General features: G+C 36.5%; 10 protein-coding genes across 12 annotated transcripts; 3 read left to right on the top strand and 7 right to left on the bottom strand.

The window, feature by feature from the left end:
* Positions 1 to 26,556: 26,556 nt before the first annotated feature.
* On the bottom strand, positions 26,557 to 35,286 carry rbm46 (RNA binding motif protein 46). The gene is made up of 6 exons (XM_048197855.1): positions 35,139 to 35,286; positions 34,345 to 34,511; positions 32,600 to 32,937; positions 32,273 to 32,402; positions 29,693 to 30,499; positions 26,557 to 27,151 (listed from the first exon to the last, which is right to left on the bottom strand). Exons 2-6 carry the CDS (start codon positions 34,487 to 34,489, stop codon positions 26,958 to 26,960), a joined length of 1,614 nt encoding a protein of 537 aa, XP_048053812.1. The 5' UTR covers positions 34,490 to 34,511; positions 35,139 to 35,286; the 3' UTR covers positions 26,557 to 26,957.
* A 229-nt stretch (positions 35,287 to 35,515) lies between these two features.
* Positions 35,516 to 39,148, bottom strand: lratb.2 (lecithin retinol acyltransferase b, tandem duplicate 2). Its single transcript, XM_048197857.1, has 2 exons — positions 37,289 to 39,148; positions 35,516 to 35,971 (listed from the first exon to the last, which is right to left on the bottom strand). The coding sequence occupies exons 1-2, from the start codon at positions 37,793 to 37,795 to the stop codon at positions 35,816 to 35,818; spliced, it is 663 nt and encodes a 220-aa protein (XP_048053814.1). The 5' UTR covers positions 37,796 to 39,148; the 3' UTR covers positions 35,516 to 35,815.
* Positions 39,149 to 39,297: 149 nt separating this feature from the next.
* Positions 39,298 to 41,509, bottom strand: LOC125272763 (lecithin retinol acyltransferase-like). Its single transcript, XM_048197856.1, has 2 exons — positions 40,839 to 41,509; positions 39,298 to 39,463 (listed from the first exon to the last, which is right to left on the bottom strand). The coding sequence occupies exons 1-2, from the start codon at positions 41,505 to 41,507 to the stop codon at positions 39,311 to 39,313; spliced, it is 822 nt and encodes a 273-aa protein (XP_048053813.1). The 5' UTR covers positions 41,508 to 41,509; the 3' UTR covers positions 39,298 to 39,310.
* Positions 41,510 to 44,148: 2,639 nt separating this feature from the next.
* Positions 44,149 to 69,252, bottom strand: lratb.1 (lecithin retinol acyltransferase b, tandem duplicate 1). Of its 3 annotated transcripts, XM_048197852.1 has the most exons (20): positions 68,884 to 69,251; positions 68,177 to 68,277; positions 67,959 to 68,025; positions 67,651 to 67,781; positions 65,794 to 65,882; positions 65,578 to 65,677; positions 63,801 to 63,844; positions 63,469 to 63,546; positions 61,008 to 61,204; positions 59,334 to 59,398; positions 59,097 to 59,203; positions 57,258 to 57,360; positions 57,050 to 57,149; positions 56,884 to 56,923; positions 56,728 to 56,779; positions 54,861 to 54,981; positions 51,757 to 51,840; positions 48,031 to 48,154; positions 47,419 to 47,509; positions 44,149 to 44,721 (listed from the first exon to the last, which is right to left on the bottom strand). In XM_048197852.1, the coding sequence occupies exons 1-20, from the start codon at positions 69,131 to 69,133 to the stop codon at positions 44,647 to 44,649; spliced, it is 2,019 nt and encodes a 672-aa protein (XP_048053809.1). In that variant the 5' UTR covers positions 69,134 to 69,251; the 3' UTR covers positions 44,149 to 44,646. The 3 variants fall into 3 exon arrangements, 2 of the variants coding, with proteins under 2 accessions (XP_048053809.1, XP_048053811.1); XR_007185913.1 differs by lacking the exons at positions 44,149 to 44,721; positions 47,419 to 47,509 and adding an exon at positions 53,092 to 53,140 and having other exon boundaries at positions 48,115 to 48,154; positions 68,884 to 69,252; XM_048197854.1 differs by lacking the exons at positions 44,149 to 44,721; positions 47,419 to 47,509; positions 48,031 to 48,154 and adding an exon at positions 48,822 to 49,276 and having other exon boundaries at positions 68,884 to 69,252.
* A 2,354-nt stretch (positions 69,253 to 71,606) lies between these two features.
* fga (fibrinogen alpha chain) lies at positions 71,607 to 75,359 on the top strand. The gene is made up of 6 exons (XM_048197850.1): positions 71,607 to 71,766; positions 71,973 to 72,083; positions 72,206 to 72,389; positions 72,504 to 72,649; positions 73,325 to 74,222; positions 74,508 to 75,359. The coding sequence occupies exons 1-6, from the start codon at positions 71,713 to 71,715 to the stop codon at positions 75,203 to 75,205; spliced, it is 2,091 nt and encodes a 696-aa protein (XP_048053807.1). The 5' UTR covers positions 71,607 to 71,712; the 3' UTR covers positions 75,206 to 75,359.
* Positions 75,360 to 75,660: 301 nt separating this feature from the next.
* On the top strand, positions 75,661 to 78,521 carry LOC125272760 (fibrinogen alpha chain). The gene is made up of 4 exons (XM_048197851.1): positions 75,661 to 76,316; positions 76,563 to 76,746; positions 77,240 to 77,385; positions 77,750 to 78,521. The coding sequence occupies exons 1-4, from the start codon at positions 76,287 to 76,289 to the stop codon at positions 78,044 to 78,046; spliced, it is 657 nt and encodes a 218-aa protein (XP_048053808.1). The 5' UTR covers positions 75,661 to 76,286; the 3' UTR covers positions 78,047 to 78,521.
* Positions 78,522 to 81,441: 2,920 nt separating this feature from the next.
* On the bottom strand, positions 81,442 to 85,859 carry fgb (fibrinogen beta chain). The gene is made up of 7 exons (XM_048197849.1): positions 85,700 to 85,859; positions 85,161 to 85,364; positions 84,427 to 84,610; positions 83,783 to 84,124; positions 82,566 to 82,688; positions 82,087 to 82,372; positions 81,442 to 81,977 (listed from the first exon to the last, which is right to left on the bottom strand). The coding sequence occupies exons 1-7, from the start codon at positions 85,757 to 85,759 to the stop codon at positions 81,746 to 81,748; spliced, it is 1,431 nt and encodes a 476-aa protein (XP_048053806.1). The 5' UTR covers positions 85,760 to 85,859; the 3' UTR covers positions 81,442 to 81,745.
* A 3,349-nt stretch (positions 85,860 to 89,208) lies between these two features.
* rnf175 (ring finger protein 175) lies at positions 89,209 to 105,354 on the top strand. The gene is made up of 9 exons (XM_048197848.1): positions 89,209 to 89,359; positions 93,429 to 93,466; positions 93,897 to 94,038; positions 97,302 to 97,456; positions 99,015 to 99,122; positions 100,688 to 100,808; positions 101,565 to 101,698; positions 101,914 to 102,015; positions 104,432 to 105,354. Exons 1-9 carry the CDS (start codon positions 89,339 to 89,341, stop codon positions 104,550 to 104,552), a joined length of 942 nt encoding a protein of 313 aa, XP_048053805.1. The 5' UTR covers positions 89,209 to 89,338; the 3' UTR covers positions 104,553 to 105,354.
* Positions 105,355 to 109,370: 4,016 nt separating this feature from the next.
* On the bottom strand, positions 109,371 to 129,031 carry trim2b (tripartite motif containing 2b). Its single transcript, XM_048197847.1, is given in 14 exon segments — positions 109,371 to 110,185; positions 111,394 to 111,534; positions 113,519 to 113,589; positions 113,755 to 113,923; positions 114,044 to 114,211; positions 114,312 to 114,344; positions 114,346 to 114,416; positions 115,885 to 116,647; positions 118,238 to 118,418; positions 120,285 to 120,436; positions 121,595 to 121,755; positions 121,937 to 121,984; positions 122,526 to 122,682; positions 128,857 to 129,031. Coding segments are annotated over 12 exon segments (2,103 nt in total). The 5' UTR covers positions 121,977 to 121,984; positions 122,526 to 122,682; positions 128,857 to 129,031; the 3' UTR covers positions 109,371 to 110,032.
* A 2,860-nt stretch (positions 129,032 to 131,891) lies between these two features.
* Positions 131,892 to 133,901, bottom strand: si:dkeyp-75b4.10 (ladderlectin). The gene is made up of 6 exons (XM_048197846.1): positions 133,780 to 133,901; positions 133,607 to 133,685; positions 133,348 to 133,442; positions 132,866 to 133,000; positions 132,292 to 132,403; positions 131,892 to 132,097 (listed from the first exon to the last, which is right to left on the bottom strand). Exons 1-6 carry the CDS (start codon positions 133,786 to 133,788, stop codon positions 132,018 to 132,020), a joined length of 510 nt encoding a protein of 169 aa, XP_048053803.1. The 5' UTR covers positions 133,789 to 133,901; the 3' UTR covers positions 131,892 to 132,017.
* Between the last annotated feature and the right edge of the window lie 10,278 nt (positions 133,902 to 144,179).

Below are 144,179 nucleotides of genomic sequence, written 5' to 3'. Positions count from 1 at the left end.
AAAAATATTAAACCACTATTGTGGAGAAACTGACAGCAGAAACTGCAATGATAAATTCTATAAAATATCATCATGCACAGGTGACAAACTTGTGACAACCAGCTCCTATAGAAAAGTGCCTGAATGAATAACCATGTGGTTTTGTTGTGGTCTCCTGTTGAACTGATGTTGCAAAAATATAAAATTACAATTTTAGCATTTATATAATTATTTAAATATTATTATGCTTTTTATGTAGTGTGGTTACGCTGCATGTTTGAGCTTCCAAAAGAGGTTTGTTCTCACGCGTCATTCAGGTTCGGTTGAGCTTCTGTTTATGTTCCCTGATCAATGTTTATATGTGAGTAAAAGCCTAAATTCAATCTGTTCATCATATAAAGTGATCAAGTCCCTTCAGAAAAATTTGGACTAAACCATTCAATTAATATGGATTAGTTTTCCATTCTCTTTAATTAACTTTTTGAAGCATCAAAGATTAAATTGGTCTATGTAGGGACAGAAAGCTCTCAGATTTCATCAAAAAGATCTTCATTTGCATTCCGAAGATAAACAAAAGTCTTACGGGTTTGGAACGACATGAGGGTGAGTAATTAATGACAATTTTTTTATTTTTGGGTGAACTAACACTTTAAGCCTTGTTTGTGAAACCGGGGACTGTCTCCCAAAAGAAAGAACCAATTCTGAACTGCCTGAAACAAGCTGTCAATAATTCCAGTCTCACTTCCTGCATGAACCTACATAGGTTTGTAACAAAGTTGCCAGCCTATGGTCTTCATTGGCTGCTCGCGAACAATGTTTGACTCTCAAACACTGTAGTTGTAGCTGAGGCCTGGAAGTTTGGTTAGTATTGTCAACATGTTGCTGAAGATGCAAAGGATTCACAGCACTTCCAAAGGATAAGGACTTGATAGTAGTGAATTGATAGTAAAACCTACTGTAGATACTATCAGCATCACTGTGTATACAAGTGCTGAGAAAGCCTCCGGAGCTGGGCGTTTTGTTTCCAACACGTGGTGTAAGCGGTCAACCAATCACACCAGACTGGACCATCTGACCATATAGACCCAGGAAAGGACAGGTTTAGAGAGACTGGATCCTTAAAGTTGGAGTAAGCGATATTTCAAAAACGCTGTTGGGCATTGTTGATATTTGAAATCAACCCAAACAATCCCACCCCTCTCTTCATTGCTCCGCCTCCACAGCTCACCCTCCAATCCTAACCACCCTGCTCCGAGTTTGTCTCGAACCCTGATCGTTGCTGGCAGGCGAGGCGAGTGCACTAATAATGACGCTAAACACAGCATTCTCTAGCAGTCATCAGTACGCAGTGGTTTACCTGCACAACTCTCACTATCTGGCCACTGTTACACATGCAATGCAAGAGTGGATGTCTATCACAGCTGATGCACAACAAAATAATGCTTCCCAAAAATAAAGTGCAGATGATGAACAAACGACAAGAAAACACAAAAAATGAACGCACATTATACAAGAGTAAATACAAACAAGAGTTTGTTGTTAGTCACCAACAGCACAGCAGCTCCAGACAATCAATGACACTCAAACCCAGTGTTACTCACGTGTGAAGCGGAATCAAAGCAGCCTCCGCGTCTGTTTTCAGGCCTTCCCGCTTAGCTCTCTCCAGTGCTGGAAAGCTTTTCTAACATTAAAGGGGGGGTGTGATGCCATTTGTAATGCATTCTGACTTGTTTACACTGTTAAAGAGTTACATTTTTATGCTAAACATGGCCAAAGTTTCAAAACACGAGTTGGAGTTGAGTATTTCTGTGCCAAATACACTACTTCCAGTTTCAGATGGGGTTTCTGAGAGTTTTTTCGAGTATGGCCTGTATGACATCAAAAGAGAGCGGAATTCCTTGTATAGGCACTTCTTCCTGATAAGCGTGCACACACACATCACCCAGAGCAAGAGCACGCCCATCAACGCGCTTCGTTCAGGATACGGAACAACACAGACGTTTTTGTTCCCTTTTTATTTATAATGATGTCGCAGCTAGCAGACGATCTCTACACAAAAGCTGCACACGCTCGTGACTCTTTAGCTCCGTCCACGGCACTGACGGCAGGAACGCCTCCAGGAGATCGGCTTTTTTCTGAAAGACTCGGTACAGCGTATCTTTCCTTTATAAATATGATAAAACTAAAGACTTTTCGGACATATGAAGGATGCATTGTTACTCTATATGTACTCAAGATTAACATGAGATTGGCAGAAACTGTGTGATACCCCCCTTTAACTCAGGTCCTAAAGCACTTGCCCAGTCATAAACCTTCATTCCAGTGATATTCTTTTGAGCTCTTTTGTATTGTGTCTCATCTCTCTTTCTGCAGTCTTTCTTCAAATCTCCCTCTTGCTCTTCTCTCTCCTCGACTGTCATATGCCCCTAATGCTGATTGGCTACAAGTTTGTTGTTTGTGTTAGTCAGACTAACTTCCAAACAGTGTTTTTGAAATATGGCTTACCCCACCTTTAATTGAATCGTTTCACTGTGAGAAAAGAGGTGATACTGCAATGCATGTAATGAGAAAATTAAAGTGTTTTTTGACCTTGGATGCATGTAAACCTGTTGTATTAGGAATACAAAATTAGGAAGCTTTAAAATTGCACAATAGGGGCACTATAAAAAAATAAAATTCTAATTTATTTTTGTGAAAAAGTCCACATGATAGCTAAACCTGACCCCCCCTTATGGAAATATTTGAATCATTAGACATATCTTTTTTGGAGCAAATGACATGGATGAATCATGTTTATATTCTGCTTTATATTGTTCAAAAGGCTCATATTTTTAAATAAACAGTGTTTTTTTATTTATTTATTTATTTTTTAATCTGTAATGGTATTACACTGCCCATACAGTAAATATTGACATGGTTATAATTGAAATGTCAAGAGAGAATCACTATTTATTTTTATGGTTGATTCAGTGTAATTATAACCACCAAATCCACAAATAATTCCTCTCTAGAGACTGTATTTTATTTGAATTAATTACTTGGAGTTTGCCCCGTGGCTGATTTATAATGGGCTTTAATATTTGGGCACGAGCTTTCTTTAATTTACCTAGTCGAAGCGACAGAGAGAAAGCGACTGCCACTGATTAAACTGAAGACAGTCACAGTAAGTTCACCTTCAAATAATTATGCAGATTGCTCAATGCACTTTGTTTAACAACTGAATTTAAAAACGTAATCTATTTTACATGATATCTTCCACATAACGAAGGTGGGAAGGGCACACAAAATACTTCTACACACTGCATACTTTACATTTTCATAACTGGTAGTCCAATGTATGTCCATTTGAACCGAGACTGTGGCTAAAATATGAACACTGCACAAGTAATTTTCTGTTTGCATATTGTAAAACTATAGTTCCTTTAAACATCACCAGCAAATATTTCTATAAATCAAACACAACATCAATGCAGACCAAAACAAATCCTTGAAGAGGCCTTAAGAGACATTAAAATGTCACTATCTATTGTATTATGAGCCTTATCGAGCTCTTATAATCATGTGTACGCTTTCTTCCTCCAATTTTAGCTTCTATATTATATCAAGTGATCCTGAAGTGGACATTTCTTTCCCGCTAATGGTTCTGGTATATTATCAGAGATGCATTTGTCTTGAGACTTAATTTCTTTTTTCATTATGGAGGGGAGTAAATGAGAGTGAGAGACATTAAATAGAGAGATGATGACAATTATAATGACAGCCCTCCAAGAGTCACTTTGTCGTCTCCCTAATATATTACAGAACGTGTGTATTAAGAACGGCTCCAAATATCCCTGCAGCAAAGAAGAGAGACATTTTGAAAAGTAAAAAAATAAAAGCACAGAATATAAGAAATTCCTTAAGTCACATTTTTCCTTTGCTCTTTAGTTTGTAGTAAATTTGGTTTTAAAAATGCTTTCAGTTGATTTGCTGTCACCAGAATGACTAATGAGTTCCTCATAAAGCTCAACATATCCCCTAGACAAATGCCCAAGTAGGACATGTTCCTGGAAATACTTTACTGGAACAATATTCCTATCAACCAAACAGACAAGCAGGCCTTAGATACACCTCTAATGTGACATTACAAACCAACACCAGGAAAGCAGGGAGTAATACCTGGAGGTGTCAGAACACTGCATGTAAAGGTTTAAATAATTTAAATTCCATATCCTTGGCCTTTGCATGTGAGAAATATGAGCCTGAGGCTAAAGTCTTGAAAAGAATAATAACTTAGTCCGTGGGAAATGTTTAGTTAATATGACAGTATATAAATAATTTGATTTATAATATTTAAAATATAAGAAGGCCCTTGCAAAGGGCATCAAAATGTTTGAAAAACCCTTGACATAGCCTATGCATTTTTCTTAATACGCATTTACATTGCATAAAAATAGGCTGTTTTGTTTTGATGGCAATTTTACTTTTCAATGAAATCTTTCATTATAAAGAAAGAGTTTCACTAAGATAAAAGAGCTTGATGTGCTAGTAAGTATAGCACTAGTGCCCCTTTTCCCTATCAGGGTTAAAGCCAGTACCTTTTCCTGTGTGTCCTACTTTCTGCATCACAGCCAGATGAGAATTGCAGTTAAGGGAGTTAGGCAGTCGAGGCTTTAGTTTTCTGCACACATGTACACTGGGGCTCTGTCTGCACACTCCACTGGGACTGGAGACTGGGGTGTGAATTTAATCAAGCCTCTCGGGATACATCTGGCAAGGTAACCCTCTGCCATTACTGCAAAGAGAAGAAAATTGCATTTTGGCTTTTTTTTTTTTTTTTGTATTTAAGATTGACCACATTGTTCTCATATCTTGATGATACAGAAATCAGTAGCTGTAATAGTTACTGTAAAACAGATGAGAATACTGATGATGGGTTTGGACGCTGCAAGTAAAACCACAAGACAAGCTAAATCTGGAAAAACATTGTCACCACCATAACTACTATAGGTTTAAATGTAGAGATTGTAGAGATCTGCTTCTGCTTCACCATGTGGAAGAGTCGTCCTCTTTGAAATACTGTTTTCAGAACTCATAGTTACAGTTTGTGTGTGTAATGAATCGTTACTCAGACTGGGATCCATTTGCATGCTTTATTAAGAAACAGAGTGGTCGTACAGGCTGGGTCAAACAGGAACAACAGAGGCAGGCAGAATCGTGGTCAAGCAACAGGCAATAGGTCAGGACAGGCGGCTATCACTCACAGTACAGTAAACAAGGCAGAGATCGAGGGCTGGCAGCAAAGGGTCGAGAAACAGGGTCAGACAAAATCAGCAACAGGAAATCAGAACAGGATACAAACACTCAGTTACGTTCACCATGGCAAAACAAGACTTCACAAATAACTGGTGTGTGTGACAGTCTTTTATAGTCCAGGTAATGGGTGTCAGCTGGGAGAGTAATTAGTCCAAGGCACGGGCTTCTGGGAAATGTAGTGCAAGGTGTGTATATGTGTTAGTATTCTGGTGATGGCTCCCTCCGATGGTCAGAGGAGGGAACCACGGAGTTCATCTCCGTGACAGAGTGTGTGTGTGTGTGTGTGTGTGTGTGTGTGTGTGTATCTGTATATATATATATATATATATATATATATATATATATATATATATATATATATATATATATATCCATAAAACCGTATCCGTATTAGTTTCTGTATTAGTTTTTTACAGGTGTTTTACCTGTATTTTGAATTACGCATTACATTAGGTTGTGTTTTAAAGGTTAAGGGAAATTTCTGTAAAATTACTGGATAATGTCCTGACAGAAAATTACCAGTACATTTTCCGTTTTTATTTTTTACAGTGTATACACAAACACTCACCAGCCACTTTATTAGGTACAACTTGCTAGTACCAGACTGAACGCATAGATTTAACAAGAAGCATTCCTCAGACATTTTGGTCCGTATTGACATGATAGCATCAAGCAGTTACTGCATATTTGTTGGCTGCACATAAATGATGCGAATCTCCCGTTCCACCACATACTATACCAAAGGTGCTCCGTTGGATTGAAATCTGGTCAGTGTGGAGGCCATTTGAGTATAGTCAACTCATTGTCATGTTCAAGAAACCAGTTTGAGATGATTTGAGCTTTGTGACATGACGTGTTATCCTGCTGGAAGTAGCCATCGGAAGATGAGTACACTGCGGTCATAAAGTGATGGACATGGACAGCAATACTCAAGTAGACTGTGGCGTTTAAATGATGCTCAATTGGTACTAAGGGGCCCAAAGCGTGCCAAGAAAATATCCTTACACCATGACACCACCACCACCAGCCTGAATCGTATATACAAATCAGGATGGATCCGTGCTTTCATGTTGTTTACGCCAAATTATGACCCAACCATCTGAATGTCGCAACAGAAATGGAGACTCGTCAGACCAGGCAACATTTTTCCAATCTTTTATTGTCCAATTTTAGTGAGCCTGTACAAATTATAGCCTCAGTTTCTTGTTCTTAGTTGACAGGAGTGGTACCCGGTGTGATCTTCTGCTGAAGTAGCCCACCTGCTTCAAGGTTTGATGTGTTTTGCTTTCAGAGATGCTCTTCTGCAGACCTCGGTTGGTTGTTGTGGTTATTTGAGTTACAAGTGGTTATTTGAGTTACTGTTGCCTTTCTATCAGCTCGAACCATTCACCTCACTGGATATTTTCTCTTTTTTGGACATTCTCTGTAAACTCTAGAGATGGTTGTGCGCGAAAATCCCAGTAGATCAGCAGTTTCTGAAATACTCAGCCCGTCTGGCACCAACAACCACATTCAAAGTCACTTTAATTACCTTTCTTCTCCATTCTGATGCTCAGTTTGAACTTCAGCAGATTGCCTTGACCATGTCCACATGACTAAATGCATTGAGTTGCTGCCACATGATTGGCTGTTTAAATATTAACAAGCAGATGAACAAGAGTACCTAATAAAGTGGCCGGTGAGTGTTATAAACTCATGACCTCAAGTCCTTCCTATACTCATTTTTTAACCACAGACAAAATTCATTTCTGCCTGGTAGCTAAATCTGTTCATAATACAATGTTGCACATTAGATAAACAACTGTGCATTTGCTTTTGTGTTGTGAGACGAAGATACTTCGGCAGGTTGCCTAGTCTTATTAGAGAGAGCTTACTCAGGCGTGGGCACGATACGAAGGTGAAGACATACCTTGCATCCTTAGCAAAAGGAAATGAGCTGGACCGAAGGGGACAAGCAGTGTTTTATCTTTCATTCCAGCATTATTTATTCAATTTATCTGACGCCCACATATCTATGAGGAAATGAGAGAGCGTCGATAACCGGAATCACTAAGTCCCAAAGGACTGCGGTTTGCATTAGCAAAACACAAAATACAATCAAAGTAGTCACATTTTCTTTTAACTTTTTGCTTTGAATGCCAGCTATTTTGCTATTGTATGCCTTCGGTTTGTAGAAGTGCGTGTTGACCCCAATTTAAATCATCAGAATCCATAATGCAATTCTAGGTTTAGTATAAATACAAGCTGCAGCTTGTTTCTACACCTGAGATAACCTCAGTAAAACGCAGCCTTTAGAGATACATCTCCTTTGGCTTATGTTATGAATATTAATGACATGTAATTATACAACCATCCCAGTGGGTAGATATTGGAGGTCTTATAGATTAGGAGCCCATTGGCCTGTATGAATACTAATGGTAAATAGTGCACAGTGCAAGTCCATAGAGAGTCTGCTGATTGACCTGAGCTTTAGTTGCTGAGCGTCACAGTCAAGCAATCAATAGCAATGGAGAATCTTTTCAACTAAAGCCAAATATCTATTTCTCTGTGGATGCCAAACATTTCTGTGTCTGTCTGCATCTGGTCTTAATCACACTGCAACAAACTTTCCACAATTACAAAAGCGCAATTTTTCCCAACCCTTGACAAACTTATTATATATATTATTGAAGGGTCATATACAGTATTCAAAACAATAGTACATCCAAAAAATAATAATTTGGACATGATTTAGTAGGGCTGTTTAATTCTGAATTTTTTGGAATCAACGCATCCTGGTTCTGGAATCCTCAATTTTTTTTTTCTTTCTTTTTTAAAGATTGGAATAACATGTTCATCTAATCTTGCCATGTCTATATATATATATATATATATATGATATGAAGGCTCCTTTTATACTTCCTTAGTATTCACTGATTATTATCAGCATCTGTTATTTATTCATATAGTCCGGAGCTGCGCTCAAAACCTTTCATTGTGGACAACAGCACAAGCTAAATCATGCAGTTTATAACACTAGTTTATTAGTTTTATATACTTCAGGCAACTAGAACAAATCCACGTTTGTGCATCCATGTCTGTTTTGTGTATCAGGTGCAAAACTTTAATGTAGGAAACTTGTCCAAGACAAAGGCTAATCAGTATTTGTCATTATGCTAATCAACATGCAGGATCACTGAATGAAACAAAACTCAATTAACTTGAGTGGATGAAAATAATCAGTTCACACATATGGCTTTATTTGAATGTTTAAGCATGGCATACTATGCTAAAATCATATTGGATGTGCATGATCATAATACTAATCAACTCCTTATCATAAAGAGTTGATTCCACTTGCCAAAAATTGAGATTCTGTCTTCATTTACTCATGTCGTTCCAAACCTGAAGGACTTTTTTTCTTCTGTGGAACATAAAATAAGATATTTTGGAAAATGTCTCAGTGTTTTTTGTCCATAATGGCAGTCCATGTCCCATTGAGGACAAACCCCAGCATGTTTTTACCCAAATACATACTGAAATATTGAAATGCAGGTCCACATGAACCTTTATCATGAATCAAGAGTCAAAGGTCTGGAGCATTGTTAATAAGACAGATCGCAGATCTACTTTTTTTTCTTTAAAATAATAATAATGATATGTTCACAAAGAATCAGTTGCGAAATCAGATTCCAGACAAATACCAATTGACAAGCGGCTACCAACGGCAACAGACACCGACAGGGGCAACACACTGATCTGACAAAACCCGACAAAGTGCCTGTTGCCATTGGTCGGAGTCTGTTGGGGCAATGTGAATTTGCCTTCATTCATTCTTTTGACCACTAGATGGTCACAATGTACATAGCGTTGAAAAAGGTTTGAGTAAAGAACCCTTTCAAGATACAGTTGAGATAATACCCTGAGTGCTTTGTGAAGCTTTGTTTTACCATCTCTAGACCATCGAATTGAAAATTGAATTTACCTCGGCATAGCTTGAATAACAAGAGTTCAGTACATGGAAATGACATACAGTGAGTCTCAAACTCCATTGTTTCCTCCTTCTTATATAAATCACATTTGTTTAAAAGACCTCCGAAGAACAGGCGAATCTCAACATAACACCGACTGTTACATAACAGTCGGGATCATTAATATGTACGCCCCCAATATTTGCATATGCCAGCCCATGTTCAAGGCATTAGACAAGGGCAGCCAGTATTATCGTCTGGATCTGTGCACAGCAGAATCATCAGACTAGGTAAGCAAGCAAGGACAACAGCGAAAAATGGCAGATGGAGCGATAATAACTGACATGATCCATGATAACATGATATTTTTAGTGATATTTGTAAATTGTCATTCTAAATGTTTCGTTAGCATGTTGCTAATGTACTGTTAAATGTGGTTAAAGTTACCATCGTTTCTTACTGTATTCATGGAGACAAGAGAGCCGTCGCTATTTTCATTATTAAACACTTGCAGTCTGTATAATTCATAAACACAACTTCATTCTTTATAAATCTCTCCAACAGTGTAGCATTAGCCGTTAGCCACAGAGCACTATCAAACTCATTCAGAATCAAATGTAAACATCCAAATAAATACTATACTTACATAATCGGGTATGCTGCATGACGAACACTTTGTGAAGATCCATTTTGAGGGTTATATTAGCTGTGTGAACTTTGTTTATGCAATTATAGAGTCAAGAGCTCGGGAGGGGGCGGAGAGCACGAGCAATTAAAGGGGCCGCTGCCTGAATCGACGCATTTCTAATTATGCCTCAAAATAGGCAGTTAAAATTTTTTTTTAAAAAATCTATGGGGTATTTTGAGCTGCAACTTCCCCAGACACATTCAGGGGACACCTTAGACTTATATTACATCTTGTAAAAAAATGTTCGATGGCACCTTTAATGGTATACTTTGTGTATTTTTGGAGCTCAATAGTGTATGTCCCTTGCACTTAATTGTGAAGTAAAGAGCAACAACATAACGATCAGTAAACAATTTTTCATTTTTGGGTGAACATACACTGGAATCATTATGTATTGTGATGGTTGTTTAAATTTAGTTTCACATGAATTGCACAATCAATCACAGACTAAACGTATTGCAGTCAGAGTGAAAAACTGTGTAATGTTAGAAATACAATACTATTGGTAAAGAATTACCATCACATGCTATTGATTTCTTGGTGTAAATGATTACATGTGTAAATGATTAACTGTAATGAGTCTGAATATCATTAACACTGTCAGGCAACACAGCAGCTAGAATGAACTACATAAGTTAAATATGTACGTTTTCAAAAGTATCAGTTCATGCACCAATTTACCAAGAATACAAAAGCAATTGCGCAAGGAAGCATACTGCAAACTGTCCCATACAGTGCAGAAATGCAGATCATGTGCTTCAGTAGACTCAACACAGACAGCACTCAAAGGACAGGGGTTGTTTTAGGACATTTAGGTGCCACATTTATAAATGATGAGCCTGATGTTGAACTTAAGATCGGAAAGATAAAGACTGAATGTGATAAAAACAAACAAAACTCTAAGCTATGCTGCAGTGAAGGTGACATAATGGATTATATGCAAAATACAAATGTTTTGATATGCAATTGAGACTTCAAACAGTTAAAGTTCACAGCTGTGTTTCATACAGGAATAGTTCACCTAAATAGTATCATTTAATAACCTTCATGTCACTCCAAACCCAAATGCTTCAAAAAGAATTTTTATTTTTAGCATTATTTATAGTATTTATTAATATTTTGAATTAGCTTTTATTTTTATAGTTTCAATTTTCATTTTATTTTTAGTTAAAGTTTTAGTAATTTTTGTGCTTTTATAATTTTTGTTAGTTTTATTTCATTTTAGTAATTTTAGTACTTATTCTATTTCAGGCAGTTGCCAAAGCAATGTTTCTCATTTTCATTTAAGTTTTCCATCTAATATTTTTATTTTATTTCAGCTTTACTTCAGGCTATTTTTAATAGTTTTAGTTAACAATAACAACACTAAAAAAGCTAAATGCTAAATCAAAACTTTAATAAAAAATAATCCAAGAGCCTTTGTGGAATATTTTGCATTATACCACGGTCTGTCTGCATACTCGATTCTGATTGGCTGGAAGGTGTGGATTAAAACCATGTAATGCACAGGCAGTTCCAGTCAGTTTAATCACTATGCGCTGCTTTCACTGAAGCACACACACATCACTCGCACACAGAGATCGGAGACCGTGCTGTGCACACACAGGAACATTCAGAAGCTTGTTGTCAATGCTGTTTAGCGACTTTTATGTAAGGGATAATCGATGGCAAGCTGCATGTGCATTAAGCGATTTTAATGCAAGACGTGGAGGCAAAGAACCACACGATGTGAAGCGGAGTGCATTCAAATTGTTTAACGCACAGCTAGCTGTGGATTATTCCACTTATATCATGGTCATTTGCCAACATTGACAACTTAATTCTGTTATTGATGTTTGCAGCGCAAAATTTCGCAAAAAAGTTGTTTTTGTCAGTTACAGCTCGTAAGATCTGGCATTCTGCCTGCTTTTAATCAGACACTTTTTTTAATCAGACTTTTAATCAGAGATAAAGTAGTGCAGAAGATTACATTTATTTCAGTGAATAAATTATAGCAGTTATTTGAATTCATTATCAAGAGAGAGAGATATGAGATGCATGTGTGAAGTACCCATGTCTGTTCAGCGTCAGTTTAATTACTTCAAAACCAATAATCATTGCTGAGAAACATAACGTAAAGATTTAGTAGCTAAGCTATTTTATTAATAAAAGTCAAAGGGCAGCATTGATAAGTTTCTGTGCTCCTGAATGTTTCTGTGTGCGCCAGCGCGATCAGAAGAACAATGCAGAACATGATGAACAAGCCAGAAATGCATATGAGGATATGCAATGCTACCAAGCCAACCAATCACAGATCTTGCAGTCTGCGTCGCCACGACATTTTTGGGGAGGTGCGCATCAGGGTACGGCATAGGGTACATGACTATGCATAAGCTATGCCATACCTACTGTGCACACTCGACGCAGAAACATAAATTGGGCTTTATGAGTCATACCTGACAAAAATAACCAGTCAAATTTAGCGGTGCAAACAACAATGACGGACATAACTTGTCAATGCTGGCAAATGACCATGGTATAAGCAGGATAATCCATGGCTTGCTGTGCATTAAACGATTTGAATGCACTTCACGGAAGCAACCATTGCATGAATGCAATCCGCTTTGCATCTTGTGTTTTGTTTTTTTTGCCTCCATGTCATGCATTAAAATAGTTTAATGCACAGCTAGCCATGGATTATCCCTTAAATAGCGTTGTGTGAAAACAGAACCACACAAGTGAATATCAATTTGTAGGCCAACCAAGAAGAGACTTTCGCATTTTGTTCTATAATTGTAAGTACACATATTTGATATACTAAATTTAAATTATTTTAATGGGGGAAAAAAAAAAGTTGTCCAGAAGGATAACTTCAGTGTATTACAGTAATGAGAATGAGATATTTTCACATCACTGTAAAATGGGAATTTGTCACAATGCAAAAATCTTAATGGTTCTCATTTTCAGTAAGCAAATACAATTTCTTTTTCTTTTCTTGTTATTTTATTATGGGACATTTATTCTTGAGATTCACCTCAAGGTTTCCATAACATCACTGCATGTCATCTGCTGAAAATATTCTCTTCTGCTGTTTTTCCAGAGGAATGGAAGCTCAAATATATACTTCAAAAGCACCAGCAGCACATTTCAACACAGTTTAGAAATAATCAGGGCAAGAGAGGCAGAACCACAAAGGAAATTAAAAATGTTCTCGTTTGTTTAAAAGACAGCTATGTTCTGTCTCTGTTCCACATAAAACATTTCAGCAATAGCCATAATTATTTAATCTCTGTCAGGTTTCGCAGAGCCTCAACCATCACAGACTGTCAGAAGTAAATCCGCAGTTCCTCCAACCCCATTATCACTCTTATCAGATCTAATTTGGAGCCATTACAGTCATTCTGAGGGTCATTAGTTGGACAGTCTCAACAAAAAGGACTAAAATAAACATGACACCAGCTGTTAGCCATCTACACACTTCTCAAGTGATCCGATTGTGATGTATTCTCACTCACAGATGAACAGAAGAAATGACAGGGAACATGGATAAATGGATAAATGTAGGGCAAAAGGGCATCGGAGATAAGCTCTTTACATGCTGCCAGAGCACGATCCAGTTTTCTATAAGACAGAAAGACAGCAACAAAAGAAACAGATGTTTCTTCCGTTGAAAAGAAACAGGAGTGAAAGATGATATGAAGAAAAAGACCAAGCAAGGGGGAGAGATGATACAAGTCTGAACACTGAACATCAACTCTGAAGGTTATGGCGACCAGCAATGAGAAATGACAAGCTGTGAAAAAGTCACGCGGATGAGCAGAGCCGAGACGGGAGGAGGGAGCTGCATTACATGAGAACGAGACAAGGAAGATAATGACAGACTGGATAGCATGGAAGGAAAGAAGTCAAAGAAGGGGAGAAAACAACTGAGAAAGGAAAACACACAAGGTTGAGGAATCCGGTGCAATGTACACATACTTAAAGGAGTCATATCATAATTTTTGTATGATAAACTCCCGAGGTTGATTTATGATGTTAGTCAAGGTCTTTATGACCATACAGTCACAATTTAAAGGGTTAGTTCACCCAAAACTTTACTCACCCTCATGTCGTCCCAAACCCGTAAGACCTTTGATTGTCTTCGGAACACAAATTAAGATATTTTTGATGAAATCCGAGGGTATCTGATCCACACATTAGCAGCAACGACCTTGCACCTTTTGAGGTCCAGAAAGGTACTAAACACATCATAAAAACTGTCGAAGTGACTACAGTGGTTCAACCTTAAAGGATTACTCCACTTTTAAATAAACTTTTGCTGATAATTTACTCACCCCTATGTCATCCAAGATGTCCATGTCTTTCTTTCTTCAGTCGAAAAGAAATTAAGGTTTTTGATGTAAACATTCTAGGATTATTCTCCATATCATTCATTTCAATGGGCACCAAACGGTTGAAGGTCCAAATGGTAGTTTCAGTGCAGCTTCAAATGGCTTTAAACGACACGTTTAAAAGCCAAAAAAAAAAAAAAAAAAGTTTACGTTTTATAAGCACAAATGCTGGCCTTGCTCTTTTCTCCGATGCGCATTCGTGACGTCACGTAATACGCAATTACGTTGAAAAGGTCACGGTTGACGTAGGCGGAAGTATCGAGTCAGTAGGTGAGTGACGAGAATACTTTTTGTGAGCAAAAACAAAACAAAAATAACAACTTTACCCAACAAATTCGTCTGTCCCTTGTCATACTGCTATTTTCGTTGCAGAGCTTCAGTGTTTGTTTGAACGCAGGCTCAGACATAATTTACTAAGAAATTCTGGGTGAAATTTTTATTTATTTATTTTCAGTGTATATGCATAAATGTGGTCGGTCATATGTTAATGCATTCTTTATTCACAAAGTAATAGATTACAGAATTACAGCCATTAAGACAGAAATGAAATTTTAAAATCTTTAGTTTGTTACTTCAAAGAGTTTACCCTCAAAATATCAAGGGAAATTGGATTTTTCATGATATGATTGATCCCTTTAAGAGACAACACACACATACTCACACAGAAAATTCAATCTGATCGCATCAGCGACTGTGACATTTTATATTACTCCACTGTCAGAAAAGTCACACAAACCACCCTCAGTAGTTTTAAATCAAAAGATGCCTGTGATTTAGGCTTAACTTGGTTCCATGCCCACCGAAACATCTGTTTCCTCTGAACACAGAGTCCTTAAAAGCCCATTACAACAGCACAAGTCATGACAGCATCATAAAAATCACTTAGAACTGGCACGGCATCAGAACAGCCTGAACAATTTACATGATGAACTGATGTAAGGACCATATGAAAATCTTGCAGCAAAATGAGCTATGAACTCAATAAACAAACTTCACCCCAAGTACAACAACATCCAGGGATGCTAAATGAAAAAGGAGACACTTAAATGATTTTGTTTTCCTGTGAACCAAACAACAAATGCTCCTTCCATCTTCCATCAAATTCTTCTTACACACTTCAAACACATTTCAACATGTATTATAAAACAAGCCGAATATATCTTGGGGATAATCTAGAACTATGCTTATGGTGAGTGTGTTTTTCACAAAAGTGCAATGTATCTTGCGTTCATGCCCCAGAAAAACACCACCAATAGGCAAACGGTGTCTGTAAAGTGCTACATGCAGCGATCTGACCTCTCATTTCTCTGACATTGGTGAAATTATCCCAGTACGCCACACTTGATTACCTGCGCATCAGTTTGTAAGGTGCTGCATACAATGCAGATATCACACACACACACTGATGCACATTTATAACGCTCAGCTTGTTTGTTAGCTTGTTTCCTATAGGAAGTGAGGGGGATGAAATGACCCAGATATGTTCACCCTTTAATGTTAGGAAATTTGTTCCATTAGCCTCAGTGATCTCACTGGGTTGAGAGGAGGAGAGCCATAGCAACCAGCTGAGCATCACGCCTCCTCTCACTAGTGCGGTGTAGAGTTCAGGATTTCAAAGACTGTCATTACAGTGGCACCTGCAGCTGAAGAGGTGAGAATGGGTGTTAAAAAAACATGACCGTCCTAAGGCATTTTTCTCTTTTCAATGCAGAAAAGAAAGAAAGAAAGAAAGAAAGAAAGAAAGAAAGAAAGAAAGAAAGAAAAAAGCTACATTTGGTAAACACCAAATTTTAAAGGACTAGTTTAGACTGGGTAAACCCAGCCTGATCTGCCGGCGATTTGATTTCGCCCGGCAACTCAGTCTAGAAACCCGTACATTCATTTCTACTGCTTCTGTTACACTTTTGCAGGAACCAATCACAGACTGGCTTATCCACCTTGCTCGCTATTGGCGGGTATAACAGGATGACGATAGAGAAGCGACGGCAAGCACGACCGTCAATCCAATTCCTTTTAACCTCTCGACGATGCTGAATGACTTCTTTAGTTTAGCAAACAAATCGCTCGAGTGGGTGTAAATATCACTCACTTTCATGGTTTTTTTTTGCACAACCTGCAAAAAACGCTCGATGCCATTGCTGCTTCTGCAAACCGCTGATCAATGCTACAAACCAATACAAACTAAACCTGTCTGGAGTTTTTGCGTCGCTCTGCAAATTACGTCACCCGGTTCGTTGATCTGATTGGTTGAAGGACTATCCAATTGCGTGAATAATGCTCGTTGATCATGCCTCTTGTGCAGCAGAAAATACATACAGATTCCCCAGACCAATGTTCAATTTTAAATTGAGCTTGGTCTGGTGATAGCCAAACAAGGACTAGTTCACTTCAGAATTAAAATTTCCTGATAATTTACTTGACCCCATGTCATCCAAGATGTCCATGTCTTTCTTTCTTCAGTTGAAAAGAAATTATGGTTTTTGAGGAAAACATTCCAGGATTTTTCTCCAAATAGTGGACTTCAATGGCTACCAACTGGTTGAAGGTCCAAATTGCAGTTTCAGTGCAGCTTCAAAGGGCTCTACACGATCCCAGCTGAGGAATAAGGGTCTTATCTAGCGAAACGATGTTTGCCAGTAACCATACATTACGTTTTCAAGGGAAAAGTACAGTAATGAATTCATTAGTAATGCATCACACTCAACACTGTTCCAGAAACACTGGATGTTTAATTATTAATGTTATTAATTATTAATGAAATGCCACATTCTACACAAATTTATATTTATTTTGTATGTTTCATTGTAATATTTATTACATTACTCTTAGGTATTTTATGAATATGGTGGAGGAATTTCCCAGAATGCTCTAATTAACCCTTTAAAGTTCAATTAGAACAATTTACCAGATGGAAAACTTAAGTTATCTGTTCTTGCTGTCATTTCAATTCAAGTTACTGTGGCCAGTTCAATTCAAATTCTAACTCCTGAATTGAAATGCAGGCAATTCTACCAAACCCTAATGCACTATCAGCTGAACTACAGGAAGAAAGAACAGAAAACGACAATATATTATTGACATATTATCAAATATATCATTTGTGTAATCAGGTATTAGTTGTGCAATGTTCAAATATAAAGAATTTAGCTTTCTGAAACATCAACAGATGATAAAACAATCATTGTTATAAAATAGACAATACTAAAAGGACTCATTATAGTTTAAAAAAATCATATCATGTTATGATATCTTTATATTTTATAGCATTTTAATGGATCCATGTGATCCAAAGACAAACACGCAGTACTTAAGTGCCTTCTAACCATCAATAAAAACTCAAAATAAGGTTTCAAACGCAACTGCAACCTGGTATACACACACACACACAAAAGCAAAGTGCTGCAAGCGTTCCAGAGCAGTTCAACACTTTCTGAACACCACACTTGCATTAAAATCGCTCACATTGCCTGGAGGTTACATATGAACTGTAGTGAACTCTCTTGGTCTGTTAAGGGATTAAATGTCCCAGACGGTGTTTGTTAATTAGTGTTGCACTTTGCAAGAGTCTGAGCAACATTCCCAGTGAAAACCAAACCAATATAATATAATAAAACATGTTACAATACATAAAACAAGTGATATGAGATCCACTGTAAATTCAACAGAGATGAAAGGAAATATCCTGATTTGATATCTTAATATCTAAATCTATGATATGACCATTGCACTGTCTATATTTAAACATGTTTGCCCTCACTTTTTTAAATTATTTTTCAGAGCTGCTTTCTAACTTTTGAAAGTCTTTGATATGACTGAGTGGAAATATTAGTGAAAATAATGTTTTGTATTCAAAGGGCATCATTTATAAAACACAAGCAGAACATATTTCTGTGCAAATTGTTTGCAAAACCATACTTGTATATAATTATGTATTAAATTCAATTTCCATAAAAAATGCAACAATTTCCATTTGAATGGATTTGAGAATGATTTACAGTTTGTTCTGCTCATGTTTCTTTAATGAGGCCCAATGTGTGTTTAAATGTGAGTCTAGATGAATAAAAAGCAGCACAGATATGACCTTGAATGCTCTGTTCTTATAACAGTCTTATATTTCTAATTGGCTAAAAAAAAGTACAGGCTGCTGCCCTGACACTTTAAAGCTTTAAAGCTATCACAGAGACAGGTGTGATTTCAATGATATCGGTCAGACTAACATTTTTTGCATAGTTTTTTTGTAAACCCTTTGAAAGGGAAAGCGATACAAAGTTTGATAACAATATTTAAACTTTTGAGGTTGAGAGCAGCTAAGAGAGAAAGTACAGATAGAGAATTTATACATGTAGCACTTCATTTTTATCTTTTATAACAGCTGTTAGCTGCAAGGACAGATGAACATCATTAGTCCACTGAGCTCAAGAGCTCCCCTGCTATTTTCACCTCACACTGGGCCTTGAACTGTCCACAGCACTTTTAGCTAGTGAAAGATGACAAATACCAGGGATTTAGGCTTCAAAGTCAGTGGCACATGTCAGGGATTTAGTCTGAGCCAAGCATGAATCTCAGGAGTGTTTGGGTGCTAAATGGTAAAACCCATGGAGGCATTTCAATAATTCTCATGAAAATTACTTTCTTTTACTTGCAAAAGCTTCTTGAGCCCTGCCTCTAATAAGTCAATCATGTTTCATTGTGTCGCAGAATGTTTTTTGGCTTGTTGAATTGTCATTTTAAAATATGCTGCAGACCAAAAGCTCAGATTTATTCATTTCCATCTGCCTGCTAAGTGCTGTACTGAAACTGAAATGAGGGCAGATTTAGTCATTCTACTCCCCCCTGTAGTTATTTGCTTTTTCTTTGCTTTCAGCATGGCACACAAAGCTTTACACATGGTGTGTTAAATGTTTTCATGACCCCATTTGAACAAGCGGTTTCTTGACATGCTTTTTGTGTCTTTTGTTGGTTTCCAGTAGATAAACAGTAGTAAAAGTGGAAACCTTTCAACAAGTGGGGAGTTTTCAAAACATTTTCTCAAGAAATTGCTGTGCAAAAGTCACCAACATGTTCCCAACATGCATTGTGAGGGTCAGGTTGAGTTATTTTTCAGTGAGTAAAGGTGATCTCTTTTTTCTTATTCTCTTTGGCACACTGTTATGTTTTGTCTGATTTTAATCTTATGGAAGCTTGTTTCTGGAACGAAAAAAAGGTAATAGTGACTCTTTTCTTGCAATTCTGAGAAATAAACCTAAAACTGTGGAAATTAAAAAAGAATTGTGAGATATAAAATCAAAATTGCAAAAAGAAACAGTCATAATTGCAAGTTTACATCTCACATTCTAACTTTTTTCTCAGAATTGTGACATGTAAACTTGCAATTGCGAGTTTTAAAGTCCTAATTGTGAGATAAAAAAATTACTTTTTTCCAGTTTGGGGAACTTCCATTCATTAAGACTGAAATGAGTCATTTCAAATCATAAGGTTGGCCTACAAATAAAGCTTACGTTTTACAGGACAGCACTTAGTTTAATGTCTATTTTACAGTTCAAAATATATAATTTAAAGGTTTATATTGTAATAATTACTAGGGGTGTGACGAGACAGGTATCTCACGAGACGAGACTCGAGATTGAGTTCACGAGACAAGATTTTTACACACTATTTTTAAGAAATCCTCAATGGCGAAATACATGACTAGAAAAAGGTGTATTTGAAATGTTTTAACTAATCATCTTATAATGAATGTCATTTCAGTTCTACTTTCTGAGTATGAATTATCATATGCAGTAAAAGACAACAATACTCAAGTACTGTAAAAGGTTTTGCTACTAACTCAACTGACTGACTTCTCTTCTGTATGATTTCAGTCTCTTCAGACCTCAATGTACATGATTGATGAGCTTCTACAACTTTTGACCTCCTAACTGAACTTCTTTCCACAAACAGATCATAGAAATAAAAACAGTATAAATAAAAATGGTAACACTTTACAATAAGGTCTCATTTATTAACATTAATGTATTAACCAACATCAACTAACAATGAGCAATATCTTTGCTACAGTATTTAGTAATCTTTGTTTACGTTAGTTAATAAAAATAGTCATTCATTGTTAGTTCATGATAGTTCACAGTGCATTAACTAATGAAACCTTATTGTTTGTGCTTATTAAGAGAAAACTGTTATTCATTTTTAATGGTAACACTTTACAAGTGCAACCATAATCACACTCTCTCAATATTCAAAGCGCAAATAAGACCAAATTTTTCTTTGATACAGAGCTAAGAGATGGTTACAACTACACTGCCCAGCCTAAAATAGCTTTCATATTGGGAGATATTTGCATGCATCAGGGAGCCGCTTTCAAACTGCAGGGTATTGAAATCGCGTTTGAATGCGCGCTCGCGTTTACTTTCACTTTCAGCGATCGCGCATAACTCTGTGAATATGGAGCGGCGGCGACCGTTATCCAACTGAATTAAATGTTTTTTATTTAAATACAAAGAAAAACGACAGGAGAGGCGTAATGTAAAGGTAGCGGTGGCATATTCTTTCCTAATCATCCTAACACTCTGTCATGGCAATATCACGAGACTACTTTTCGCCTCGACGAGAAATCTCATCACATTTTAGTCTCGGGAGATCTCGTGACACGAGATCTCGTCACACCCCTAATAATTACGATTCATAATTGTTTATTTTACACACTGTAAAAGAATTCTGTTAAATTTAACAAAAAAAAGGTAAAAAAAAAACAAAAAACGTATTTCATTAACTGATATGTTAATTTACCAACCGATTGAAGTACTAATATCTGTTTTGTCCTTTGTAATACACTGACAACCACCAAACACAGTGGTGATAAGAGTCACATGATGAATCAAAGTTCATCACAAGCAGCTTTTCCACAAGCTGAGAAGGACAATTCTTATATAGAAGGTGCACACAAACACTGAACACTATCATGGTAACATGTGTGAAATTTTAAAAATGCAATAAACATTAATTTAACAACATTAGATGTAACATAAAACCCTAATGTACATAACTAATTAGAAAAAAACTAAGAAGAAATTTCAACAAAAATACATCAAATGTCACGCTGGGAATTGTGGGAATGTAAATTTACGGTTTTTCACTGTAAATTATACAATGACTTGTTATTTTTCACTTCCAAAAACTGTAAATTTAACTGTATTTTATCATAAAATTACATTAAATGTACCATTAGATCTATTACAGTTATTCACTGTATATAGTACGGAAACTTTCTGTAAACCAATTAACTGTTTTTTTTACCGTAACATTTTTACAGTCTTTTACCGTTAAAATCACGGCCATTTTTTACAGTGTGAACAGCAGACTCCAATCCTAACCGATTCAGCTGAAGTTGTTTAATATACACATTTTATCTTATTAAAGCTGCCTTCGTGACTAAAACATCACATCTAGTTATATGCAGCTGCTCTGATCAAATGTAAAAGACAAGGAGTTGAATCACAGTGCTATACAAGACAGTTTTATAGAAGGTAAAAGTGAAAGATTGATAGAGAAATGTAAAAAAGAATGAAAGGATGTGCTGTGTAAGCGATATTCATATATCAGTCTCATCTCGCCTGGTTAATGTCCAATAAAGCAATATGTCAAACCGTAAAGTAGCTGTGCATTAAACTATATTTATAATGAAAGTCTGGCACAAATGCACATAAATTGAAAACGACAAGCGAGCACAGAAAATGTAATATATAGAATCGGTGTCTCCTGTGTCAATATTCTAGCTCACAATGGCCAAAGGTCAAACTATATCATTGCAATGAGGTTAGACAGCTAGATTACAGTGCTCTTGTCCAGATGATTAAGGTCTGCTAGCAGATATGTGACTATAGCTCCCGCTGTTCATCAGATTGGCTTGTGCTTGAACGCAGAGGTTGGAAAAGTTCGTCATCATCTGCCACAGGAGGTGGGCTATTTGACAGCTGGCTACATAGTGACCTTTGGAGAACAGTATTTAAGAGTCAAGCTGCAGGTGCAAAGTGGCGGTAAGAGCCATGAACATGAAGTCAAGATTTGTAAATCTCTGGCATGCTTATAAAATTCCTGGAAAGGCGAATGGTTTCTAGGTTTCTTGAATGGCTTTTTATAATTGACTTCTGCATGGGCAACTGACTTGCCATGTTATTTTCATATAAAGAAAAAACAAAAAAACACCAATTATTTTTGTTTTTCTTAGACTTTTATAATTTGCCATGGAAAGCTTTGTCTATAAAAATATAACAATCCATTCAAATTGTAAGCAACATGTGGAAATTGCCCAGTGACGTGACAGTATTCATCATAAACTGCGATGAACAAAAACACATGATGATTTCTCTGGAAACTGGAAAGCTAAATGTTGGCAGCAATTTCTCAAAATAGCTTGAAATGTCCTGCAGTGTAAAATGCTACATTCCATTTATTTATCATTATTATACATGCACTTTATATTACCTTGTCTTAATTACCTTGTCTTAAAGGAATATGTGGAACATTTATGCTTTTAAAAAAATAATTTGTCAAACCAAAGGACTAATTATGTAAATGAACTAGTCAGGGCAAAAAAGGGATTAATATGGTGGCATCTAAAAACAAACATGTTCTCTTGTAAATAAATACATCTAAATATTAAACCTTTTATTTGAAAAAGAAAGGTCATTTTTATTTATCAACTATCCATATAGACCATATTATCCATATAGACTATCCATATAGACCAACTATCCATCAGACCTGGAGCTGGTCTGAGGGCATTTATTATATATATAATAAAAAAAAAAAAATAGCATTAATGACACACCATTGTGTTAATGTTGTGATGGGCTATACCTAAAAAAATAAAAATTGATAAAGAAATTGTGAACTAATAGAGAAAGTCTGGTCTATTTTGCTGTTTTCCAAACATGCATTGTGTACATTTAACAGCTCCCTGCCAAGAAGAAAAACATTTCATTTTTTTTTCTTTTCTGCATGCTGTCAGTCATGATCCAAACTCGTATATATTAAGGGTGAGAAAAATCATACTGGGATCATTTTATCCTGTGAAGGCCACTATCTTATGATACCCTCATAAGTAACAATGTGTCCCGTGTGTACGGCATATATGAGGTTACTTGAGAGAAAGGAGAATTTATTTAATTATTCCTCTAGTGTTGCTTCTGACATATGGGCTCTGCCACCTGAACCCATTCTCACATTCTCCCTGAGACTGCTGCTTGACCTCATCTGTCTAACTTATCCATTTTTCATGCACGAGAGTGCATGTGCGTGTGTGTATCTGTGTGTGCTTGTTATATTGGACTGTATCTATAACACGTAAGCACTGTGAAAGACCCTCGACTTTATTAATAAGATTTACTCCAAATTTAAAACGCTTAGCAATTGGCTCTTAAAATGATGCATTGCTTTGGGCACTCTCATTCCACAAATAGCTTCATAATCAGAAACAGAATATAAAAAAATGTAAGGACTAAGATGCTGCTGAAATAATAAGTGAATGCATATTCCTCTTTTTCTTGCACTGTACAGCATAGTACAGTTAAGGAACTACTCATGTCATTTTGTAGGAGGCAACTGTCTTTTAGTAGAATACTATTACCACCATGTGACCTCTGTCAATCACTACACAAAGAAACACCTACTTGGGCATCAACTACCAACCTTAACATTCATTCTCAACCATTATCAAAGTGCACTATGTAATTGAGGTCAAAATTATGATCATGGAATAAAAATACTATGCTATATATGTGACATACTTAAGAAAGGTGAGTGTAATAAATAGAAGTATCCATATAAGTGAACTGCATAAAACCTATTGAACTGAGCTGTGAAAATATTCACAGCACTCCAGTCATCACCTCAACATAAATTCAGTGGAATTGGCACAATTTTGCAGTCACAAAGTGTTGCACTGCCCCCTAGTGAAGATAGTACCTTTATAGTCCTGTTAGAGTCCCACGATATGCACTAAAATGTGTCCTAAACCACAGTAATTTTTATTTAATTTTAACAAGGAAATTTGATTCTATGGGACAAACTGCACATTGGTTTATCCCTACAGTTTGTTTTACTAAACAGGTATTTGATGGAAATCACATTGACTAATATTTAATAAGTGGACACAACTGTAATACATCTATGAGAAGAGCCAATCCAAAAGAAATTTCGAATATTTGTTAAAAATAACAAATACCGTCAATCTTTGAGATACACCAAAATGGTCAGTTAATCCTAAACATCACCTTTTAAGGGTGGGCAAAGCTTTCCTTCAAGGGAACTATTTGACCTCATCTTTTAAGAGAGGATAAAATGGTTTGTTTCTCTAGCAACACAGCGTTTGGCTGTGGTTTCCAAGGTTACTGCAGGATTTCTGAAGATGCCATGTTAAAAAGCCCCCCTTCACCGCTCCCTTCAGGATTTTCAAAGCTGAAGTACTCCCTATGAATCCAATGAAGTATATGTGACGTAAATGAGCACTACATTTACACCAAACGGGTGAAGTGTCTCACAGTCTCTGAAATGCTAAAAAGAGCTCCTGACATGATAAAAACACTTTTATCAGTACCCAGAGTGAACAGGTTAATTCCCAGAGTCAACAACCTTGAAAAAATAAGTACACCTATTTAAAATCATAAATGATGTGAAGTTTCACAATACAGTACTTACCAAAAGCACCTATTGTACCGTTACAGTACACCTAATGATGAGAATGAAGAAGTAATGGTGAACCGAGGTGCTACTTTTATTCAGCAAACCCTGTTCTGCCTTTCCTAAAAAAGGAAATAATAAAAATGCTTTATGTTTGAAATGTCCCAACTGAATTAAAAAAATAAAAAATTGCAGCCACATGCCTGATTTGGAGTCATAGACGTCCCCTGAGCTCCTTCAAACATCTGCTTATCTAGTGTACTTCATGGATGCCAGTCCCACTGGTCCTTTGTTGGAGTCAATAAAAACAGAGGCGGCACAGAGGTGGTAATGCAATATGTACAACACATTCCTAGAAAAACTTCAAAGTAAAATCCATTTATAATTAAATATTTCAAATACACACACTTGACCCAATGCAGAATTAATGCAATGAAGGTTCAGGTCCAGTCTGCACTTCCAAATCCCACCACTTTCCTGTCTCTCTCTCTCTCTGTACTGTCCTATATGGTAAATTGATAAAAAATAATAATAATAAAAAAGTAAGTAAAACAGTACACTAATTGCTATATTTTAAAAACTAATTTTGTGTCCTAAAAACATCTTACAAACCTTCTACAGCTCCTATATTGAGAGTATTCTGTGTTTCTCCCTTTCGTCCTCCATACTGGTTTGCATTTCTCACTGTTATGAAGATAAACTGCCTCCAAAGCATCAAAAATCTCATTAAAAATCACTGGAGTGGTCCTGCTAAGCCTCGGCCCATTCTGTGAGCAGCAAGACCCGGGAGAAAGGCCCCAGCACAGCACAACAGACAGTATCTCCATAGCCAATTTAAGCTACTTCTTAAAAGTTCCTGACTAAGGTGATCTAAAATTGTTACAGAGCATAGCAGAGGCTATCCAATTACTGAAAAACAACTAGACAGCACTGAGTTAAGCAAGGAGCTTGACACACAATTATACTGAATTGTCACCACGTGCACAATGTTTTAAGTTAGTTATATAATTTGCACAAACTTAATTGTATTTTTTTATCTTAGTCATTGGATATTATTACTTTTTATGCTAAATAAAATTAATTTAGCCTGAATCCTTGTGTCAGAGTCCATTTCATTTTGTATGCATAAAACTTAATTGCCCTTGGATGTATTATTCAGTACTTTTTGGATATTTACTTGGTTTAATTGCCTTAATCAAATAATATCTGAGTCATAAATAATTACATTAAATATACTTCAAATGTCTTAAAACTGCTCAAAAGTATTGCACAAAGAAATCTTTAAAAAGTTTTAAAATGATAAAAGACTAATAAAAGCTGTTTTATATAACATGGAGCTGGTTGCATTATGAAGCCAGACATGGTTTTGCTTTTGCATGACACTGCATCTATGTCGCTAGGTATTCATATACCTAGCATATAAATTGAGGACGACTGCCAAATAGGCCAAGGACAAAAAAAAAGTGCACCTTTAATGTACTAAATAAATGTAGTGACATGTTTGACTAGGTTGTTATAATGTTTGAGCATTGTTGGTCATTTTAGCATTATGAAAACATTCTCTTTAAATCCATAATAAATAAATAAACAATCAAAATGAATTTATGAAATTTAATCTGCCAGGGGAATGTAACACAAAGTTGAACGTGCAACATTACCTACTCACTATTCCAATATTAAGAAGATGCATCTGTTTTTTGCTACTTTTAACAGTTTATATCTTTTGTTTCTATTCAAACACTGTTTCTAATGCAAGTAAAAAAACTTCTGAAGAATAAAAAAGGGAAATAAACACCCAAACAGTATATATAAATTACACAGCTAAAGAAACAACAACAGTGGCTTAAAAGTTATAGTATATACATGGAAAAAAATCTTTTTTTTTAAACAGCAGTAAACCAAAAAGTCTGTGAAACAATAAAAACGACATTAAAGGATATGAACTTTTAAGAAACACACTGCAAATAAAAGTAACTTCTTAGATACTGGATGTCTTAACTACAGGAAGGATGACTGGTTGGGAATGAAAAGTCTCTGGGCAGAGGAGCAGGAGATGGGTAGGGGAGGTGAGATGGAGGCCATGGGGTATGCTGGGTAAGGCAGAGACCTGCATCCAAAGGACAGGAAACCAGAGCCAGAAGGTGCAGGAGAAGAAACATTCACTGGGGAGCCGGGGGAACTGATAGAGCAATCTGTTATATGAAAACACACACACAAACACACATAGAAAACACAACATTTAAAGGGTTGGTTCACCAAAAATGAACCCTCATGTCGTTTCAAACCCGTAAGACCTTTGTTCTTCTTCAGAACACAAATTCAGATATTTTTGATGAAATCCAAGAGGTTTCTTTATCCGAGAGGTACTTTTTCTTTGCCATATAGAAAGCAAAGAAATTACCACATTCGAAGTCCAGAGAAGTAGTAAAGGCATCGTTAAAATAGTCAACATGACTACAGTGGTTCAACCTTAATGTTATGAAGTGACAAAAATTATTTTTGTGTGCAAAAACAAAACAAAAATAAGAACTTTATTTAACAATTTGCACTGTTGTCATACGCAGTTGATGTTCACTAAACGCAGTACAGGCTTTCGTGTTCTACGCCTGAATGCCTACTCAGTACTGGCCTGCTCCTGCGTCAGCATCACATGCATGCGTCGTGCTGCTCACGTGAACACGTTGGCCAATAATGAGCCGGCGTTCAGACATAGAACATGGAAGCCTGCACTGCCTTCACTACGTCAACTGCGTATGACAACACTTCAAAATATTAAATAAAATCGTTATTTTTGTTTTGTTTTTGCGCACAAAAAGTATTCTCATCGCTTTATAACATTAAGGTTGAACCACTGTAGTCACGTTCCGAAGATGAACGAAGGTCTTGCGGGTTTGGAACGACATGAGGGTGAGTAATAAATGACAGAAATGTAATTTTTGGGTGAAGTAACCCTTTAACGTGTACCTGGTAATACTGAAAGTATTTGCACAATATATCAGTACCATATGGCTTATTAGTCAATATTAGAGACATTTTATTTATCTATAACAATCAATTTATGATATATATATATATATATATATATATATATATATATATATATATATATATATATATCAGTTGATATTTGATATTTACACTACCATTCAAAAGTTGGGGATTGGTGAGATTTTGAAGATTTTAATGTTTTTGAAGGAAGTTTCTTATGCACACCTAGGCTGCTTGCACAAAAATAACATTTTCTACTTTAAAGGTGCCCTAGATTATGTTTTTAAAAGATGAAATATAAGTCTAAGGTGTCCCCTGAATGTGTCTGTGAAGTTTCAGCTCAAAATACCCCATAGATTTTTTTTATTAATTTTTTTAACTGCCTATTTTGGGGTATCATTATAAACGCGCCGATTTTATGCTGCGGCCCCTTTAAATCCGTGCTCTCCACCCACAGAGCTCACGCTTGCCTTAAACAGTGCCTTAACAAAGTTTACACAGCTAATATAACCCTCAAAATTGATCTTTACAAAGTGTTTGTCATGCATGCGGCGGATTATGTGAGTATTGTATACTGTTATATTGTTTACTTCTGATTTTGAATGAGTTTGATAGTGCTCCGTGGCTAACGGCTAATGCTACACTGTTGGAGAAATTTATAAAGAATGAAGTTGTGTTTATGCATTATACAGACTGCAAGTGTTTAAAAATGAAAATAGCGACGGCTCTCTTGTCTCCGTGAATACAGTAATAACCGATGGTAACTTTAACCACATTTAACAGTACATTAGCAACATGCTAACGAAACATTTAGAAAGACAGTTTACAAATATCACTAAAAATATCATGCTATCACGGATCATGTCAGTTATTATTGCTCCATCTGCCATTTTTCGCTATTGTTCTTGCTTGCTTACCTAGTCTGATGATTTGGTTGTGCACATCCAGACGTTAATACTGGCTGCCCTTGTGTAATGCCTTTTATGGGCTGGCATATGCAAATATTGGGGGCGTACACCCCGACTGTTACGTAACAGTCTGTGTTATGTTGAGATTCGCCTGTTCTTCGGAGGTCTTTTAAACAAATGAGATTTATATAAGAAGGAGGAAACAATGGAGTTTGAGACTCACTGTATGTCATTTCCATGTACTGAACTCTTGTTATTTAACTATGCCAAGATAAATTCAATTTTTCATTCGAGGGCACCTTTAATATATTTTATTTATATAAGTGTCACATGATCCTTCAGAAATCATTCTAATATTTTAAGTCACTTTTGATCAATTCAACTGTCTTTGCTTAATAAAAGTATTCATTTCTTTAAAAATCTTACTGACCCCAAAATTTTGAATGGTAGTGTAATTGTGACATGCTCATTTCACCCATTTTCATTTATTCATCTAACGCTCATAAAAAAAACACTAATAATTTAATAACACTGTTAAATGTAAATAAATGTTAATGTTAAATGCAAATCTCAAAGGAAATATCCATTCTTCATATTGTACTTTATAATGTTCACTTGTGATGCATTTAAAATTACTGATAGTAGTTTTTAATCGCTTCTGTGATTATCCTTCCGCGTGCCATAAGGTTGCCGAATCCTGTCTTATACTGTATGTATCGGCCAGAAATTTAATATCAGTGCACTCCTAATTTCAAGTTCAATGTAACCTGGTATTCCTTTAAATGCTGTACTGAAACAAAAACTACAGAAACCAGAGAAAAACTGAGAGAAACTAACCCAGGTTCCAGAGTGCATTCTGAGCAGCAAGCTCCTTGGCGTCCTCTAATATGGTGCAGACTTTATCAGGCATGAAGCTGCTCCTGGTGCTGCTGATGACTACTTTGTAGATGAGCAGTATTTTCCCCTCCTGTGCAGCCAGGGAGTAGAGGTGATACTCCGGCAGAGACCAGTCATTCTTGTGGCAGTAGTAATCCAGCAATGATACAGCTGAGCTCAGCTGGCTGGGCTTCAAGGTGTTCAGGCTGACTGGGACCAAAGTGGATCCTGGTAGGAATGGATACACACAGCGATCTAAGTCCACTGCATACGGGCTGCCCAAGTGAGGCGGCAGGCTGAGGGGGCGTGCGTTTAACCCATCACCCATTGCTCCTGTTCCCAAGCTGATGGTCACATCATCTCTGCTTTGGAACAAGAAGTTGGAATCACTGTAGTTTCCGGCAGCTGCCACTCCATTGTGGCTACTTCGTGGACCGGATCTTCTGCTCCCGTCTTTGCTGACAGGCTTGGCAAGAGTCACCTCGATGGGCGAACCATCAATAACTTTCCCATTCATGGACTCAAGAGTGGTTAGGGCATCCTCACGGTTATAGAAGTGGATGAAGGCATAATCTGTCAGCTTCTTAACACGTTCCACGGAGCCAGGCTTCAGGCGTGAGAACTCAGAGCGAAGCGTCTCCTCCGTGGTGCTCAGCATGAGATTACGAACATAGAGGACTCGCACTCGCTGCATGGTTTCCTCATCTAATTCCTTTTCAGGCTCTGCCCAGTCAACCTGGATGGTGTGACCCCACAACTGAAATGTTCCTGAAACATCAAGTTGACATTGACACACAGCAAGTTAAGTATTTGTGAATAGTTCCAACAAGTGTAATGTTGAAGTGTCATGCTCAGACCCTTTTGAAACATCTGTCATTCATCAAATGACATAAATCTCATGCATCTTGCATGTTTATTTATTAGGGGTGTGACGAGATCTTGTGCCATGAGATCTCGCGAGATTAAAATGTGACAAGATTTCTCGTCGAGGTGAAAAGCTGTCTTGTGATATTGCCATGACGGAGTGTAAAGGTGAAATTAGGATAGAACATGCCACCGCTACGTTTATATTACACCTCCACTATCCTTTTCCTTTTTATAGAAATAAAAACCATTTATTTCAGTTGGATAACAGTCAATTCCATCTGGCTCATCCAACACGAGCTGCAGGGGCACACGTAGTGCAGCAGGAATCAGAGTTCACTGATAACGCGACGAGAGTAAGTGACGGGATGACTGACAAGACCATGGAGAAAGATTCGTTGCACAACAGAGCCTAAGCGTCTGACAAATATCTTATCTTGTAACAATGCGTGCTCAGCACCGCCGCTCCCTATATACTGAGTACGTGTGATTGTCAAAGGGAAAGTAAAGCGATTTCAATACCCCGCATTTTGAAAGCGCCTCCCTGATGCATGCTAACATCTCCCAATATGAAAGTTATCATAGGCTGGGCTGTGTCATAGACTGTAAAAAAGATGTACGACGCACCTTCACTCTCTTCCATTGAAGTACGTGAAGCCACCAGTGTGCTAATATGGCGCTGACATCGTGAGTCTCGAGTCTGCGCATAGTGAACTTGGAGCCCAAGTCTGCGCAGTAGTGAGCGAGAAGTAGAGCCGCGATATCAAGGTCCCACCCACACTCACGCAGAATGGGTTAATACTGCAGAACAACTCATTATGTGGTCGTGAAATAAACAGTTCTGGAAATGTTATAGCATCAAATAACTAACTAAAAACAAATTTATTTAAAGAACGAACACTTTAACGAACATAAGCGTGATAAAAACGGCTAAATGTTTTCAGCTACCAACAGAAGTGTACTTTTCACTTAACGCATTTTAACATCCATTGTGCAGAATTCTGCAGATTTACCCTTACTGAAAATGCAAAAAATGGGCCTAGCCGTGGTTACACTTTCAAAATAGTGAGATAGTTTATATATTTTATAAACATATTTTATATTTTTATTTGCAGTCCTGACTGCTTGATTACTAGGCTTCCACTGCAAGTGTATTTACTGTAAATGTGTTTCATGTCCAGGAGAAAAAGAGTTGAAATTATTGTTCTTTAAATAAAAAAATAAAAAAACGGAAACACTGTCTACAGTGGGCACTAGTAGGTCCAGATGCATCAAAAATTATTTGCTCCCATTATAATAAATTATGTTTCTATTTTTGCTGTACTTCTCCAGCCACTTTATTCCTATCTGTCTGAAATAAAACTATTTTATTTACAAAATATCACGTGTGTTTTTTCATTGAATTTTCCTTGGAATTATCAGCAAAAATCACTTGTTTTACTTCCTTAATAAGGTCTATACTTAATCACATAGAAAATATTTATAAAAAAAATAAAGGGGAATTGACTGAATTGTGAAAAATTGTCATTACATACTACACTAGCATGTACCCAGTTGGCTGGAGGGGAAGAGGCATGCTTGGCCAAAAAGGAAAGTAGGAGCAAACGAAATAATGATGCTTGCCATATCAAGTACCACAAATAAATCTTTTTGTATATTTCCACTGTGCTTTTGCACCTGGTATGAGTTTCCTGCGAGCCATGGCCGCTGCCTTGTGGGATTCATACTCGACAAAGGCAAAGCCACGATTCTTCATCCTATCCATTGCACTGGGATACACGATCACATCCACCACCCCTTCAGTCACCTGGATTTAGAATTGCAATATAAAAAAGACTAGACATTAGATCACAACCGACTGTTTTATTATGCTTTCTGTAATGCAAATAAATGTAGTCAATATCTTTCCGGTTTTTTGTTCACAAGATGGTGCTAGTGAACATGTCATACTGTTTTAACAGTTCTGTGTAGTTACTAATGTGTGCAGTCATGTGATATACTAACCTTCATCATTTCTTCTTGGATCTCCTCCTTTTTCTTGTCTTTCGGGATGGAGCCGATAAAAAGGCGACAGTTGTCCAGACTTACACATACTCCTATGAACTTTCCGGGGCGGATTTCGTAGTTGTCAAGGAGCTGGATGGCTCGTTGTGCTCCCTCACGCGTGGTGTACATGACGAAGGCGTAGCCACGGTTCTCCCCGCTGAACTCCATCATCAGACGGAATTCGTAGATGCGACCGGCTCGCTCAAAAACAGGTACCAGCTCGTCTTCATACATGTCTCTTGGGATTTTACCCACAAAGACCTCACAACCTCGTGGAGGAGGGGGGCCCTCCCAACCTGAGACATAACTTTAGTTTATTATTATGAACGCCACTATCTGATGAAACTAAAAATGTCAAGTTTGAATGGTTTTGTATTATAGCATTTCAGCCTTAATTTTATTACAGTAATGTTTTACAGCAATATTATTGCACATTTTATAGTAAATTATGATACAGGCTAATAATACATCATAAGGAGTGGAGCAATTTTAACTTTATAACTTACAAACCATATTGTTATGAATCAATCTAATTGTTAACTGTAAAAGACAACATGAAATGGCATTTTACCTCATTAATATGATATGTGATTTCACTTTCTTATTAAAATTTCCTGATAATTTACTCACCCCCATGTCATCCAAGATGTTCATGTCTTTCTTTCTTCAGTCAAAAAGAAATTAAGGTTTTTGATGAAAACATTCCAGGATTTTTCTCCATATAGTGGACTTCAATGGAGCCCAAACGGTTAAAGGTCAAAATTACAGTTTACAGCGATCCCAGACGAGAAATAAGGGTCTTATCTAGAGAAACCATCTCTCATTTTCTAAAAAAAAAAATCTAATTTTATACGTTTAAACAATGAATGCTCATGTTGAACTAGCTCTTTTCTTCTTCTCTATTTGAATTCCAGCAGTGTAGACAGTGCTAAGTGTATTACTGCCCTCCACAGGTCAAAGTTTGAACTAAATTGTCATAAACAATATGCTAGTGCAAGTATATAATAATTAGTTCAAACTTTGACCTGTGGAGGGCAGTAATACACTTAGCAGCGTCTACACTGCTGGAATTCAAATAGAGAAGAAGAAGAAGAGAGCTAGTTCAACATGAGCATTTATTGTTTAACCTTATATAATTTATTTATTTATTTTTTAAGAAAATGAGCAATGGTTTCTCTAGATAAGACCCTTATTCCTCGTCTGGGATCGTGTAGAATGCTTTGAAGCTGCACTGAAACTGTAATTTTGACCTTCAGCCGTTTGGGCTCCATTGAAGTCCACTATATGGAGAAAAATCCTGGAATGTTTCCATCAAAAACCTTAATTTCTTTTCGACTGAAGAAAGAAAGACATGAGCATTTTGGATGACATGGGGGTGAGTAAATTATCAGGAAATTTTAATTAGAAAGTGAACTAATCCTTTAAGCAAGAAAAAGCATTGGCTGGAGATTTATTCTATACTGAAATGACTGAATTGTAATGAAACAGAATAAAGCTCATTGCAAGTTTGTAGTCATTTGTGGAGAGGATACACATTTTGTCCCAGGAATCAGAGATTTTTAAAAAGGCTGATTTATCTACATCAGGTGCTTAAAATAATCCCTAAATAGCTATTTGGCTACTGTAATTCCCATCCGTGTGGCCCATAAATAAAGTATTCATGTAACCTAGATGATGTCTTGTATATACAGTTTCCATATTACCTGGAGGTGGACCACCAAACTTTCTCTGTCCATTTTCCTGAACCATGCTGTAGCCTGTCCTGTCCATCAGGGATAAAAGAGCAGCTTCTTTAGAGCTGTCCATCTTAATGTTTTCAGATAGTTGACTGGTGCTGCCTTCATCCATGATCCCTTCAGAAAACACAGCGCTACCAAAGAAAACCGTTGTCAGGTATCACACTTAAGCCCTTTTATTTGATAGTTTAAATGACGTAACTTTCGTGTATATATGTAGATACGTAACGTTAGTAGGTAGAAAAACGTTAAGGTGTTACACACAAATGTCTATTTTTTTTTATTTGTATAAAATGTCGTTTATTGAGTATGAGATTTAAGGCTCGCGTAGGAACGCAGCTTTGCTCAGCTAGCAAACACAATTAGCATCATAACTATCGAGCTGTCAAGTATAAAATATACGTTCAAAAGTACAAAATATACGTTCTTATACGAATTTAACTTTCATTTATTTATGAAAACAACAATAAAACTGATTTAATTATTCACTACTATATAAAACCTATTATATAAAAGTCAAGATTTTGAGGTAAAACGTTCATATTCAACGATACAGAAAAGCCAAACCATTTAAACGAGCGGGAACCTGTAATGTCGACCAAAACAAGATTATTTAGTCGAATATATTTTTATATACCAAGCTGCGTGTGAATAATATTTTAATGTGATTAATGTGTGACACGCTTCTGTCGTCAGCTATCGAGAAAATGACATTGGAAGTCTTCATAATGATATAGATGCAGTTAAACCGCTGCTCTTACCTTTTGGCCACTCAGTAAATGAATTAAGAAACGTAAAATACGGGGATAACTTTGTGTGACACTTGATGATCGACGGTTCGATGTTGTTGAGTCAAACACTATTTACCTGACGATCCTGTTTTCAACCAATGAGCTGCCAGAGCGTTTCTGCACGCTTACATTTGCGATTAACATTCAAGAGGGAAAAAAGTGCATGGGAATCAAAATTATAAGGAAAATCAGGGATATTTTTTACAATAAGAATAGTTTACGATAAAAAAAAATGTATGGCATTTATTTATTTATTTATTACTTTTACGAAATATATACCATGGCGTTCTTTGAAGCAGCTTCGAATAGGCTCTAAATACATATACATCAATGGTACACAGACAACATTTACAGACAAAAACATAAATGTTCTTTAATTAATACTGATAAGGCAGTATTGTAAGTCACAACAAACAGTATGAAAATAAATTATCTGATGTATATTAACATGACAGTACTGGAAAGGGGTTTACATGGGTTTAATCAAAAGGTCTTTGCCCCGATCAGTCTTAAATTTCCTGTTTTTTCAATGCTCAATATGTGCTTTAGGGTAATGAAGCACTATGTTGAACTAAATAATGAACAATGATAAAAAAAAAATATCCTGTTGTCTCCTGATAGTTAACCAAATTGTGTTTGACACAGCTTCAGGATGCCATCCAAATAGTGGAGGGGATGAAAAATGTAGGTAAAATTACAAAGATGGACACAGATTGCAGATAAAACATAATGAAGAGGCACAACAGAAGACTTAGAAGAGAACTCGTCTTGCTGCACACAATCTTGCGCACAGCTTTGCAGAACTGTTGAGGAGAAAACAAGAATTTCAAAGTTAAGAATTTTGCATTGGAATTAAATTAAATTAAAAACATAAAAATGAGAAAGGTCAGTTGAGGATCTTAAGTCTCTCTTAAGGTGACATTAATGCTTTTCTTTTCTGTTGCATTGGTGGAATTTTCCTACATGGTGTTATAAATGCATCATTTTTTCAAAAGTACTGTCACATATTTCATGATTTCCATGGTTAATTTTCATTTAATGGAAAACCATTTGGAAATCATTTGAAGAGCCTAACAAAACAAAAAACAAAATAGTTGTCCTCTGATGAGCCTATATTTTAGATTCTTGTGGCAAAATAATACTTCCAGCATAGTTGAAGAGTGGTTAGTTTTGTCATGCATGCTGTTGGAACATTGTCATCTTTCTTAGACTGAACAAAGAAAAATAGATGTTGTCTCTGTATCGAAAGTGTTTCAAAGAGATTACTGAGTGTTCCCTGGAATCTGCAGATTAACATTAGTGCTCAAGACCAGCTGGAGCAATTGAATCATATAAATATAGAATAAATCACCTCTAATGTTAACGGTCTAATAGCCTGTCCTCTTCCACTTCAGTTATCATAGACTGATTTTTTTAGATATTTATTTCAAAACAAATGAACCAATAAAATATGAACTTAAAAATACTTATATGCAACTCATACATATTGTTCACTTATAGACATCTGATTGAGTGCTTTAATATTTCCAGACAATTCACTTTTACTTCTTCTACTTTGTCATTCACCAACAATGTCTTACATAAAGTGATTTATATTTCTAAATCACATTACATTTCTTAACCTGCTTTTTGTGTGTAATCCCATTTGATTGACGGAATTAGTGCTGTTGCAACACATTCTTAACCTACAAGGTTCATCAGCCACTGCTGGTCAGCACGTCAATCCAGATTAATATATTTTTATCCTAATTTCAAGAGTTTTTGGTAAATAGTCAATGCAATGTTTTTGCAAAAGTGTTCTCAGTCTCCTCACGCTCAAGTAGCAACAGAGCGAGAGATGGAACAAAGAACTATAGATGCTTAAAGAATTTTAAGACTCCTTCTTACTAAGTCCTTGTAGACTACGTAAATTCACGTTGGCATGGTCTTATGTTTACAAATACCAAAGCAACCCAAGAAAGTCTAATTTGGTACTGCATATTAATAATGTTGATTATATTGGAGATTTACAAACAGAGCTTCAGATGAATTATTTCAACAGTGCTTGAAAATAACTTCTTTTTTCTTTGATAGATTGATTTTCACAGATTTTGCTCTCTCTCTCTTCTGAAACATCTCACCTGGTAGGTCTGAAAGCTCATGCTGGTGCCGTATCTGCAGTACATGACGTAATGCTCGCAGTTGTACCACAGCAGACTGTAAGCCACGGAGCCCATGAGCTTCTCAGCTCGTCTAGCCACCTCCTCATTGGCGAAAGGTGGCCGACTGCACACCTTGTCCATATGGTTGACCAGAATCTCTGATCCATATGCAAAGTCCTCCACTGAGTCTACACGGACACTTGCTTTTTTTGCTATCACACCCAAAATCAACCGGTTGTTATTCACCATTTTCTCAATGGCCTTCTGGTCTGTGGTCAAGACTGGCAAGATATCAGGAATGAGGTGAACCACGCGGTTGTTCCCCAGATAAATTCCGAAATGCGTAAAGAGAGTCCGAGGGACCTCTAGCAGATCTCCTCTTTTGTAGATGGAGGTGTCATGTTGGACCACTTGCTTCTTCTTTTTTTCTTCAAAGACTGTGGCCACAGCAATATTAAACAGGCTGAGGAACTGTAGGGGAAACATCCTCACTGGAGATGTGGTGAGCTTCTATAGATGGTCTGGCACCTGCAGGCTTTATCCCACTCGAGGCAGACTGGGGAGGAGGCGTGAGGATTACAAACCCAGGGCTTTTTTTCTGTAAAAGCTCCAGAATAAGTACATCACATGCCCAATGAAACAAACAAAGCATAGTTATGACTCTGTAGACTGTATTCAACTTTCTCACCCTTTGTGGTGAAATTGCATTATGTTTTCTATTTCTGGAACAAAGAAAGGTATTGCTGATTGCGTAGGCCGATGTAAGACTTTAAAACAAACAGCTTGTTAGAAAATTCTCCTAAAATGGTAACACTTTTCAATGAGGTAAGGTCTCATTTTAATGCATTAACAAAGATGAACTAACAAGGAGCAGTATATTACATTATGCGAATTCAAAATGTTAATGTTCACAGTGCATATCTAATGTTAACAAACACTAAAAAATTATTAGTAAATGTTAATATTAATATCAACTAATTGAATTGATTGCGAAGCTCTAGTTTGAGGGTTACAAGTAACGGTTACGGGCACACGATACAATTCCCTACGGTTAGTATTACAGTTTAATGTTTTATATATTAAATATTTAAAACCGTATTTGATTACCAGGATTTGAAAAACTCTGTAAATACTGTCCAGCATTAAACAAAGTTAGCAACAGTCTCTCATGCAGGCGCAGCATCTTGCAGGTTTCCAAATTTAGTGGATTTACAAATTTAGGCTATATAAATTAAAGTATGAATGAATTATATGAATGCATCTCTGAAGGGAACTGAATGCATTGAGAAGATTTGATTTCATATGTTTTCATCTTCGTGTTTATAACTTATAGCGCAGGTTAGCGCCATCTACTGTCAGAGAGTGGATTTACATTTCATTCAAGCTGTTTGCGTATTTATTTTTTTAGCGGTTGATGGAAAAATAAGCTAATGTTCATTCTAAAAATCTAAATTCGGATAATAATGTATTCAGAATTATTCATGGAGCTGATAAAATACATATAATCATTAAGGATTTTGAATGTTAAAAATAGGGGTCTCCTGGAAAAAAAGTTGGGAACATTTCAGTTCTTAAAAGAACATTTTTTCTTTCTTAGTGTTTAGAACATTATAGGCTATTAATTTAAAGACCCTTTTTCCACTAAAGAACCTTTTGTGCAATGGAAATGTTCCATGGATATTAAAAAGGCTCTTTGTGGAACCTCTGAAAAGAAAATATTTCAGCAGGCAAGAGCATATAAAAGGACATTTTACCATTTGATTTGACATTTATTATTAACATTGTACAGTACGTTTTCAAAAAAAGGTCATAAAAATTTACAAAATAAAATGTTAATATATGAAAGTAAAAACAATGGAAAAGATTAAGTTATGTATATAGCGGGAGAAAAATAAAAGTGTCATTGTCAACAATTGCTGCAGTGACATTCTATGATACAGCACAAAATACAAACTTTTGATATGTTAAATAGTTCATATGTGTTTAGACTCGAAGTGTCTCTTATCCAGCCATCCACAAGATGAAAGGAATGATAAAGGTTGGAAGTGCGGTGGACGGCGCTATTCCAAGAAAAAACATGGAAAGCATTCCGATGACAGTGGTCAGAAGAACACTCCTCTGGTCCCGGATTACTGATTTTAAACTTTCACAGAACTGTTGGATGAAAGAGATGGGATAGATGAGATTCAGAGCACTAAAACCAACAAAAAACAAACTGTCATTCGCATCTGGGACGGTGCTGCTATGTTTTTCTGGGCGCGTAACTCCCCAAACCCACTTGCCACTGAATGAAGCTGTTGTTTCTTTTTGCGCTAAAATGACCCAGATTTTCCGAAAAGCTCTCGGTCAGCCAAATGACGTGAAAATACGTTGTCACTGGAGATGGAAGTAAGGAATTAAAGAGGTGGAACATGCAGCCCTGTGCCAATCTGAGAAAGATTTCAATGCTAACTTTTAGTAGCCTAACACTTTCTTTTAGTAGAACTAGCCTCTCTCTCTCTCTCTCTCTCTCTCTCTCTCTCTCTCTCTCTCTCTATATATAGGCTATATATATATATATATATATATATATATAAATGTATTGGACGAAAATTAGCTGATAAGCTACACCACTTTTACTTAAAGTCAATTTGATATTTGTGTGGGGCTTAAAGTTAAAAGTAGATCGTAGGCCATATATTGTTCAATAAAATTGTAATTATAGGCTATTCCAAAATAACAGTGAATGTATTTTCTTTCATAATATGCTATTATTGAAACACTTTATTAAAAACGTTCGTTCGCCAAACTCTAAAGTCAGAGTGACGAAAACAAAATGCAGGAAGCCATTTTGTTGTCATGTGACAAGAAAACTGTAGAGATGATTTTTTAAATAATAATTAAAAAAAAAAAAAAACGTTTTAACTTTTTTATGAAAAGTAATGTTTTAGTTCACATTAAACATATAAGAAAACTTAAAGACTGTGGAAAAAAATTATCTGTAGGCTACCTATATTTTTGGTTAAAAAATTAACAATGTTGATTTATTTAGGCTATTTGTTTATTTAGTCTATATAAACTCTCAGAAAAATGGTACAAAAGCCTTCACTGGGACGGTACCCTTTAAAAGGTTCTAATATTTATAATTTAGGTACTAATATGCACACTTTTGGTATGTTTGAGGTATGAAGGTGTATCTTTTGAAAGGGGACCGCCCCAGTGACAGCTTGTATCTTCTTTTTTTCTGTGTAGGCTGCAAAAATTTAGTTTAGCCTTGAATTAAGTTTGTGCAAAAATAAGGTTTTATAAAATAGTATCCAACTTTTTTCTAATCGACTATGTAGAAAGTTCTGCATTTTATTTTTACATTGATCTTGCTAACCCTATTTTAAACAGACCTTAGTGCATAAATGTGCGTATCATGCAAAAAAGAAAAGTCAAGAAATTGGCAACATTTAATGATTAACTTTTAATCTAGCGGTCATTGATATGAAGTATGCACTCGTCGATTCAAAAGAAAAACGTGCTGGTGGAAGCCAACCGCGTTTACCTTGTCTGTCTGCAGGCTGACCGCTGTCCCGTAGCGGCAGTAAGTGACAAAATGTTCGCAGTTATTCCACAGAAGACTATATGGAATATGACCGATAAGTTTTTCAGCTCTTCTGGCGACCTCCTCAGCGGCCAGCGGCTGTTTTCTCAGGGTAGTATCCATCGTGTTGAGCAAAACAGGGGATCCGAAGGCAAAATCCTCCACCGTGTCGACGCGTATTGATGCGTACTTGTAGATCACGCCGAGAAGCAATCTCTTGTTCGTCACTACTTTCTGAATTTGAGATTTGTTGCTCGTCAGAACCGGCAGTATGTCAGGCATAAGGTGTGCAACTTTGTTGTCACCGAGATAAATGCCAAAATGAGTGAACAAAGTGCGAGGAACCTCCAAAAGATCTCCGCGCTGCAGTGATAAAGTGCTCTCCTCGCGACGCTTTGTGCATCTTTCTTGTTTGGATGAAGTTGTACTGAAAAAGTTAAAATGTGCAAGAAGGAAGGTTTTCTCCAACAGTAAAGCAAGAGAATCTAACATTTTGCAGTGCTGCTCAGGCTTCACTTCCCCGCTTCGTTTTATTCTAAGGAGCAGCGGTCCTCGTGACGTCACTGGGTTAGCGGAAAGACTATTGGCCATTATTGATGGGCTATTGAAGAGATGTGAAAATGTAAACATAAAAAAAGAATATGATAGCGCAATAAAAACCTGATTAACTGTATTTTACCTTATATATACGTTAAAATATAGGCATGTAAACAAAGTGCTTCCAGAAATGCTTATAATACAGAAAAATAACAGCATTTTTATTATTAACCTATTGTAAAAGTTTGTAGAATGAATACACAAACCATTGGACATTTTCATATATATATATATATATATATATATATATATATATATATATATATATATACATACATACATATATATATGTGTTTGTGTGTGCACGTTTTTGTGACATATCAGGAATTTGTATAATGACATAGGTAAGACATAGGTATTAAAAGGAGAGGGTTACTTATGAGGACATTACCCCATGTCCCCATTTTTCAAAAGGCTTATAAATCATACAGAATGAGTTTTTTTTTGAGAAAGTAAAAATGTGCAGTTTCCTGTGATGGGTAGGTTTAGGAGTAGGGTTGGTGTAGGGCGATAGAAAATACAGTTTGTACAGTATAAAAACCATTACGCCTATGGAATGTCCCCACAATTCACAAAAACCTGTGTGTGTGTGTGTGTGTATATATATATATAAAATAAAGTAAACTGTGACATATTATACCCAAAAATTCAGTGGACTACCAGTAAAATTGATACAAATTTGGAACCAAAAATTATTCAGACTCTTTGACCTGACCATGTTTTGCTTAAGCGTTATCTGACATAATTAAGTTTTTTAATTTTTAAATTTTTCTGACATTTTAATTTGGAGATCTTGTCAAATTTAATTACCATTTTTTCAAACTATAGTGAATAAATTGTATTAATGAATGAAATGTTCAAGGTGTTTGAAAATTTTTTTGGTTTGACTATATATATATATATATATATATATATATATATGCAAAAAAAAAATACTGAGGAAAATATCTTCATGGAACATGATCTTTACTTAATATCATAATGATTTTTGGCATAAAAGAAAATCGATAATTTTGACTCATACTATATATTGTTGGCCATTGCTACAAATATACCTGTGCTACTTATGACTGGTTTTGTGGTCCAGGGTCACATACAATTTAAATAATTTATAAATATACATGTAAATATTTCTTAAATAAATACGTGTATGTGTGTGTATTTATATTTATTTATATATATATATATATATATATATATATATATATATATATGTACACAGCACACAAACACATTATGTGTTGTATAAGAATCATTTAGGCTATTCTTATGGCTATTGCTAGAAAATGAACAAATAAACTAGTTCAACCGAATGTCTGGATGTCAGCGTCTGGATTTTCTCTGATGTAGGTACGAGCAGGGTAGATGAATGTGGAAAAAGTGAGAGCAGAAAGTTTGGCCAACGGTGGTTTGAAGTTGAGAGCCGGTTCATGCCATGTGGCAGTAATTAAAGTCCTGAATACATTCACCCAGACCGCACCAAACAAGAGCTCCTTTTACCAATAGACCAGTTTGTGGGCTGTGCAGACAGAGCACATGTCAGCACTTTATTAAAAGTCCCCAGAAATGTAGCCATCACATTTCCAAAACAGAAAAAGATTAAATTCCCCGCGAGTTCAGCAGCACTACTAATGAATGCCAATAGCACCTAATGGTCTTACCTAAGAGTGTGTCAATGGAATGAAAACAACTGATTGTCTTGTAAATAGTCCAGCTCTATACAAACCTTAATGCAAAGTTTATAAAACCCACACTGAGCTTAAGGGGACATTAAGTAGGTAAAGTTTTAGCAAAATGATGCAAAACAGTCTTAACTCGGAGATAATAGAAAGGATTAAAGCTGCCCCAAAAAGCCACCCTCCCCCTGAGGTTTAGTTTAGTGGGAGAGCGATGATGGACAGGAGGAGAAATCCGTGTCATAGTGGTAACAAAGGTGTCCCAGTGAGGGCAAAAGCTGAATGTTGAGGGATTGGTGATTACTTGGTGCTCTCTCGAGGCTGCTGCTTGTTTGAACAGCAGTGGAGCGCTGAAAGATAGCGGGTGATAAATGACAAGCCATTTATCTTCCTTCCCTGTTTTGTCCCCCAGCATCCCAAAGTCTGTATGTGACAGCTGAATGCGCTTGTGATAAATGTGCGAGTTTTGAGGGAGAGTGATTTCGGTTTATTTGACCGTGTATGCGTTTGTTGTGAATGACACTCAGTTGCATTGAGATGAAGCCAAGAAGCTCTGCATGCGCACAATGAAGAACTGCTGGATCCGTCTGTCGGCCGTTGACAAATGAACTCTTCACATGTCTCGCCTACCACTTGCTTTTGATCACTCTGCGCTTCTGAGGTCATGCTGTTAGCGCATGCTAATGCGGGTCAAAACATCACAGTTTGAACGATTTCCCATAAAACCCAATAAAAGAACGTGTTAACGTCTCATTGAATAAAAATGCATGAGGTATTTGAGTTTGGGCCATTTTCTACAATCATTCAAATCATTACCTCGTTGATAAGTACTGATTTTTTTGTTTTGCAAAGTTTTTTTAAAGCAAATTCATCTTCATCTTTCTTAGAAATACATCTTCAACAGTAAACACAAACTCAGTCATCAGAAGAGGAAAAGCCTTTTGCTCTCTGACTTCCTGTGTCGACAGGGGTCAGAGGTAATGAGAGGAGACGTTGTATATCGGGACTTCAAGGGTTTATTGTTTTGCCGTCGCCTGTAAGACGTGGCCAACTCAACACAGCTAAGTGAAGTACGCCGTTCTTTAATGTACTCACTACATATCAAAGTGCTTGCATGTTCAACAACGACCCACCAAAAGTGACATTCAGCTTCAACTGGCTCTTTGTTTTGTTTTATCTGAAAACATACCATTTTTTAATGCTCATTCGTACTACTAGTCATTATTATGTGTATTTCTTACAACATAAAATAAAAATGATTAAAGGCACAGTTTAAAAAGTTCACATTTTGATTCCATGGAATCATTTCAACAGTTTGTTAGTAGACACAAACTAAAACGGAAAACACTGTTTACATTATACAAACATCATAATATAATCCATCTGGACATTTTCAAACATTACAAAAAAAAATTCTTTGACATTATCCATTCAAAGCACCTTTTTAAATGTGAAATCTCAACACACCCCTGACATCTTTCAGTCTTCATCCTTTTTTAATCGACCAGTGATTTCAAATCAGGTAGGCCTCTCAGTTTGTAGTCAAGCAGCATTTGCCCGTAGGCTTTTCCCTGTAGAATAACACATTTTTAGAAACACCAAAAACATGATGTTACACTGTATGACAGTTGTGAGGTATTTATACAACTAGTCTTTATGCTCATCCTAATATTACACTACTGTACAAAAGTTTGGGGTCTAAAAACTTTCTTTTTTTTAGTCTCTTATGCTCACCAAGGCTGCATTTATTTAATCAAAAATGAATTTCAGTAAAATATAATTATCACATTATTGTGATCAATTTTTTCAGGATGCTTTGATGAATAAAATCCAAAAGAACAGCATTTATTTGAAATAGAAATCTTTTGTAAAATTATAAATGTCTTTGCTGTTCCTTTGATCAGTTGCATCAATCAAATACGTCCTTCCTGAATAAGGCCCTGTTTACACCTAGTTTTAAGATGTGTTTTGGTCGATTGGATCACAAGTGGACGACTCTAAATACAGGTGTAAACGGGGTGTAAAACGCTTTGAGCTTGTCCACTTTCGACCACTTCTAGAGGTAGTCGAAAACACATTCAATTGAATTGTTTTTGTAGTTGAAATGCTCATGTGGTCGAATGTGTTATGGGAAGCGCGCTAGCCAGGCAGGTTTTAAACTTTGTTGGCTGAAGACCCAAGGTTGGTTTGAAGATGAAAAATGTACCAAGCACAATGGTTGTCAGACCAGAAAGGAAAGCTGATGCTCTCAGTATGTTTTTCCGTCGCCCTGGACCACAAACCAGTCATAAGGGTCAATTTTTTGAAATTGAGATTTATACATCATCTGAAAGCTGAATAAATAAGGTAAATGTTAGAATAGGACAATATTCGATACACAACTATTTGAAAATCTGGAATCTGAGGGTGAAAAAAAATCGAAAATCGCCTTTAAAGTTGTCCAAATGAAGTCTGTAGCATATCCACTCACAAAAATACATTTACAAAATATACAAAAAGATCGGTAACACTTTACTTGAAGGGGTGTGTATAAGACTGACATGACACCTTCATAATCTTGACATAACACGTGTCATGAATATAAAGGAGGTTTTATGCATGTTTATGACAACTGTCATTAAATGTCATTCGCTCAATTATGTCATTTTTAATGCAAAGATGACATTGTTTGAGATGTCTTTGTTACGACAACTTGACATAAACCAACACATCATAACCTGTCAGTGTCTTTGTCATGACAACTTGACATTAGCAAAACATCATAACCTGTCAGAAACATGACATAGCAGATTAATTATCAAACTTAAACTATTTAGCTTTATGGTTTAACATTACATTACATTGTTTTGGTAACACTTCAGTATAGGGAACACATATATAAACGATTAACTATGACTTTTCCCTCAATAAACTCTTAATTTACTGCTTATTATAGTTAATTGTTAGGTTTAGGTATTGGGTAGGATTAAGAATGTAGAATAAGATCATGCAGAATAAGGCATTAATATGTGCTTTATAAGTACTAATAAATAGCCAATATTTTAGCCATATGAATGCTAATAGTAATAAGCAACTAGTTAAAAGACCCTAAAATAAAGTGTTACCATTATTTTATAACAGTGTCATCTTGTTTACGAAATTTGAAATTGTCTATTATCTGACCTTCTGTTGGAGGAAACTTAAAAAAAAACGAAAAAAACGAAAAAAAAAAAACATGAAATGAAAAATAGTCATGACGCTGTTATAAAATTATTTGTCAGAGTATTGTCACTTAATGACATTTTAATGACAAGTTCAATTTGTACCACTTTACTTGAGCTCAAGATACATATTTATGACACTATTATAATGGACTCATGACAGCCAATGTCAAAACAAACCACATGACAGTTTAATGTAATGTTAACCCATAAAGCTAAATGATGTCAAGTTGTCATGACAAAGACACTGACAGGTTATGATGTGTTGGTTTATGTCAAGTTGTCATAACTCGGACATCTCAAACAATGTCATCTTTGCATTAAAAATGACATAATTGAGCGAATGACACTTAATGACAGTTGTCATAAACATTCATAAAACCTCCTTCATATTCATGACACGTGTCATGTCATGATTATGAAGGTGTCATGTCAGTCTTATGCACACCCCTTCAAGTAAAGTGTTACCAAAAGATCTTTACTTAACATCCTAATGATTTTTGCATAAAAGAAAAATCGCTAATTTTAAACCATACAATGTATTGTTGGCTATTGCTACAAATATACCCGTGCGACTTAAGACTGGTTTTGTGGTCCAGGGTCACGTGTAATTTGCACAAGCTTATTTTGTCAATTAGATTGAAAGATCTGAAAAAACCCATACATTAACCTGCCTATAGACCCTACCTTTGAAGAAATCAGGACAGAAGTGGTTGAAAGTGGACAAAAGAGAGTAAACGGGGATGTGTCCCTCGTCTACTTGTGATCCGATCGACTAAAATACATCTTAATACCAAGTGGAAACAGGGCCTAAAAGTATCATGACATACATGTTTGGAACAACACAAAGGTGAGAAAAGTTTTTTTTGAACCATTTCTTTAAGGTTGCAACTAGCTAGATACCCAAGTAATCTCATGCCAAGTGTGAATTGTTTTCTTCCTTATTGTTTCATTATTGTTTTTTTAGCTAACCTTTCTGTGAAACTTCAAAAAGACCCTCACTGGTTGACGTCACTACATGTGCCTGTGTCCATTTTGCGAGTTTGCATGAATGAATGTGTGTGTTACCTGAGGGTCGCTGCGCAGTGACGCCACCCCTCCCCCTCCGAGTGAGTTTGGAAGAATGAAGTTCAGACCGTGAATACCAGGCAGTTCGTACCTGGAAGCCACCGCAAACATGCGAAATACATTATTATAATTGAGATCACCTCCCGGTTTTCACACATCTGTGCATTAGCTCACACCACACTCTCATACAGACAGGCACCTAGACATGTCAGTCCTCAGCATGAGGTGGTCCTCATTAGCAGCACCAAAGGAGTTTTCCCCAGCCCATAAAACAAGAGGCTTGCATGCATGCACACACACACACACACACACACACACACACACACACAGGTCTTTAAAAAGCTGTACAGACTACAGATGTGGAGTTGCTCAGTATAAAAGTGTTAAAATGTTAATTTTGCGTGACTTTATCTTCCTTACAGCTTCAGACATAAACGTAATAATTTCCTTAAAAATAGACTACTAACAAAGTATTATATTGTGCTTTTTTTGTGATAATCATTTATTTTAAAGATCATCTGTGCTTTTTGCCTCATCAAACCATTAAATTTGAATGTCTTTTATCACTGGAAATGGTCTGTTAGCATATTTTTTTTATTTATTTCTTCTTACCGTATGACGGAGGGTACATCAGTCTGATCCTTTCTGATCAAATGTTGGAAATACTGTTCCACAACTTCAGCGGATAAAAACTTTTTCAGGTACGGGAAATACAGTGGGTGTCTTGCAATAACACCTAAACACAGGAGTTGTTTACATTTACACATGTATTTATTTATAATAATGTATAGATGGATGGATAGAGAGAGAGAGAGAGATACATAAAATAGAAAGACAGGCAGACAGACAGACAGACAGACAGACAGACAGACAGATAGATAGAGAGTAAATAGAAAGACAGACAGACAGACAGACAGACAGATAGATAGAGAGTAAATAGACAGACAGATAGATAGATAGATAGATAGATAGATAGTAAATAGAAAGACAGACAGACAGACAGATAGATAGATAGATAGATAGATAGAGAGTAAATAGACAGACAGACAGATAGATAGATAGATAGATAGATAGATAGATAGATAGATAGTAAATAGAAAGACAGACAGACAGACAGATAGATAGATAGATAGATAGAGAGTAAATAGACAGACAGACAGACAGACAGATAGATAGATAGATAGATAGATAGATAGATAGATAGATAGATAGATAGATAGATAGATAGATAGATAGATAGATAGATAGTAAATAGAAAGACAGACAGACAGATAGATAGATAGATAGATAGATAGATAGATAGATAGATAGATAGATAGATAGATAGATAGATAGATAGATAGTAAATAGAAAGACAGACAGACAGACAGACAGACAGACAGACAGACAGATAGACAGATAGATAGATAGATAGATAGATAGATAGATAGATAGATAGATAGATAGATAGATAGATAGTAAATAGAAAGACAGACAGACAGACAGACAGACTTACTAACCTGACTAACTCTACTAACACTAACCAGTCTCAGACCAGCGATGCTTCTCCAAACATCAAAATAAACCAAATTTTCAAACAATCTAAAAACACATATCTGGAAAATTGGGATGAGGAAACTAAAACACAAAGTAAATTACAATTCTATCGAACTCTGAAATCAAATTATGAATTAGAAGAATATCTCCAAAGTGTCAAAGACACAAAGCAGAGACGGATCCTGACCAAGTACAGGCTCAGTGAGCACAGTCTAGCCATCGAGACCGGCAGACACAGAAAGAGCTGGTTACCCAGAGAGCAAAGAGTGTGTGTTCACTGCAGGACAGGAGAGATCGAGACAGAGATGCACTTCCTCCTTCACTGTCAAAAATACATATCAATTAGAGATCTCTACTTCACAAAATTTTGTAACGTAATAAAGAACTTTACTGTCATGAGTGAAGTAGAGCAAATAAAATTAATATTAGGAGAGGGACTGACAGCAGCACTGGCTGCGAGATACGTGTGGATGTGCCACAGCCTGAGAGACAGCAGGTGAATGTGTGTAATGTGTGTGTCTGACCTCAGTGTGTTTCCCTACTGTCCACCACAGTGACCCTCCGTACGTGTGTGTGTATATATTTGTTTAACCACTGTGGTAACAAATGTTCAGACATGTTCTATTGTGTTACACTGTTAATTTAAGTTTAAGTTATGTTGTAATATTTGATAGCATTATAATATTTGATATTATTTTCTTCTATTATACAGATGTTTTTATTATTGTTTTATGTATGCTTTGGCAATATTGTATTATTTACAGTCATGCCAATAAAGCAATTTTGAATTTGAATTTGAATTTGAATTTGAATTTGACTTTGACAGACAGACAGACAGACAGACAGACAGACAGACAGATAGATAGATAGATAGATAGATAGATAGATAGATAGATAGATAGATAGATAGATAGAGAGTAAATAGAAAGATAGATAGATAGAGAGTAAATAGAAAGACAGACAGACAGACAGACAGACAGACAGATAGATAGATAGAGAGAAAATAGAAAGACAGACAGATAGATAGATAGATAGATAGATAGATAGATAGATAGAATTTGAATAGAAAGACAGACAGACAGACAGACAGACAGATAGATAGATAGATAGATAGATAGATAGATAGATAGATAGATAGATAGAGAGAAAATAGAAAGACAGACAGACAGACAGACAGACAGACAGATAGATAGATAGATAGATAGATAGATAGATAGATAGATAGATAGATAGATAGATAGAGAGTAAATAGAAAGACAGACAGACAGACAGACAGATAGATTGATAGAGAGAAAATAGAAAGACAGACAGATAGATAGATAGATAGATAGATACAGACAGACAGACAGACAGACAGATAGATAGATAGATAGATAGATAGATAGATTAGAAAGACAGACAGACAGACAGACAGACAGATGAATTTGATAGATAGATAGAGAAAAAATAGAAAGACAGACAGACAGACAGACAGACAGATAGATAGATAGAGAGATAGAATAGAAATAGACAGACAGACAGACAGACAGATAGATAGATAGACAGACAGACAGACAGACAGACAGACAGACAGACAGACAGACAGACAGACAGATAGATAGATAGATAGATAGATAGATAGATAGATAAATAGAAAGACAGATAGATAGATAGATAGATAGATAGATACAGAGTAAATAGAAAGACAGACAGACAGACAGACAGACAGACAGATAGATAGATAGATAGATAGATAGATAGATAGATAGATAGATAGATAGATAGATAGATAGATAGATAGATAGATAGATAGATAGATAGATAGATAGATAGATACAGAGACAGACAGACAGACAGATAGATTGATAGATAGAGAGAAAATAGAAAGACAGACAGACAGACAGATAGATAGATAGATAGATAGATAGATAGATAGATAGATAGATAGATAGATAGATAGATACAGAGACAGACAGACAGACAGATAAATAGAAAGATAGATAGAGAGTAAATAGACAGACAGACAGACAGACAGACAGATAGATAGAAAGAGACAGACAGACAGACAGACAGACAGATAGATAGATAGATAGATAGATAGATAGAAAGACAGACAGACAGACAGACAGATAGATAGATAGATAGATAGATAGATAGATAAATAGAAAGACAGAGTAAATAGAAAGATAGATAGATAGATAGATACAGACAGACAGACAGACAGACAGATAGATAGATAGATAGATAGATAGATAGATAGATAGATAGATAGATACAGAGTAAATAGAAAGACAGACAGACAGACAGACAGACAGATAGATAGATAGATAGATAGATAGATAGATAGATAGATAGATAGATAGATAGATAGATAGATAGATAGATAGATAGATAGATAGAAAGATAGATAGATAGATAGATAGATAGATAGATAGATAGATAGATAGATAGAAATTTCAGTATGAGTTTGACATCATATTTCAACTTGAGAAAAGCTAACAAATTATGTGAACCACACTATCTAAAAAAACAAAAAACACAGACTCACAGTCTACTATGAATGACAAATAACCACCCAGCACATCGAAAATGAAGTTAAGACTAGGGCAAGTTGCCACATCACAAGAGAGTGTTGCTTTTTGGGCTGCAGACAGTGGGCTGTGATTCGTGGTTTGTGGTCAGAGAACATGGCCTGACCCAGCATTTTCCCAGCATTTATTGCCAGAATGGGTTTTTTGGTTTGACTTTGACATGCAGTAAGCAAATTGTCTCATCGTGGAAATATTATTCACTGCGTGTGAAAGCACATGGAGAGATACTTACCAATGTTTGCGGAGTCCCCTTTGTCTCCACTGCGCGTGTATGCTAACTCCTCCAGTCTGTAGGTATGCGAGCCAGAGGGCAGATCTAAAAGAGAGACAATTTTGTTCTCGGTGTAATTAAATTCAGCGGCTGGCAGGTTGAACTAACAGCGAGCATCTGAGCAAGCATTCAAAGATCATTTTGCTCCCAGAGAGTTCGCAGATCTGACTCGTCATTTAAATGGGAATAAGCAAATAAAAATAAACATTTACACTAATATTCAAAGGTTTTTTTGAATAAATGAATACTTTTATACAGCAAGGATGCATTAAAATGATCAAAAAAGTTCAGTATGACAGTAAAAGACATTTCTAATGTTAGTTTTTTTTTTTTTTTTTTTTAAATGCTGTTCTCACAAAATGTATCATGGTTTCAACAAAAATATTAAGCAGCATAACTGTCTCCAACATTGATAATATCAAGAATAATGCTTCTTGAGCGGCAAATCAGCATATTAGAATTATTTCTGAAGGATCATGTGACACTAAAGACTGGAGTAATGATGCTAAAAATGTTAGTTTTGGCATCACAGGACTAAATTACATTTTAAAATATATTAAAATAGAAAACAAATATTTTTAATTCTAATAATATTTCGCAATATTGCTGTATTTACTGTATTTCTGACCAAACAAATGCAGACAATCATGAAAAAATCTTACCTCAAACTTTTGAAAGTTAGCGTACTTTTTACTGAAGAAAATGGAAGAGGCCACTATGCTGCTGGTGTGTTTTGGGTGGTTGCCAGGGTGTTGCAATATGGTTGTAAGGATGTTGTGAGTAGTTGCTTATTGTCCAAAGTCTAAAAAGCCCAATGTTATGTCTCTATTTCCACAGACAAGATTTTTTTATGTGTCATCAGTTACTTCATGACATTTCAATTATGTAATCTGACATTTCAAAATTGTACTCTCTTTTGTGGAAAACAAAATGAGAATTTCAGAGATGCTCAAGAAAATTCAGTCTGTTTCTCATTTAAAGCTATTTTATGCTTTGAGAAGACAGTATAGGACAGCATTCATGATGCTTTTAGAGTTATACACTTTTATTGCATCGAGAAGAGCAGCATGAACATTCTTCGAAACATTTACGTTCCACAGAAGAAAGAAATACAGATTTCATTTTTGAGTGAACTATCATTAGTAATAATGATACCTGGTTATTTTGGAGTTCAACACAAGCTCATTGTCTGTCTAATTGGTTTATCTGGTTATCATTGTCTACATCCCCGTTAATCAGTTTTTCTGTCTCAGAAAAATGCCCTTGGGCTGTGGTAACATTAGAAGCCTCACTTACAATCAGCCCTCTGTGATGCTCTAATCACCGTGGCTCCAGGTTCGTCTGTCTGTTGATTTGAGTGGGAAGGAAAGCGAAACAAAGTGAAAAAATAAAAGAGTCTATGTCGCTTTATTATGTGTTAATTTGTATTTAAGACCTTCTGTGTTTGTGTGCCCTTGCGTATTTTTAAATGAATGCGAGTTTGTGTGTAACAGTCTGCGCTTGCGTATGTCCAAACACTAGATCCAATGAAAGGATGTTTCCGATTATTTAAAGGGTTTAGCTGCTTGTTTAGTGCAACTGAGAAGTGGCAGATAGATAAAGAGACTCAAGCAAACACTGCCAGAACACTACAAAGGTTGTGCCTTTCAGAGAACCTAAAGCAAAGAACTCTGGGAAAACAAGCGGCACTGGATTCCGGTGCAAGGGATCTTATAAAACCTTCTCTTGGTAGAACAATCACATTGGCCCTTAAAACAAGGCTTAAGCCCATTTCTTTCAGTTGAGTTTGTTGCATTCCATCCACTTCCACCTTGAAGTAGGTCATATCAAACACTGCATGTTTATCTCCAATTGAATAAAAAAACTGTTTTGATACACAAGAGAGTCTGTCATTAATAAGGATTAGTCACAATGTGCTGATTTGGAAAGAATAAAAAAAAAACAGTGCTGGAAAGTGTACAAAGCATGTTCTCTGAGAAGAAGATACAGAGAATAACTTCAGAGAATAAAGAAATGTCATATTATCCTGTTAATCTTCAGATTCCTTTTGAACAATGTTGGTAACCAGACAGTTGACGGTAGCCATTGAATTCCACAGTATTTTTTTCCTACTATGGAAGTCAATGGCAACCGTCAACTGTCTGGTTACCGAAATATCTTCTTTTGTGTTCAGCAGAAGAAAGAAATTCATACAGGCTTGGAACTACTTGAGGGTGAGTAAATGATGACAGAATTTTCATTTCTGGGTGAACTATCCCTTTAAGTATAACTGTGTTCTAAATTTAGTATAGAAACTTCACTGTTTCTGCAATGAATGTGGATACTGTTTGATTTTTTTATTGCCATTAATGAAACATTATGCATATTTAATTTAAAGTGTATCGTATGACCTTTAGAAGTGGTGTGGTTGTGAAGTTTGACAGTCTGGGTTACCACCTTCTTTCACTGTATAGAAAAGAACAGCTTGGATCTTGCTAAATAACTCCCTTTTGCCATCATATAGGTTTCAACGTTAAGGTGAACAGATGGTGTACACTACCATTCAAAAGTTTTTTGGTCGGTATGATTTTCTTGATAGAAGTCTCACCAAAGCTGCATTTGTTTGGTCAAAAAATAGTAAAAACAGCAATTTTGTGAAATAGTATTACAATTCAAAATAACTGTTTTCTATTTGAATATATTTTAAAATGTAATTTAATCCTGTAAATGGCAAAACTGAATTTTCAGCAGCCATTCATCAGTCTTCAGTGTCACATGATCCTTCAGAAATCATTATAATATACTGTAATTAATATGTTTATTATCAATGTTGAAAACAGTTGTGCTGCTTAATATTTTTTTGGAAACTGTGATACATTTTTTAGGATTCTTTGATGCATATAAAGTTCAAAAGAACAGCATGTATTTGAAATACATATTTTTTGTAACATTATAAATGTCTTTACTGTGTTTTTGATAAATTGAATGCATCATTGCTAAATAAAAGTATTAATTACTGATAAAAAGTAAAAATGACTGACCTTAAACTTTTAAATTAGTAAGTCCACATAAAATCGGCAGGTTACCTGTGGATTTTCCTTTGTATTCCTCTGAGTGGAGGGAAGGGTCATGTTCTTCCGCTAATGAAGGGTCTGATACCCCCTCTCTGTGTGTCTCCACAAGCTCCCCATTCACATGAATGTGCACCTGAAATCACCAATTAAGAGTCATTCATTCACACAATCATCCATATGTATACTTTAAATTATCTATTTCCATATTCTTTAGTCCATTTAGAATGACCTTTTAATTTAAAGGGGACCTATAATGCCCCTTTTCACAAGATGTAATGTAAGTCTCTGGTGTCCCCAGAATGTGTCTGTGAAGTTTGAGCTCAAAATACCCCACAGATCATTTATTATAGCTTGTCAAATTTGCACTTTTGTGGGTGTGAGCAAAAACACCCCGTTATTGTGTGTGTCCCTTTAAATGCAAATGAGCTGCTGCTGCCTGCCGGCTTTCCAAAAGAGGGTGGAGCTTTAACAGCTTGTGCTTCGGTTGCTCAACAACAACAAAGCTCTAAATAGTGCTCATCTGTGCAGCCAATGAAAGAAGAGTTAGCATGCTTTGCTCGAACTTTTGGTACACCGTTTTTGTTTGCAAAGTCAAAATGGCGGCACTGTGGTTAGAAACGTGCAGATTAAAGGGTTAGTTCACCCAAAAATGAAAATTCTGTCATTTATTACTTACCCTCATGCCGTTCCACACCCATAAGACCTTTGTTAATCTTCGGAACACAAATTAAGATATTTTAGTTGAAATCCGATGGCTCCGTGAGGCCTCCATAGGGATCAATGACATTTCCTCTCTCAAAATCCATAAAGGCACTAAAAACATATTTAAGTCGGTTCATGTGAGTACAGTGGTTCAATATTAATATTATAAAGCGACGAGAATATTTTTGGAGCGGCAAAAAAATCGAAATAATGACTTATTTAGTGATGGCCGATTTCAAAACACTGCATCAGGAAGCATAGGAGCACAGATGAATCAGTGTGTCGAATCTGCTGTTCGGAACGCCAAAGTCACGTGATTTCAGCCGTTGGCAGTTTGACACACGATCTGAATCATGATTCGACACACTGATTCATTTGTGCTCCGATGCTTCCTGAAGCAGTGTTTTGAAATCGGCCATCACTAAATAAGTCGTTATTTTGTTTTGTTTTTTTGGCGCTCCAAAAATATTCTCGTCACTTTATAATATTAATATTGAACCACTGTACTCATATGAACCGATTTAAATATGTTTTTAGTACCTTTATGGATCTTGAGAGAGGAAATGTCATTGATCCCTATGGAGGCCTCACTGAGCCATCGGATTTCAACTAAAATATCTTAATTTGTGTTCTGAAGATGAACGAAGGTCTTACGGGTGTGGAACGACATGAGGGTAAGTAATAAATGACAGAATTTTCATTTTTGGGTGAACTAACCCTTTAAGGGGTGGTAATATTATTATAATATACCCTTCCTACATCACAAGGGGAGCGAAACCTGAGCGGCTCTTTTTCACATGCTTGCAGAGAAAGGCTTATCAAAACAAAGTTCCTGGTTTGTCCTTTTTCGAATTTTCTGGGTTGTTAGATGCACCGGGGACCCGATTATAGCACTTAAACACAGAAAAAGTCTGATTTTCATGATATGTCCTCATTTAGATTGTATCAGATACATAGATGTAAGTGTGAATTCAGGTTTTCTTTTTTCTGTTCATCTCAGTAGGAAATGTGAGCTAGTTTGCCTGAATTCACCCTATACTATGGTACCATATTACCATCTTCATAAAATTATTGTATTTGAATGATTTTCCAAAATAAAATATCATTACCATGGTACATTTTAAACAACAAAAAACATGCTATTATCATGGTACTCATAAAAAAATAGTGGTAATACCTCAAGATCTGCTTTGGGATGCAGGAAAAAGAAAGGTTTCAGGACTGGTGATCTAGAAAGAGAAATAAGACAAACATATACAACATTTGGTGGTACACACTTCTCCAAACTTATGAACAGTTGTTCATGCTTAAAAAACTACTAACTAACACTCACATTTTTGGTCGCCCTCCTACAATAGCTGTGAGTCCTGGTGCTATAGAGGGGAGAAAGAAAGAAATAAGATACTGACCTAGGTTGTTCAAATGTTCTTCAGCTTCAAGCTTAACCATAGTGGTTTGGAAACAGATTAGGATAAGACTGAGTTGAGGTTTTAACTCACCCATGCCTGTTCCCGCTGGTGCCACTTCTCTTGAGAAAAACTCTAGCGCTTTCTTCTGCTTGTGATGGACGGCCATCCAAACCACAGCCTCACGAGGACCCTGCACAATAAAGAACAGCCTTCAACAACTGTAGGTTATTTGTTCTAATTGTAAACGGACTGTGATGTTAAACACAATTTTCAACAGAAACAAAAACAGACAGCCTACTTTATTGACCGCATGTGGTCCATATGTGTCTTCAGCGCCTAGAACTTGAATGTTGACTTCAGCATAGTCCTCCAAACCCAGCTGTCTGAAAATTCGCTGGGTCCTACAGATGATGTTTCATGATGAAGTGCTACAGTCTTAGAAAAAAAGGTTCAGTGGGGTTCTATATAAAACCCTAGGGTTCTGGACTAATTTTAATAGAGCCATTTATATCAAAAATATTCTACATAAGGAGAAATTTCTTAAATGATTGCATAATACTTTCATGTTTAATGGGTCGTATCGATTTTTTATAGTGGTAACGTATGTTTACAAGCTGTTTAATTAATAAAATTTAGTTAAAGTGCCTCATTATGCTATTTTAATGGTTTATTTTGGAGGTCTCCTACAATAGGTTTACATGAATCCAAGGTCAAAAAAACATTTTATTTTTCTCACAATATATATTGCACAAACGGTTTGTTCAAATATTCACTCTCTAAACCTCTCCTTTCCGTGAGCCTGCTCTGCTCTGATTGGTCAGATGGCCCAGTCTGTTGTGATTGGTTTACTACTTACAGCGCGTGTCGGAAATGAAACACCTGATTTTCAGCTCTGGAGTTTTCCTCAGCACTCAATATACAGTGATACAAACGATAGCGTCGGTTTTTACTTATCAATTCCAACACGAGTCCTTGTCCTTTTTGAAGTGCATGAAAAGTGGATTCGTAGCACTGAAAACAGCATCTTCTTGACATGTCGACAACAACATGAACCAGCCCTCAGCCCTCCAGCCCTCAGCTACAACTACAGTGTTTAAGGGCGGGGCCAAATAGACATCATTCGCATGCAGCCAATGAAAACCAAAGGTGGGCATTATGCAAATTTGTTAGAATTGTTATGTAGGTATGTAACAGGACGTGAGACTGGAATTGCTGACGACTCGTTTCGGCAGCACATAATCAATTCTTTCTTTTAGGAGACAATAACTTTTTTTGTCATGCATTTTGATCTTTAAAACTTTGCAGAACTTTTACCTTCACAAACAGCTTTATTACCCATTGCATTAAAATGTAATATTCAAAAAAGCATAATTGGGGCACTTTAAAATTAGAAATGAATTAAAACAAAATTAATTAATTAAAACTACAATCATAAAAAGATCCCATAATGGGAAACCCTAAAATGTTCTATATATGAAGCACCTGACAGAACCCTAAATGATTCTATATAGAACCTTTTCTTCTAATGGCACTTTTCCACTGCATAGTACGGTACGGCTCAATACAGCTCACTTTTTGGTGGTTTTCCACTGCATGGGACGTCATGGCTTGTTACGGAACATCACGGCTCACTTAAATGACATTTTTCCACTGCATGGTACTGTTCGGTACGGCTAACTTTGGCTCACTTTTTGGCACTGTTCCGCTGCATGGGACGGCTCAGTACGGAACGGTATGGCTCGCTTAAACAGTACCACCTCGGTTGAAGTTCCAAGCAAGCCATACCGATACTAAATGTGACGTGTAACACTGAAGATCACTGATTGGTCAGAGAGAATCATCACTACCAGTGCCACTGGATTTGAAACACGAGACACCAAACCTGCTAGATTTAAATAGTCAGTAACAGTTCTAAAAATATGCAATGGTAAACATACTGTAATCTGGTGATTGTCCACACTGGTTGGCGTCTGTCGGTCCAGTGTGAACTGTCCTTTAATCTACCTTTTACCAACTTGTATTGTCGATTCCAATGGTAAAAATGTGTTTTGTTTTTTAAACAATTAATTAAATATCAAGTATTTGACCTATAAAAATAAACTAAGCTCTAAAGCCTTAATAAGAATAAAGCCTTAACCTTTTGATAATACTCTCTGCTGTTCTTCTGGCTTTTTCCACAGCTCTCGGACCACCAACAGGACAAACTGCTGTCGCCCTGAACCCATCCATATATGTGGCACAAACCTTGAGATGACAAAATACAACCCATTTGAAAAGAAACTAATTTATTAATTCTTGATTATTACATAAAAAAATAAAATTTAAACTTTAATTAAAATGACTGACTTTAACACAAGTGGAAAGGTTAACCAACCTTATAGTCACCTGATGGAGGTGATCCCTTGGCACCACCTACTTTCACTGCTCCACCATCCACATCTAGAAACCAGAAGGGAAAAGAAGTAGCATATTTAAAGGTGCCCTAGATTATGTTTTTAAAAGATGTAATATAAGTCTAAGGTGTCCCCTGAATGTGTCTGTGAAGTTTCAGATCAAAATGCCCCATAGATTTTTTTTTTTTTAATTTTTTTAACTGCCTATTTTGGGGCATCATTATAAACGCGCCGATTTTATGCTGCGGCCCCTTTAAATCCCGTGGTCCACGCCCACAGAGCTCGCGCTTGCCTTGAACAGTGCCTTAACAAAGTTTACACAGCTAATATAACCCTCAAAATGGATCTTTACAAAGTGTTCGTCATGCATGCGGCGGATTATGTGAGTATTGTATACTGTTATATTGTTTACTTCTGATTTTGAATGAGTTTGATAGTGCTCCGTGGCTAACGGGTAATGCTACACTGTTGGAGAGATTTATAAAGAATGAAGTTGTGTTTATGCATTATACAGACTGCAAGTGTTTAAAAATGAAAATAGCGACGGCTCTCTTGTCTCCGTGAATACAGTAATAACCGATGGTAACTTTAACCACATTTAACAGTACATTAGCAACATGCTAACGAAACATTTAGAAAGACAGTTTACAAATATCACTAAAAATATCATGTTATCATGGATAATGTCAGTTATTATTGCTCCAGTCTGCCTTTTTTCGATATTGTTCTTGCTTGCTTACCTAGTCTGATGATTTGGTTGTGCACATCCAGACGTTAATACTGGCTGCCCTTGTGAAATGCCTTTTATGGGCTGGCATATGCAAATATTGGGGGCGTACACCCCAACTGTTACGTAACAGTCGGTGTTATGTTGAGATTCGCCTGTTCTTCGGAGGTCTTTTAAACAAATGAGATTTATATAAGGAGGAGGAAACAATGGAGTTTGAGACTCACTGTATGTCATATCCATGTACTGAACTCTTGTTATTTAACAATGCCAAGATAAATTCAATTTTTCATTCAAGGGCACCTTTAATAATTAATATTTATAATTTATATAAAAAATAACAATGTAATAATGTGATCTTAATCTATGGCAAATTTTTATTTTAATTCAGTCTTGTGGATATTTTTATATATAGCAGCTATTGGACACATTCGTCTCTAGATATCAGCTTAAAACACCCTTGTAACATATTGATCTCAGCATTTTGAATGTTTCCACAAAAGATCAAATCAAGCTAGTGTGCATACTGTACTATTAGCTTACTGATTACATGGACAATGAGATGGAAGTTAAGGGGACAAATAAAATATTTGTTTTGTGACAAAGAAAATAACATTTAAAAGAAAGAGGTTGCAAAGGTTTTAGCAGATAGCTGGAACCGGCTCTTAGGTAGCCAGTCTAGACAACTGGTGTAAAGTCAATGGGCTGCGTCTCTGAGTCAGACATTTAGAGATAATAAACAACAACCATCTAATCACTGTGTGAGGACTTTCTACTGGAGATAAGAACTGTCACCAACCAGCTTTGGCTTGTTTAAAGTTGTCCCTACACAATATTAAAATTATTACTCATTTTAAATATGCCACTGCCTGAATATCAGAAACAACAATAACTGTAAGATCCAGTAAAAGCTGGCTGAAAAAATTACCTGTTATCTCAGTAATGGTGACATTAGAGAAGTCACATGTTACATCAGGTAGGAGGTAATGCTGCGGGTCTCCGATCTCATACACTAATTGCTCTGCCACTGTACCAAATGAAACCAGCCCACCGGTTTTTGGAGGTTTGGACAGAGTAAATGAACCATCAGCAGAACATTCTACCACCGGGAAGCCCATGTTATCCCTGCAAATCAAATGAGAATGCACATAATACTTCCCACTGTCATTATAAACAAAGAATGAGGTATGTTTTGTAGTATCTGAAGTCACTAAAGTCACAGTTATATTTCACACCAAAATCAAAAGAATTAACAAATTGTATATTACTTGAAGAGAAGAAAGCCTTTTTTAGGACCATAAGGATTTTTGGTTACACTTTATTTTAAGTTGTCTGTGTTACATAACATTTAAGTACTGAGTAATAATAATTAAATATTAGGGTGTGGTTTAGGGTTAGTTGCATGTAATTATGCAGTTTACTACAGTAACTACATGTAATGTGTAAAAGGACACTGTAAAATAAAGTGTTACCGGAAGCAAAGATGTGATATCTTAATGGAATTAAGTATGAAATACTACATTCAGATATTGATTATATATATACATATATATATATACATATATACATGTATATGTATGTATGTATGTATGTATGTATATATATATATATATATATATATATATATATATATATATATATATATATATATATATATATATATATATATATATATATATATATATATATATATAGAATAACAAAAATTAATTAAATTAAATTGACCAAAAGTGACAGTACTAAACACTTTCTTTGAAATTTATAAAATAATTTTTTGTAACATTATAAATGTCTTTACTGTCTGTTTGATCAATTTAATGCATCTTTGCTGAATAAAAGTATTAATTTCTTTCAAAAAAAAAAAAATCTTACTGACCCCCAAACATTTGAATGGTAGTGTATAATGTTACAAAAGTTTTCTATTTCAGATAAATGCTATTTTTTTACTTTCTATTTTTCAAAGAATCCTGATTTTTTTTTTTTTTTACACAACTTTTTCCAATATTGATAATAATTAATGTTTCTTTAACTGCAGCAAATCAGGATATTCATGTGACACTGAAGACTGGAGTAATGCTGTAAATTCAGATTTGCATCACAGAAATAAATTACATTTCGTAACAATCAAATAAAAAACAGTTATTTTAAGTTGTAATAACATTTCACAATATTACTGTTTTTTTTTTTTTTTTTTTAAAGGTGCCCAAGAATGCTTTTTCACAAGATGTAATATAAGTCTAAGGTTTCTCCTTAATGTGTCTGTGAAGTTTCAGCTCAAAATACCCCATAGATTTTTTTAAATTATTTTTTTTAACTGCCTATTTTGGGGCATCATTAACAATGCACTGATTTACACTCGGCGCCGCCCCCTTAAATTGCGTGCTCCCTGCCACATGAGCTCTCGACTATATTACAGTGCATTTACAAAGTTCACACAGCTAATATAACCCTCAAATGGATCTTTACAAGATGTTCGTCATGCATGCTGTATGCATGCTTCGAATTATGTGAGTATAGTATTTATTTGGATGTTAACGTTTTATTCTGAGTGAATTTGAGGCTGTCCTCCGTGGCTAACGGCTAATGCTACACTGTTGGAGAGATTTTTAAAGAATGAAGTTGTGTTTATGCATTATACAGACTGCAAGTGTTTAAAAAATGAAAATAGCGACGGCTCTTGTCTCCGTGAATACAGTAAGAAATGATGGTAACTTTAACCACATTTAACAGTACATTAGCAACATGCTAACGAAACATTTAGAAAGACAATTTACAAATATCAGTAAAAATATCATGCTATCATGGATTATGTCAGTTATTATTGCTCCATCTGCCATTTTTCGTTGTTGTTCTTGCTTACCTAGTCTGATGATTCGGCTATGTGCAGCTCCAGACGTTAATACTGGCTTGTGTAATCCCTTGAACACGGGCTGGCATTATGCAAATATTGGGGGCGTACACCCCGACTGTTACGTAACAGTCGGTGTTATGTTGAGATTCGCCTGTTCTTCGGAGGTCGTTTAAACAAATGAGATTTATATAAGAAGGAGGAAACAATGGTGTTTGAGACTCACTGTATGTCTTTTCCATGTACTGAACTCTTGTTATTTAACTATGCCAAGGTAAATTCAATTTTTGAATCTAGGGCACCTTTAAATCAAATAAATGCATCCTTTGTGAGCATAAGACTTATAAAAACATTAAAAAATATTACCGATCCCAAACATACACATATATAAACATCAAAGAAATGTCAAAATAAATTACTGTAATGAGAATTTATGGAGAAAAAAGTGCTGTCATGAAAATAATGTCACAATGCAATGATTTTTTCTCTTTTGATTTTGTGGTGAAATATTCCATGAATATATTAGATTTTGAGTTGTTACCAGTCAGGAACTGTGTGCCAGTCTGTAAAAATCCCCCCTGTGGCTTGTGCACCACACTCAATCAGATGACCAGCAAGACTACAACAGAAGAAAATAACATTTTCTCATGAAATCTCATGGTAACCAAAACAGGAACAGAACGTGACTAATAACGTAAATGTGGTTAACCACAAATATTCTTACACTGAATGGTGCTTCACAACATGCGACATAAACAAATGAGTCATGTATGGCTGTCTGCCCTTATGTTCATCTCGGACTACAACGTACATATCTCTGTCCTGTGTGTGTGTGTGTGTGTGTATTTTAAGAGCTCACAGATTCAACAGTACCTTCCAGCAGCCAACAGGTCATAGTTATTGGAGTCCCATGCAAACTGTCAAAAAAAAAAAAAAAAATTATTTTCACACTAATTAAAATTCTATAAATAATTTGTACATTTATTTAAAAGAGACTTATTTCAAAAACATTTAAAAAATCTTGTTTTTGATATATATGGGTTGTGTATATTGTCACAATTATGTTCAGTTAGTTTCTGTTTTCATGGACTTTTAGTTTGTTTTCATTGTTTTCCTGGTTTCCTTTGTTATTTTCCTGCCTGTCCTTTTGTTTCTATGGTTACTGATAATTATTAGTTTGTTTGGTTCAGTGGTGTTTAATTAATTAACCTTGTTTGGAGGCGTACTTAAGTTCCTCCTTTTCCTCAGTTCAGTGTCCAGTCTACATTCACGATTCATGTGTTTGCAGCTACTCTCTACGTTTATTTTCCTGCGGACCCTTATTAAACATCGCGTTTGAACTTTATTCATCTGTCTTCAGTCTGTGCTTATGCTGCTAACATATATATAAATATATATATATATATATATGTATGCATATATATATATATATATATATATATATATATATATATATATAATATATATATATATATATATATATATATATATATATATATATATATATATATATATATATATGCATACATATATATATATATATGCATACATGAATTTGCCGCTGACTCTTATGTAAATAGTGTTTAAACATGAGGTATAATTCGTTTTGGGTATATCAAACAGGCAATCTTTGGTCTTAATAATCTATTACTTGTTTCAGAGCTAATGGATTTGGCTTAAGTTATCGATGTTAAAAGGACAAAGATATCGCTTTCCTCAGTGGACATTCAAACTGATTTTGTGATTATGAATATAAGATTGACCTGAAGAATATCAGCCAGATGCAAGTCGCTCAGGCAATCTCTCTTACAATGAGTTTCAATTATGTCACTCAACGTTCCTTCATTACTAGACCTAAAGAGACGTTTTAGAATTAGTAACGGAGGCTTGGGCTCAACTGTTAAACTGTCAACTTGAGATTGAATCCGTGGCGGAAGGAAGTAGTTCCTCACAAAGGAGGGTTTTTAAAGACAATCCGTAGTTGTTTCTGATTTATTTACACACTCGTGCCATCGAACTGTTGTATAAACACAATATTACACTCGTAGCTGTGCAATATGGCTGTATATCAGCACGCCGCATGGCTACAAGTGTGATATTGCTCATATATACTACTTACAGTATTTTAAAATAAATAATGAGAATCTAATGCACCTAATAATGAAAAAAAAAAAGAAATAAAGATACCTCAAAATAAATTTGTAGACACAACATGCTATGTAAATTATGTATGCACTTATTTTAGACAACATTTTAAAAAATATTTCATTTATAAATAAAAAACAAAACGTTAAAATAAAGTCTTTAGGTTTGTTTTGAAAATTCAAATGCTAGATTGAGAAGTGGTTCTGTGGAAGCCAAATATTTTGTAAATGACAAATACTGCCAAATATGTACTGAAATACTGTTAAAACCACCACAACAATAAAAACACAGGTAGGTGGTTTGAATTTGAAAGTCTGGACCTCTCCCTGTAGAAGCTAAAGTAAACTTAGCTCTTTCTGAAAAGATACACTGCTGGTGTGTAACTTGTTTCTGTTTTTGTTTTGTGCTGATGAAGGAGGTTCAAATTCCCAACTCGTCGTTACTGAGGAGGAATGAATCTGTTGCACAAGAAATCTGAAGAATGCCCTTGCATGACAAATCATACCGAATGCATCAGCGGTCCAAGAACCACAGCGCTGTCCACACAGCGTCCCGTTACTACAATATCAGCCCCGAGGTCCAGGCATCGTTTAATGGGGAGGGCGCTAGGAGATACAGACAAAAGAAAGCTGAATCTCATATGCTCCAACCACCAGTCTGGTTCCAGGCATGAATAACAGACATGACCAATGACACGCTATAATTAACTTGTAGTTCTTACCCCAAATACACATTCATGCTGTGGACGGTCTTTGGAAGTGGTTTCTTTCCCTCTGAATCAGTCATCCTGAGTTCAGTCAAAGAGTCTTTCTAGGATACACAACAAATCAAAAGATCACAGGGAAGATTGCAACACTGTCTTAAAGTTCCTTAGTAATTGCATTGTATATTGTTAGTACTATGGCTTTATAGTAATAATTATTACTATCGCTCATAATTAGTTTAGGAATTTAAACAAACCCATTATTGCAATGAATTTGGGCAAGAAGAAGGGTAATGTTTTACAGCTGCCAAGGGTAATACACACTTATAGCCATAAGTAGTGTTAATGTATTAACTATACACTACCGTTCGAAGGATCGCGGTTGGTAAGATTTTTTAATGTTTTTTTTTAAAGAAAGTCACCAAGGTGCATTTATTTGATCAAAAACACAGTAAAAATAGTAATATTGTGAAATATTTGTACATTGTGTTTAAAATAACTGTTTTCTATATGAATGTACTTTAAAATGCAATTTATTCATGTGATGCCAAAGCTGAATTTTCAGTATCATTACTGATTTTTTTTTATATGCAAATCAGCATATTAGAATGATTTCTGAAGGACACTGAAGACTTTTGTAACATTATAAATGTCTTTACTGTCACTTTTTATCAGTTTAATGCATCCTTGCTGAATAAAACTATTAAATTCCTACTGACAATAGACATTTACATGGTAGTATAAGTATTAGTATTCAAATTTTGTAAAAAATCTAGTCATTAAATATAATGAATTATAATTTGTCAATATGTTCTGAATACTAGAAGCTAAATACAGAATCTCCTTAAAGGGTTAGTTCACCCAAAAATGAAAATTCTGTCATTTATTACTCACCCGTTCCACACCCGTAAGACCTTCGTTAATCTTCAGAACACAAATTAAGATATTTTAATTGAAATCCGATAGCTCCGTTAGGCCTCCATAGGGAGCAATGACATTTCCTCTCTCAAGATCCATAAAGGTACTAAAAACATATTTAAATCAGTTCATGTGAGTACAGTGGTTCAATATTAATATTATAAAGCGACGAGAATATTTTTGGAGCGCCAAAAAAACAAAATAACGACTTATTTAGTGATGGACGATTTCAAAACAATGCTTCAGGAAGCATCGGAGCATAAATGAATCAGTGTGTTGAATCATGATTCAGATCGTGTCAAACTGCCAACGACTGAAATCGCGTGACTTTGGCGCTCCGAACAGCAAATTCGATACACTGATTCATTTATGCTCCAATGCTTCCTGAAGCAGTGTTTTGAAATCGGCCATCACTAAATAAGTCGTTATTTTGTTTTATTGGTGCTCCAAAAATATTCTCGTCACTTTATAATATTAATATTGAACCACTGTACTCACATGAACCGACTTATCGGTTCATGTGAGTACATTTTAGTTGAAATCCGAGCTATCGGATTTCAACTAAAATATCTTAATTTGTGTTCTGAAGATGAACGAAGGTCTTATGGGTGTGGAACGGCATGAGGGTAAGTAATAAATGACAGAATTTTCATTTTTGGGTGAACTAACCCTTTAAGGTTCACTCAAAACGACTGTTTGTTGTGCTTTATCTTATGGTTATTGGGTATGGCTTTCATGTTGGATTATACTGACATCTAGTGATGTGGCTGTAGCATCAGGAAAAAAACTAAAGTTTTGTAGAACTGTGATATTTGCAGTCAGCCAAAGTGTCCAATAATAGGGGGTTACTGAGATTAAATGAGTAGTATTCGTCTGATCATGTAATGTCAACATGTCAGCTCCTATGAGGTGAGTAAATGCCCATGTATCACATAAGCATAAATAAAGTTCAATTACCCGTGGCATCAGGTCATCGCCGGTAACCACAGCTACCTTCAAGTCAAGTCCCGCCTTTTGAACTACTTCCTGTAAAGCTGCTCCACAGGCAAGAGGATTGACACCTCCAGCATTACTGACCACACGAATGCCTACAGGGAAAAACAGAGCATGACAACAAAACATTCAGTGTTTCCGTAAAATATTATGAATAAAAATAAATCATTTTTGCATATTATATTATAAAAATAAATATAACCTATATAAACATTAGTTAATCTCAAAAATGTGTCTAGGGATATTCTTATCATAACTTAACATAACTTTACCTCTTTTGCTGATATCCTTAATAAATGGAGAAAGGGAAAGAACGAAATCAGGAGCATATCCCATATTCTTGAAGAAAACAGAGCATTGTTAATCCAAGTGTATATCATAATTAAGTCAAAAATATTATTAAATATCACAGAATCACCCTGACTTTCTTATCTTACACCAACAAAAGCAGTTTTATGGGTCATACTGTCAGGTGGGAGGAATAACTTACAGGTGCTTTGGCTTTGGCTCCTGTGAGCAGTGACATGGTGATTTCAGACAGATAATCAAACACAAGGAAGTCCAATTTCCCACCATATATGAGCTGAGGAACTGCATGGAAGACATTGTGTGAGGTTTGATGGTTCTTTGTACACAGTTTCATCAAGACAAAACTGACCTAAACAGTATTTGGACACTTATGCCACACTTAAAAATGTATGAACGAATTAAAAAAAAAAAAAAAAAACAAGTGGCATTTATTGTAGAGAAATATTTCACTAGCATACTTTTACAAGCAAAACATTTTACAAAAAGATTTTTCTTTTTAGCTTTAAAATGATAACACAAGGCCCATTAATGAAGACAAAACTATGTGTTAAACGTTTTGTAAAACATATTTTATGGACATACATCCACTAAAATTATCTTGAGAACAAGTTGTAAGAAAATGTTTAGAAACTTTTTCAAATTCCTGCTTGCTTTGATGTAATTTACTCTAATGCAGTGACAGTCAAACAATTAATATTTTTGGAGTCAGGGAGTTTAGAACGAGTAAAAAGGTTTTGGTGACATCTAGAGGTCAGTCAAGGAAACTACACATGGAAAGTTTTATAGTTCGCTTGTTTTGTGTAAGTACTTTCTTGTCAAGAACTAATGTGCAGAATAACTTATAATCGATGTCAAAGCATATAAAGTAAAGCAATTTAATCTAAATACCTGACGTTGCAGTATCACCCCAAAACCCCGACGCGCATCCAATACGAACAGTTCTGTGTGCTGATGAGGCGTAATGTCTGTTACTGCTTCTGTGACATGATTGTCTTGTAAAACATCTGACAGTAGTTGCAAATTTACTGATATTGTGTGAATATAAAACATTGTTCCCGCAGAAAGGCAGTGGTGAGGTTGAACAAACTCTCACTGTCAACCGATGCAAACTCCCGGATATGCGCGTGAGATTCGTCATGCTCGACAAACGCGTTTCTTTTTAAATTATTTTTTTATATTTCTGCGGACAGACGGTCGCACACCCACTACAAGATTGGACTGTCAAAAGTACATTGTCGTACGACACACAATCTCATCCGTGTAGGACAAAATCATGTTGTCGTGGTTCCTACTATAAGAGGACAGAACCCCAGCAATTCATGCACTATACACACATTTTATCAATTTACTTAAATCCACTTAAGAGAAATAATCCACAGGGACATAAATATTATAGATGCAGTCAAATACATGTACAAAATCATGGACCAGTAGCATACAGCAGATCATCACAATACACTCTAAAAAATGCTGGGTTAAAAACAACCCAAGTTGGGTTGAAAATGGACAAACCCAGCAATTGGGTTGTTTTAACCCAGCGGTAGAGTTAAATGTTTGCCCAACTTGCTGGGTAGTTTTATTTAACTCAACTATTGTTTAAAAATTACTGTATTGCTTATTTAAAATTAACCCAAAGTATGTTGGAAATGAACATTTATTAATGTTCAATGAATAATTATTAAACAATAAACATTTATTAAATTGCTTATTAATAAATATATATTAATAAACTATTAAAGCTTATTAATAAACATTCACCTTTTGTCTATTATTGTTGCCTCTAATTGCATCTGGTTTTTAATTTCCCAACTATTTTGGGTTCATTTTAAGCTAGCCATATAGCAATTTTTAAACAATATTTGGTTTAAATAAAACTACCCAGCATAACTCTCAGTTTTTATGGGTATAAGTAACAACACACACACACACCTACACACACACACACACACACACACACACACACACACACACACACACACACACACACACACACACACACACACACACACACAGTGGGGACAATGCATTTTATACTGTACAAACCGTACTTCCTATCCCCCTACCCTACCCCTAACCCTAAATCTAACCATCACAGGAAACTGTGCATACCTTTATTTTCTCACAAAAACATCATTTAGTATTTTTATTAATTAATTTACATTGTGGGGACCGGTGGCCGGTCCCCACGATGTAGGTGAACTCAGGTTTATATTACATCGTGGGGACATTTGGTCCCCACAATGTAATATAAACAAACTCACACACACACACACACACACACACACACACACACACACACACACACACACACACACACACACACACACACACAAGCAATAATATGTGATTTGTAATATTATTTTAGAGACAAAATCTGAAATTTTTAAAATTGGTCTGGGACAAGGTTACCTTACAAGGAAAATGTAACTTTGTATGGGTGGTTTGTTTGTTTTAATATAAAAATTTAAAATTTTGAAAATTGGTATAGATTCTGTTGGTGGTTTGAATGAAAGTTTGGTAGCCGAAATTGTTCCAAAATCATACTTTTCCAATAGTGCCTCTCCTTTATCTACTTTAATTTTTATTGTAAATACACAAAGCATAGTGATGAAGAAGAGCACTTAACGCTGTCGCTGAGGTGTCTTTCATCAACAGAAGAGATGTGATATTTGTGCAACGAGTTAAGCGCACTTCAAAACAACTTAAAACAAACATTGGTTGTGTAATTGAAAAAGACAGGCCGAAACGATCTTCACAGACACATGTTCTCACCCCTTCCTTGGTGCATTAAATGTGCAAAGACTCAAATGATGATTCACCCTGTTTGCAAACATGCAGTGAAATGAACCCTAATGAATCAGTCAGTAAGTAATGATTTATTCACAAGCCTAAAAATAAAAAATGTGCGAAATAAAGATCAAATGTTAAACAACCTTTGGTCATACACTACCGGTAAAATTTTGGGGTCAGTAAGATGTTTTTTAAATTAGTCTCTTATTCTTTTTCTGAAAACAAACAAACAACAACAAGAGAAAAAACTGTAATATTGAGAAATATTATTACAATTTAAAAATAAATAAATAAATAAAATAAATCTTAACATGTAATTAATTCTTGTGATGGCAAAGCTGAATTTTCAGCATCATTACTCCAGTCTGCAGTGTCACGTGACCCTTCAGAAATCATTCTAATATGCTGACTAGCTACCCAAGAAATATTTTTTATTATTATCAATGTTGAAAACAGTTGTACTGCTTAATATATTTGTTAAAACTGTGATACATTGCTTTTTCAGGACTCTTTGATAAATATAAAGTTCAAAAGAACAGCTTTTATTTAAAATACAATTAAATCAATCTGGCTTATAAGTCCTCAAATATATATATATATGTATATAAATGATACAATAATGAATGATAAATAAATATTCCATTAATGTGCTTCTAGCCCATTGAGGAAAGTCATATTGCAGGGTCAGTTCTTGTACAAGCACACGCATTATCATTCCCGTAAACCAGTTATTTCAGAATTGTGTAATCTCTCTCTCTCTGTTTCTGGGAGGGTGAGTTTGTCCACACACTGTCCTCTGTTCCAGACTGCGGGGGCTGGGGACTCAGTGACGATGGTCAATAATGAGTCAATCTGTTGATCAATCAGAAGGGTTCATATGGGATATGTGAGCAGTGAGAGTCTGTATTCTGCACAGAGCGGCCAGAGATGAAGCTCACATATTCGCTCTTCTGCCTGTTCGTGGTTGTGTCCTCTGCCTTGGTAAGTGACTTTTCCTTCATGCACTGGGTCTTATCATTTAACACTAACAAACAGTCAACGAATCTCCTTTATTCATTTATTATTATTTTGAACCAATTTGGATTCTTAAATAAATACAACTATTTGTTTATTTATGCACTGATCACAATATATATATTTGCACACTTAAAGTAGTTGTTTTCCCTCTTTGACTCTGACTTTTACAGTCAGAGGACATAATCGTGGACCCTAGAGGTGCTCGTCCTATTGAACACGGCTACAAGGCACAAGACGCCTGTCAGACAAAAGAATGGCCTATGTGCACAGATGATGACTGGGTATGTACTATTACTTATTTATTATTTAAGTCATAAATATCAATTGAAGATTTCATCAAGCACAAAAAATTGTGCAACAACAAGTTGGCTAAAGAAAGCAAACACACATTTCATTTCTTCAGGGAAGCAGATGTCCATCCGGTTGCCGAGTTCAAGGCCTCATGGACAAAGCTGACCACGATATCCTCAAGAAGATTGAGAAAATTCGCAGTCTCCTAGACGAGGGCAAGAAACTTTATCGCTCTGCTGATCAAGTGTCCAAAACCACTTACACTTACCTAAGAGAGCGACTGACCTCTTCCTCCGGTAAGGATTCGCTTTGATTCGGTCTTTGATTTTTGGAAAATTTTCATCATTAATGCCAAAGATCAAGTTTATTTGAGGAAGACACTTCAGATAATGTTTTCTACTTTCACTCAGGTAATGATAACAGGTACGCCTCGCTGGCCGACCAGCTGAGACAGAGAATTACTGATATCAAGATTAAAATTGACCGTCAACTCCGGTTACTGGACGCTCTGAAGTCGCAGGTCAAAGATCAAGTTATTATAATGCAGCGACTTGAGGTGAGCAAAATACTTAAACAATATCTTTTAATTTATCAAAATTCAGTGGTTTATGAGAAATTTATGAGAAAAAATTATGAGAAAACCCTGGGTAAATCCTGGGTTTTCATTCTTCACATTTCACACTGCTCATAATTTACCCGGGGTTAACAATTCGCTTCTAATTCTGCCTTCATGTGCTATCGGAAATTTGATAATTCCCACTTCTGAAGTCTTGATAACGAGCTCATTGCATTCAAGTTTCGAACTCGGAGGACATTCATGTGCAATTTTTACCTAGGAAACTCATATTCACAATAATTCTGAGAGCAATGAAAGCAGCATAAATTACAAGTGTGAAATGTTCCTCCTAGCTTACAATTTTTGGTTCCCAGAACATTCTGGGACATCAATCCTACAAACCATGTCTTGTTTTGAACTATTATTTAATCTATTTATTTACATAATCCTTCATATGGAGGGTTGAATTTATGATTTAATATGTAAGATTTTGTGCTTTACCCAGGGCTAAAAGCGGTGTTTAGAATGACGATATCCCAGGGTTAAGGGCAGTGTTAAAAGCCCTAAAGTGTAAAATAATAATATATAAAAAAATCTATCTATCTTTCTCTACACTGATTTCTTGACATAACTTCCTATTAAAGCACATTCCCCCAATATGATCTCTTGGCGCAGGTCGACATTGACATCAAACTACGCACATGCAAGGGCTCTTGCGGCAGCTACAGTGAGTTCACGGTGGACAAGGAGAGCTACGTGGCTCTGGACAAGCAAATGGACCATCTGAACACTATCCGCGTACAGAGTGTGGAGACAGTCAGTTCCCTGGGAATCATGAAGAGCAGGCCATTGAAGGACGTGGTGTTACCCTCCATATACAAAAGTGGAACGGGTAAAGCCGAGCAGAAGCAGCTCCTCTTCGGAGACGTGGGTCAGATGCAGCTTACTCTGGAAGCAGAAGGTTCCACTGCCGAATCTGCCGCAACTGTTAGCAAGTTCCCCACATCAGGTACGGGCTCAACTTCCTCCTCTACTTCAACTTCCTCCTCTTCCACCTCCACCTCCACCTCCACCTCCACCGTCAAGCAGTGCACTAAGTCAGTGCGCACAGTGGTAACACATACCAAAGACGGCCCCGTGACGAAGACTGAGGTTACGGCTAGTGGGCCCGGGTGTGAAGATTTAGAAAAACTAGGAATTTCTGATTCAGAATTTTTGTCAGGCAAAGACAGGAAAGAACTGAAGCGTGACGGTGTGACAGTAACCTTGACTGGTGGGAGTGAAAAGTCCATCACTTCTCTCACTCGCGACACCGATGATCTAGGTGGCTTCGGTGGAGACTTCTTCAAGGGGCTTGGCACTGATACCCAAAGGTTATCCTCATCCTCATCCACAAAAACAGTCGTGTCACATGGAACCAAGAGTTCCTCAAAGACCACCCTCTCTAGCGATCCAATTTTCGGGGATGACCTTGGGGCATTTATGCGTGGTGATGTGGAAGAGGATCTGCCCGACATCCACGCACGAAGTTTGAAATCGAAGGACGACCGCAAGGCTGGCCTTGTTGGTGGAGGTACACTTGAGTGAAACTCTTAACTCAAGCAGCATACACAAGTGAACCATAATTCTCTTCATAATACTGACAATACTAGCAAGAGTTTGTTAAGAGCTTATTGGAAACGTGGTGTAATGGGCTAAACTAATATCCAAGTAATTACAAACAACATGTCACATTTAATTGCTCATCCAGAAACAATGTTGCAGAACTATGTAAATTCTGTATTAGTTCTGAAATTAATGGAACAAATTTGCAATGCAGCTTTGCTCTTTGCTCAGCAAGTGTGTAATCTTCTTTCAGATTGCGTTGATATCCTGCAGAAGCATGCGAACGGAGGTCAGAGCGGCCTGTTCAAAATAAAGCCGGCTGGGTCGGAGGAGGTAGTAGAGGTTTACTGTGACCAGGGCACTGGGATGGGGGGCTGGGTTCTGGTTCAGCAGCGGGAGGATGGGTCTGTTAACTTCAATCGCACTTGGAAGGAGTATCAAAATGGTTTTGGCCAGGTAGACCAACAGGGTAAGGGCGAGATCTGGATCGGGAACAACTATCTACACCTTCTCACTCAGAAAGAGAGTCTTCTTAGAGTGGAGCTGCAGGACTGGCATGGGAACGAGGCCTATGCCGAGTACAGTGTTAAAGTTGGCTCGGAGGCAGAGGGGTTCCCGTTGACCGTGTCGGATTACACGGGTGACGCAGGTGATGCGTTAGTGCAAGGGCAGCCTAACCTCGGATCATTCCTTTCACATACTGGCATGAAGTTTAGCACTTTCGATAGGGACAACGATAAGTGGGAGGAGAACTGTGCGGAGATGTACGGTGGAGGGTGGTGGTACAATAACTGCCAGTCAGCCAATCTCAATGGGATTTACTATAAAGGAGGCCAGTACGACCCCGGCACCAAAGTCCCCTACGAGATTGAGAATGGTGTTGTATGGCTGCTTTTCAAACCAGCTGATTACTCTCTCAAAGTAGTGAGAATGAAGATCAGACCTGTCTGAAAAGTGAAAAGGGGGTGGGTGAGGGTGGACAGATAGCCATTGTTTTGAATGATTAGTATCAATTTTCTGCTTGCCATAATGTAAAGCTGTAATGTTTCCATTTTTACACAACCATCTTACCTCATGTTTCCAATAAAAATGTGTTCACTTTAAAGTTTGGAGTGTGTTTTTTTATTTCAAAATATCTGCTTTTAGAATAATTTTCTGGAAATAGACACCCCACAGCTGTCATAACCACAATAAATAAAGCCTTATTTTAGTCTGGTTTAGCAAAAAAGTGTGCAATATACATCTTTGTACCTTGTACATACCAATAGACATCTTTTTTACCCTAAAAGGTTAATAGTAGTACCTTTAGAGTACATATTACTAGGTTAAGGTACCTTTTACAAAGTGTTACCCTGTGACAAGCATTTGTATCCCTAAAGGTGCAATTTTTGCTCATTTTCTTCAGTGTATCTTAAAGATCATATTATCATCTTGACCACTAGTTAAAGATTAAAATGCATTTACCTACTATTCAGTAGGCCTATATTTAATACAAGACTAGTCATCTGTGCCCTACTGGTTTAGATACAATTCTAGGTAGTTAAATTATGTTAAAGTTTATGCCCTGGTTTCACAGACAGGGCTTAGATTAAGCCAGGACTAGTTCAATTAGGACATTTAAGTAGCTTTTATTAACATGCCTTAGAAAAAGAAAAAAAAAAACATTACTGGTGTGCATCTTTTGACAAAACAATGGCACTGACATATTTTAAGTTGCTTTCAAAACATCTCAAACATGCATTTTAGTCTGGGACTAGACTTAAGTCTTGTCTGTAAACCCAAGGGTATAGGTTTCACATCAAGGTTGTAGAACAAACAATGAGCTTACAACATTACCACTGTATATATGATTACCCTCTTACTGCGAATGAAATTGTCAAAATTAGCCATCATCACCCATCTATGAAGTATAAACATTAAAGTTTAATGCAAGTGTGTTTGGTTTGTTGCAGTGTGTACGGCCTTGAAATCCAGTCGCAAACAACATAATCAATATGGTTACAGCAAATTTGGACAGTGTCCAGCACGGCCAATGTACCCTTTGTGCTCTGATGAGGAGAGGGTGAGTGATTTTTAAGAATCGGATCACTTATCTTCAAAAAAAAAAGAAAGAGTTTTTTAGTAAATTAATTAATAAGTAAATTAGTAATAAATCATAAATCAAAATTAAATAATTATTATATTGCACATCACAAACCACTAAGAAAGAATGAAAAGTACATTCATTAACAAAAAGATTAATAAAATAAATAAATGTTGGAATTAGTATTGGAACTTTTCGGGGGGGGTTTGTGTTTGTTTTTTGCAGGAGGATAAATGTCCATCTGGGTGTCAACTGGAGGGTCTAATTAATATGGCAGATGAAGATATTCGTAAACGACTGAGAAATATTTGTGAAAGGATTCAACAAAATCAGGACATCACTTCATCAGTAATGCAAAAGAGTGTCCAGTTTTATGGGTCACAAAGAAAAACTATCATCCAAACATATAGTATGTGAAACGTCATGGTTCTTTACATGTGATTTTATATCTAATTCTCAAATCAGGTGTTTTGTAAATGGAAAAATGGAAATGGAAAGATAACTGAAGCACCATTTGGGGGTTGTTAGATTGCAACACTAGAGAACCTCTAGACACCCTTTTGAAGTTGTCTCAGATATTCTATTTTTATTCTCAGACAGTTTTAATATATAAGTGCCTCTAATCTTTTCCCTTATGAAGAGGTCACTAGATTAATCATTGACTGGAACTTTTAGCTTCCATCTTGTATGTTCCTCAGAGAACTATACTTTTTTGGAAGGGTTCCTATTGGTTCTCCAGAAGGTTCTTCCAATGTGGTGAACAGTTATGTATAATATTCATTTCAAGAACCTACATTTCTGATTAATTACTCAGAAGGCACCTGAGATATAAATAAAAATAGAAAAATATGTTGTATTAGTAATTTACAAAAGGCTGGTCTGTTGGTATTCTCTCTGTGCAGTGCAGGAGCTCAGATATGCAGAGTTTGCTGAAGACCTTCAAAGAAACCTAACATTGCTGCACAAGAAGTCTGCAGGACTTGCAAAAGATTTACAGAAGCACCATCGCATGATCTGGGAACAGATCAATGAAATCCGTCGAATTGAGGTAATGCATTTTATCTTTTAATTTAGCGATTCTCAACCTTTGTAATGCAAGGTCCCACACAGTTAAAGTCAATACTATTTGAACATACAAATAACATATTATGAATAAATATCTCTGATATCTCTAAATATATCTCTCTATATATTGCACCCTACTTAGAAGTTTATTAAATCCCCTCAGTTATGCACCACTGCTGTTTATTTTTGACTGGAAGGACAAATAAATTCAGGTTCACATAATCAATATATTTGATCAGATGTTCTGCAAAAACGTATGAGTCAGGGATTTCACTGTTTGCTTAAAAGTTGAAATGTAACTTTTGTCCTGATTCAGACTTGTTTTTGTTTAATTTTTTGGAGTGAAGGTGGACATTGACATCAAAATCCGTGCGTGCAAAGGATCATGCAAGCAAACCTTTGACCATGCCGTTGATAACGAAGCCTTCGAAGCTATGGAGAACAAAATGGCGCAGTTCAGTGTAATCTCGAAGAGGCGGAAATCATTCTCTAAGGTCCAAAAACTAAAACTGCAGTCGGCTGATCGGCCCACTGTATCCCCCACTTACCGGAAAATTCCCATTGTACGCACTGAGCTTCTTACAAAGTTTGAAGACATTGAGCAGCATCAGATGGTTTTAGATGAACTCCTTGAAGATTTTTAATGTCTAGTTTAGTAATATGAAGGATTGTTTTGATCTGAAACAGTGTATGATTTGGTAATGCATGAGCAGTAGGCTATATTGGCAAATACTGCACTTATTCCTTGTGACTTAGTTTGTTAAATATTTGCTGCATATTTATTTAAAGATCACTGTGCCATTTATTTTGTCAACATCACTTGAACAGTTCCTTGTTGTTTTTATTTTATATATCTAACTTTTGTCCAATATTCCAGGTATAGTGTTAGAAAAATACAAATATTCTATTCTTTGCAGCAGAAGAAAAAAAAAAGATGGTCGTGCCTTAGTTGCAGCTAAGAAGCAAATGTGAATGAGATACTGTACAAAATGATATTTAAAAAATGAACAGAATGTATTAAATGTATTAAATACCTCACAACTGTGTAATGTTTTTGTAAGCCATATAATGAGTATCATGACTTCTGCCCCAATAAAACCACGTTTGGCCACCTTTTCAGTTTTTGAATTTATATGAAGTTCACATTAAAACTGCATTGTTTCCACCAAACAATTTTGCCCCTAATAAAGAGTACTTGTTTACCAAAGAGACAACAAAGTAATAAACATGGATGAGGCATGTGACGTGTGAAGAAAAAAAAAAAAATCAAAGCTGCTATTTTTATTGGGCATCATTTCCAACCAATCTGTAATTATGTCAAATAAAGTATGACATTTTTGTTTAATTGTGAATGTTTAGGATACATACACTTTTAGAAAAAGTTACAAAATCTGTCACTGGAGTGGCAACTTTACAAAAGGTACACGTTTGTACCTTATTTATCCCTAAAAGGTGCATATTAGTACCTTAAATGTACATTTTAATACCTAAAGTGTACATAATAGTTCTTTAAAGGTACATATTAGTACCTTTTAAAAGGGTACTACTCCAGTGACAGCTTTTGTACCTTTTTTCTGAGGTTGTGCAATGCAGCACATCCTGATTTTGCAGAGTTGGATGCGTTCCATATTTCATCCTAACTATATCTCTACCCCTAAACCTAACCCTACCCATAAATTATCCCTAAATCAGAGGGGAATGATAGATGAATTACACTAATGTAGAATGCAATGTAATGCACTTAATCCTGGCTGTAAGCTTAAACAACATAAAATGTAAACTTGTCTCTCAAATCTGATTGGTTGATTGGAATGTTGTTCCATGGGCAACAAAAGATGGTCATCCAGGAATATGTTGCACTTCGTGAAATCAGGTTCTGCTAAAAAGTCTTAAAGTCTCAGCAACAAAAAGGAGTCTGCCATTTTATTTTTTTATTTTACAACCCAAATTCCAGAAATGTTGGGACGTTTTTTAAATTTGAATAAAATGAAAACTAAAAGACTTTCAAATCACATGAGCCAATATTTTAGATAACATAAATGTTTAAATGGAGAAATTTTACAATTTTATGCATAAAAGGAGCTCATTTAAAATGTAATGCCTGCTACTGGTCTCAAAATATTTGGGACGGGGGCATGTTTACCATGGTTTAGCTGTAGCATCTCCTTTTCAAAACAGTGTGAAGACGTCTGGGCATCGAGGTTATGAGTTTCTGGAGTTTTGGTGTTGAAATTTTGTCCCATTCTTGCCTGATATAGGTTTCCAGCTGCTGAAGAGTTTGTGGTTATCTTTGATGTATTTTTCTCTATAGGTAAAAGATGTGGACTGCAGGCAGGCAGGACTCTTCTACGATGAAGCCATGCTGTTGTAATAGCTGCAGTATGTGGTTTTGCATTGTCCTGATGAAATACACAAGGCCTTCCCTGAAATAGACATTTTCTGGAGGGGAGCACATGTTGTCTAAAACCTTTATATACCTTTCAGAATTAGTAGTGCCTTCCAAAACATGCAAGCTGCCCATACCTTATGCACTTATTCACCCCCATACCATCAGAGATGCTGGCTTTTGAACTGAACGCTCATGACACGCTGGAAGGTCTCCCTCCTCTTTAGCCCAGATTACACGGCGTCTGTGATTTCCAACAAGAATGTCAAATTTGGACTCGTCTGACCATAGAACACTTTTCCACTTTGAAATAGTCCATTTTATATGTGCTTTGGCCCACAGAACACAACTGTGCTTCTGGACCTTCCTTTTTGCATGATAGTTGGCATCTGCAGATGGCACGGCAGATTGTGTTTACCGATAGTGGTTTCCGGAAGTACTACTGGGCCCATTTAGTAATGTCATTGACACAATCATGCCAATGAGTGATGCAGTGTCGTCTGAGGGCCCGAAGACCATGGGGTCCAATAAAGGTCTTCGGCCTTGTCCCTTACGCACAGTTCTTCTGAATCGTTTGATGATGTTATGCACTGTAGATGATGAGATTTGCAAAGTCTTTGCAATTTGACATTAAGGAACATTGTTTTTAAAGTATTCCACAATCTTTTTATGCACTCTTTCACAGCTGTGCCCATCTTTACTTCTGAAAGACTCTGCCTCTCTAAGATATACCTTTTATAGCTAATCATGTTACAGACCGGATATCAATTAACTTAAATAGTTGCTAGATGTTCTCTCATCTGAACCTTTTCCAAATGTCTTGCTTTTCCAGCCATTTGTAGGCATCAAATTTGAAAAGAGCTCATTTAGTGGATAAAAGTGTAACATTTCTTTGTTTAAACATTTCTTATGTTATCTATGATCTATTGTGAACAAAATATTGGCTCATGTGATTTGAAAGCATTTTAGTTTTCATTTTATTCAAATTTAATAAAAACATCCCAAAATTTCCAGAATTCAGGTTGTAAGGTCCCACTTTATATTAAGTGGCCTTAACCACTGTGTACTTACATTTAAATTAATCATTTGATACAATGCACTTATTGTGTACATACATGTTTTTACATTGTACTTATATTTTAAAAACACCTGCATGTGATTACATCTGTAATTCATTTCTGTAATTACTTTTATAATTACACTGTTGACCCATCCCTTACACATTACCCCTACCCTTAAACCTACCCATACCACCAAACCTGTCCCTAACCTTACCCATATCCCACCTCAATAGCAGCAAAAGTGTTTTACAATACAATATGAACACAATAAGTACATTGTACTTATTTTTTGATGTAAGTACATAGTAGTTAAGGCCACCTAATATAAAGTGGGACCATATACACTTTTGGATATTATTAGTAGACAAATTAAATAAACCTGTGAGTGTGTGAAAAGGGTTTTGATACAAATTACTTTCTAAAAGTCAAAAGTACTCATAAAGTGGCAAAGAAATAACTGTATATGCATGTATATTCAGTCATTTTGAATGTATACCTGCATTTATTGCTTCATACATCTCATACCACACTGAGTGTACTGTTTCTCTAAAATAAGAAAAAATGTACAAAAATACAGATGACACATTGTTAATTATTTTTTTTGTAGATCAGCTTTAATGAGAATTAGGTGGATTGTGTATCCATCTTATTTTTTATGTTTTTGCATTTTGCCCCCACATATTCCATATTTAACATTTCCAATAACACAGTCTCAGACTTTTCACTTCAAGTCATACACTTTCATGCAAATACGAATAGTAGCTCTTGTAAACATTGAGGTTTAGTTTTTATTATCCTCCTATATTTTCCCCCAAAAAACTAAAATAAATGGGTGGCATTGAATGGGGATGTACTCAAGAATGGACACATCTACTGTATCTCATTTCAATTCACTTTTATCTCTGTTTGAAGTAAGGTCTGATCTTCATGCTGATAGTTTTGAGCGAATACCACGAGCCCTTCCAGTTCATCCACACAATGCCATCATCTGTCCCATGCTTGGCCATGTATTTTGTATAAGCTCCACCCCAGTAATATCGCCCATTAGGATTACAAGCGTGGCAGCGGTTATACCACCATCCGCCTCCATCTTCTCTTGAACACTGCTTTGAAGGATCTCCAGGTGTCCTGTTTACAATTGACACAATTGCAGAGAGAAAGAACATTAGATACTGAAGTTTTTCATGCAGTTTTCAGTCTGGCTATCATTAGGTCAAACTATTTGTACCATACGAACCATTTGTCATTATCTCTGTCATAGGTGCTGAACATCATGCCATTATGGATGGTCATGGTACGGTTTTCTCCAAACAGTTCTGTTGCGCCATCCAAAAGTGTGTTTCCAGCCGTTCCTGAGTAACGACCAACTGCTAGGATGTAGTTGGTGGCTTCACCCTGCACAGTGAACTGCTCGTACTGAGCGTAGACCTTTGAACCGGACCAATCTTCCATTTCAACCAGAAGCTCAGTTGGACCCATCTTTGTAAGCTGACTAATACGCTCGTTACCCAACCAGTACTCACCTAAAACAGTACACAACAAGTTCATTAGAGAATGAGATGAAATGGAGAGTCAATGAATGTGACAGATATTGAGAACCTGGAAAGACCAGCATTTAGATCTGCTATGCTGGTATAGGTTGGTTTATACTGATTCTAAAACACATTTCTAAGTTTATATCATGGTTCTGCATATCATTTATTAGTCGTAGCTCACCAGCAGTCTGGCAGTGCCCTTTGCCCACATCAAATGCAATGTTTCCAAAGCCTCTTCTGTAGTCGTCCCAGCGCCTGCCAAAATCAACACTGCCGTCCATTCGGTTCTGGATGACCACCCAACCTTGAAATAGTAGAGAAGTTTATGATGATGGTTTCATCATTGGAAAAACTTAACTCTACCGCCATTTTTGCAAAACTCCAAAATTGTACCTGTAGATACTATTTACTGAAGTTTCCTGCTAAAATTACCATTAGTGGCAATAAGACACCAACAATATTTATTCCTTTTCACACAAATTATGATTACAAGAACAGATTATTGATTAAGAAAGACTTATTTTGGTGCAGTTCCTTGCACAATACGATGTTATGACCTCAAAACACTTTTACCATAGTGCATGATTCGTAAACATGCATTTTGTCAATTGCATCACATAACCTCCATAAGTTTAGCTTTTTGGACACAGTAAACTTGCTTGGTAGCTCACCTGATACAGCATTGCATTTGTGATGTGGAGAATCACAAATGTGAATAATAAAAAAAAAAAAACAGCTCAAAGACTTACAGAATAAAATTAAACTGGCATGGTTACTTTAGGACGTGTTTTTATCTCACACTTGCTTTTGTTACCACTATCGGTTAGGATTACGGTGGGGTTTAATATAATATAGGTGCTACTTTATTTTAGGGTTGTCAAAAGTACCGACTTCAGTTCCAAGTCAGTATTGAAATTTTAAAAATGTGACAATACCAGCATTTCACCTTAGCATTTGAGTGCTGTTGAGCAGATTCTTAAACACCTCTGATTGGCCATTGTGTTCATGCGCTCAACAGATCAAAGCTTCAAAAACATGTTGTAAATAGATCTTTGACGTTCTTCACCGAGCGTTTGAAAGCAGGCGTCTATCAGCGGATCCCTAATATATTCGCTGATAGACACCTGCTTTCAAGTGCTTCTGTGTTCACAGATTCACATTCATTTGTTTCAGATAAAACTGAACTCCCTTTTTGCGCCACTCACTGGACATTTCACTTCGAAAGTGTTGTAAAACTTTCAAGAAGCAACGTAATATCATTTAGCAGAAATGTCGCCACAGGTACCCAATGAGTCTTGGTTGGGCCTATCTCATAACTTTCCTCAACAGGCCACATGATTTAGAGAACCTGAGTTACATTAGGGTTAGGGGTTTGTTTGAGTGATAAAGTCGACATACCTCCGTTTTGACTTGTCTGATCGCAGAAGACCTTGTAAGGCGTACTGAGCGCATCAGGCCGTATGAGGTACATCTGAGAGTCCTCTCCTCCTTTGCGAATGATGTCCTCGCACTCCTTGCCGGAAACCACAGGAATCGGGCAGCTGACTTTACAAGGCACTTGGCACTTGGCCCTCTGAGTAGTGATGGCTTTCTCCAAACGCTGGATCTTCTCACGGATCTTTTCCAGCACACCCTGTAGGATTTTGATGTTCTGGGGGAAGGTGACGTCTACAGCATCCTTAATGAAAGCATGCTGGTTCTCTAGGCTGTCTGTGTACTGACCAACCAACAAACCATTGCCTACGAGAGAACATACAGAGGGTGATGTTTAAGAATTGAGAATCTATGGCTAATCAAGAATCATCCTTATCTGATCAATTGACTTGCAGGGGTTGTCAACTCTGGTCCTTGAGGTCCACCTTCCTGCAGAGTTTAGCTCCAACCTTGATCAAACTCATCTGCTTATAATTTTCTTGTAATCTTGAAGACCTTGATGCTTTTGTTTTGGTGTGTTTGTTTAGGGTCTTCAGGAAAGTGGCCCTTGAGGGCCAGTGTTGAAAAATCCTGGGCTATTACTTTCTCTCTTAATGAAGTATAGTTACCCTCGCTGACTCTTTGTCTTTGAGCTACTTCTGCAGTCATATCTAAGACGTAGCCATAGATGGAGTTGGTGGACTGGGTCAACTCATCCACAGATCTTTTCAGCTGATCTACAGTTGGCTTCACGTTACGTTCTTGCTTCAGGAGGCTTTTCTTCAGCTCACAACCTGTGGGACACAACACTCCCTGAAAAGAGAAAGAGAGAGAGAATTAATTTTAATTTGAATTGTGGTTTGTGCGCGAGATATTTACTTGAATTATGGCTGTAACCACCGTAAACACTAATATTCAGATTAATGGTTGAACAAATGGGTTTTCAATGGGAGATTATCAATGCTGTACATGTAACAGAGGCTAGTAAGAGCTGTGCATGTAAACCTCAACCCCCGATCTCAAGAGGCACATTAGCAACTGATGCTAGAGGTTGCAGTCTTTAGAGTCCTTGTTAGCACACCCGTCTCCCATGCCGGAGACACCGGTTCGAAGCGGGTCGAGTAGGACCGGTTACATACATTTGTTCTCCACAATATGGCAATGTAGCAAAATAGCAATTGAGTGGATATTGGTTCACAATCTTACATCAAAGATTTTTATACTGTTAAGATTATTTCTCTAGGCCTCACTTACAATTTTGTCATCTTATCCTAAAATATCAGAAATTAGTGCCTGAATGAGTTACGTCGCCCGTCTAAATACATACTGCACAGATAGAATCAAAGCATATTGGCACTCTAACCATTTCCTCAGACATGTGGGTACATCCACCCGATTCTGGATACTCTTTCTTCTCCTGCGTAGCTCTCCCCACCGGTGCGGAAGTTGGTCGTCCACCGTAACGGCCTCCCCCACTGATGGGGGGAGGGGCAGCCTGGCCTGCGGAGTACGTCTCACGACCTCTATTGACAGGACGATGGCCTCGGGCATCTACCGTTTCTTTAAGCTAAAATCAATACAATCCATTGAAAAATGTCACTGCATTTTTTTTAAATGTAATTATTTGCACATTCCATATTTTTTGAGGTCATATGTTCTCCAAAAAATTATACACAGTATGAAGTTTTTTAAACTGAATACAATCTTAACCAACCATAACTAACAATTATATATCCAAAGTCTTATTACTATTCTGAATTAAAAAAAAAAAGACTAAGACTCTTCCTTCCTGAAGTAAAGTGAGATAGTAAGCAAAACAGGATATAAAAACAAGACAAAAATTACTATATTATCAAAATTTGATATTAAAATTCTATAAATTAGAATGTTAATAACATTTACCACTCCATCTTGTGCGAGAGTTCCAACAACACACAGAAAAAGTAATAGTAGTAGCTTCATTTTTGTAGAGCTCACACTTCAGTTCCAGCAACAGTGTGAGGTTCTCAGCTGTAGATAATTCAGTGCTGTTCTCCCAGAATTTATACCTGATGCCCCCCCCCTACACTGGAACAGGAGGGACTGCAGTGCTGGTTAATCTTTAATTCTTGATATTTCGCTTTTGGTAATCAGTTCAGGGACAGCATCATTTTTGGGAAATGAAGAAATGATGTGAACAAAGTAATGATAAATAATCATGAAGCAATCTTGTAATCTATATGTCTATGCTAATGCATATTTCAGTATAATAAACAAACTAGCAGTTAACAGTATGTATGTTACATGGCTGATAATACTGAATGTAAAAAATTATTTACAATGGCAGACAGATTTTGGAATAGAAGGCTCACTTCTGCCCATGTTTTAATGTAATTGCCTACAAGGCCACTACATATATCAGTTGCTACCAGAACATGTGTATGATAATGTGTACATATTTAGAATGTGTACATATTTATTATATGTATAATAAATAATGTGTACATATTTATTATACATGTGTATAATAAAGAATTACAGTGTCCTACTACATATTACGGTAAAAAAAACAACAACACATTTTTAGTAAAATGACTAATACCCAATTGTATGAAGGTCAGTCAAGGTTTTGACCTCTGATTAAGATTAAACAGGAAAGGATCTCCGATAGAGTTGATGCATATGTTTCTGTATGTTCTGTTAAATCTGTATTAATCAGCAAGTAAACTATTGCTGTTTGTTTGGCCAGTGTGATTTGTTTTGCCATATCTTCAACCACCCACATCTCTAACTCTGACTCAGAGGAGTTAACAAACATGACAAACAGACACTTTGTACTCAGTGTGTAGTGATTTAAAAAAAAAAAAAAAACACCTTAATGCTCAATCACTCTCACCTAAGTACTGATAGCTTTTATTAAGCTATTAAGTGTAAATGAGAATTAATTCTCAGATCTTGCTGAATTACAAATTATATATTACATTACTTAATTAAAAATGTTGACTCTAAAAATTGTTACTTAATTATATATTATATTAATTTTATATATATATATATATATAAACAGTAAAAAGCAGAATGTGTATGCCCTAAATGTAAGCAGCTATTTGATATTTTAGGAGCCAATCCCGTAGATGTGTGCATGAGTGTTGCTCCTGCGCAGATCTGTGCCAGTCATGAACATTACAGGAAGTCCGTCGGTTCTTTTGAACGGTTCACTTCAAAGATTCGGTAAAAAACGATTCATGATTCTTTTACGTCAAAACGTCATCTCGCGCTCCTGAAATCCCACTGTAAAATATCAAAACGTTCCAATAAAAAAAGGCATATGTTGGCACACTTTGCTGTTTAGCTCTATTACGTTTTTTTTCAAAGCATATGTCAGCTCATAAAACGTCTTTTAGAGTCTAATAATAAAAAATTAAACAACAGCCTAATCAAATTAATTTGTGCAATCTAGCTGAAAGCGTTTTTGCACGTTTTAAAGGGATAGTTCACCCAAACATGAAAATTCTATTGTCATTTACTCACCCTCAAGTGGTTCAAAATCTGTATAATTTTCTTTGTTCTGTTGAACAAAAGAAGATATTTTGAAGAATGTGTTAAACTGAACAGTTTTGGGGCACCACTGACTTCCATTGTAGTTTTTTTCCTAATAGTGCCCCATAGTGGCCTGGTTACAAACTTTCTTTAAAATATCTCCCTTTGTGTTCAACAGAACAAATACATTTATACAGATTTGGAACCACTTGAGGGTGAATAAATGATGACAGAATTTTCATTATCACTATTTTCAGTACGTTTAAGATGTAACATTTCTGCACATGAAAAAATACTATAGTAATTTATAGTAAATACTATAGTGTTTTTGAACCATACTATAGCAGGCCTAAAGTATTTGAATTAAAGGATTAGTTCTCGAAGAAAGTGTAAAAGTCTTGCAGTTCAAAAAGCTTACACTACGTCCTACGCCTTCTCTATTCAGCTTAAGGAAAAAATGTAACTGACGCAACGTAACTTGAATATGGAAGGCGGTCTGAGGGAAGCAAGATATTTTACTTAATAACTTGTTAAATAGGCTTATGGATTTTTTTTACACAAACGCATCGCTTCACTTCAGAAGGCCTTTATTAAAACACGGAGCTGTATGAAGTACACGTTTATGGTGGATGGATGCACTTTCACATAGACTACTCGTGACCCCGTTCACTGTCATTATAAAGCTTGGATGTGTCAGGATATTTAATAAAGGGGCTATATGTAAGATTTTCACTTTAATAAAGCATAAAAATACCCCAGTATGTTTACAGATATTTAGCAAACATTCTAAGTTCACCTACTTGTTTCTCAGAAAAACAATGCTATAGCCAGATATTCTACTTTGAAATGTGTGTTCCGTGTCGGAATGTCTGTCTTTGTTTTGGTCTGTGCGAAACCGTGTGCTGCCAGTTTATCCAATAGAATTTCGACATCACAGGTTGCCAGTTGGCGGAAAACACCGCGTATTGCAGCCATGGAAACCAGCAAACAAACTGGGTCAGAGAATCGCAGATTCTACCTGACCTAAAAAGCCTCTGCATCCATCTAAAAATCTCTATGAATGACAGCATATTAAAACACAGATAAATCAACTCATCAACTTACAGTGTGTAAGTCTCCTCATCTTTCATTGTCAATTGCGCTCCCTATTGTTGCGTGTCCTCAAGCTGGCCACCCGTGTCTTTGAAGGAAGGGGCGGGGCAAACAATATTTTGAATTTGGACTGCAGTACCTATTTCGACAACTGGTGTCATTCCTACATAGAGCCCCTTTAATATATCTCCAAATGTGTTCATCAGAAAGAAGAAAGTCATATACACATAGGATGGCATGAGGGTGAGTAAAGCTTGGGGTAATTTTCATTTGAAAGTGAACTTATCATTTAATTTGTTAATTCTACATTTCCTGTAGTATATTAACAACTGTAATATATACAAATTACTTTACCCAATACTGTAGGCCTACTAAGTTTTCTACAATTAGGGTAACCTATATTATACTACAATACACTACAGTTTACTGTAGTAAAAACGAAACTTCAGTTTATCACTATACTACAGTATTCTGTAGCATTCATTAACAAGTGTTGTAAATACTATAATATATACAGTATAATACAATTTATGGTTCAAAAACACATGGTTCAAAGTATTCACAATAAATTACTAAAGTAGGCTATTTTTAGAAATATTTGGTTCACTCTAAAGGCTCTGACGGCGATTTGGAGCGATAAAGGTCGGACATTTCTGAATCCGAAAATACTTTTCTTTATGCAGCTTTCACAAGCTTTCGGTATCACTCAGTGCTCGTTACGAGTTGAACATACGGCTCAAACAAATCAGATGATGACTCAAATACCGCTCGGAACGAATCTTTCCAATCCAATTCATGAACAGTTTCAAATGATTCAATGAAGAGAATCGACTCACCGGAATGATTCGTTTAGGATGGAACACGAGCATGATGTCTGCCGGTAGAAACGGAGCCATTAATAGATGACTGGAATCTTGACCGATATTAAAAATGGCTGACCTACAACCACAGGTACTGGGTTCAGTGTTTTATGGTCCTCAGACAACTAAAATCGCTGATGTTCCGCACTAATATTTTGTTATGGTATAGCTGTCGTGTAACGTTACATTGCCAGCGACTCAGCGGCTAGCTAGTACACTGTCGTTATAATGAACGAATCTGTTTACACTGCTGTTTAATCAACACGCTCGCGTGCGGTGTAGATATATTCCGTGATTATAATGGGAATTGTTTAGTGTGTCGGTTTTGTTTGTTGTTGTACTCACTCTGGGTGTGAGTAAAACGCCTTTAAACGTGGCAGGAACATCTGCTTCTGTATGCATGTATTTATAGATTATATTGCAAACATATGATTATGATATTCACTGTGATACTGTAATGGGAAATACATTGCCTATCACTGCCTGTTTTATTAAATGTGAACCACTGGGCAGTCAGAAGGACTTGACAATCTCAACCTGCAAGTGGACACATCTGGTTTATGAATAAGTGCATGCCTGTTGACCCTTTTATATAATATATACGTTATATTGAGGGCTATGTAATGAAGACTTTGAGGTTTTAAAGGTTGTTGTATGATCAGTAGTTTGTATAAAGGGCCAGCTAACTGCAAGAGCTACAAAAGCTCTCTTCTAGTCAGCTGACTCGTCATGCAGAGGTGTGGACAAGCATGGTCATGTTTATCTCACACTCACTGACCTACAGAATGAGATGCCAGCATCAGAATATGCACTCTAGATGGGTAGTTATAGGTTAAAATGTGGATGAATGTATAAAGGAATCGGTGCAATTGTACCATTTCCTAAGGTTTCTTTTCCGATTCATTTAAATAGGCATTTTTAATTAAATATTCTGTGTAGTCTTAAAATTATTATTATATCTCTTGAACAGACTTAGTGATTTGGGGGCCCTAAGCAAATTCCAGGTGGGGCGGTAAATTACGGTAAACCACTGCTGTTTTTTTACTGTAAATTCAACGGAATTTTTTTTTTTTTTTTGCAGTGTAGGATTTGCCAAGAAACAAAGCAAAAATGTTATCTATTATTAAGTGAAAATCTTCGGTCGTTGCACTCCTGTGTACATTCATGCGAGTGTACTCAGTTTAGCTGTCGCGCCCAGGAGAAGCATGCAAGCGAATCTTTTTCAGAAAACAAGACGAATAAAATCAAGACCTGAAACACAAGGCATATATATACTTTCTGTCGCTGTTGTGTGACAGTCAGACAGTTATCAAGTGAACAAACAATGTATAGTAAGCTATACCTAATTCTTTTCTTTGTTTTAATAATTAAAATTATTTAATGTACAACCAATTTAATCATTAAAAACTAAATGATGAATTAATAATTTAGTCATTTATAATTATTTTGTTATTTTTAATGAATTCTCTGGCATTTACCGGAATGCCCGGTGTTGTGCCGAATTCTGTGACCCACTGAATTATGTGACCGGCGTACACATAACGTAGTGATGGTAGGATTAGGATTGGGATTAGGATTAGCTCGCCTACTATGGTCACATGATTCGGCGGGTCACAGAATCTCCAGAACACAAACACACACTGGAGTGTTTGCCAAATATGTTTTGCCAATATCAGATGGGGCCCCCTTGATCACATCACATTATAAAAAACTTTATCAGACGAAAAGACAAGACTGTGTACTTAACAGCTTTAATGAGGTAAAATGAGGCTAAATTGTTCTTTTGGCATTTGCTTTTTGTGATTCTCTGATTGGTGAAATTTCTCTACGGAATCATGGGTAATGTAGTTTTTTTTTGTTGTTGTTGTTTTTTACCAGGAATTCTACTGTTAAACATGATTTTATATATATATATATATATATATATATATATATATATATACACACACACACACACACACAGTACTGTGCAAAAGTCTTAGGCACGTCAGTATTTTCACCCCCCAAAAAAGGTTTTAAGCCAGTTATTTGTATCTTTTGCTGTAGTGTGTCAATAGGAAATATCCGTTCACATTTCCAAACATTCATTTTGCCATTAATTGAAATAATCCAATGAGATTTTGGAATACACAATAAGACTGATAACAGCCGGTGCTCCACATGGAGATCAGAGCTCACCATCATCAAATCCGTCTGTGATTACATGAAGAAACATATGAAACTGAGACAAACCAAATCCAGAAGAACTGTGGCCGTGTCTCCAAGAGATTTTAAGAAACCTGCCTCCAAAGCTACCTGAAAAATGATGCCCAAGTGTACCTGGACAAGAGCTGTTTTAAATGCAAAGGGTGGTCACACAAAATATTGTTTTGATTTAGTTAATATAAGTTAATTGATAAATAAAATCTATTTATAACCGTATTTTTTAAAAACATCCTCACTTTACAGCATTTTTACACAAGTGCCTAAAACTGTATCTTTGCAGGCAGGTTTCTTCAAGCATCTTAGAGACACGGCCACAGTTCTTCTGGATTTGGTTTGTCTCAGTTTCATCTGTTTCTTCATGTAATCACAGACAGATTCGATGATGCTGAGATCAGATCACTGTGTGGAGCACCGACTGTTGTCAGACTCCTTGTGTATTCAGAAATCTCACTGGATTATTACAATTAATGGCAAAATGAATGTTTGGAAATGTGAACGGATATTTCCTATTGACACACTACAAAACCTTTTTTGGGGGGTGAAAATACTGACGTGCCTAAGACTTTTGCACAGTACTGTATATATATGCCAAGAATGAAGTTGAAATAACAGGTTGATGCCTTTAACAAAAGCATATACTATTGATTAACAACCTTGTACTCTCGCATAACTAGAACTTCAGACTGATTGCAGCTTTCATTGGCCAAGGACCGCCCATTTGACTGACATGTAACGCAACCAATTCACAGATCGTTTTGTTCTGCGTCATGTTTAGGGGTGTGAAAATGTAAAGTCAATGTCCCTACAATAACAGACCGGCGTGCATCTAACAACTTATTCATTCAAGAATGTTTACTGCAACAATGGAGCTGCAAACTTCACATACTTTTGAAAATCCTATATTCTCCTGGTAAGCGCTGATTGTCACAGTTGTAAACACAGTTGTAAACTTCTTCCACGAGGGGGTTTGGCATCAAGGCATTTGTTTCCAGGCAGACCATTAAAGAACGCAACCCGACTGTTGCACTCTATTATGTGGGTCTCTAGAAATCTTCTGAGCTCTGACTGATCAATAGTTGTTAATAATGACTCAAATAAATCCAGACCAGGAGACTTGACTTGTACTATCTTGAAGGGTCATACAAACTACAAGCATTATCATTGTAAAAGTGTTTTTGTTTTATTTGTAAATCATGTCAGCTACTTAAAGGTGCATTAAGCGATTCCTGAGAATCATTGTTGAACACTGTTGATATTTGAAATCAACCCAAACAAACACACTCCTCCCTCCATTGCTCCGTCCTCAAAATGCACAAACACACAATGCAAGACTGGAGCAAGCAGGGATGGATGTCTTTTTATCATAGCATAAGCAAAATAAAGCTTTGTGAAGATGATGAATGAATGACAAGGAAGAACAAAAAAATGAACACAGGAAACAAGTATATACAAGCAGGAGTTTGTTGTTAGTTGCCAACAACACACATTCAAAACTAGTGTTACTCAGGTACGGAGCAGAAACAGTGCAACCTCGGCCTTAGTTCTTAGTTCGGTTAGTTCTTCAGACCTTCACGCTTAGGTCTCTCCAGCGCTGGAAAGCTTTTCTAATACTAATTCGGGTTGTAAAGCTCTTGCCTGATCATAACCCTTTTTTTCCAGTGATATTCCTCTAACCTTTTCTCTTTTGTAATGTCTCTCAGCCATCTCTCTTTCTACAGTCTATCTTCAAATCCCCCTCTAGCTCTCTCTCTCTCTCTCTACTCCCCCATCATCATCATCAGTGGACACACCCCTACTTCCGATTGGCTACAAGTGTGTTGTTGTGTTTGGTCCGATCCACTTTCAACAGCGTTTTTCAGAAAATGCTTACTATTTTTCTGGTTTAAATATGAACATTCAGAACTGCATGTGGATTGTTATTCTTGAATTTTCTAAATTCAGTTCTTTCTTTACAGGACGATCTTTTGAAAATGTCTCACAGAGAATCATGGAAGTAAGTAGTCACAATCAATCTTTTTTATGTGATTGTTGCTTAGAATATTCATGGAAATATTTTTTTAGATATATAGAAAGGTGAAAGTTGTAAAAGGGTGTTCAGCTCTTCTAAACTGTCACAGCCGGTCTTTTTTAGTGCCTTATGATTGTCACCTCCTATGTAAAAATAGTTTCTAGAGCATGTGTATCATTGTTATAAGTGAACGCCAGAAATGTCGTGCAGATGGCCTCAGTAGGTCTGGCCTCGTATATGATCCTGCAAAATGAACAAAAGCTCTTTCACAACTTCTTGGCCTATTTTTCTATATCATTAGCTTCTAGTTTTGAAATCCATGTTGATCTCTGTCTGTGTTAGCTTTGGTTTCATGGCATAAACATTCTCTGATTATTTCTGACTTGTATGTACTCTTATGTGTGTGTAACTCCAGGATGCAGCACGAGAGGTTGCATGTGAAGCATCGAGGTCATGAGGCCATGCATGCCGAGATGGTTCTAATACTCATTGCCACACTAGTGGTTGCTCAGATTGTCCTGGTTCAGTGGAAACAAAGACATTGCAGATCCTACAACGTGAGTGACATTATATAGTATGGCATTATATAGTATTGTGTTATCAATATTTCTGACATTTCGATATGTATCAATACTGAAATATCTGAAACGGTTCCAATACTCCTTTTCTTCAGTATCGATAAACTGTTACCAGCTGCGTGTTCTTGCTGTCTTCTTTCCAACATCAAAATTGACACACACCCGCCTCCTCTCACTCACTCGTCTCATTCGCTCTGGATAGTGCTTGTATTGCACATAATTTTACTCATTCCCGCAGGTTTTGAGCTAACACCAAAAGTGCGTGCAGCCTAATAAAAGACAGAAAATCACTTGCTGCTCTTGACTGAATAACTTTTCTAACTTTAATTGTAAGCATTAATCTATTTAATTTTTACAGCAAAGACTATCCAGTGTTATTTTACATTTGATTACTTTAATTTCTGTAGTATTTCTTACCTGAATACTGTTAGACCCACTTGAAAAAATTAAAGCCATGTTTATTTCATTTATTTCATCATCTCTTTATTCTGTTGTATTCTTATTTTATTACTGACTGTTTACTTGTCTCTTTTTTTGTAAATGTATGTCAAAGATTCAAATAAAGCCTCCCTGTGTTGTTTGTAAGATATTGCAACAAAATTATCCAAATTATCAAAACAAATATGAGATAATAACAAATTATCTGTGTGGCGGTATGTAAGGCAGTTTTCCCTGTGGTATCAAAAATTGCTATTTTTCAAGATATCGTATCAAAGTTGGAGATTCCAGTATCGTGACAACATTAAAGGTGCCGTAGAACATCTTTTTAAAAGATGTAATATAAGTCTAAGGTGTCCCCTGAATGTGTCTGTGAAGTTTCAGCTCAAAATACCCCATAGATTTTTTTTAATTAATTTTTTTAACTGCCTATTTTGGGGCATCATTAACACTCTGGGGTTGGCGGTCACGCCGGCGTGATCACCACGTTTTTTTTCTAACCAGTGTGAAAGAGACTCAAAATACTCTGTCAGTGTTGCACATACAATTAAGAGTTATACACCATTTTAATCTGTGGAATATTTTCTTTTATTTGTGTACACACAGAGTAAAAACAAAATTTTGTGCTTTTTGTAAAATAAAGAAAACAAACATGATGCGTGATCTCTCGTCTCCCTCTAGTCCACTCTGATAGTTCTCAGAAAATGAACTGTAACTTAGTGAATACTAATCACAAAAAAATGATACTTGTGTCTAAAGAAACGTTGAAATGTCAGGTTTTAAATCGTGTAAGTCAAAACGAAAACAAACCTTCTGTGTTTATGTAATCTGTATGAAAAGAGAGCCATGTCAGAAGTCCTTGATTCAGCTCATTATCCGCTAATGCGGCCACGCCCACGGAGGGAGCGCTATTCAGACGCAAATTCTGAGTCAATACATGCATACATCGTCTCAATCGTGTATTTATTGTCTTGAAAAGTGTTTTGAATAGCCATAGTTAGCGATCTCTGGCCTCTGTTAGTTCAGTTATTTCCTGGATTGCCTATTCTTCTTTAGCATTGGCATTTGTGGACTAAAAGTGTACAGAGCGCCCTCCGGCTGCAAGTATGAATTGTAAACACAGTATCCAGCGTTCACAGTGACGACAATAAATAATGAATAAATACTCCTCTGTATAGAAAATTGACATAAACATGAGAATCCATCAATATTTCTCCAAATGTGCATGCTTTTAAGCTAAAAGCCTATATGAAATGCCACAAAGGTAACATAATTGTTCAGACACTTTGTATCATAGAAATGCATTATATTTTAATAATAGAATACCATTATTTTAAATTGTAATAATATTTCACAGTATTGCTGTTTTTTCTGTATGTTTGATTTACATTATGATGAGCTTGAGACATGATCAACAGAGGGTTTTTTCACAGCCTATCTGACTGAAAGGCCTCATTATTTATGCAGGTCATTAGAGCTCTTTTATGCGATTCTTTTGTCTTCTCAGGTGAGAATCACCCGTTATTCATGATTATTCACGCCTCCACGCATACTGTGTTTCTTGACCAAAGATGTTTTAGAAAATTTAAATCTCTCTATTGTTTTATATGAAGGAGTAAGAATGATAATTTTTACATAATTTTGAAGCAAAAACTCTAGTCTACAACCTCCAATACCCAGAAGTCTTGTGAACACAGATTTAATATATATTTTTTGGCTTTATTTCAGTGACTTAAGTTTTTTGTTTTTTCAATAACCACGCATAAACGTTATTCCTTCAAAAATACAAACATGTACATACATGTTCCTTACATATTATTGTAGCCTAGTTTGTGCTGAATACAGTGTAATGACACTTTTTCCATTAATATGTTTATGAACAACTGAAAAAAGCACAAATGTCAGGGCATGTCAAAACTTCTCCAGGCCCCAAATCAGCCTCAGACCCCTGAGGGTTAAATATGAGCCGATTTAGGCTGCGGCCCCTTTAAATGCTCACGCTCCCCGCCCACGGAGCTCGCACTTGCCTTAAACAGCATAAACAAAGTTCACACAGCTAATATAACCCTCAAAATGGATCTTTACAAAGTGTTCGTCATGCAGCATGTCTAATCACGTAAGTATGGTATTTATTTGGATGTTTACGTTTGATTCTGAATTAATTTGAGGCTGTGATCCGTGGCTAACAGCTAATGCTACACTGTTGGAGAGATTTATAAAGAATGAAGTTGTGTTTATGAATTATACAGACTGCAAGTGTTTAATAATGAAAATAGTGCGGCTCTCTTGTCTCCGTGAATACAGTAAGAAACGATGGTAACTTTAATCACATTTAACAGTACATTAGCAACATGCTAACAAAACATTTAGAAAGACAATTTACAAATATCACTAAAAATATCATGATATCATGGATCATGTCAGTTATTATCGCTCTATCTGCCATTTTTCGCTGTTGTCCTTGCTTGCTTACCTAGTCTGATGATTCAGATCTGCACATCCAGACGTTAATTCTGGCTGCCCTTGTCTAATGCCTTGAACATGGGCTGGCATATGCAAATATTGGGGGCGTACATATTAATGATCCCGACTGTTACGTAACAGTCGGTGTTATGTTGAGAGTCACCTGTTCTTCGGAGGTCTTTTAAACAAATGAGATTTACATAAGAAGGAGGAAACAATGGTGTTTGAGACACACTGTATGCCATTTCCATGTACTGAACTCTTGTTATTCAACTATGCTGAGGTAAATTCAATTTTTAATTCTAGGGCACCTTTAACTATTAATGTTGTTTCTCTTGTAGATGGTCACACTATTGCAGATGTGGGTGGTTCCTCTATACTTCACCATTAAACTTTATTGGTGGCGTTTCCTGTCCACATGGGGCATGTTCTCCGTCATCACCAGCTATGTTATATTCAGAGCCACACGCAAGCCTCTCTCTGGCAGAACGCCACGGTAATGATTGAAATGCTTTCAGTTTTTTAAGAAAAAATGACAATTGTCATCATTTACTCTAGGGCTGGACGATTAATCGAAAAGTAATCGAAACCGAAATTCAGAACCTCTAACCGACGTAATTTTCCCATGTCGGTTATTTCGGTTTTTTAATCCTGTTAATACTTCCCCCTTAAAAACATAACTGCGTGTGTAGCCACGTGACTCCGCCCAGTCCAGTCAGTGGCATAAAAGCAAAACACGGAGGTGAACCGGTTCAACACATAGTGATGGCGCGCGAGCGGTGAGCCTTGCGTCTTGACTAAACTTTGTCAGTTGTATTTGTTTTATGGTTTGGACATTCAAGCGATTAGACGATCGGATGTGTATTATTATATCGAGCTACCGCGCTCGCATAGATATATACACATATCTATGCCGCGCTCGCGCAGCTGCATGTGGCACGAACACTCATACAAACAGCTGCGCAAAACGTGAAGATCGCGCGCACACAGAGGAACGCAGAAACTTGTTGTCAGCGCTGTCCTGTGATTTATCACTAAAATAGCTTAGAAACTCAAAAGTTATAGCATCTATTTTTTTCTACTTTTGAAGGAACTATTTACAACCCACAGCTTCACAATTAATAGAGAGACGGTATGACTAATTCACACACGCAATCACTATGGTACTGTGATCATTTATCTTTATCTGATTTACAACGAGCAGAAACCTGTAAGAAATGTTACAAACCATAGATAAAATAACTGCTGATAGTGAGCTATGATGTCAGATCACTCTTTCAACAGGAAAAAAAAATATCCCACCTTAATAGTCAATCATAGGCTATTTACAGTACAAACCTTGTCAGTGAACTATGAGGGCAAAAAAAAAAAAAAAAAAATCAGAAATAAAATAATCGTTCATTAATCGTAATCGAGGTAAAATGTTCAATTAATCGAGGTTTTGATTTTAGGCCATAATCGTCCAGCCCTAATTTACTCACCCATATGTTGTTCCAGACTCTTCTATAGATTTGTATCTTCTGTTAGACACAAAAGGAGAAGTTCTGAGGAATATTCACACTGTTTTTTTTTTTTCTATTCAATGAAAGTATATTGTAATAAAAGATTTGTTAAGCAAAAAATGATTTGTCTTTGGGTTACTCTAACACTCCATAGCATAAAGAAAGTTAAACTTAATGACTTATTCATTATTGAATTTTCATTTTTGGATGATAATTTCCTTTAAATAAGCCAAAAGGGCAGCAGGATGACTTAGTGTTGGAAGTATTTAAATTAATAAATTATTAATAAATTAAAATAATCTAATTTAAATTAAATACTAAAAGAATGCATAAAATAAAACAATTTTGTCTTTTTATTTTCCCTCAATAACTATTATTTTAAATGAAGAAAATACTTCTAGAATCACAAAATGAATTATTAACTTAATATAAAAAATAATTAACTATGTTAATTAAATATATCAATTAAAAAGGGTAGGTTAGTGATGTTAGTAATAATGTGCATTGTTATATAGAATACAAACTAAAAGCCTCTGTATTTCACTTGTGCAGGATGGTTTATAAGTGGTTCCTCCTCATTTACAAGCTGAGCTACGCTGTGGGTGTGATTGGATATCTCGCCATCATGTTTACCATGTTTGGATTCAATGTTTTTTTCAGGTACGTAACATTGGAAACATATATTTGCTCAGAAATGAAACAGTGCCTTTATTCAGATCCTAAAATCCTAAACACAGGGCACAGGCATCCTAAGGAGGAGAAATTGTCTCTGACTGAGTAGTGAGTCAATAGTTATTAAGCCCCCGTTCATTGTTTCCATGGAAATGCTGACACAATGGCATTCTAATTAGAAGGAATTACTCCCTTAAGCCCTGTTCGGACGGGACTAGTTTTCCAGGGGGACGTTAGAGAAATTTGTGTTTCACAGACGTGCTTTGCGATTTTAATCCCGTCTGAATCTACCAAGTCTGCGTTTTTCTCACACAACCTCTGTAAAAAATTCCAGGTCAAATTACCTACTGTTTTTTGGCAAACTCAGCGGTCCTCCTAGGAAATCTAATCCCGTCCGAATGAGAATGTCTGTGATTGCCAATACTGTATTATCCTAACGCTTCTCCTCATGTGTTTTTAGACCTGTTTGTGCACCAGTCTTAGGCATGCTTTCATTAAATTTCAATATGGATGGTATCCAACAAAAAAAAAGATACAATTTCTTTTTACTATTTCAATTAAATTAATGTAGAAATTTTAAAGGATTAGTCCACTTTCAAATAAAATTTTCCTGATAATTTACTCACCCCCATGTCATCCAAGATGTTCATGTCTTCAGTCAAAAAGAAATGAAGGTTTTTGATGAAAACATTCCAGGATTATTCTCCTTATAGTGGACTTCAATGAACATCTCAATGACATGGGGGTGAGTAAATTATCAGGAAAATGTTTTTTGAAAGTGAACTAATCCTTTAAGTTTATTATTATGGAAAAATGCACTAAAATACTATTTGTAAATTTTATATGAAATATATATTTTCCATAACATGTTTTACTGTCTGTGAGAAGATCAAAGCCATAAATCTAAACAAGTTGTGTTCCAAATTTGAGGTTGATGTCTCAAAAAAAATTAGCCTTCAGTAAAATTTTGTTTGGGCGCAGTACCAAACATTTCCTCTAGATGAAATTCGCTTCCCATTAATTTCCAGTGCAGTCATTTTTGACCACAAACAGTACAAGTGTAACACTTTAACCATTATTTTCTTGAGTGTGTGTTCATATAGCAAGTGCCAAAACTGTTACTTAGTTTCGTACCATTCAGATGAAAAACTGTATAAAAAATGTAAAATGTAATATCAATACCAATTATAAAAAGTTAAATTTATGTTAAATAAGGTTTTTAAAATAAATTAACATGATATCAATAAATAATAAATTAAAAACACATAAATTTCATAATGCACGCAAGCACAGCAGATGAGCTTCTGTAATGCCCACATCTAGAAAACACACACTCCCACCTCTGTAATAAACACAGAGATGTTAATCCCGTCTGAATCGGTACATGAAATCACAGACATTGAGTGATAAGAATATTAACTCAGACGTCATTTAGAAAACTAGTCCTGTCCGAATAGGGCTTTAGTGACACTGTAAAGAGATAAAGTACTTCTGTGGTGACATGTTTCAGGTGATGATTAAATATAAATATTTTAAATGTTGTTTTTTTTCAGGATTAAAGCAGAGGACTCGATGGATGTGGGTGTGATCATGCTTTTCTATGGTCTGTACTATGGGGTAATGGGACGTGACTTTGCTGAAATCTGCTCAGACTACATGGCATCCACTATAGGGGTAAATACATATACATCAGTTCCTCTATGTCCAGACATTCTCATATTAATGTAACTCTTAGGCTGTGTGTCCACCAAAGTGTTTTTTTCTCTGTTTAATTTTTTCAATTGTTTTCAATGGGAGCGGCATGTTTTTTAAAGCAGCATGACAAGACACTGAGCTCCTATTTCACGCTGAGTGCTTGCTGTTTTTTTTTCCTGGATGCCGATTGCAGAGAGTTGAAGAATGATCAACTTTAGGTAAAATGCAGCTCTCATCACTGTCACTTTTTACCCAGCCGTCCAATCACAGTGAGGAGGGGCGGGACAAATACCACACCGACCAACCATCATATCCTGCTTGTACAACAACAACAGACGACAACAACAAGCACAACAATGGAACAAAATCATTTAAAACAAGTACTTTATATTGCATCAACATTTTTATATTCAGAAACAAACTACCTGCGAAATCAGATACTAGTAACAATTCCACACATATTCCGTATCATATCAACTAAATGAAAAAAACGCTGCGCTGCCGAAGTGCTCTCAATTGCCTGCAGCTAGGTGTTCAAAAGAGCGCCTGGCATTTTCAGCGGGCTAAAAACGCTTTTGTGGACACACAGCTTTAAGCCCTTACATTTATTCTCAGATATCCTGCAGTATTATTTGCAAATGTTTCAAATAAAAAAATAAATAAATTCATATCTTAGTAAAGGTTTTTGTTACTGTTTGTTTTTTACCATGTTTCTTTTCTGTCTGCCTCCTTCAGTACTATAACATGGGTGGTATGCCATCCCGAAACCTTAGTAATGACATATGTGCCGTGTGTGGTCAGAAGATTTTTGTGGACGTAGATGAGGAAGGCATCATTGAGGACACCTACCAGCTCTCCTGTAACCACATGTATCCTTCATTTTCCCTAAACCTTACCCTAAACAAGACGTTTTGTTGTTATATGGAAAAATTGTGTTAGCTACATTTATTGATATGTACTTCAAGAGCTTGATTTAATAGTGTATGAGGAAACAAAGTAAAAGTTTCTGCAAAACTTTGTAAAAAAAATAAATAAAAAAATTGTCTAATTAGTCCGTTTATCCTTAACTACCTATGGTCAACAGATTTCATGAATTCTGTATTCGTGGCTGGTGCATCGTGGGAAAAAAGCAGACCTGTCCATACTGCAATGAGAAAGTGGACCTCAAAAGGATGATGAATAACCCGTATCCTTGAATTTTGTTAAATTGGTCACAATTTACATGCTTGGCATTTAATTAAATAATGACCTTAGAACTAGTGTAACTGAGTTCTTAGAACTATGGAAGCTTGTTTGACTATTTTCTCAGAATTGCAATATATAAACTTGCAATTGTGGGATAAAAAGTCTGAATTGTAAGGTAAAAAGTCAAAATGACCTTTTGTATTTTTTAATTCCGTGGCGGAAACAAGCTTGCATATAGAACACCTGTATTAGGGGTTTTCAAACATTATAATGCCAAGGACCCCCAAATATGATGGTCCTCTTGCAAGTTACCCTGTTCCTAAAATATAAAGAAAAAACTATTGTAATTGCATTTCGGATAAAACTTGCCATTTGCTTTTATTTCTTAGGCCGTGTGTCCACCAAAGCATTTTTTCCCCAGAGGCTAGCTTATTTTTCCAGTTGTTTTGAATGGGAAGGCCGCATTTTTAAAACGGCAGCAGCGTGACGAGGCGCTGAGCGTTTATTACGTGCTGAGCACTCTGCGTTTTTTACCGGTCGCTGAAAGTTGAAGAATTTTCAAGCATAAAAAAAGCCCAAAGCATAGTTAACTTTTTACGCATACACGAGGGTCAGCGTACAGTGCGCGTGAAGTGAATTTTCGCCATTAGAAGAGTATGCGTGTGCTGTAAGCGCACTGCCAGATTTTAACTGCACATACTTGTATGCATGCACATGCGCATTTTACTTTTGCTGTAATTAGTTTATCCACAAGGTGGCAACCGTACCCTGGGGGCGTCGATTCACAAGGTAGTCAAAGAAAAACTGCATAAACAGAACAGACTGGAGCCAGAGATTGTATATAATGGGGAGATAAGAGGGTCTGTATCTCTTAGCATTGGAGAAAGCGTAACGGCTAACTTAATCACGTGTGGCACCTCTCAGCCTATCATGTAATAGCAGAGACATCAGTCGCAACATTCCCTAGTCTGCCTTCTCTTAAAAAAAAAATTAATTTTTATCAAGCTAAAATATACATATAGTTCCCAACGAAAGTATTGTTTAGTGTAAAACATTCTGAAGCTTGGCAAACAGGCTGTCCATTAATTAAATGATTAGCTATTACTCCACAAAAGCTGTTTAATCAGCATAGTGAAGCCTCTCATCCATTGACATCCATTCAAAAAACAGCCTCTGGTCTCATTCCCTGCATACCGCGGGGGGCGGAGCAGTAGCTTTAGCTGTTATGCTTTTTGGCTAAAGGTTGCAGGCTTGCCTTCCAGTGGCTTTGCTGGAGCTCATGCAAGCTACAGCGACAATGGAGGCCTACATAGATGAGAGATTGTGCAAAGAGGTTAGAAAGTACCCTCATTTTTACAACTCTAGCATGAAAGAATACAAAGATGTTTACATGGGCTGTAACTTGTGGCGAGAGATTGCTCAAAACTGTGCATGTGTCAAACTGAAAAAAAAAAAAATGCTCTGCTGCCGAAGCCCTCTCAAGTGCCCACAGCTAGGTGTTAGCATGGTGTTTTCAACTAGCTAAAAATGCTTTGGTGGACACATCCCAGACAGCAACATAGTGTGGCCCAGATCCGGCCCACATCTGGTACATGTGGATTACACTAGGACCAGATGTGGGCCGGATCTAGGCCGACACTATGTTGCTGTCAGGTATGGCCTTAATGTTAAAATATATATTTAAAAAAATAATTTTATTGTCTCTCAGTTTTTCAGCAGACCCCAGTTTGAAAACCCCTGGTGGCCTGAAATATGTATATATTATGTGCTAAAGATGAATTAAAGGTGCTAAAGAGGATGTTTTGTTTTATACATTTTTGCAATATTACTTGAAACTGTCTTTACTAACTGATAAAAGACTATTTATTAGGTGCAATGAAAGGAATAATATTAATATACTTCATCTGTGCACGAGGTAGGGCTTTAAAAACATCAGCCAATCGTTTACGCGATCATCGCGTAAACGATTGGCCCTCTGGCTTGTCAATCACTGCCATGACATTCCTTGTGAGAGACAAGCGCGGCTGCGCGCTCCAGTAACTTTCCACACTCTACAGGCGCTGCATGCAATGTTTTTGTCAGGAGACAGGAGTAACAACTGCAGATTATGAGTTACATGCGGTGAGTCCGACATAATGAATCCACTAACACGACACAGCGAATGCCGGTGGTAAACACTTGTGTTCCAATCATAGACTGTAAAAAAAATATGTGCACAAGTTTAAGGAGGCGTTCTCTTGAAATGAGCTGTGAAGGAGGGGGTTGTTCTTACGCATGCGCTCATTTCAAAAACTCAGTAACAGTCTTTGGTTTCTCAGTCGACGAAAAGATCCACTTTAGCACCTTTAAACCAAAATACAAACTACAAGTGTTCAAATTTGTAATAACCATATTTACACCTTAAATCTTCACATCAGCTGGGAGAGAACACATGTTTTATATGGACAACTTCTGGATTGGTTGAGATACCTGGTCGCCTGGCAACCCATCATAATTGGAATCGTGCACGGGATAAATTTTTCACTTGGACTTGAATAAACCAACAGTATTTGATTCAGTTTAAATCTGTGCATGTGTTGACCTTTTTGAATATTTATTTGTAAATTTTACACTTTATAATATAAATCAGACAGCTGCTTTTTTGCTTTTTAAATTCATTAGATACATAGAAACAGACTTATTCAGATACACACACAACTCCTTCAGAAGTGACCTACGCTGATACATCAATCAAAGACGTACAGAAGCCCCTCTAAAGCTGCTGTCCATCACTCCTAATCGAAACTGTGCCTCATTTTGTCTGTCTGTATGTTTGTTTAATTGTTTAGCATTGTAATGGTGTTTGACGTAGGTGTGGATATTAAGTGGTTGTTTTTGGTAGGGTACGAAGGGTGAGGAGGGATGATCGCCAAAGCTGCACTCAGTATTTTTTATTTTATGTTGAGCTGGCCAACATGTTAAACCCCATGAGGCAATCTGCTCCGTGTAAAATTAAATCCTTTTTATGTGGCTACTGATATGGAGTCTGTCATGATTGTGTTTAATAGAAAGGGTGAAAAGTTAGAAAAAAAATAGGACATTTGGGTATGAATTTGTATTCTCTCAAATCTTTCTCCAATATTACCTCTTTCCCCACCATTTTTTTTTTAAGTTGCCAGCCAACGCCAGCATTACAAAGCTTTCATGGGCCCCAGAATATTTTGTTGTATAAATATCTGAACACACAATATATCAAAAGAAAGAACAGAGCCTCTACTTGTATTGTAGCATCATGCATTCATTTTTATCAACACTTGAATGTGGGTAGGTTTCATTAAAAAAACAACATTTTGAACAAAAAGCTGAGAAAATCGTGTTTTTGTCAGACTACATCTGGATCGGATTCAGAACTATAATCAAAATATAGATGGAGTAGATCTTGTCCATCAACACCCCCAAAGCCTCACAGTCTTATACCTCTTCCTGGGTCAACATTTTATTCAGTAACTTTAGGCAGTTTTGATTTATATGCTGTTTAATGTTTGATGATTGTCTTATTTTACATGTACAAAAGCAATGCAAAGCATGCTTTTATCGCTTGTTTCTGCTTTTTCTTCTTCTGTGTTTGATCCACAGAATTTGTACTCCTTCAGAAGATTTGTAATAGTGGCCTCTACCGTATAATATGGATTGCCGGAAAATTGTCAATGGTGGGAAAAGAGTTAAAAGGGACCTATAATGCCCCTTTTACAAGATGTAATTGTGCCTGTGAAGTTTCAGCTCAAAATACCACACAGATAATTTATTATAGCTTGTCCAATTTACCCCTATTTGGGTGTGTGCAAAAACACAGTTTTTGTGTGTGTCCCTTTAAATGCAAATTAGCTGATGCTCCCCTTTCCAGAAGAGGGCGGAGCTTTAACAGCTCGCACTTCGGTTGCTCATCAAAAAACAAAGCTGGACAATCTCACGCAGCCAAAATGACGATTTTCAGTAACGGTGTTCAGCCTTACATTGTTCAAACTGGAGTCAGACACTGATGGAGAGACTCAGGAAGAAGTTACAACTTTTAGAATGCATCTTCTCTAAAGCAGCCCAACATGGCCACCCTCACCCCCTTTCTTGTGTGTTCCTAGGGGCAGGGTTTATGTAAATTTTAGGGTTAGTGATGTCACTAACCCAGGAAGAAGCTTGTTGTAGTCCTTAAAAAGTGATTTCTGTAAAAGAAAATATCTCCCTTTGCATTGAACTTTGAGTGTCGTAACTTTGCAGATGTTGTTTTTGCTCTAATAGCAAAATTACACACTAATTAAAGTTAAAATAGTGCGATCATAATCAACCACCCCTTTAAGCAGCACACCTTTTTCAACATTGATAATAATGTTTCTTGAGCACCAAATCAGCATTTTATGATTTCTGAAGGATCATGTGGTACTTGAAGACTGTAGTAATGATGCTGAAAATTCAGCTTTGCCTTCTAATAAATAGTAATAAATTAGGCTACATTTTAGCCTATTAAAAAGTTATATATATTTTACAATATTACTGTTTTACAGTATTTTTGATCAATGAAATGCAGCCTTGTTGAGCAAAAGAGGCTTCTTCCAAAAACATTGTTACATGAATTTTCTAGACCTGTTGTTCAGTTGTTTTTCTTTCAAGGTAATATTAGCCAGAATATTGACTATTCAAGTGCCAATATAAAATGAAAGAGAAAATCTTTAGAATTTAAAGTAACAAATGAATGAAGTCATATTTATCATGCTTTGCACTTATTTACAATTCTTTTTTTTTTTTTAAACAGGACAACAAGCTTTTCCAAAGTCACTTTTTAATGCACTGCCTGTACATTAGCATGATAATGATATGACGTGATAGCAATATTAGAAAAATCAACACAGTCCAAGCAGGATTATCATTGTAAGTCGTAAACAGGCACACATCAAAAAATAAACTAAATGAAATAAAATATACTACCGAAACCCTTTTTATCAATAAAGTGAAAACAATGTAAAATGTTGCATGATGTAAATGTTAAGGCTGATTTTTTTTTTTTTTTTACAGACATAAAACGATAACATTCAAGTAAAATTCTTTTTTGATGAACATACAAAACATTCTTTACATACAATCCTTATATACAGAAAATAAAGCAAATCAGCACATTAAATCATATGCATAATTTACAGTACAGACTTACTGTACCAAATCAAAACAACAACGAACACATTCTGGAATTTGAATATAAAAGCAAAAACATAAAAATGACCTTTGCGTTGTGATGATGATGAAATACTATTGCCAGTGAGTTATGAGTTATGCAGAAAGTTGTATGACATCACTACTACTATGTATGAATCATGCCTCTAAGAATCCTGGGATACACCAGAGAATAATGGACAAATCAAAATCAATTCCTTGAAAATGTTTGGCTTTTAACTACATTTGCATTTGAAACCCAAACTTCTTTTCTCTGAAACATTATTTACGATAAATACACAAATATATAGATATTTCCAGTTTTTAATAGTATTCGTAAGGAAAATAGAGAGTCCTAATATGTTCTAAATAAAGAGCCGTACGCTGCTAGTATCATTCTATAGGTATGCAAGGCAACAGTGCGTTGTGTAATCTACTGTTAGTCTCTTACACACGTCCACACAGTATGTCATTACACAAGACAAATGCTTCAAATGCTATTGGTGATGTTTCAATTCCACACTGTAAGTTTGCTTATTGCAGTTGCACTGATCGATGAATTAAACAGACATGGGTGGAATATGATCAGCGTTTGTGAAGCTATAATCGGGCCTACACTACCGGTAAAAGTTTTTTCTTATGTTTTTAATAAGTGTCTTATGCTCACCAAGGCTGCATATATTTGATCAAAATACAGTAAAAGTAATATGATATATTATTACAATTTAAAAGAACTGTTTTCTGTTTTAATTTATTTTAAAATGTAATTTATTCCTGTGATGCAAAGCTGAATTTTCATCATCATTACTCCAGTCTTCTGATATGCTGCTTAATTATCATCTAATAATGGTTTTTATTATTATCAATGTTGAAAAGAGTTTTTGCTGCTTTATTTGTTCTGGATTCTTTGACAAATAGAAAATTCAGTAAACAGCATGTATTTGAAATAGAAATTTTTGCAACATTAAATGTCTTTACTGTCACTTGAACCATTTAATGCATCCTTGCTGTTTGAGTTAATTTCTTTAAAAAAAAAAAAATTTTTTTTTTACTTGTCCCATACTTTTAAATGGTAGTGTATCACGGTTTCCACAAAAATATGAAGCAACAAAAACTGTTTTCTATGGAAGCTTGTTTTCGCCACTGAATAAAAAAAATTTAATTGACTTTTTATCCCACAATTCTGACTTTTTTCTCAGAATTGCCAGTTATAAAGTCAGAATTGCCAGTTATAAAGTCAGAATTGCTAGATATAAAGTCATAATTGCTAGATATAAACTCAATTGTGAGATATAAACTCAATTGCGAGTTATAAAGTCAGAATTGCGAGTTATAAATATAAACTCAATTGCGAGTTATAAAGTCAGAATTGCGAGATATAAAGTCAGAATTGTGAGATATAAACTCAATTGCGAGTTATAAAGTCAGAATTGCGAGATATAAACTAGCAGTTCTGACTTTTTTTCAGAATTGCGTGCTAAAAAGTTGCAATTGTGAGTTATAAAGTCAGAATTGCTAGATATAAAGTCATAATTGTGAGATATAAACTCAGTTGTGAGATATAAACTCAATTGCGAGTTATAAAGTCAGAATTGCGAGTTATAAAGTCAGAATTGCGAGATATAAACTAGTTGTGAGTTATAAAGTCAGTTCTGACTTTTTTTCAGAATTGCGTGCTAAAAAGTTGCAATTGTGAGTTATAAAGTCAGAATTGCTAGATATAAAGTCATAATTGTGAGATATAAACTCAGTTGTGAGATATAAACTCAATTGCGAGTTATAAAGTCAGAATTGCGAGTTATAAAGTCAGAATTGCGAGATATAAACTCAGTTGTGAGTTATAAAGTCAGAATTGCAAGATATAAACTAGCAGTTCTGACTTTTTTTCAGAATTGTGTGCTATAAAGTTGCAATTGTGAGTTATAAAGTCAGAATTGTGAGACAAAAAAAACTTTTTTTCTCAGAATTGGACTTTATAATGCAATTGTGAGTTTATGTCTCACAATTCTGATTTTATAACTCGCAATTGCGACTTTATATCACAATTCTGAGGAAAAAAGTCGCAATTAACACCAATTATAATAAGAAATGTTTCTTATGTTCAAAATCAGCATATTAGATTTCTGAAGACTGGAGGAATGATGTTGAAAATTCAGCTTTGCATCACAGGAATAAATTACATTTTACAACATATTCAAATAATAAAACAGTTATTTTAAATTGTAATAATATTCCAAAATATTACAGTTTTTACAGTATTTTTGAGCAAATAAATGCAGCCTTTGTGAGCATAAGAGACTTTGTAATTATTCCCAACTGGTAATGTATTAGTCAACTGTAAGATGCATAAACAATGGAGCCAAATGGTCAAAGAGGGAATGCTAAAGCTTGGAGTCAGTGAGATATCGCTGTCTGCTCTCTTGGCTGCATGAGTTATGAGTATCTCCTCATCAAAAGGTTCATAAAAGTGTTGAGATAGTGTTCTAATAGCATCCTAGAAGTCAGATGGGACTCGGATGTGTCCAAACGGTGGCGGCGCATGCACGGTTCCCACATGCAGCACATAAGAGCAGAGTTTTCAGCTTAGGTAGTACACTCACCAATGCATTCTGATGTCTCAGTATTTCCACAGTGTAGTGTGTGGAGGTTTGGCAAAGGCATTCCAAGGCATCCCATAAATAGTGCTAACAAGCTTTAGTCTTCTGTGAGGGTAATCCGACAGTAATAACAAACACTAAAAGATGTGAAAACCAAGGAGGGAGAATACCATTTCATCACATTAAGTGCAAGATTTGGACACATACAGTTTGACTTTGATTCTTTTTCCAGTCCCTCTGAAGTCATTGCAGGTAGCGGTACACTTTGAAGCAGTGGTTCCCAGAATCAGCCACCACAACATGGCCATCCGAGGTCAAAGCGAGGCCCTGCGGCCCGTAGAGAGGGTCGGCGGCGGTGTTGATGTAGGACAGGAACGATCCACTTCCGTCAAACACCTGAGAATGAGAATGATTTCTGAATGAAATTTTTAAATGTTCTGTGTTGTAAGCATTTATTTATCTGTTTTGTATTGTCATTTTAGTGTCTGAACAGTGCTGAAAAATGTTTTATAGGTGAACATTTTAAAGAGACAACTATATACTACCATTCAAATGTTTGGGGCCAGTATGATTTCACTTTGGGGTGAAATGTTCCTTTAAGACAATTATTCAGATTCTTTTCAGACACAAAGTTCCTTCTGCAAAGGTAAGCTATTGGAGACTGACTTGGCGTACATTAGCTTGTGAAGTACTAGCTAAATGTTTCTGGCTATATAGTCTAGACAGGGCGGTAGGAGTGTTACTTCAGGGCCTAAACACAAATAAAAATACATCAGTTCATTGTTCATGTTAGTTCACAGTGCATTAACTAATGTTAACATACAACTCTTGATTTTAATAATGTATTAGTAAAAATTAACATTAACAAAGATTAATAAATGCTGTTATAAACTAATATGTAATTAACTATTGTTAACTAATGAACCTTATTGTAAAGTGTTACCATTTAATCCTTATTTAAGTTACAAAATAACAGTCAAGAGCAGTAAGTGATTTTTTCTTTGCCGTTTGTTTTTTGATTAACATTAAAAACACAGACAGCAGCAGGAATATTAGGCTGCTGTCACTTTAAGAGTGAATGCATGGATCTAATATACTGATACTTTGCACATGCATTTAGTTTCTCAACTGTTTACTTTCACTGCACATAACCGACTATGTTCATTAAGATACTCGCTATTTTTTTTACAGAATTTTGTGTGAATTTGTCCGCTCATGTGCAAGAAGACATGAAAGAGCTTAGTGTAGTATTTGCTTGATATCTGAGACGGGGCTTTCTGGTCGCGCTTCAGATGTGTGCACGCACAGAACGTGTAACAAAATGAGCTCCATTTCACACCTTCTTACGCTTTAATATTTAAATTGTCAAGGATTAAACTTTCGTGGTGATGCAGTGCTGTGCCGAGTGTCATTCATGTTTGATCGTGTTCATGCATTGTTAGAATTCCTAAAAATGTTACCGGCCAACTGGAGAGTGACAGAGTTTTATACCTAAAATTAACACTCGCCAAGCGCCAAATGAGAGTAAAAATCACCACTGGTGAGTGTTAATTTTAATATTGTGTCTCTCAAAGTTAATAAACGGCTTCACAACAATTCATTACCTGTATCCGACTGTTTCCCCAGTCTGCCACAATAATGTTCCCATTGACATCTACAGCAACGCCCGTGGGAGCATTGAACTGGCCATTGCCTTCACCGTTTGAGCCAAATTTGAGCAAGAATTCACCATCTGCATTAAACACCTATAAGAGAGTATAAAGTAATATTATAAAATAACACGACATAAGAACATTATATGCAGTACAGAATATACATTAGGAACAAAAGACAACAAGTACAGTCTTTTGTTCATGTAACATCATGGAAATATTTGTGATAGCTTATGGTTAGTGACTGGAGAATGGTTGTATCACACAGAGTAGCAATTAAGAACGAGTATTAACATAAAATACAGGCAATTCAATCATGCAACAATCTTCTATTCTGAGATTTTATTCCTCATGTTTTTTGTAACCAGATTACTGGCAGAAAGAAAATAAATCTAGCCTTTTTCTTTAAAGGATTAGTCCACTTTTAAAGTCAGTCAGTCGAAAAGAAATGAAGGTTTTTGAGGAAAACATTCCAGGATTCTTCATAACGCTTACGCTGAATGTCCTATGCCTTCCCTATTCAAGTTACGGAAAAAAAACGAAACTGGTGCCGCGTTCGTTCCGTAAGTAGAATAGGGAAGGCGTAGAACATTCAGCGTTATGAAGAATGCGGAAGCGGAAAGTACGTTCAAGGCGATATTTTGTTTATAAAGCATAAACAGTTGTATTTTTTTTCGAAAATTACCGATCGATTCGCTAGATAAGACCCTTATTACTCATCTGGTATCGTTTAAAGCCCTTGAAGCTGCACTGAAACTGTAATTTTGACCTTCAATCTGTTGGTAGCCATTGAAATCCACTGTAAGGAGAAAAATCCTGGAATGTTTTCCTCAAAAACCTTCATTTCTTTTCGACTGACGAAAAGAAAGACATGAACATCTTGGATGACATGGGGGTGAGTAAATTTATCAGGAAAAGTGTATTTAAAAGTGGACTAATCCTTTAAGCAATGTTTAATTTCCAATCAACTGTATCACCCTCTAGTGTCAATCAGAAGTGTTGCAATAAATCTGTAAAACAATCTTATTTAAAGGTGCAGTGTGTAAAGTTTTAGCGGCATCTAGTGGCGAGGTTGTGAACTGCAACTAACGGCGCACACCCCTCGCACCCCTCCCTTTCGGAGAAGCTACGGTGGCCGTCTGGCCGACATGTCGTCGTCTGAGAGAGCAGAGAGTAGCTTGTGTGAAGCAATGAGATTTCTTCTTACTTCTAACAAAGGAACGGCCTCTGCTTCTAACAAACCGGACTACTACTACTACTACTACTACTACTACTTTGTGCGTATTCAACATAGTGATGATGCAAGCTGCCTCTAAAAACACAAAATGATTTAGAAGAAGAACAACATAGTGACTAAACGCGCTCTGTAGAGTGTTTGTCCATTTAGGGCTGCTGTAGAAACATGCCGGCGCATCATGGCGACTTGACATGGAGGGGGGACCCGTGGTGTATGAGATAGAAATGGCTCATTCTAAGGTAATAAAAACATAACCGTTCATTATGTAAGGTCTTTATGCACCACTGAAAATATAGTTATGTATATTATATTGCATTTCTGTCAAAGATCCTTACAAATTTTACACATGGCACCTTTAATGCAATGTTATGATGATATAGTAATTGTGGGTATTTTTTAATAACAAATATGTATTTAAATGTATTTAAATGAATAAATATTACTATTTAATACAATATATTGTGCAATATATATTTCATATTTTGTTGTTTTATTAAAATATACTTTCTAAATGAATATAATAATTTTTATCATTATTATAAGGAAAATTCTTCTTATTATTATATGTGCATTTAGTGCTGTCAAACGATTAATTGCAATTAATCGAATCCAAAATTAAAGTTTGTGTTTACATAATATATGTTTGTGTACTGTTTATATTTACTATGTATATATAAATACACACATGTATATATTTATGATTTATATTTTTTATTTATATTAGTTTTAATGCTACTATTATTATTATTAATTCTGAGATAAAATAATTTTTTCTATAGAATGTCCAAGCTATGATAGTTAGAGGGTCAACAATGTTAGAAAACAGTATGCTGAGTTTACCTTAACAGAGTGGTTATGAAAGTCTGTGATGATTATTTCATTGTTGTTGTTGACTGCTGCAAAGTGTGGTCCTACATGGAAATAAAGGGCTAGGTTAAATTCATACAGAACCACTGAATGATTACATGATGACATTGAATAATTCAATCAAATATAAAATTTAAATCTGCACGTTACAATGAAGTCTGCAACCCTTCATCAGATGTTTGTCTTCACTGCTGTAGATATGTACCTACCTGCAAACTGTCTGTCGCCGTTTCCCCGGCTGCCAAACTTAGTGACGAGTTTCCCGCTGGGCTGGAAGATAAAAACCGTACAAGCCTTGTTGTCCACAACGATAACATGACCATTCTGGTCCACAGACACTCCCTTTGGTCCCATCAGCCTTCCTGAGCCCAGCTTGGCCTTCAGAAAAATCAGAACAACATCATCATTAAAACTTGAGTGTAATTTCAAAGACAAGAAGCAGGCATTTGCACAGCAAATTCTAAATTTGCTTGTCCGTACTAACTAAATATAACTGACCTTGTATTTGCCCTCACTAGAGAAGATGCTAACCCACTTATTGTCATAGTCAGCGATAATGATGTCCCCATTTGGATGCACAGCTACTCCAGTGGGCCGCTGCAGTTGCCCCGGTGAACGGCCACGTACCCCGAACCGGCTTTGAAACTCTCCCGTATTTGAAAATATCTGATCAATAGAGAATTCAGTTCAGTTATCTGTATAAATATTTACTGTACAGTACCTGGAGTTTCCATGTTTGAAAATTATGACGACAGAGCTTTCTTACCTGCACACACTGATTGTTACTGTCAGCGATTAAGAATTTTTCCAGTTGAACAAGCTGCTACTCCTTGGAGGTTAGTGAACTCTCCTTTATTCCTCCCTTTTGTTCCTATGAAACCAACAAATGTTATGTAAAAGACTTGAGCTTAAGATAACACAACAGCCGATGTACTTTGAGAAGATTAATACTGTAAAGATTAAAATGTTTAAGATTAAAAACTTTAAAAACTTTTACTTGAACATTTTCTTGAACAAAATGTGTGTGGTTTGATGGTTGCAAGAGTGTTGCTAGGTGGTTATGCCAGGGATTTTTTATTTATTTATTTATTTTTTTAATTTTAGGTCATGTAACCTAAACGTCACCTAAAAATATTCTTCTGCATTTATTCAGGGTTATTTATAATGGTTAGATCAGGTAAATAATATGCATGTTAGCATGAATTTCCATGCTTGTCTAAGCTAGTTTATGGTCAAAAGTTTTGGGGCAGTAAGATTTTTTTACTAAATAAATTAATACTTTTATTCAGCAAAGATGCATTGAATTGATCAAAAGTGGCAGTAAAGACATTTGTAATGTTAAAAAAGATTTCTATTTTAAATTGTATTTTAAATAATGTTATTTTGAACTTTCTATGCATCAAATAATCCTAAAAAAAATATATCATGGTTTACACAAAAATATTAAGCAGCTCAACTGTTTTCAGTATTAATAACAATAAGACATATTTCTTTAGCAGCAAATCAACATATTAGAATGATTTCTGAAGGATCATGTGACACTGAAGACTGGAGTAATGATGCTGAAAATCCAGCTTTAAATCACAGGAATAAATTACATTTTAAAATATATTAAAATAGAAGACAATTATTTTAAATTGTAATACTATTGCATAATATTACTGTTTTGTTTTTTTGTTTGTTTTTTTACTGTATATTTAATCAAGTAAATGCAGCTTTGGTGAGACTTCTTTCAAAAGATTATTATTGTTAACTAAAAAAAAAAAAAAAAAACCATTTTTGTTACTTGAAGACAGAAGTTAACTGAAATAAAATATTACAATAAACTTATTGTTCAGCTTGTCAAGTCAAAATTTCTAAAATAAATAAAAATGAATTAGAACAGAATATATAGAAAATATAAATATAAAATCTAATATTGAGATATATATATATAAATATATCAATGATACTGAAATGACACTGGACTGGTATTAGTCTACAAGTGCCAGTAAAACTAGCTGTTGGTGTTTTCAATGGGGTAAAAGAAGTTAGAAGTTTAGGATTTATTAAACCACATCTATTAAGGCCCGATGACACCAAGAATGATAACTATAATGATAACTATGTTTGCATCCATGCCAGTGGACGAAATAGTTCTGTTTATTCTAAGCACAAGCTGCAGTTTATGTCGTCTGTCGCTTTAAATGCTCCAGCTCTTTAAAGTCAGGTGGATTCTTATTGGCTGACAATATGTTTTTATCATTTATCAACTGGATCGTTTCTCTGTGCTGTTATCATTATAGTTTTGGTGTGGACTCTACTATTCTTGGTGTGAAAGGGTGTTTTACTGCAAATACCTATTCTAAAAATGAGGTCGTCCTCGATCGGGTTCACTTTCTTTTTTGGGGTGCTAAACAAGCTTCCTCCCCGTCTGACGCCCTTCTGCCGGCTTCTGCTCCCTGGGGACTTGGCGCTCCGTTTCCGCGCCCCACCATCGCTGGACCCCGTGGATGCAGCATTGGCTGCAGTGGTGGTGGGTGGAGAATCATCCGGAGAGCATGTGACCTTTAACTGGAAGGGGCTTCCTTTAATATGCTGATCATAAAGTCTCAGTGCTAGACTAAAATTGCCCTCTTTCTTCACCGTATATTGGAATTCATACGTTCCATTTTTATGGTCCACGATTTCGCCGTCTGCAACACTTCCATCCGGTGTGCAGACTTCTGCTGAGATGATGGCGTTACCCGTCTTGCACAGTCCTCCAGCCTTGTCCCTTGTGGTTATGATGACAGATGCCGGCTGGCCCACAACACACTGTTCCAGACCCTCCCCAGACGCCTCGGTCTGACTGGCCACGGCATTGGTGGTGACGATAGTGCCCAAGTTGTGGATGGACTTGCGAAGCCCTTCGATCTCCATCATGAGATCCAGCTGGTCGTTCTCCTCAGGCTGAAGAGGAAGGCCCTGGCTGGCCAGGTCACTCAGTCTCTCTCCTACGTCTTTATGGGTCTGCAAAACAACAGCCTTGTTTCCCCCGTCCAGGGCCTCGCCGGTCAGGCTGCAGTTATGGTTGATGGCAGCTTCCTCCTTCAGAAGAGTGTCCAACTGAGCCTGCAAAACCTTTAGGATACACAAAATAAAATGGAAGAGATGCTTCAAAAGTTAGGCGGCATAATTAACATACATATTTCTTATCTATATTTTATTTATTTGTATCAAATTAACTTACTGATATACTTTAATAAATGTTAATTTAATAAATATAAAAAGTTTGGGGTTAGTAAGATTTTTTTTTTAAAGAAATTGATACTTTTATTCAGCAAGGATGCATTTAATTTATTAGAAGTGACAGTAAAGACCTGTATAATGTTATAAAAGATCTAAAAATATTAAGCAGCACAACTGTTTCAACATTGCTAATAATAAGAAATGTGTCCTGAGCAGCAAATCAGCATATTAGAATGATTTCTGAAGGATCATGTGACACTGAAGACTGGAGTAATGATGCTGAAAATTCAGCTTTGCCATCAAACGAAAAAATTACATTTTAAAATATATTAAAGTAATATATTAAAGTTATTTTAATTTGTAATAATTTTTCGCAATATTACTGTTTTACTGTATTTTTAAAGGGGAACTATATGCCCCTTTTACAAGATGTAATATAAGTCTCTGGTGTCCCCAGAATGTGTCTGCAAAGTTTCAGCACAAAATGCCTCACAGAAATGCCTCACAGAAATTTGCCCCAATTTGTGTGTGAGCAAAAACACTCCGTTTTGTATGTCCCTTTAAATGCAAATGAGCTGCTGCTCCCGGCCCCATTTCCAGAAGAGGGCGGAGCTTTAACAGCCCGCGCTTTGGTTACTCAACAACAACAAAGCTGGAGAATCTCATGCAGCCAAAATGACGATTGTCAGTAACAGTGTTCAGGTGTTCAGTTACATTGTTCAAACCGGAGTCAGACAATGATGGAGAGACTCAGGAAGAAGTTACAACTTATAGAATGCAACTGGATGTTTCTGAATGGTTAGTGGATAAATTTATGTAGTTGCTGTGGAGTTGATTCAACTCATCGACTAGCATGTGCCGTCATGTTAATCTTTTGTGCAAATCCAGCGACACTCGTTTGTGATGCATTCCGGCGTAAAATGACGGCAGGGCAACAACACTCTACTACAACAACTCTTCCTCTTCTCTAAAGCAGCCCAACATGGCCTCATCCCCTTTCTTGTGTGTTCTTGGAGGCAGAGTTTATGTAAATTTTGTGGGTTTTGATGTCACCAACCCAGAAAGAAGCTTATTGTAGTCTCTATCAGCTCTTTGTTGGATTCCTTAAAAAGCAAACTTTGAGCATTGTAACTTTGCAGATGTTGTTTATGCTCTAACAGCAACATTATACACTAACTAAATTTAAAAAAGTGAAATCATAATTAAGGACCCCTTTAAACAAATAAATGTAGCCTTGGTGAGGATAAGAGACTTCAAAAACATTAAAAAAAAAACTTTAGATTGGTAGTGTATAGCAAATATATGTAAATAAATATATTCTGTGCATATTTAATCTAGTAACAAATTGACTAATTTACCCAATATTTGTGCAAAGCATGTATTTTAATGCTTATTAGAGTATCATGCTGGTATCTATAGCAACAAGCAAACATCAAACTCTATTGAAATCAGCTGTGTGCCTCCTGTGTGCTGCAAACAAACCTTCTGCTTCAGTCCATAAGTGACTTCCAGCTCCATGAGCAGGACGCTCTTGCGCGTGTCGAGAGTTTTGTGCAGCTCGCTGAAGGACGAGTGGATGTCTTCCTCAATGGAGCTCCGCTGAGTGTTCAACTGCTGCAGAATGTCTCTCAAACTCTGAACTGCTTCTCTTATCTGAGGAAGCCTGTAAGTTAGTTAAATAGGTCCATTAACCATCCATTCATCTATCTATTCATCCATCAACCATAACTGAAGACATCAATAGTAAATCACTAAGCAATCACTTAATGAATCAAGCATTTAGGTGATGGGATTTTTTTCCTTATGCCATATCGTAAAATGTGTAGCTAAATTAATCTTATTGGCATGTGAAAGCATTATAAATAATATATATATATATATATATATATATATATATATATATATATATATATATATATATATATATATATATATATATATAAAAACAAAAAATACACCAGGGTTATATTTTGCACGGCTCTTCTTATTATCTATATTTTTAAGTATAAACCCATTTCCAAAAAAGTTGGGACACTGTACAAATTGTGAATAAAAAAGGAATACAATAATTTACAAATCTCATAAACTTATATTTTATTCACAATATAAAATAGATAACATACCAAATGTTGAAAGTGAGACATTTTGAAATGTCATGCCAAATATTGGCTCATTTTGGATTTCATGAGAGCTACACATTCCAAAAAAGTTGGGACAGGTAGCAATAAGAGGCCGGAAAAGTTAAATGTACATATAAGGAACAGCTGGAGGACCAATTTGCAACTTATTAAGTCAATTGGCAACATGACTGGGTATAAAAAGAGGCTCTCAGAGTGGCAGTGTCTCTCAGAAGTCAAGATGTGCAGAGGATCACCAATTCCCCCAAAGCAGGTGATGGCAATTTAGCGGTAATCAGGGAACCGGCTTTACTGACGAAATGCGTGTGACAATCGCATGCGATATATCACCCAGCCCTAACATACAGGAATGCTACTGTAATGGAAATCACAACATGGGCTCAGGAATACTTCCAGAAAACATTGTCGGTGAACACAATCCACCGTGCCATTCGCCGCTGCCGGCTAAATCTCTATAGGTCAAAAAAGAAGCCATATCTAAACATGATCCAGAAGCGCAGGCGTTTTCTCTGGGCCAAGGCTCATTTAAAAAGGACTGTGGCAAAGTGAAAAACTGTTCTGTGGTCAGACGAATCAAAATTTGAAGTTCTTTTTGGAAAACTGGGACGCCATGTAATCCGGACTAAAGAGGACAAGGACAACCCAAGTTGAAGCCTGCATCTCTGATGGTATGGGGTTGCATGAGTGCGTGTGGCATGGGCAGCTTACACATCTGGAAAGGCACCATCAATGCTGAAAGGTATATCTAAGTTCTAGAACAACATATGCTCCCATCCAGATGTCGTATCTTTCAGGGAAGACCTTGCATTTTCCAACATGACAATGCCAGACCACATACTGCATCAATTACAACATCATGGCTGCGTAGAAGAAGGATCCAGGTACTGAAATGGCCAGCCTGCAGTCCAGATCTTTCACCCATAGAAAACATTTGGCGCATCATAAAGAGGAAGATGCGACAAAGAAGACCTAAGACAGTTGAGCAACTAGAAGCCTGTATTAGACAAGAATGGGACAACATTCCTATTCCTAAACTTGAGTAACTTGTCTCCTCAGTCCCCAGACGTTTGCAGACTGTTATAAAAAGAAGAGGGGATGCCACACAGTGGTAAAACATGGCCTTGTCCCAACTTTTTTGAGATGTGTTGATGCCATGAAATTTAAAATCAACTTTTTTTTCCCCTTAAAATGATAAATTTTCTCAGTTTAAACATTTGACATGTCATCTATGTTGTATTCTGAATAAAATATTGAAATTTGAAACTTTCACATCATTGCATTCTGTTTTTATTCACAATTTGTACAGTGTCCCAATTTTTTTTGAAAGTTTGTTTGAAAATACAAACTTTTTTGGTTTGTATTATTTGTAAGGATTGGCATCATGGGCTCACCTGTTCTTGGCTGAATCCACTCTGTCCTGCAGTGCCGCTAGTTGTTGGTCCACAATATTTTCCAGTGAATCAGTGGGGTGTTCAACATGTTCTCCATTCATACAGTCCTCACATACTGCATTCTCACATGCCAAACAGTACAGCGCAGACACCTGAAAACAGCACATAAAAGTTCTGTCATGACAATTCTCAGAGTGTTTGGCATGGTAATGGACAATGTTGACAATGCTGATATGTTTGGTCTTGGTGGAACAGATCTGCTACGTGGTTGTTGCTGCTGCAGAACAAGTACAGGACTTGCTACTGTCAATAAATACATGACATGCTGCTGTGAGCATATACAAAAAAATTTATTTGCTGTGCAAAACAGCATACATGAATTACCCATAGCAGATCTATGCAGGTGGAGCTAGGGAAGGTGGAGGGTTTCTGAAAGCGCACTGCAACTGCTACAGCAAAATGCTGACCAAGTATTTGAAAGTTGAGCAACAAGCTCATTGGCTACTGATACAGCAGGAACCAATCAGCTGTGCTCTATAGAGAATGATGTGATTGTAAGCAAATTGAGTTAAGGACTTGTCAGTCTGCACCATCTAGAGTTTCATGACAGAACTTTGTATTAATGCAGAAATTTAAAACCACCTTAAAAATGTTCTAAAGCTGCTTTTCCACCATCGAGCCGAATGGTTCTCATTGTGTAACCGTTCCATTCCGTGCCAAACCAGCCCAGTTGGTACAGTTATAGTTTCATTTTCCACTGTGGGGCTGATAATGGCCGATCTTTGGAATGTAATACAAAAGCGTCAGTCGCTGCCTTGCTATTGCAACGGTTTACTGATGTTTTAGTGGCAGTGGCAGTCAATGATACCAAAATCAATCTACTTTTTACTGTGATGGCCTTTCCATTGATCCTTCCTTCAGAATAGTTTTGTCATGTGACGCTTGAACAGAAGCTCATTATCTTTTCCGAGAATATTTAGAATCAATTTCAGGTGCTACATGTCCTAATATAAAAGAATAAATTTACATTCTCAAACAAAAAAAAATGTATTATGCAAATAGTGAGAAGTAACTAACATAGGAAGAGTCATCCTAAATGTTCCCTTCCCTATGAGGACACTTTGCTGCATCTTTCAACTTATGATATTTATAGAGTAACCAGCTGAGATCAGGGTACACTTGTTTATTTGGGACAGAAAGCTTATGCTCGTGGGAAATACACTGCCTGTGAGACGTTACACCCATCTGTGCAGTCATTTTGTGGTGTGTGTGTCTGTTTATGTGTATGTGTGTATTGAAAGATGTCTCACTTTTCCTTTGTGTTGAGAGCAAATTAGTGCTGTTCCCTTGCCAGGCAGAGCCTCTAGTACAGTACATTCCTCACTGCTGCTATCAGGAGAAGCCTGCTGCGCCTCCATGCGGTTGGAAGGTGTAACTGCACCCACAATACAAGAATGCAGAAAGCACAAACCTGAAACGGGAGGAAAACGTTTTCGAACATCCTGAAGTAAGAGTTATGATGGCACATTGTTTGTGGAGAAAGTAGTTTGACCACTCAAATCTCAAACAATTTAAACTTTAATTTTTGTAATTGTGACTATATCTCACAACTGTGATTTTATTTCTTATTTTAAGCAATATTTCACAATTACCTTTTCTATTTTTTAGTCTGGGATGGAAACAGGCTTCCATAGTGAAGCCTATGCCAAGAAAGGTGGAGAAACAGTAAAACTGAATGTCTAAGACTAAATTGCATTTCTAAAAATCATGCCAATATCTGTCCTATAGTGGCTATATACCAATATAGACAGAAAACATGAAATATTAATATTTGCAACGGCAAAGGAAAATGTTGCTAATTATTAAGAACAGACACCATGAAAGGAAATCAATTCCTGATAGACCAGGGTTATTATAAAAAATTATTAAAACATTTCTGTTAAGTGAAATAAAGCTGAAATAAAATAAAATATAAATAGTTGCAAGCACTAAAATTATTAAGTGTAAACAATAAAACTAACTAAAACTAAAACTGAAATAAAAATAAATTAAACTTAAACAGCAATATTTAAAAAAAAAAAACTAATAAAAGTGACAAGAAGTCATTTAATATACGTCATAACTATGAAGAAAAGATGATAGCATATTCATGCCGACTTTAAGTACTGAGAACATAAGCATTTAACATATAAATCTGGTCTGATTTAGAGTTAAGACTTCCAATAAGAAAGTGTTTCTCACCTTAGAGATATGAGACTGAGGCGTTGTGCATGCGTGTGTGTTCTTATATACGACTGAAGATTATTAAGGTAAGAAAGTGTATTTGATCCACTGGAGACACAAATACACCACAGGTTGCAGGGGCCAATCACAGTCTCCCCTCATTTGATACTGGGCCCTACAGGGAAAGAGAGATTAGAGATGAAAACACACACATACAGCAAACACTGCAACATAACACAAAACTGTATGGAGAAGGCAATGCATACAACAAAACCCTGTAGAGTATAGAAAGCAGGCCAGATCTTGATATTACCATGGTACATGTCCGAACATGGCATTGCAATGATATGATACCATGAAAAATTAACTTATAAGGAACAGGAAAGAGAGTTAAAATAACTGGGTTACACACAAATTCACAGAGACCTTCAGGTTACTATGGTAACCTAAGATGGCAATTCATTCTGCAATTTTCTCATTCTGCAATTTATGTGCTGAAAGCACGTTAATGAGCACAGTCTCATAGCTGAAGAATTTTTAAGCACATTTTAGCAGGGCTCTTTTGATGTCATGAAGGGATGTTATGGTACTGGTTTATATCATCTGAATTCTGTGAAGAAGCAATGTGAGTTGGTGGTGTACTGGAACAAGATGCAGACAATGGGCCAATAAAAATTCAAGTGAAATTGTGTGTCCATTTTGCCACTAGACTATCTATACAAAAGTGACAGTAAAGACATTTATAAAGTTACAAAAGATTTCCATTTCAAATAAATGCTGTTCTTTTGAATTCTTTTCAAAGACTTTTCAAATACAATTGAAATTTACAAAATTAGCCATTTTTACACAGTCGGGCCAAATGGTTCTTAGAATGGTAACGGTTTTCCGTTAAAAAAAAAAGTTAAACAGAACATTGATTATAATAAGAAATGCTTCTTGAGCACCAAATCATCATATTAGAATGATTTCTGAAGGATCATGTGACACTGAAGACTGGAGGAATGATGCTGAAAATTCAACATTGTTACATTGTTATCACAAGAATAAATTACATTTTAAAAGATATTAAAATAGAGAATATTTATTTTAAATTGTAATAATATTTCACAATATTATTATTTTTGATTAAATAAATGCAGGATTAGTGAACATAAGTGATTTTTTTTTTTTAAATATTACAAATCTTACAGATCCCAAACTTTTGAACAGTAGTGTTTACTATCACAATCCACAATAAAATATGAGCAAAAAACATTAAATCCAACTGCTTTGAAAAATTAACCAACTAGAATGAGCTGGATATATTTAAATGCACTGAAATACTACTCTTCACCACATTAACTCAATCAATATTAATCAATAATTTACAGAAGGCTGCAATATTCTGACCCAGACAGGGCAGAATGCAAGAACAAACAAACACTATGTTCACTATGATCTTTGTTACTGATTTATCCTAGACACTCGCTTAGACTAATGGGAATTTAGGCAGAGCATGATTAAATGACTAAAAATGTAAAAATCTTTGTAAAAGCTTTATATTACAGCTGGTGCCGTCAGACCACAATGCTTTTAGATTTCATTGAAAAGGTAACTGGAACGGGGTCACAATCATGCTTTGTGTTTCCTGAGCTTTGAATCAGTAAATACAAGCACTCATACTCAAAGGAAGCAGTATGTTGTGATAGTACCTCACACAATCACTAGAAATTGATTCAAACTTTTTGTATGCACAAACTACTTTTGTGAATACTTCTAAAAAAAGTTATTTGGGGAATTAAAACTGAATGGGAATGAGGTCACAGGGGAATTTAATCGGATTAAAAAAAAGATGATGTAATACAAGGAAATGGAATACTAACTGAGCTGTCCATATGTCATTACTCTTCAGACAATGCTATTTCTATCACAAAAAGCTCTCAGTGTTAGAACCAGAGCCCCTCTTTCCATCTCAGAGATCATAATGACAAAGGACAAGGAACCATAAGGATCCTGGCAAAGACAAGCAAGCGATTTTGTGAAGGACTATTTAGAGTTACTGAAGCAGAATCTCCTCAGGGTAAAATCGCTCATGCATTCTGGACAGAAGATCCAAAAGCACCCGACAGTTTTCCTGTTAGCCCGCAGACCAAAAAAAAAAAAAAAAAAAAAAATACATGTCATTCTCATGATGGCACAAGCACTAACTTGTCATAATCATGAGCTTACACAGCCAACATTACATGTTACAAAGCTATAAAAAAAGAAAAAAACTTGCTGGCACTTCCCACAAATATGGTGTAAAATAGGGTCTGAAATATATTGGTCAGTGAATGGAGGTGCTAAACTTTCAGAAAATGTTGATAGTCAAACTCAGCATCCTAAAAGACACTTGCAAGCAAACTGGTTAGCTGACAAGCTTTAAAACTTATCATTTAACCTGTTACCTTAACATACTGCTATTTGATTAATCTGTTATCTTATCATGCTGCTCACTGATTAACTTACTACCTTAAAGGGTTAGTTCACCCAAAAATGAAAATAATGCCATTTATTACTCTCCCTCATGTCATTCCACACCTGTAAGACCTTCATTCATCTTCGGAACACAAATTAAGATATTTTTGATGAAATCCGATGGCTCAGTGAGGCCTGCATAGACAGCAATGGTACTTCCTCTCTTAAGATCCATAAAGGTACTAAAAACATATTTAAATCAGTCCATGTATTATAAAGCGACGAGAATATTATTTGTGCGCCAAAAAAAAACTGCTTCAGAGCGTTATGAATCTTTTGAGTCGAATCAGTGATTCGGATCGTGTATCAAACTGCCAAACTGCTGAAATCACGTGACTTTGGCACTCCGATCCACTGATTTGATTCGTAAAGCTCTGAAGCTTCAAGAAGCAGTGTTATGAAATTGGCCATCACTAGATACTGTTAAAAAGTCGTTTTTTGGGGGGGGGGTTTGGCGCACAAAAAATATTCTCATCGCTTTATAATATTAAGGTAGAACCACTGTACTCACATGAACTGATTTAAATATGTTTTTAGTACCTTTACGGATCTTGAGAGAGAAAGTACCATTGCTGTCTATGCAGGCCTCGCTGAGCCATCGGATTTAATCAAAAATATCTTAATTTGTGTTCCGAAGATTAACGAAGGTCTTACGGGTGTGGAACGACTTGAGGGTGAGTAATTAATGACATTATTTTCATTTTTGGGTGAACTAACCCTTTAACATACTGTTAGCCGATTAATCTGTTATCTTATCATAGTGCTAACTGAATAACTTGCTACCTTAACATACTGCTAGCCGATTAGCCTGGTTGCTTAGCTTCTTAAACTTTTTTTGTTAATTAAACCCCTAAAATATTTACTTTAAATTCCCACAAATATTATTTCAATAATTTAACAACACATTCACTTTCACGGTTCTCTGATGTTGGTTAACGATCAGATAAACAAATAAAATATTTAATCTTTTTTAGTATGAGTTTTTGAAGTGAGTTTATGAGTATTGTTTTTATTTAAAAATGATCTATTTCAATCGTACATTTTTTAAATTTAATTTATTATTAGCTTTTCATCAACTTTTTTTCATAACTCTAACCCCAGTTAGAGAAATCCTGATCAAAAAAGATATCACAATAACATGATACTTTCTCAGTTGCATTTGGTGAAGCATCCATCAACTGAAATAAACATATCTGTGGTATACATTTTTTGTAACCAGTATTTATTCTGTCATTATCAGCCTCTTTTTCATTCAGTAATTAACCTACAAATGTAGGTTTAAAGGCAAATGACCATATGTGAAATAAACCATGTTGACCTGGATGAAAATAAATTTGAAAATAAACATCTCTAATCTCTCTTTCAAGTCAATATGAAACAGAAAATGTGATCTTGTGATCGGAAGATTCTGTCCGCAACCTGGTCTGAAAACAATTAAAAGTGAAAACAAATGGTCTAGGATTGGGAAAACGCCTGGAAGTATAAATAAGAAACTCCCACTTAACTCCCAGTTTGCTTTAATCAGAAGATGGTTAAGGTACCCAAATTACATATTGAGGTCCATCACTATACTTTTGTATGATTTGCTGGTGGGGTGATTAACTCAGATTAAACATCCTCAAGAAAGGAGGATAGTTTATATGAACTACTGTGGTAAAGGCAGTAGGAAGCAGGTTTACTGCAGGAAGGCTTGAAGAACAATGTAGGAAGGCCATCAGTTATTGTGTGGGCATATTCAAAAAACATGCCTGCATAAGGAATGCCAGATGCCTTCTGACAGACACGAGGTTCATGCTAAAGGTGCCCAAATGATGAAGAGTGAGTTCTCTGCTCCATGTTTTGTGTCCTGGTTCTGCTAAACACCACTGAGGCTGCCACAGAACGCACTGGACAAAATGGACAAAATCTCTGACCTGGATTTTGTTCATGGAAATTGTGAATTTTAAGGCAAAACTTAGGCTATGTTCAGACTGCAAGCAAATCATATCTTTTCAGGCAGACTATCCACGCTATTAATTGCAAGTGATCAAATAAGATTTGTGTGTCCAGACTCCAGACATAACCAACCAATCTGCACGGGCTGCTTTGGTAAACGACATAGGCGTACCCACGTATGTGACAAGGCCATCAAAACGGATGCAGGAAAAATGGAGGTGCATCATCTCACTCTCCAAATAAGCACCCTGTCAAGTTGCGGTGCAGAACTCCTCTGCACAGGAAAATGACGGAATATTTGGACATACCGTTTGAACACTGTATGAATACTTCCGGCATTTCCATCATCGGTTTTTGACATTTGCTGAATTCGGAACTGCACACTAACATATTACTCTAACTATTTTTGGCATAGAAAGATGTGGGGAAAATAGTAAGAGTAGTATGCAGTTCCGAATTCAGCAATTATTGTTGTTTGTCGCATTAAAAGTGAAGCAAAGGACAACTGTGGTTTGACCTCCAGCTCCAAATGTGGTTTAAAACAGATTTCATGTGGGGTTTTTTGCTGTCCAGACTTTCAAAAAAAACTATATGGATGGATAAAATCTTGATATGTAATAAAATTGGATTTTTGATGGTAGTCTGAACATGGTCTTAGAGAACCCAGTATAACTACGGTCCTTATACTGTTGGAAAAAGGGATTATAGAGATGTGATGCAGTCAAAAGCCTGGCCGCAGAGCGGTAGCTGACATGAAGCTTCCATCACACAGTTTAAAACCCTGACCTGAGCTGAGTTTCAGCATTAACATTAAACATTAAATTAACACACATATATACATATATATATATGTGTGTGTGTGTGTGTGTGTGTGTGTGTGTGTGTGTATACACATACACACACAGACACTACACTATACGGATACAGTCGAGAAAGTCCATTTTAGGAAATAGGCCTAGTTTATCTAAAAAAAATCTAAAGGTTCTCTCTATAAAAACATGAGATTTGTGCCTCTATTGCTTCAGAAAAAGGTACTGGTGCTCCCTAATCATTGAAAGTGCCCCTCCTATTTCAAAACCACATGTTGTTATTTCACATTTCTAAGAGACAGAAGCATAATTTCTTCTGCTTTACAAATCATGAGCCCAATTAATTTGGGTGAGTATGATATATTTCACAGTATATAAGTATATTTTTATATATTAAATAAGCATTTTATATTGGTTATAAGTATTTTATATATTTTATAGTATACTTCTACTGTATATTTTATATATATAATTTAAGTGTGCAACTACAAAATACTATGGTCTAATATGGATATACTGTGAAGCAAATTTCAGAGCAAATGACAAATGTCCCATTTTCTGTTTTTATGGTAAACTGATTAAATTCAAGCCAAGGAGCACAGCATATATTGACATCATGCTAAATCAGTACACCAGAAGCTCCCAGCAAAAACATTTAAGCATATTTGAAAGCCTGTGACAAATGAAATCAACAGAATATTAGATTAGATGCAGAGCTAAAGAAGTAGCAGTTTTGCTATACATGAGGCCTGTCATAAAGATGCAACACATTCACTTTCATTCTAAAAAAAAATACCTGATATTGTATGATTGCATGAGGCATATGCAGTCTTCAAAAGAACAGTGAAGGGCTTATGCATCACAAACACTTGATCTAAAGAGACAAGCCTGCGAACGCAACAGTAATATCTTCCATCACAGTGCATATGTGAGCATCCATCTCCTCTCCTCCTCCTCCTCTGCTTCCACCCCACCCCCGTTCTTGCTTCCCATGGAAACATAGTGCGTTGGTGTATCGCAGATGCTGCTGCATCTTTCCCTCACTGCAAAACAACCAGCCTCCCTATCTGTACTGTTCTTTATGTTTCTGTCTGTATTTCGGGTCTTACCTTTCCTCCATAGCTGTGTAGCTTCAGATGCACCAACGACACATGAGCTTCTTGCCTTACTCATCACCCTGAGACCCATTTCCCGTAGAGGAGGGGTGAGGGGGCTGTTTTGCACAGTCTCTTTTCGTTTCTGTTCTCTCCCCCTCTCTCTCTCTGCACTACAGCGACATAAGCAACTCACACCAGCATGCCGTAGGGGAGGAGCCAGACGCGGGCTGCCGCTCAGTAGCCAATCACAGGACAGGACGCACAGACTCACCGACTGAAGCAAATAATCTCTGTGCTCTCCCTCAACCTTGATTTTTTTTCTGTGTCTGCCTCCTCTCACACCAAAAGTACACGATTAACCTTCTGGTATTCCCATGGGTATTCCTATTACTTAGCTTAGGGATCATACTTGTGATCCTCGATGGTCTACTATTTTGTGTCAATAATATTTCTTCTTTAATATTTTGTAGAAAACAGACAATATTCACCTATAGCCTAAATTATACACCATTTAGTCAGACATAATTAATGCTTTTGGATATACTACATCATTGTGGACGATATGTTGATGTAAGTGTAGGCCTATGTAATTTCTTTCAGTCCAAAATAACCGAAGAACACCAGAGGTTTATGGAGAAATGTACAACAAAGAGTCAAACAAAATATCAATAAGACGATAAGGTTGCTATCTTTAGGGATCAAGTAAATTGTATACAATAACGTCTCCCTCTTCTGACAAGTCAGGTAGGCCTACTTTCCTCAAATAGCAACAAGTGGGAGTTCCATACCTTTTCGACATAACCTGTTGAATTGAAATTTAATATTCAGGTGACTGTAATAATAAACTATTTTAATAGTTAACTAATAGTTTGTCACTGTATAATTTATAGGCTAAACATACACACAATGTTTCAGTCGTTGCTTCAGGCTGGTAGATTTTAACTAGATAATGTTTATTTGTCCTCCAAGAAGAAATTCATCTTCACAATGGGTGTGTAAGTAACACAAACACAACAGCATAGTACATATAAACATATCACAATACAATTCAAAGCAATCAGGACAATGAAATAATCCAATCAGGACATGAAATAAAGGCTGATTCCTCATTGTAAAAAGTAATACGCTCTATCTACTCAATAAAATTGTGGCAACAGATTACGAGCAATATTATGAATTAAATTCAACATATAAGAATTTAGTTATTAATCAAATGAATTGCTTAAAAGTCAAGCATTTAAAATGTGTAAAATTAACAAACACCATTACAAAAACCACAAACTGACATAAAAAGCAAAGAATCAAACTACTGAACTAAATGCAAACTGATCACCATAGTGGTGACCAAACGATTAATTTTCAATACAATCAACATCTAATCCGCTGTTAATTATTGTGTTTCTTTTCCCTTCAGTGATTCTGCTTGTTATCATCAGGTGTCTTCAGTTTATTATAAATAATAATCTGAAAATAAAGAGTTCTTAATTCATCTCTGACATCTTTTATTCAGATATTTTTGTTTAAATTTTACTTCAATTTTACTCGTTTTAAATGGTTGACATTTAGGGAATCAATTTGATTGATTCTAACTCAATTCTATTTGTTGAATTTAATTAATAATATTGCTTGTAATCTGTTGCCAAAATTTTATGGTGTAGATATAACGTATTACTTTAGGCCCTTATAGTTACAGGAACAAAACTCCTACTGTAGTTGGCCTTTCTGCACATAATCTATACCAGAAGGAAGGGGAATGAAATACTGATGGAGTGGATGGTCTGATCATTTAGGATTACATATGATTACATATGGATTACATATACTCAATGATGCTTCGATAATGAGAAGGAGAAGACGAGGCTGAACAGATAAGTGTTTAAGTTTACAGATAACTGTGAGTCTCTGTTGACAACACATATAAATACCTAAAATATGCTGATTAAATTTAAGATGCTCATCCAATGTAATACCAAGGTATCTGAAATGCCCACCCTTTCAACCATCTTTCCATTAATGATAATACTGAAAGGATGGATCTGTGTTTTGGAAGAGCTAAAAACCAATTCATTTTTCAACTATAAATTACAATGGTAATTCCAGACCAAACCAAAGGAAGCATTGAGGCAACTTTTGAATGCTGTCCAAGTTGGAAAATATGAGTGGGACAGCCTGGTACTCTCAGTCAACAAGCCTCAGTGTCATTACAATGCACAATGCAGACACACACACACACACAAACACACACCCTTGTGAATAAAAACAAAAGCCTACGAGGTCACAAAAACACACATAGTGCGCATAATAGTGCATGACATTTAGATTTTTTATACAGCTTTCTGAATACTTGTTTTGGGTTGATCATTCACAGCAGACTCTGAGCTCAATAAGCACTGGAGTGTTAAACAACCAGTGACAAATTCTGGCCAGGATTGTTTGCTTAATTGATGTACTTTTAAACAATTAAAACAGCCTTTACAATAATGGTTGGTTTAGCTAAAGAGGCCTAAGATATTAAAGTCAATATCAAGGAGTCAGTCAAGCTTTGGCCGGAAAGGTTATGGACTCAGTAAATGGAAGGTTTATATTCAAAGTGTTGAGGGAAAAAATGCTCTTTCTCTGAAAAATTTGTAAACCTTTCAATATTTTTCTTTATTACAACACACATCTTGTATTCAGTAGGCTACATTGTTAATTTAGACTGTAATATTGGGAGGGGGGGCATAAGGCATAAAAATATGAGTAAAACATAAAACATAAGGGTTGTGAAAGGCATAAAAAACAAAATAAATGTTGAAAAATTACTCTCAATGTTGTACCTCATATAAATGTTTTTCTCTGGCTCATGGTTTTTGTTGCACTTTTATGTGTGTTTTGTTGTTGCTTGATCATTTCCTGGAAATTGTTTGGCATGAATAAATGCATTACAAAAAGTAAATGGCAGGTTAGCAGTACCCTCTACTGGTAGATGTTGTAACATCAAATTTTGTTCATTTTGTAGATGCTCAGTCAGTGTATAAAAAGAAAGAGTCGGGAAAAAAAGAAAGATGTACATTTGTTGCTTAAATTTTATTTTTGCACAAATGGATATTAAAATTCAAAGGGAAAAGTATGTCTGTTACAATCAGCAATTTATGGACAGACATGAGAAATTAGTTTATCAATCAAAATTAGGATTAAAAGTCAATCCTAGCCCTTTTGTAACAGACGAAAGGGAGACGGTTTTCACAGCGTGCATCATTCCAGCGATTCTCATCTGTGGAAATTGAAAGTCACGATATTCAGAAAATGACATGGCAAAATATGCTTTAGTGCAATCAGGAATCCATAGACATAAACGTGTAATGAAATGGGCAAGGTTTGAAATCACATTTGGTAAAAAAAAAAAATAAAAAAAAAGATGATAAAACAGGTTTAATATATAAACAACATGTGTAGGCTATATATTACCTCCATAGCCCATCTCCACGCATCTTTCAGCTTTTGCACCATTATTTGGCTCACCACTGTGCCAGTCACTGTACTCAAACTTTGATCCGTCACTCCAAAACCAGACAAATGGCTGAAAAATGGTATTAACGTTACTGAAAGCATATTCATATTTACTTTATATTTTCTTTTCCTTTTATCTTTATGTGGAAACTCTGACTGGTAGGCTATGTTTAAATAAACAAAACGTGATGTTCATTTGAACTGCTGGAGTTTGTTGGGGCAGTGCAAACAAGCCTTTACATGAAAGCATGAACAATTTATTTGATAAAAGCCAACAATATTTAAATTCAACAATACTTTAAGTTTCACATTAATCTGACACAGGTTTATATGGAAGCCCATTTCAGCCACATAAGAAGAAAAAAAAAGCCCTGGTAAATCATAATCATGACATAAATGGTCGAAATTATGGCATACTAAGTCATAATTATGAGATGAACTTACTTGAACATATTTTTGACTATAATTATGACTTAACAGAGCATGATGTGTTCCTTCCTGATATTTAAAGGGAAATGAAAAAATCAGCTACCTTAGTTGCATCATGAGCACCAATCCAGGATCGGGTGGGGCGACTGGATTGTTTTTTCACAAAGTTTTTCAGAAAAGTGTGAGTGAGGTCACTGTGAACAGATGCAAGGTTTCCTCCGAGATCAACACAGTGTTTCTGTAAGGAGAAAGAGTTTTAAAGTACACTGCATTGGGGGGCGGGGAGTACGTGACATAAATAGTTTGTCATAATCATTGAAAAGTGCATGGCATAATAACCAACAAGCAGGATTTTTATTTGAGAATTGAAACGCTTAACATTCACTGTAGATTTTTTTTTTTTTAAATGCATGAAATAAACACAATACAAACTTCATTTTTATCTTGTCTATATTTTTAGCTGTAAACCAAAGTGCACAGTTAATATGGTACAGTATTTGGGGACCCATAAACACTACCTTTGTAAAAAAGTGTAACTTGCACTTTAATCATGTAATATCTATATTATGGAAAACACAAACTTACCTCTGCATCAGCCCATGGCTTGGACTCGCTGAAAAATTTAAAACATTGTGTTCCAAATTTTTCCCAGCCAGTGGGGCATCTTCGACCAATAGGTTCTGTAAAGAAGATTGAATAAAAATGAGAGATTAGTATTTAGTGAATGATGAAAATCCTGAATGTAAGCACTTTCATCAAGGAAAGTAGAATCTGCAAACTTCCTCGTTATCTGCAGTTTGAACAGATGCAAAAAACCAACAAAAAATTTGTTCATTTACTGTACCTGATCTGGATTCCACGACTCCATTTAGAACCAGTGCAAAAAGAATGAATGTTGCAGAAATCCACATGCTGGCAAAGCCCTATTAAAATCAACATTATTATAAATAAGGTATTGAATATATGCATGAGCAAGTTTTAAAACACTAAGAATGGAAATACAGCAAAATGTCATACCAAGTGCATCAGAATTCACCTCTGCAATAGTGTTCGTAACACTCTGTTCTGCAATACTCAGATCATTGCTTGAAATCAGCTGTATTTATACCCAGCTGCTCTGTCGCAAATGTGTGCGCCTTATGGTTCAACACCAATGAAAACTTCTTTCAATTTATCGGTCCTTATTAGGTAAACAAAACCCGATTCCGAACATCTTCATTTATGATGTTACATTGTGTTGCAAATTTCAGTGCAATATTCTTGTCAGTTTATTACTGTTACCTGAAATAAAAGCAATTTTTAAAAAAAAATTAATTGAATCTGTAGCACACAAATAGCAATTTATCTGATAGGATGTCATATTTTAGAGTCATCCAGTGGCTAATGAAACAGAGACGTCTGTTTCCATTTTACTACACCTGCTGAAAATGTGATTGATTCAGTTAATTTTTGGTTGAATGAAAGGAAAATACCAAAGTAAAGCACATCAGGGACAACTGTAACATTTATATTTTTTCATAACTCAAGTTTTTAAACAAATGTGTTTATAACAGATGACTATGTGCAGTCTACAGTATATTGTAATTTTTTGAAAAAAGTTATGCTGATTATGTTTTCATCTTTGATTAAATAATATTCATTATGCGTTTTGTTCAATTCATTTATGAACTTTTTATTTCAAAATGAGTGTTACAGTTGCCCGTGATCTTACAGCTGTGATAACGTTTTGTATGGTAGTAAGCAAAACAGAGAACAGTAAACAGACAAGAAAAAACATGAATATAAGTTTGAATTCAAAGGCATCAAGCTTTTAGACAGCTGTATAAATACATAAGACTTTTGCAAATGATGGGTAAGTCTCTGAACTGTAGTTTGTTAGTGATGAAAGAAATTTTGTGTTACAATTGCCCACTTTCTCCCATACTAAAATTATTATATATATATATTTTTTTGTACTGGAAATCAATAAGTCTCAGTGAGTTATATACATATGATTTACTGATATATTAATTTTTAACTGAGTACAGTACACTGACAGGAGCTGCAAGAAAAAGAGGGAACTGGAAATGTTATGCAATTTGCAAAGTTTAACAGTTCAAATGTCATGATGATTTTGCATTCCTGTCGTTATCTTTATCAGACACACATGGGAAGTGAGTTTGAAACATGTTTGCAAAGTTTTGTTCATTGTGCTTGTAAGACTGATGCTAGAGTGCCTGGACCAAGAAAGGGCTACTCTTTGAGAAAACAAAGGAAATTAACATTTGAACTCTCTCTTGCAAAATAGCATCCCCACCGGAGACGCAATCACACTGAGTCAATCACACCTCAGCATTTGCCTTAATCTACATTTCACTTCCTTCACCCTCTTCCCCCATTTCTTCTCTCTACATGCAGAGATGACCTAAAGTTCACCCAAAATCTATCTGGTTTAATGTGAACAATCATCAAAGAATGCTATACAATGTTTGGTATCATTTGAAATGTCTCAGTGCAACTGGTACAATGGTCTTGTCTACATGAAAGTAAACCAAAGGTATTAAAGGTTTTAAGAGTTTAGGGATACTTTGGTTGCAACCATGGGTGTGTCCCTTTCCCAGGGTCTTTCATCTAAATTACCTCCTGTTCCACAGCAAGGTGCGAACCCCTGAGGTCTGTGACCCTAGTCAATGCAAATTCTGATTGTAAGTTCATGCCTCACATTGGGGGATGTTTTGTCTTGGTCTGAGTATTTAAAGAAATGTTGCAAAAGGCTCAGGGCGACTCTGTATTCAGATGAAGCACATTGCTGAGTGTCCAGGACAAGAGACCTTCCCCGTCCTGTGGGAAACCGCCATTGGGCCGATTGGGCGGGCCTTACAAAGTGGTGACCATCCTCCGTGATCTCCTTTCAGCAAAATATTGGTTTTTGCAATAAGCAAGGGTTTGATCTTCTTCTTTTCTTCAGCTGCTGTGGTAAGTCAATTCTTATTCATTTTTTAGAAATGTTGAGGGAAAACATATGCATCCCATAGACACATTTATAGAATGGGTCGGAATACCCAGTGTTAGACCGGATACCGAAATCCGGTGGGGTTGGAGTATTAGACATAACCACATTGCTTCAGGAACATGATAGTGGCAGCGTAGATCAGAAAAGTCATCCCTTGCAATAAATTTTTAAGATCTCCTTGTTTGCTTAAGCAACAAGAGATCAAACCTAAAATTGGAATAACATCTTCCAAATTATATTCTGGTACTTAATGGAGAGCTGTAAATAAGTTTTAATAATCAGCAAAATGCCTTCTCCATTATTTTATTGGCTTTGTTGCAACAAACTAGCAACACCTTGATGAGAATTAGCAAGCGGAATGAAAAATTCAAAATGTATAAACAATTGGAGAACGTATGATTTGATAAATGGAAAGGCAGGTTAATGCATTGTTTATGAAAAGCAAGTTTGGAAAAAGAAGAGTAATGTGATGCAACACAGGTAAAAGTTAAGATCTTTTTGACAGGCCAGAATTACACCTCAGCTCTTACTGCTACGAAGCAGAATAACATTTGACTACAAATAATTAAGAGGTGATAATCCTAAACAGTTTAAATCCTAATCTGATACACAGAATGATAGTGATGTGTTTACTATATTTTAGTCAATAAAATACATGACAATGTTTTTGAGAGTAGCTCATAGCTGAGCCAATTGGTATAACCACTCCAAGAACATATACTTTTCCTCCCTGGTCCATAGAATCGGTTAGCTAAATAGTAACACAAATTAAATCTATCATCTGGTAAATGAGAAAAATGGTCACTGTGTTTTCATATAGTCTTTAAATAGACTAAATGAAATAAATAGGCCTTTGAAATCTGAAAACAGAGATTGTGCATTGCATCAACCCTGAGCCAAGCCTTTTCATTATTCAAATGTATTGACACGAGGATGTCACATTTTTAACAATCTGTGACATCTTAGATCTAAAAAGAGAAACTGAGTGTAGATTTGACCATGCACCCAGCATGTGCTTGCAATTCATTGGATGTTTTCAACAGCAGTCCTTCATTGGCTTTAAGCGTGACCATTGTTGTACACTCAATGTATATGCCAGTACAGCTGTGACTGCGGGACAAAATCACCAGAATTGCCTTCTGCAAAACAAACACTGACAACTAAGTTGTTCCAGAGACTCTCCAGAGACCAGAAATAATATTATTTAATTTATACTATTTTTAATATAATATAATTATATTATAAATCAAATTATAATATACATTATATTATAATCACCAAGCAGGGCATTAAAAAAAAGAATGGTGATACATTCATCCTGTAAATTCGATTTCATTAATCCACTACACATTGCCAAAAGGGGGGGGGGGGGGGGGGTATGCTTTCATTTTTTGCCCTTACAAAAGCACTAGAAGTGTGATAGCAGACCAAATCATCTTTCACTGGGGTGCACCATCTAAAATTGAGTCTGATCGGAAAATTAAATCTACAAGGAGGGTGTGAAATGCTAAACATCAGACAGAGATCTACATTAATCAAATGTGTGAATGACAAACCAAGTGAAATAACTTTACCCACATGATCATGTTTGTATTTTCAAATCTGTAATTGTGCTAAACACATTGTGTGCATAGAACACACATTAAAGTTGTTTGTGATACTATATGTACACATAGACTAGCCGAGTTTATTCTTTAAAACACATGATTGCGTTACTGTAAGTGTTATTTGAACACTTAGGTAAAGGCTGTAGATGCTATGCATTCTAGGCCATGTATCTTGTGTAAATTGGAATAATATGGGTAGTACTAGAATTGTATAGCAATTTCTAGTTGCATGTGTGACTATGTTGAATTTATTTGCCTCCTAAGTGGATAACTCAGCTTTTTTCCATATAGCTAGAGTAAAACCATGTACAGGAGCACAGAATTGCCATGTGGCTACAATGTGATTCACAAATTACATAAACCATGAAAATGCTTTCCTTACAACAGGATTCAGTAACTCTGAACTTTGCACTTTAGAGAGTGACTAAAACTAAGGACATGGGCATCAGCCCATTTGAGTTTCTGATTAGGAGGGTGATGGAAACACTTGTTAATTTAAAGTTTCCCTAACAGAACTGGGATCTCTAATGCTCATGACACAGCAGACTGTGAAAGATTAACCTGCAAGAGCAGCTTTAGGTGTGACACACTTAGACTGCACTGAAACAACAGCCAAAATTTAGATCTGGCCAATGAAACTCTGGAAGTAAAATTGCAATAGACATGATAACGGTGCAATTGAAATAGCTCCACATGTCTGAATATGAAGCTGTTGAAAACTTTAAAATTAACTGTAGTTCTCTCTGCATTTGTTTCTGTCTCAGGTGAACTGTTGCAATTCCGTGGAGGACTGACACCAGGAAGGTGCCTGACCCTGACTGCCTCAAGCCAGGACAGCGGAATTGTTAGAACATTACCTGAGATCTGAGAGATGGGTGTGAAGACACTTGAAGGGGCCATTCACACCTCACAGTAGTAATTCACTATATATATTTACATGGCCTCCCGGTGTAGCACCGGAGCTAAATTCTGCAACACAAATTGTTATAGATTAGTTTCCACCCATCTCCCAGACATGAACACCGAACACACACCTCCACCAGCATGGCACCTACACCCTCATGGCATAACCACCTGGTAAAGATCTAGACTTTCCAGGCTGAACACTACACATCATAGAAGACAAAGATGGCTTAGATCCCAAAACTGTTACTCCACTTAAGATCTATTGTCCATCTACACACTAACATATTCACATAGCTTTAGGCACATTGGAAAATAGAGTTAATCCCATGATGACCGTTCAACAAAGACACGCATAGTATAGGCTATTTACAATTTTCTGCCAACTCATGGGAAAAACATTGCAATATACATATGCATGGCTACAGTCACAGATCGATGATGGAAATTCTAAAGCAGAGGCAGATCTGCTATTACAAATTCAAAGTGTTTAAACTTTCTGATTGTTATTGGGGTGGTTGGCAAACCAGAGGGCCCCTGGTTTCCCAACATATCACTGATAACAAAAAACATTATCAAAGCGGATAGATCTGGAGTGCAGGTACTTCAATCAATCAACTACAAAATGTATAATTTGACCAGACCATTGACTGTGACTTAGCCAGCATAACATACAGCACACACACACATACACACACACACACACACACACACACACACACACACACACACACACACACACACACACACGCACACACAAACACACCGAACTGTTGCAAGGAACAGACAATTTCCATTCTTGTATGACTAAGCATGTTCCAAGTCACTTCTTAGAAATCTTAGATCTGCATAGGTGGCTTGCAATGGAGTATTCCTGAACAAACACAATAATTGTTATATGTATACCTTCATAATTGTTTTTGAACATTATTATTGTTGTTATATGGTTTATTGATGCATATAATCTACTCAAAATGTAAGTTATACTGAGTTTTCTTTAGTGAAGAATCTGATGTGTAATGGGACCACTCTACCATACATGACCTTGAAAAACACTTGCTGACATGAACTGATTTTATGATTTTGTTTTGTTACATTATGTTTTCTTATGCATTTCCTTATGGTTTTGAGTTCATTAAGTTCATCAGTGTTCAGTCGTCAAGTGGCCGTTAAGATGCTTTTCAGGTGTCTCACTCAAAGCAGTGCGTAACTAAGGAGAACCCCTTCACCTATTGAAGTCTGCCCAGACAACCACACCATTGGAGGTGACAGGATTGGTCAAGGAGGGTCAGATTATCATCCCAGGGAAGGTGCCACAGAAGCAGATGTTTTTCCATGAAGGAATGACATGCTAACAGAACAAGTCGAGAAGGCCCAGACTGACTCTATGAACTGTACTCACATGCTGTGTTCAACCACAGGTAGAAGACGTGAACCCACTTGCTAAACTCAAGCTACATATACCCAGTGAGACTGGGTATCCTGCAGGTGAACAGAGCACTCTGAAGGTTTCTACAGCTGCTAACCTTGTGAAGACCATTTTGGGCTACATCTAAAGGACTAAAACAAACGTCTAACAGTGACCCCATGTGACCCACCAGAATTTGACCCACGGGGTCAAGGAGGGAAAACTGTAAGACTGATGCCAGAGTGCCTGGACCAAGAAAGGGCTACTCTTTGAGAAAACAAAGGAAATTAACATTTGAACTCTCTCTTGCAAAATAGCATCCCCACCCGAGACGCAATCACAATCACAATCACACCTCAGCATTTGCCTTAATCTACATTTCACTTCCTTCACCCTCTTCCCCCATCTCTTCTCTCTACATGCAGAGATGACCTAAAGTTCACCCAAAATCTATCTGGTTTAATGTGAACAATCATCAAAGAATGCTATACAATGTTTGGTATCATTCAAAATGTCTCAGTGCAACTGGTACAATGGTCTTGTCTACATGAAAGTAAACCAAAGGTATTAAAGGTTTTAAGAGTTTAGGGATACTTTGGTTGCAACCATGGGTGTGTCCCTTTCCCAGGGTCTTTCATCTAAATTACCTCCTGTTCCACAGCAAGGTGCGAACCCCTGAGGTCTGTGACCCTAGTCAATGCAAATTCTGATTGTAAGTTCATGCTTCCCATTGGGGGATGTTTTGTCTTGGTCTGAGTATTTAAAGAAATGTTGCAAAAGGCTCAGGGCGACTCTGTATTCAGATGAAGCCCACATTGCTGAGTGTCAGGTATGCATCTTACTCTATTTCTGAGCATTTGATGTTTGGTATTTATCACATTTGAATTGATTATGTAATTGGCATGATACATTTACCTGACTAATAAATTGTCACATTTGATTTTATTCTGACTTACTCTGAAATGATTGACTTCAGTAGATTACGATGTATCCATTGTTACCGCAAATCTGCGTCAGGTTAGTAACGGACTAAAGTCCAATTGAGTGGAGCATAGGGCACATCAACTGTGATTTTAGAGCTCAGACTAACGCTTGGCATTAGTTCAAGTGTACTTAGACTATAAAGGCTAAAATGGAATTTCCATTTAGGACAACAAATCGACCAACCTAAATAGGGTGAGCCTTACCTCTGTTTATTGTAATGTTACTCTAGCTGAGTGTACATGGGAAACCATGGCATAACCAAACCAAAGCTGCTATAAGAGAAGTAATATTGGTCGGCTTAACTGTAGTAGTGGTTGTGACCTCTGACTAGAGTTAGTGTTACTTTAATTCAAGTGTATACAGATCTATGGGGGACTAAACCAAATACTTTTAGAGAAAGCAAGCATGAGAGCGGCACTCTATTAGTATAGTCAATTACCTCTGTCTAGTGACCAAGACTGACGAGTTTGTGATCGTGGGCCCGCATATTAATGAATGGCCAGTGCGAGGACCCTATGCGACACTGAGAACCGAATGAACGAGTACAATAAGTGTAAAGAGTTAAATAGAATATTCAAATGTAAAGCCAAATTATTAACCAAATGACCAATAATCAATTGACATTCTAAACTAAATTCGAGATCATAATAACATGGAGTCAGATAAAAGATTATTTGGAATTAAACTACTTTGCCACGCTGAAAAGATGGAACGCGCAAGAGACCTTCCCCGTCCTGTGGGAAACCGCCATTGGGCCGATTGGGCGGGCCTTACATGCTTTAAAAGAGCCAGATCTCACAAATAACAACAGCAACAGGGTTTGACAAAACAGTAAGCCTCACCAACATAATTAAATCCAAATACAAGACTGTATTTCAGAAATACAGAAAAAACTTATCACAACCAAATTTTTAAGTGACTGACTGTATGAAAAAAATCAAGCCTGAAGTATTCATACTGTAAATGTATTTTGATGGTGAAAAAACAGGTGATTTTATGAATCAGTCAACAATTAATGTTCAATTCATACTATCGTATTGTTGCTATTCACCCGACTTTAAATATTTCCTTCGGAGAACCCCGGAAATGTGAAAAGATGAAAACGTCTCGGGTTACGAGTGTAACCCCTGTTCCCTGAGTAAGGGAACGAGACGCTACGTCGGATGACGTGATGGGAACCTTCTGTCTTTTGTGTTCGTGAAGCACCTCTGTATCCAACCAATGAAAAGACGTGACGTCAGAGGCGGGTGACGTCACGGATCAGGAAGCTATAAAGCACACCTGAACACAAAGCACGCCAGCTTCTGTAAAATGTCTGAAGCAAGCGCACCAGGTATGCAGGAGATACGGCCACGCGACGTAGCGTCTCGTTCCCTTACTCAGGGAACAGGGGTTACACTCGTAACCCGAGACGTTCCCTTTCGTGGGAACTATCGACGCTACGTCGGATGACGTGATGGGAACGCAATCCCAACTACGCCGTGTCTCCAAGTGCCTGGCTGCAATCTTGTAGCACGCTGGCCCCCGGAGTGATGTTAAGGTGAAGATTGTAAAATCTGATAAAAGTGTGCTGGGATGACCATCCAGCCGCACCACAGATGTCGTCCATAGAGACACCAGATAGGAGAGCTCTGGACGCGGCCATACCTCTCGTGGAGTGAGCACGCACCATCAGAGGACACGGGCACCCCACCGTCTCATACGCAAGTGAGATGGCCTCGACCACCCACTTGCTCATCCGCTGTTTAGATGCTGGGCCCCCCCTCTTAGGGGACCCGTAACATACAAACAATTGTTCTGTTTTCCTCCACAGGGCAGCTCTGTGGACATAAGCATCTAATGCTCTTACAGGGCAAAGCAGATTCTTCCTTTCCTGATCCAAACTCGCAAAAGGAGGCGGGCAGAAAGCCTCCAGTACAATGGGACCTGGGACCCTTGTTGGAACCTTTGGAACATAGCCAGGCCTGGTATGCAAAAAGGCTTTCACCATACCTGGCGCAAACTCAAGACAAGATGGAGCAACTGACAGCGCTTGTAAATCACCGATTCTCTTCAGGGAAGAGACAGCCAGAAGAAAGATGGTTTTGAGTGTCAAGAACTTATCTGACACCTCCTCTATCGGCTCGAAGGGAGCATCAGCCAGCCCTTGGAGCACAATAGCGAGGTCCCAGGTCGGGGTCTTCGTGCGCACCACAGGTCTCAACCTGAGTGCACCACGGAGGAAGCGTACTACTAGGGGGTCTCGACCCAGCGAGGAGCCCCCTACAGGGATATGATGAGCCGAAATAGCGGCCACATATACTTTCAGCGTGGAAGGGGTTAAACCTTCCGAGAACTTTTCCTGAAGGAACTGAAGCACGTCAGAGACAGAAGAATGGACCGGGTCCAAATTATGCTGTTCACACCACATAGAGAACAGTTTCCATTTATATAAGTACAACTTCCTCGTGGAGGGAGCTCTGGAGTGAAGGATGGTCTCCACAACCTCGGTTGAGAGACCAGTTCCTATGAGCCTTGCCCCCTCAGGGGCCAGGCCCACAGTTTCCACATTTCTGGGTGGGGATGGAGAATCGTGCCGCCCGCTTGAGACAGGAGATCCTGCCTGAGAGGAAGCTCTAAGGGAGAGCCGTGAAGTAGAGACATTATGTCCGAAAACCATACTCTGGTCGGCCAGTAAGGGGCCACCAATATTAGGTCGACCTTCTCCTGGCGAACCTTCTCCAGAACTCCTGGGAGCATTGAGACTGGGGGGTAAGCATACAGACGCAGCCTCGGCCACGTCTGTAGCATGGCATCCAGCCCTAGAGGTGCTGGGTGCTGAAGTGAATACCACAGAGGGCACTGAGCTGACTCCTCTGTGGCAAATAGATCGACTTGAGCTCGACCGAAAGTTTTCCATATCAACTCCACCACCTCGGTGTGGAGTTTCCATTCCCCCGGTCTCGCGCCCTGCCTCGACAGGGCGTCCGCTCCCACATTCAACCGCCCGGGGATATAAGCTGCTCTCAGCGAGAGGAGCTTTCCCTGGGACCAGAGGAGGATGCGACTGGCCAATTTTGATAATAGGCGAGACCGCAAGCCCCCCTGATGGTTGATGTACGAGACCACCGCAGTGTTGTCCATACGGACCAACACATGGTGATCTCTCAGGTCTGGGAGGAAGTGTTTCAGTGCAAGAAACACCGCCATCATCTCCAGCCGATTTATGTGCCAGGAGAGCTGATGGTCCTCCCAAAGACCCTGAGCCAAGCGACCACTCATGATCGCCCCCCAGTACGTGAGGGAAGCATCTGTCGTAAGCATTGGCTCAGGACCCCTTGGTACCACTGTAAGGGTCTGTAAGGAGGCCAAAAGTAATGACGTTGGACGCAGCTGCCATCAGACCCAACAGTCTCTGAAACTGTTTTACAGTGAGTGACTGGCCTAATTTCACCCCTTTCACGGCCCCGAGAATGGAACTCACACGAGCAGGGGACAACTGTGCCTGCATCGTGGTGGAATCCCAGATTACACCTAAGTAGTT

This window comes from Megalobrama amblycephala, linkage group LG7 (genome assembly GCF_018812025.1).
Source record: "Megalobrama amblycephala isolate DHTTF-2021 linkage group LG7, ASM1881202v1, whole genome shotgun sequence".
NCBI classification, from domain to species: Eukaryota; Metazoa; Chordata; class Actinopteri; order Cypriniformes; family Xenocyprididae; genus Megalobrama; species Megalobrama amblycephala.
Note: the sequence above shows the minus strand (reverse complement) of the source record. Positions and strands in the feature narration are given on the sequence as shown.

Excerpts from the sequence above, each read along its gene's own strand:
- rbm46 (XM_048197855.1), bottom strand. The coding sequence starts at position 34,489 with ATGGATGAAGGCAGCACCAGTCAACTATCTGAAAACATTAAGATGGAC. Across the intron at positions 32,938-34,344 it reads GTTTGGTGGTCCACCTCCAG|GTTGGGAGGGCCCCCCTCCT; the intron begins GTAATATGGAAA and ends GTTATGTCTCAG. Across the intron at positions 27,152-29,692 it reads GAATGCACTCTGGAACCTGG|ATTGCTCTATCAGTTCCCCC; the intron begins GTTAGTTTCTCT and ends TTCATATAACAG.
- LOC125272760 (XM_048197851.1), top strand. The coding sequence starts at position 76,287 with ATGTACCCTTTGTGCTCTGATGAGGAGAGG. Across the intron at positions 76,317-76,562 it reads TGTGCTCTGATGAGGAGAGG|GAGGATAAATGTCCATCTGG; the intron begins GTGAGTGATTTT and ends TGTTTTTTGCAG. Across the intron at positions 76,747-77,239 it reads AACTATCATCCAAACATATA|TGCAGGAGCTCAGATATGCA; the intron begins GTATGTGAAACG and ends CTCTCTGTGCAG.
- lratb.2 (XM_048197857.1), bottom strand. The coding sequence starts at position 37,795 with ATGTTTCCCCTACAGTTCCTCAGCCTGTTTAATATTGCTGTGGCCACA. Across the intron at positions 35,972-37,288 it reads TGAGCTTTCAGACCTACCAG|TTCTGCAAAGCTGTGCGCAA; the intron begins GTGAGATGTTTC and ends TCTCCTCAACAG.
- rnf175 (XM_048197848.1), top strand. The coding sequence starts at position 89,339 with ATGGCTGACCTACAACCACAG. Across the intron at positions 97,457-99,014 it reads CTCTCTGGCAGAACGCCACG|GATGGTTTATAAGTGGTTCC; the intron begins GTAATGATTGAA and ends TCACTTGTGCAG. Across the intron at positions 99,123-100,687 it reads GGATTCAATGTTTTTTTCAG|GATTAAAGCAGAGGACTCGA; the intron begins GTACGTAACATT and ends GTTTTTTTTCAG.
- fga (XM_048197850.1), top strand. The coding sequence starts at position 71,713 with ATGAAGCTCACATATTCGCTCTTCTGCCTGTTCGTGGTTGTGTCCTCT. Across the intron at positions 72,084-72,205 it reads TGTGCACAGATGATGACTGG|GGAAGCAGATGTCCATCCGG; the intron begins GTATGTACTATT and ends TCATTTCTTCAG. Across the intron at positions 72,650-73,324 it reads TTATAATGCAGCGACTTGAG|GTCGACATTGACATCAAACT; the intron begins GTGAGCAAAATA and ends CTCTTGGCGCAG.
- LOC125272763 (XM_048197856.1), bottom strand. The coding sequence starts at position 41,507 with ATGTTTACATTTTCACATCTCTTCAATAGCCCATCAATAATGGCCAAT. Across the intron at positions 39,464-40,838 it reads TCAGCCTGCAGACAGACAAG|TTCTGTGAAAGTTTAAAATC; the intron begins GTAAACGCGGTT and ends TTCATCCAACAG.
- si:dkeyp-75b4.10 (XM_048197846.1), bottom strand. Across the intron at positions 133,001-133,347 it reads AGCCATGGGCTGATGCAGAG|AAACACTGTGTTGATCTCGG; the intron begins GTAAGTTTGTGT and ends TTCTCCTTACAG. Across the intron at positions 132,098-132,291 it reads CGTGGAGATGGGCTATGGAG|ATGAGAATCGCTGGAATGAT; the intron begins GTAATATATAGC and ends CAATTTCCACAG.
- fgb (XM_048197849.1), bottom strand. The coding sequence starts at position 85,759 with ATGAAGCTACTACTATTACTTTTTCTGTGTGTTGTTGGAACTCTCGCA. Across the intron at positions 84,611-85,160 it reads CCCACATGTCTGAGGAAATG|GGAGTGTTGTGTCCCACAGG; the intron begins GTTAGAGTGCCA and ends TTCTCTTTTCAG. Across the intron at positions 82,373-82,565 it reads AGGGCACTGCCAGACTGCTG|GTGAGTACTGGTTGGGTAAC; the intron begins GTGAGCTACGAC and ends GTACTGTTTTAG.
- lratb.1 (XM_048197852.1), bottom strand. The coding sequence starts at position 69,133 with ATGACGAATCTCACGCGCATATCCGGGAGTTTGCATCGGTTGACAGTG. Across the intron at positions 51,841-54,860 it reads ATACAAAGGAAAATCCACAG|ATCTGCCCTCTGGCTCGCAT; the intron begins GTAACCTGCCGA and ends TCTCTCTTTTAG. Across the intron at positions 47,510-48,030 it reads GATGTACCCTCCGTCATACG|GTACGAACTGCCTGGTATTC; the intron begins GTAAGAAGAAAT and ends GGTGGCTTCCAG.